This window comes from Strix aluco, chromosome Z (assembly GCF_031877795.1).
Source record: "Strix aluco isolate bStrAlu1 chromosome Z, bStrAlu1.hap1, whole genome shotgun sequence".
Taxonomy (NCBI): Eukaryota; Metazoa; Chordata; class Aves; order Strigiformes; family Strigidae; genus Strix; species Strix aluco.
This window is the reverse complement of record NC_133971.1, coordinates 14919965-15027583: the sequence shown is the minus strand read 5'-3', so window position 1 is coordinate 15027583 and position 107619 is coordinate 14919965. Positions and strand designations below refer to the sequence as shown.

The following is a 107619-nucleotide window of genomic DNA, read 5'->3' as shown; positions in this document are numbered from 1 at the left end:
AAATCACTTGACCAATTTTTATTTCTAATAAAAAAAAAGTAGGGTAGTTCCACCCCCACCCCCCCCACCCCCCAAAAAAAAGATTAACAAAAATAAAAGGACTCTACTATTCTTTGAGTCAAGCAGCAGTGTTCTTCTGCCACATTTGGAAGGGAAGTCTTTTCTTGTAAAAGGAATGGCTTGTATGCAAGAAAGTTTGCATATTCTTTTGAATTACATCAGCTGGCCTGCTGAAAGATCCTGCGGGCTCTTCCTGCAAAACTTTCTGTAAAAAGGCATTTCTCAGTAGTGTCACAGTACTACAGCTTCATAGAAAATCAAAGGTGTGTCCTATTAAGGCAAAAGCTTTTTAAAAATCTTGTTTCTTACTATATAATTTCTGCTCAGACTTTTTCTGTATGATGAAATCCATAAAACTGTACTTTAAAAACACAGGCTTGTAACAATCTGTGCAAATACTGCCTCCTGGCGACTCTTTGTATGGCTACAGGACGGGGGAAGGTCTCAGCTTCTCGGGTTTGTACACACAGACGGAAATCAGAAGAGCAATCAATTTCTACTTAATTTCAGAACAATTACACCTATTTTTGTTACTTAACAAGCAAGTGTTTACAACAACTGTCAACGCTAATTAAGTCTCCAATTGTGCAACGTTTCAGTCTTATTTTACTGCCAGAATAAAAGGGCTGCACTGAAGTTTTTCTTTGAACATGGCCAGGTCAGCTGTTATTTTAAAAAAACATATGGCATACAATGTAGACAAACATTTTAAATTATAATGAGCAGGACAGTGGAGAAAAAAGTTTGAAGATAGGTAACAAATGTAAAAAAATTATATCTAAACACTACCTTCTCCTTGCCTCCCTTCTAACACCACCCCAAAGACCCTACATCACTAGAATGCAGAATTTCCAACGTTTAATTCTTAGTAGTTAAGAAACGTAGCCAGACATCCTGAAATCTGTCTACTTGTGTGTTTGTCCCACACAGTGAGTAATACAGAGGCAAAGAGACACTGTGTGTAATACTAATTGCTGCGCAATACTGTATCTACCACACAATAGGGCAGAATTTAGCTGATCTGACAGGCATGCAGTGCTGCATCCACTGTAGCCACTGCTTTCTGCAGGGTTAGATCTTGCCAGGTTTCTGTTTGCTATCCTGACAAGACTGCCCCGAAACAGAACAGCAAGTTGAGGCTATATTATTTAAACCTGCTACTGCCTTTCCTGATGCTTTTACTCATATGAGAATTCTCATCTGAGACAAATCATTGTTATTCCACCCTACTTTCATATTGCTACACCTATGTTTAATGTGACTCATTCTGCTGGTTCTGCAAGGCAGACAGGACTCTTGAAGATAATTAGTATTTGCACCATTGACCTGAAAGACAATTTCCTTTTTTTTTTTTTTTGGACCTGAAGCTGTATGTGCTCCATTCTGTTCACACTCATACAGCAGCACAAAGGAATAGAAACTGGATTAGCTGCATCTTCCTGGAATTGAAGCAATCCTTGGGTGACATACAGATGATACGCCTGACTCTTACCCACCATCTTCTTCCCACACATGGGAATATAGAACACTGCAAAGGTGTGAGACCATGGCCAGGACAGTTCACACTCCAGTTGCCTTTGGCTAGAAAATATAGTTCACCAGTTTTGTCATGTAAGCCTGCGGAAGGAAGGCTGCATAGGAGTACAAAAGTAAAGAATTATGGTCTGTTCCTGTTTTACATTTATGCTGGACAGAATTGTTATGAACTGCCCAAGGTGTAACAGCATAGCAACTCAGACCTTTGATTTTTACTTGTAGTTTTTACCAGAATATTTATCTTAGAGTACCATGAGATGTTGTTACTGAAAAGCTGTGTCAGGAAGTTGTCTTCAGCTGACCATAGAAAGGAGATAGGAGTATGATCAAATGATAACTGCCAACACTTTTCAAACTGTATGCAGAAAATTGTTTCGCCGAACAAGGATTTGGCCTTTAGTTCAAAGCTTCAACATAAGCCATGCAGAAATCCTCTGCAAACTTGACTAGCTATTCTGTCATCACTACTATACACAGAAAATCAGATCTAAATCAGTATTCCTTTGGGTTATTAACAGTTGGGCATATCACATAGGTGAGCATTCAATGCTGACAAACCAAAGTGCTTCACTCCAGGATTCTGGGCTGGTGTGCTTCCCTGTGGCTTAGCTGAGTAGCCGGGATCAAGGCAAATAGGCAGTCACACAGGGCAGCTAACTACAGCAGAGGCACCACAAGTAAGGATGGACTGCGTTCACTGTTAGGTGTGTCTTTACTGTTCATGGCTCGGTTTGGCCAGATGTCTGGCTAGAACAGGAACTATTTTAATAGGGTGTCTGGTTAACAAACAGTTATTTATCTGAAGCATTAAAAGATTTCTGAGTAACATAGCCTATTCCATTACTCAGCTAGCTAGCTAATAAATAAAAGTTCTCATTCTTTTGTCCAAATATCTTGGCCTCATTTCTAAAAGTAGTGCCTAAATATGTGTTGTGCGTGTTATAGACTTACTTATGAATCCAATCCTATGGGCACCCTACAGCTATAAAAGGTGCTTTGCAGACATATCTGGTAGGACATTCTCCAGGTTTTTTTCTACTCATAGAGGACATACACATCAAGCTTCCATAAAGCAACAAAAATCACATTCATTTACAGAAGCACACAGTGACATTTTTGTTATAACCTTCAGTGACCTGATGCATGGAATGCATTTAACAAAAGGTGTGATACTCACAGCTCAAGATTTCCTTACACATGAAAGACAGTAATATTTTCCAGGTGAAAACCTGCTGCCCCTCAATGGTTTCTAAAGGAAACAACTGAACAATGCCATCAATCACTCAGCATAAGGACCTGCTTAGAATCCGGTGCTTTTGGTTAATAACTAAATTAACAGTTAATTATACGGTTAATTATTTAGTTAATTGCTAAATAACATAATGATGTCAAGGAATAGTTTGTAAACAGTGAACTGATGATGATGCCAAGCTGGTCTACTTATTTCCTGAGCCTACTACATGTACCTCCTTCCATCCAAATAGTGTTTGTTGTCATTTCCCATAGGGTGACAACAAACTTAGAGTTAGATGGTAGCTATAGGTTACAATGGATCCTGGAAACGTCAAGGAGCGAGATGCTATAGTAAAGAAATACTGGAATTCTTCAGAAAACTGTCCCTGATGTTTAAAAGCATTCAGTGTTTGCAGCTACAGATGGAGCCAATGTGACCTGCAAGCAGTTTGCACGACCAGAACAAAATTCTTCGCTGAGTAAAGAAAATAAGACTGGGATTCCTCATCTGAAATAACATCTAGTCTCTGCAACCACTAATAGCATGAATAAACAACAAGGATGTAGCAGAAGTTTATGGTAATGAAAGTGCAATTCATCTGAAGAAGCTTATATAATTGGATTACATTTATATAACCTCCCTTTTTGCAGTATCTCAGTGCTTCATAGTCTTTTAAAGTGTTTAATTTTACAGGAACCCAGTGAGATAAATAACTACTGACCATCTATTTTACAGCTGGGAAGCCAAAGCAAAAGAATAAACAGGGAGTACATTCAGACTGGTTCATGTGTTAACTTCACTGTAATAAATACCTCCTCCACTGATGCCACTGGAAGCTGGGTCTTCCAGTCTTATATAAACAGTGCTCTGAATTGCTGAACAGCACACTCTTAAACCTAGATGCCACAGAAGTTGCGAAACCAAAGGTTTGTACTGATAACAAATGGTCTGAATATGGTCGTGCCGAGTTTGAAGTAGAACAGAAAGTTGACGTTGGATGCTTCCCAAGTCCCACAGGTCAGGCAGTAAAAATTTGGGGAAATCAGGATTTCTGAAAGTAATCCTTTAATGTAATAGCTGTTTTAGGTGAGTCAGAGTACAGTCCCCTTACCTACCTTCATAAGGACCTGTAAGAACCTCTGGCAAACCCACTTTGCCCTAGGATTCCTTTCTTCCCAACAGCCAGTTAGCTCCCTCTGCTCTCCTTTACTTTTTTTTCCATTGAAGAGACCAAGAGCCTCATTTTCAATTCAACTGAAGATGATATAATTGATGTGAATTATGCAAAGCCTTTTGTCACATTTTCCATTCTGGCTCGTTCAAAGCCCTGGATCTGAAACCCCACGCCACATTGCTGTTCCAGGTTTGAATCTGTAGAGCAAGCCCATTTTTAGTTTCAGAAATCTTTGTCTGGTTGATCATATTAGTAATTATGAATTGTATTAATATAAGTCACTACATTTAAATTTGAGTCAGTGGATGAATACCATCAGATGAAACTGTCCTTTAGTAAGTCCTTTGCAATCCATAAATAACTCTGCTGAGAGCATAACAAAGTCTCTTTGTGTTATTGCACAGTGGAGCCAAAAATGTTCTTGAAGCAAAGTTTGTTTTCAATATAATTACATACAGCTCATACAGAAAACAGCTTGTCGTGCCAAAGCCAAAGATGTAATCCTCCAGATTCTATGAAAAATCTTCATCTATCTGTATTAACGATAGAAACAAATGTATGGTAAGACCATTTACATTTCACTGGTTCCTTTCTTTTATTCTATTTGTTATACTACTTCTTGTCTAAGCACACAGTCCTGCAAGAATCTTACTGCTGGCACAAATGTCTGCCTGTACAAATGGCCTTGCAGCATTGGGAGTTCAGTCAGTGAATTCAGGACTGTTTTGATATCTTTTGGATAAGTGCCTGTTACTGATCCTGCCTAGACACTTAAAAATCTGCAGAAAATGTAGCAAATATATTTTCAAATACTGCAGAGAAGGCTGAAAATGAAGGCTTAGAATTATTTTTCTATATTGCGTGTGCTAAGAACAGGAGGATGTATTCAAACCTTTCAGTGAAAACTTAGATGCCTAACATTTTATTCTAGGAAACTGAGTATGTCCTCAGCCATCTCTATCAACTGAAGCATCCTGTCAGGATGATCCATTTGGAGACTTCTCAACAATTAAATAATCATTCTGCACTTGAAATGATGGAAACAGTTTTGGATCACTCAATGTCTGTGGGAGAACCAGACAATACTCCCTACAAGAAAGTACCATGACTCAGCTAGGAAATTTTGTTCCTTAAGTCATTTGTCCTCACATCCTGGCATCCTTCCATTCCACGGTATAATGACTGTAGAACCAGATGCTGATAATATTCTATTTCTCCATTGTGTTCTCTCTTGTATTTCAGCATTTAATATCTTTCATTTGAGAGCACTAGTAGGAAAGCAAATGATAATCCAGTGTTATCTCATTCCTCAGTAGCATATGTTTCTCTGCCACTACAACATCTGGGTTAGTATGGTTCCAGGAAGAATCACTTTTTATAGAAATAATTTTCCCTGTATAGAAATCTATAGTCAGTAAAGGGCTGCTACAGTGACCCCTCTCATCCTCATCATTACTCCTAGTGAAAGGACAGAAGGGATGCGATGGCTATGCCACAGTGAGAGGTGGAACAGACCAAGGGACAGTGGTAGCTGAAATGCTTCAGAAATATATAAATGCTGCCCTTTTCTGCTAGGGACAGGTCAAATCCCTGCAGGGCTCAGATCAAAGTAGCCAAGATTTGTGCAGAGCACAGTTCACTTTGCCAAGAAAGGATGAACCAGAAGCCAACATTGGAAAATGTCTTCTACTATTGTGAAAAGTCCCTTTCCATATCAGTTTCTGAATTATTTTTTCTAAGAAGCAAAAGACAGTCCTGACCCTGACACGACCTACACAGTTGGAGAAGTATGTAGCTATTATTTCCACCAACAGAATGATAGTCCTCTGATTCTTCCCTTTCACTTCCTTGCACTACACTGGAAAAGAAAAAGTATTCTTGCAAGTATGTCACTTTACTGCTACATAGTCTGGCACCTAACCAGGGTAGAGCTAATGCTCGAACACCACCTGGCCCACCTCTGTCAGAAGAGTAGCTTGTAATAAAAAGCAGTGACTACACAGGAGCTCTTCAGTACATTATACTAATAGCTTTTGCCCCTCTGCTACTATCACCTGCATCTGCTTATGCTTCATGCTCTATTCACTCTACTGCTAGCAACAACTGGGAGCAAGGAAGGCATCCAAAACCCTTTTGCTTTTCCCACACATGTAAGTAGGCCAGACCAGTCTTGTCCTAAATCATATCCTAGGTAAACACAGCCTGGAAATCATAGAATGATTTAGGTTAGAAAAGACCCCTAAGATCATCACATTCAACCGTAAATCTAACACTGCCAATCTCACCGCTAGACCATGTCCCTAAGCACCTTATCTACACATCTTTTAAATACTTCCTTTTTAAATACTCAACCACTTCCCTGACAACCGTTTTGGTGAAGAAATTTTTCATAATATCCAATCTAAACTTCATATTGTCATGTTGTCATATTAATAATGACAACATAAAATTGTGACACGGGGTATGAAACAAATCCCTCACTGACCCAGAGGCTTCTGGCTTTGATAGCAATAAGCTATAAAAGAACATATGTTACAAAGGCACATCCAACTTAAAATCTAAAAATTGCCTGTTCATTAATTTGCAGAAAGCTAAAAGGTAAATTTTATAAAAATAAGTGAAAAAGTACATAAAATACAAGGTCCCTAACCACAGATACATAATATCATTGCATGGAAAGTGTAATTTTGCCTGTTTCATGGTAAGGAACACCACAAGGGAACAGATGATTTTACTGGTATAAATTAATCACAGTTCTTCATCAAAAAGAAGTAAGACTTTCTCCAAGAATCAGTTGTTGGGGAAGGCAGCTGGTCTGCTGACAACCTGATGGAAGAAGAGTTTGACCTTGACAAGATTCCACTGTACCCTTGAGATCAGGAAGCTATGCTTAAAGCAAATAACTTTCAAGGAGCTGCTGACTACATAGCAGGATGAAGCAAGCAGGGAGGAAACTGATAAAAGTTATCCAATGAGAATGTTAGAAACAACTTTTTGACCAATTATATTGTAACACTCTGGCACCTGAAATATATAAAAATGCATGCTTTTAGTAATAAAAAAACTAGCCACTTGTCACCCATGTGAGTGTGTGTGTGTGTCGCTTTGTCCGTCTCTACAGCGACAATCAATATGTATTTTATATTTATTGCTAAATCTCTGGAAATAAAATAGTTTAAATGGCTGCTTGTCTAAGCAGTTTCAAGCTAGCTGAGAAGTTGCACTGACAAAAATATTTCATCTGAGAGCCAGAGGAAAATATAAACCCAGCCATGAGGAGTGTTCTGTGCTAGGGAACAAAAACCTCCTATATATATTTCAAATGAGTGTCACAAATAAAAGCTGACAGATACAGGATCCAACAGAGAAGAACCTACAAGACATCCCTTTTAAAATTAAAATTGCAGCAGAAAAGAAAATTTAAAAGATTAACAAAGGAATTTTGGACTCTTGAAACTTTAAATAAGGGGAAGAGCTTGCCAAAGCAGGACTACCTGCAGCAAACTTCAAGGTAATACTCCACTTCAGTCTCAACACACCATAACTATCTGTGTATCTCTGGAAACTAATAACACAATGGCAGTCCGGGCCCTGAATTCTATCTTTAGGCATTGTTATAGATTAAAAGTAATTTAGTGGGAAATAACCACTTCTCAATTTTTAGTGATCAATAATAAATTTATTAGCAAGTGGCGAGTGAGCAAAACAGCGCTGGGTGTGCCGGGAGTCTCTGGTCTACCAGGACACACACCTGACCCGGCAGAACCGAGTCCCTTTATAGTGTAGGCTTCATCCATATTCATGATGGGCGTACCCTGAGGGGTCTGCAAAGTTGTAAACAAGTTTTCCCGGGCTTTTCTCAGGTTTTCGCGGGCTTTTCTCAGGTTTTGGCGGGCTTGTCTCAGGTTTCAGTCACCGAAGGGGGGATGACTCAGCACAAGTGTTTTTGTAGTGGCTTGAAGATGGGGGCCATTTTAGCTCCCTTCTAACAACTGATTTTAACAATAGAAACTATAGACATATATCTTATTTCTTATTTACATAAGAGAATTACAAAACTGTTCGGCCACAACATCCTGACTACAACTTCTTTTTCCCCTTGAGATTTGAATAACAAATACCATATATGTTTTATTACAGGCATTATCTGCCTGCACTTCAGTAAAAACTTCAGATTTAAATAATGAAAATAATGATCAAATTCACTAGACAGCCAATGGGAAAAGAAAACCTAGAAAAGCTGACCCAAAATTTTCACTGAAAAATGTCATTAAAATATGTGGTATTTAGACAACCCTCACTGAAGAGCAGTCCCAGAAGTAGAATTCAACCCCTGTGTTTTCCTCAGTTTCCTACAATAGAGCCATAAAGAATATTCTGTAGTTCTCCATCACCTAATTTCCCAGTCAATGAGTCTTTGATCTGTGGGCAATTGCAGCACTTCACTGAAGCTGTTGGCATAATTATCTTCCACACAGCCTATTCCAGGAAACAATTTAAGGGATCCCTTTGTTCAGCAATGGCTAAAATTGCAGAAAATCAGTCACACAAGGACTGAGCCATGCTGAGGGTGGGGCAACAGCTGAGCTGTAGGGTCCAGTGGGTTCTCCCCAAGTGTGGGAAATAGCGCAGAGGTATAGAATTGACTTGAATGCAGAACAGTGCCAGTGTGTGTGCATGTGCGCATGTGTGCGTGTGTCTGTAGGTAGGTATTCATATGTATACATGTTTTTAACAAACAGACTGGTGAAGAGAAGCTCTGCAGATGTAAACAAGTCACCAAAGAAAGCAAGACACAACCAGCAAAACAGTGGCAGGAACATGACCAATTAAAGCAGCTTTTGGGCTGTCTATGCTGAAAAAGGCTTGGAACTGAGAACAGAGAAACTTGCTTCTGTTACTTGAGTTCGAATAGGGCCAAAGAAATATGCTCAGCCTCTCTAAAAGCCCTGGATTGCATCGTAAAATACCTAGCTGCATCTTAATTTTCCTATTTTACTGGAAATACTCTGCGATTCCTTCCAAACTGATGCATTATTCATGCCAAAATGGAGAAACGGTATTAACATAGAAAATTTGGGAAGCTGTAAAGAAACTGGAACTAAAATCTAAAATCAGAATATTATCTGGCATGTTGAAATAAGGAACGTCTTCAACTACTTGATTTAAGAAAGCTGCACATGCTATGTTTGTACTTTATATAAAAGCATTGAATACAAAAAACAAACTAGGTTGCAATTCAGTGCTGATGCAAACGGCCCTCCTTAGTGCCTTCTCTAGCAGCCAAACCGCTACCTCCAGAATACAGACTGCTGTCTTGGTCCTGCCTGCTCCGTCTTTGTCTCACCTGTCTTTCAGGAAGCAGACTGAATGCACATACCAACAATGCTAGGGAGAACCATAGAAGTTGTTACCAACTGAAATCACTATATTGGAAAAGAAAATATACCACATATATATTACAAATTAATTACACAATTTGCTTGAATTCCTTGACCAAAAAAAAAAAAAAAAAAAAGTTAAAATGAAGAAAATGCAGTGATTTAACCAGATCCATATATTACATTGTATTTCAGGGTATCTGTCCTGCTCCACACACTGTTTTGATTGAGGTAGGAATCTATGTACTTGCTGAACACTGGAATATGCTCAGAATATTATTTTCCTCCCTGTTGTTATTGCAAGAGATTACAAGAGGTTGTAAATGTTTTCACAGAGATGACTCCACACCGAAATCAAAGGCTAAAAAATGTCTTACAGAGACTGGGAATTGTAGCTAGAAATCAGAAATAACCTCTGCAATTGGCAGTGCAAATTGCAAAAGTAAAAAAATGGAAGTAAAAAGTATGCAGAGAAGAGCTGATCAAAGATGAGGTCACAAAGACTATTTCTTTGATTTAAATTTTAGTGATTTTTTGAAGGAAGAAGATAAGAATATAAAATATCTTTTTAGCATATAAGGAAGGGAGAACACAACTTGGAACTTTTAAAAATATTACAGGGTCAAATTTTCAATTCAATTTTGTCATACACCAAAATCATTTTAAGTCAAATTACATTGTCTAAGGAAAATGTAGTAGAGAAAATCCCTTTTTTAATACAACAGTGTAGTTAGATTTTAACGGGGGCACTCAAAGGAGGCCAAGCAACAAGAATACAAGTGATGGAATTAGAGAGAAAAGAGGAAAACAATAACCAAGTTGTTAGGAAGAAAACAAAAGCAGAGAAAGTAAAACAGGAGGAAAGAGCGAAACAAACTGCTTACTCTTGCTGCAGTTCTCTGAAAGCTTTTCCATTTCACTTCTCTTTCACACTCACTGTGTCCTCCTCAAGGGTCTCAGTGTTTCACAACTGTAGAGATACATCTTCATGAAAATGCATTTGCACCACAGTTTATCCTACATTTTTTCAGCCTTCCTTTTTCTTGCCTTGCTTCACACCTCCATCATGGACTACAGTCCATTAAAATTATTTAGAGTGCATTTCTGAGCCATCACTCTGTCTCCAACAAACAGCACTGCAGATTCCCACCCAGCAGTTTCCTGCCCCTCTATAGCCACACATTCCATTACCCTCCAGGCTGCAGCTGTTCTCATTGATAGAGATCATAGATGCTAGAATGTATTCATGTGGCTAAATTGGAGAAACTGCTTTTATCAGGACAGTGAAAGATCTAATTACAAAGCAGTCCTTAGCCCTTATTCAGGCACCAATTAATTCCTTCTGGGCCCCAAAACCCTTTTGCTTGTAGGTCGAAGGCACAGTAGTTCCCATTGCTTCTTTGCCCTTTACAAGCCACAGTATTCCAGCGAAATAAGCTTGAAACTGCTCAGTATTTCACAAGGAAAATGTTTATATTATTTAAAAGATTCCCCAAATTTCATTTTCATATTGAAATAAGGACCTCTTACCTTTGAGAAAGAAAACAAAAAATGAAACTATTTTCTTTACATTTCTATTTAATGTCGCTGAACGATTTTTTTATTTCCCATCAGAGTGAAGAAGAAATTTGAACAAAATTGAAAAAGTGTTTGGTTTTCTTCAAATCCTTTAATACAAAATCAGCTTGTTTTGCCTACAAGCCCAAGGGAGCGAAGGGTCTTGGCCTCCTGCCAAGACTTTGGCCTGAGGGGCAGAAACACACATCCCAAGTTGTCCAAAGTACAAGTCCAGCTCAGACAGTGTGAAGAAGATATGCAGTTAATCCGAAATTGTGTGGTAAAAATGGGAACTACTAAGTAGGCTGTAGGATGGGAAATATCATTAAATGTAGGTTAAGAAAACATTTGCTGCTGGCTGAAGAGAAATACAGAGCTTGGGGCTCCTGTGTGGAAGCCCAGACAGCCAAAGTGCTTTGAAGACCATGGAACAAAGAAAGGTAGAGAGGTCATTCGGTCCTAAAAGAGATGCACCAAATAAACATGAAATAAACTTTCATGAAATTTTTTATGAGGAGGGTGGTGAGACACTGGAACAGGTTACCCAGAGAAGTTTTGGAAACCCCATCACTGAAAGTGTTCAAAGTCAGGTTGGACAGGGCTTTGAGCAACCTGATCCACTGAAAGCTGTCCCTGCCATGGGGTTGAACTAGATGATTTTTAGAGGTCCCTTCCAACCCAAACCATTCTACAATTGTCTTATAAAATTAGGGTTTCCTCCCAAGGTAAGGAAGAAAATGGTTAATGAGTGCAAGTTGATGTTTACTGTGTATCCATTCCAGCTCAAATAAAAGTGTAATGGTTCTTTAAAGAAAACACAGTAGCATGGCAAATCGGGGTATTTGAAGAGTTACGCATGACTTTCAAACTATAATAGGAACAGCAGCTCAGATTATCTGATTATGTCATATTCAAAGGCACATGATCTGAGAGAAGCTCAGACAGGGAAAAGACAGCTAGGAAACATCAGCATTGAGCTGAGGTAGCAGGCTGTAAAACACTATTATCTATACAAGTCAGAGGAGATTAAAGCTAGAAAGGTCTCCAGCTGCCCATCCAAGGACCATGAAAAGATTGCGTGGCAAAAAAGTAGATCCACTGTGACTCCTCTGGGTCTTCTTTCCCCAGTCCCGAGGAACACCCTGACCAGAGCAGTGTCTAGTGGGGTGTGTGTATGACACTGCCTTTTCCTGTAGCTTCAGCAAATGCAGCTGCTGGAGACAACTTGCATTCCTGCCATCACGTCTCTTTACTTGTGCCCTTTTACTTCCCCAAGATCTTCTTTCTTCTCCTTTTCCTATGCCTTCAGTTTATGTCTTAACTGGCGAGATCATTCTTTTTGGCAGCACCGATACAAGTCTAAAACAGGAAGGCAGAGTAAAGCAATGCCTTTAAACAGCTGAATGCTCATAAAAGCCAAATCTTGGGAGTCACCATGTGCTATGCTCAGTCTCCTCTAGCAACAATGCTGTAAATTAAAGTCAGGAGCAGAAACAGAAGGTGTATTTTCTAACTTGGCTCTTTTTCTTCCTTTCCCCTTTTGTGTGTGCTTCTTTTAATTTATCATTGAGGAGGCAGATTCAGGCTTTTACCACAAGAGTAATAACAGCAGCTCTGGCTCATCATCTTAACTTCTTCTTCATCCAAAAAGAACAGTTATTACCATCTTTAATACCACCTAAAAGGCTGCCAAACAGTTTCCCTTATTGTAAGTGTATCGGGTCTGGCTGAGCCAGAATTGGTTTTCCCCTGTAGCAGCCCTCATGGTGCTGTGTTTTATGCTGGGAGCTGGCAGGGTGTTGATAGCACACTGGTGTTGTGGCTACTGCTGAGTAGTGCTTACACAGCACCAAGGCTCTTTCTGACATTTCCCCCCCCACAGTGGGACGGGGTGGGCAAGATCTTGGGAGGGGACACAACCAGGACAGCTGACCCGAACTGACCAAAGGGATATTCCATACCATATGACGTCTGCTCAGTATAAAGCTGGGAGAAAGGAGGAAGGGGGTGGGGTCACCCTTGGTCCTCCGAGGCAACCGCTACGCATATCAGAGCCCTGCTTCCTGAGAAGGCCCGACATCGCCTGTTAATGGGAAGTAGAGAATAAATCTGTTTTCTTTTTCTTGCTTCCGCGCGCGGACCTTTGCTTCGCTTTGCTTATATTAAAACTGCTGTTGTTTTACCCACAAGGGTTGTTTTGTTTTCCTATCTTATTTTCTTTCCCTTCTTTGCCCTATTGAGAAAAAAAGGGGAAGGGGGGGGAAGTGATAGAGCGACTTGGTGGGTACCTGGCATTTAGCCAAGGTCAAACCACCACAGTCTATTTTGGCGCCCAACGTGGGGTGGGACAACGGCAGTTTTATATTAATTGTGCTATAGCTATAGCAGTTAGTAAGCGACAAGCTCTTGTGCTGGTCACGGGTTTGTTTATTGCTCTGCTTATCTTTATTTTGCTAAGCTCGGGAACATGCTGGAAGGAATTGGGAACATCATGAGTGGTTTTATTCTGCAAGCTCCCGAAGTACTTATTAATCCTTATGTTAGCTCTTTGATACTGTTCATTAATGCTATTCGCCTATTGTGGGCTGTGTGGAGCTCGTTAGGTTTTTGGTGTAAGAGAAAGCAAATTTTGGGTGAGAGAATACCAAAATGTGCCCTGAGGCGGCCTGTCCCTGGGTGGCAGGGGGAGTGGAAGGATTTGGGCAGATTCCTAGGACGGTTATCACCTCCTGTAGCCTGGGATCTTACCCCTGAACAGGCAAGCAACCCCGCAAAACTGACACAACACCTGATAGAAGGGTGCCTTGTCTATCCCGATGAAAATCAGCAACTCCTAGCGCTGTACTGGGGCCTGGCCTGTGCTTATCGAGCTGCAGTTCAGTGCTCTCAAAGGACTGTGGTGGAAACGGGAACTCAAACAAAAACAATAACAGCAGAGATTGCCCCAGTAGTAAAAAAGAAACAGTGGACAAGGAGAACAACAGGTCCATACCCTCGATTAATAAGGGACGAAAAAGAGGAGGAAGAAGCGGGTCCTTCAGCAAAGGGGTCAGAAGAGGGAATAACAGAACTCAAACAGGAGGCAGAAACTACCCGGTCCCTGACATCATCAGAACTGCGAGATCTGCGGAAAGACTATAGCCGCCAGCCGGGTGAGCGGATTGCTGCCTGGCTGCTTCGATGCTGGGATAATGGGGCTGATGCTCAGCAGCTGGAAGGTAAGGAAGCCCAACAGCTGGGTTCCCTTGCTAGAGATCGAGGAATTGAAAGGGGAATTGGAAAAGAAACAGGAATTTGCAGTCTGTGGAGACGGCTCCTTTCAAGTGTTAAAGCAAGATATCCTTTCAAGGAAGATCTTACGGATAACTCCCCAGGGAAGTGGGCTACTGCGGATGAAGGTGTCCAGTACCTGAGAGAACTAGCAGTGCTGGAAGTCATCTATAGTGATCCAAATAATGATGAAGCCCCTAAAAATCCAGAGGATGTCCTGTGCACACGGGCCATGTGGAGGAAGGTGATTAAAGGTGCACCATCCTCGTATTCTGCGGGCTTGGCTGCGATGTACTATCCAGAAATGGATATGGGAGAAGGACTAAGATGTACGCCAACTGTGGAGGCAGTCTCTTCCTGGCTTCAGAACTTTGAAGAGAGTCTTGGAACCTCCTCATCTCTACGGGCGAGTGCCTTAGATGTCAGGAGCACCCCAAGAAATCGGTTCTCTTCCACCCCAGTCAGAGGGAAAGGGAAACCTAGGCGCATGACACGTGGCGAACTTTGGTTCTTCCTGCGTGACCAGGGGGAGGACATGAGGAAGTGGGATGGTCAACCCACCTTCAAATTGGAAGCTCGTGTACATGAATTGCGAGGAAAGACCCCTGCCAAGAAGACAACATCCAAGAAGGTTGTTAATGTAGCTGGCGTGAAACCGCAAGAAAGTAATCAGCGATCTCCCAGATACAGGAAGAATGAGATCACCTCCCTTGGCCCTGATGAAGGAGTTTCCGGCCTGGCACAGCAAGGGTCAGACAGTGAATACTCCGACCAAGAACAGGAATAGAGGGCCCCTGCCTCCAGCCAGGAGGAGGAAAGGGATGATCGGGTGTATTGGACAGTGTGGATTTGATGGCCTGGCACATCAAATCCACAGAAGTACCAGGCTTTAATCGACACCGGGGCACAGTGTACATTAATGCCATCAAGTTATAGAGGGGCAGAACCTATCTGGATCTCAGGAGTGACAGGCGGATGTCAAGAACTGTCAGTACTGGAGGCCGAGGTTAGCTTGACCGGGGATAAGTGGGAAAAACATCCCATTGTAACTGGCCCAGAAGCCCCTTGTATCTTGGGCATTGACTACCTCAAGAGGGGGTATTTCAAAGACCCAAAAGGATACCGATGGGCTTTTGGTGTGGCCAGTGTGAACACAGAGAAGGTCAAACAGTTGTCTAATCTGCCTGGCCTCTCAGGAGATCCTTTTGTTGTAGGACTGTTGCGAGTTAAAGAACAACAGGTGCCAATTGCCATGAGGACCGTGCACCGACGGCAGTATCGCACGAACGGAGACTCTCTGGCTCCCATCCAAGAACTGATCCGTCAACTGGAGACCCAAGGTGTCATCAGTAAGACACATTCGCCTTTTAATAGCCCAATATGGCCAGTGCGAAAGTCTGACGGAGGGTGGAGGTTGACAGTAGACTATCGTGGCCTGAACGAAGTGACGCCACCACTGAGTGCTGCTGTACCAGATATGTTAGAGCTCCAGTATGAGCTAGAGTCAAAGGCAGCCAAGTGGTACGCCACAATCGACATCGCCAATGCATTCTTTTCAATTCCTTTGGCAGAAGAGTGCAGGCCACAGTTTGCTTTCACGTGGAGGGGTGTCCAATATACCTGGAATCGACTACCCCAGGGGTGGAAGCACAGCCCCACTATTTGTCATGGACTAATTCAAACTGCACTGGAAAAGGGTGATGCCCCTGAACATCTACAGTACATCGATGACATCATTGTGTGGGGCAACAAGGCAGAAGAAGTGTTCAAGAAAGGACAAAAAGTAATTGAGATTCTTCTGAGAGCTGGGTTTGCCATAAAGAAAAGCAAGGTCAAGGGACCAGCACAGGAGATTCAGTTCTTGGGAATAAAATGGCAAGATGGACGCCGCCATGTGCCTATGGAGGTTGTCAACAAGATAGCAGCTATGTCTCCACCGACCAACAAGAAGGAAACACAAGCTTTCTTAGGACTTGTGGGATTTTGGAGGATGCACATTCCAGGTTACAGTCAGCTGGTGAGCCCTCTCTATCAAGTAACCCGAAAGAAGAACAATTTTGAGTGGGGTCTTGAGCAACAACAAGCCTTTGAGCACATCAAACAGGAGATAGCTCGGGCGGTAGCTCTTGGGCCTGTTCGGACAGGACCAGATGTGCAAAATGTACTTTACACATCAACTGGGGAGCATGGCCTCACATGGAGCCTCTGGCAGAAGGTAGCAGGTGAAACTCGGGGTCGACCATTAGGATTTTGGAGCCGGGGATATCGAGGATCAGAAGCCCACTACACTCCAACTGAAAAGGAGATTCTGGCAGCATATGAGGGGATTCGAGCCGCTTCCGAAGTTGTTGGTACAGAAGCACAGCTCCTCTTGGCACCGCGATTGCCTGTACTACATTGGATGTTCAAAGGAAACATCCCTTCTACACACCATGCAACCAGTGCTACCTGGAGTAAATGGGTAGCGTTAATCACGCAACGAGCTCAACTGGGAAAACCCAACCGTCCAGGGATCCTGGAAGAGATCATGGACTGGCCAGAAGGTAGAGATTTTGGAGCACTGCCTGAGGAGGTGGCTCGTGCCCAAGAAGCACCACCATATAATGAATTACCAGAAGATGAAAGGCGGTATGCTTTGTTTACTGATGGATCCTGTCGTGTGGTAGGAAACCATCGAAAGTGGAAAGCTGCTGTGTGGAGCCCCACAAGACAAGTCGTTGAGGCCACTGAAGGAGAGGGCGAGTCAAGTCAGTTTGCAGAAGTAAAAGCGATCCAACTAGCCCTAAAGATTGCTGAACGAGAAAAGTGGCCAGTACTGTATCTCTACACTGACTCCTGGATGGTGGCTAATGCCCTGTGGGGGTGGCTACAGGAGTGGAAGAAGACCAATTGGCAGCGCAGAGGTAAACCCATCTGGGCTGCTGCACTGTGGCAGGACATCGCTGCCTGAGTGGAAAACGTGGCTCTAAAGGTACGTCATGTAGATGCCCACGTGCCCAAAAGCCGTGCCACCGAAGAACATCAAAACAATGAGCAAGTAGACAAGGCTGCTAAAATTGAAGTAGCTCAGCTGGACCTGGACTGGGAGCGCAAGGGTGAGCTATTTGTAGCTCGATGGGCCCATGAAACATCCGGGCATCTCGGGAGAGATGCAACGTACAGATGGGCTCGTGATCGAGGGGTGGACCTGACCATGGAGGCCATCTCACAGGTCACTCATGAATGCGAAACATGTGCTGCAATCAAGCGAGCCACACGAGTAAAGTCTCCCTGGAACAGAGGGCGATGGCTGAGTTTTCGATATGGTGAGGCCTGGCAAATTGACTATATTGGACCATTGCCACGAACACGCCAAGGCAAGCGCTACATACTCACTATGGTGGAAGCAACTACTGGTTGGCTTGAGACGTACCCTGTAAATCATGCCACTGCCCGAAATACCATCTTAGGTCTTGAAAGGCAAATTTTATGGCGACATGGTACTCCTGAAAGAATCGAATCAGACAATGGAACCCATTTTCGAAATAATCTCATAAACTCCTGGGCAAAGAAACATGGCATTGAGTGGGTGTATCACATCCCTTATTACCCACAAGCGTCTGGAAAGATTGAAAGATACAATGGACTGTTGAAGACTATGTTGAGAGCATTGGACAATGGGGGATGGAAACACTGGGATATAAATTTAGCAGAAGCCACTTGGCTAATTAATACCAGAGGATCTGTTAACCGTCCTGGTCCTGCCCAAACAAAACCCCTTCATACTGTGGGAGGAGATAAGGTCCCTGTAGTACACACAGGGAAATGGCTGGGGAAGGCAGTATGGATTGCTCCTCCCTTGGGAAAAGGCAAGCCCACTCGTGGGATTGTTTTTGCTCAGGGACCTGGATGTACTTGGTGGGTAATGCGGGAGAATGGGGCTACTCAGTGTGTGCCTCAAGGAGATTTAACCTTGGGGGGGAAATAATCTGTGAGCTGAGTTGTATGTTGCAGGAAGTGATGGAGGAAGTAGGAACGACGAAGAGTGAACCAGATACATGCGATGATGACCCAAACCTAGCCGGTGCTGGAGTCCAACAGTCAAACATACTGCTCCTGTCCTGAACATCCACCTTGACAGATGGCAGCCAAGTCACTGAACATCTAGAGGAGTGAAGAAAGCTTACGGAATGAATAAATGAGTGTTATGTGGGACCTGGGCATGACGTAAATGGTATGGAATAAGGGGTGGAGACTGTATCGGGTCTGGCTGAGCCAGAATTGGTTTTCCCCTGTAGCAGCCCTCATGGTGCTGTGTTTTATGCTGGGAGCTGGCAGGGTGTTGATAGCACACTGGTGTTGTGGCTACTGCTGAGTAGTGCTTACACAGCACCAAGGCTCTTTCTGACATTTCCCCCCCCACAGTGGGACGGGGTGGGCAAGATCTTGGGAGGGGACACAACCAGGACAGCTGACCCGAACTGACCAAAGGGATATTCCAGACCATATGACGTCTGCTCAGTATAAAGCTGGGAGAAAGGAGGAAGGGGGTGGGGTCACCCTTGGTCCTCCGAGGCAACCGCTACACATATCAGAGCCCTGCTTCCTGAGAAGGCCCGACATCGCCTGTTAATGGGAAGTAGAGAATAAATCTGTTTTCTTTTTCTTGCTTCCGCGCGCGGACCTTTGCTTCGCTTTGCTTATATTAAAACTGCTGTTGTTTTACCCACAAGGGTTGTTTTGTTTTCCTATCTTATTTTCTTTCCCTTCTTTGCCCTATTGAGAAAAAAAGGGGAAGGGGGGGGAAGTGATAGAGCGACTTGGTGGGTACCTGGCATTTAGCCAAGGTCAAACCACCACAGTAAGAAACAAAGCAAAACTAACAGCACTACTGCTATGGAGAAAGAGAGTAAGAGAGGTGGTTAAAAACTCCCTCAACCACCCTCCCTGGTTTTTTCTTTTCTTTGTAGCTATTAAAGGTTTAAACTTCTTTTTTTTTTCTTTTTTTTTTTTTAGATGTAGGTGTTTGTTGAAGAGTATTTGTGTGTCTCTAAATGGCCAGGCTTTAACTATTTGATATTGCACAGTGGGTCATATAAATAAATACCTTTAACCCTCCTGACTCATTTGTTTCAGTAAAAAAAGCTTAAAGCTTCTAATTAATACAGGATGCCACTAGCATCTCTCCATCCCCCACAGATGACTCTATAAACACTGTGCCATTGTTTCTTCATTATTTGCTTCTTCCTAGTGCTCTTCCTCTCACTACTTAGCTGCCATTCCTTGGGTTACCTCCTCATTCTTACTGACTTAGGAGTTCCAACCATCTCTGCTTTCATCAGGAAAGAGCTGCTCTTACCCTGATATTCTTTACTGCAGTGAAAGGCAGTCCTTTATGCAAAATCTCAGTCTCTTTACTTTTGGTTACATAAACCTGAGAAAACACAGTTCTTCCAATAACGATGAGATGAGACCCGAGTGCCTTTTTATAGTTCAGATCATTCATATTCTTACCTTCAAGATTCTGGCCTACAACTGTGGTACAATTTGTTACCCCTTTGCAGTTTACCCCTCCCTTCTGGCCTCAGCAGCCACTCAGCATCTCCACTTTTTCCCACAGCATCACTCCACACTGTCTTCTGTGTAGCCACTTTCCTTGGACAGACTCTCTGTGCATGTCAGATTCCCAGGCATCCATCCTCTCCCAATTTATTATTCTCTGATCATATCACAGATTCTAGCCAAAACAGAGCCAAAGAACTTCACCCAGTGCTGAAACTGCAGAAGGTAAGTAAGTTAGACACAAGAAAATATCTTCCCATCATGAAGAAAAATAGTCCACCTAACAAGACTGAGGAATCTGTGCTGTTGGACACATCAGAAAAGAGTCGGTAGGGACATCTGACAGGAACAAGTTACCTGCAGTGGGTTATGTTCTGGCAGAATGGATGTTCTGCCTGATCTATTGAGGTCCTTCCCAGACATAGTTCCTGATTCTGTAATAAAAGTAGCAATATCTGACTCCACCTAAGTCAGATAAGCCTACCTTGAGTTCTGTTCAAGCAGCTCTGGTCAAGTTACACTGAAGCTGGGCTCTTGGTAATTGTTTAACAAAAGAAGTATGTTGCCACCACCTATGGCCCCATTGAAGGTTGCCGTTTTCATACCAGACTTTTCCCAGATCTTTTCCCCTACTTCTTAGTGCCTGTTCTGACTGCAAACATGTCAAGAGAAATAACTTATGGAATATTTGCCATGCTACTTGGAATGGAAGGTGTTTCTTTCAAGCCAGTGAGACAATTCAGGGTAGTAAAGTTAAACACATATATGTCTGTAAAATATTAGTGTAATAACAATGCAGATGTGAGGGACTGGAGACTCATATTCAGATAGCTGTAATAAGGAATTAAGATCAACTACATTGAAGTTAAACTTTTGATGACTGAAATGGCATTGGAAATTCTGCAGTTCCACAAATTAAAATAGGGTCCTGCAGTAAAAAATAATTTTCATTGCCATATAAAATACATTTGGTATCACACAGAATCCTCAGGAAAATTCCAAATGCAATTTGTGAAATTAAAATGAAGGGATGCTAAATAAAGGCACCAGATTGGGAGTCTCCTGTTATTAACAAGGTCACCAATGAAACATCCATTCCCAGAAGAAAATGATGAGTATCTCACTGGAGCAAAGATAAACAAGACATGAGGTGATAGAAATTTTTGATTCAAGATGTTGCACTCCTCTGACATATCCAGTAAAATCAGAATACATTGCAGCTGACTTGAATTAGTTGCAACAGGTGAAGATCTTCAGTAGATCCATTTCTATCAGCAGACATATTCAAAACTTTGACTGAAAATGATCAAACAATAGAATAGGTTAAAGTCCATCAAGTCTTATAGAAGCCATTAAAAAGAATGCAGCTGTTAATTACAGAAGAACCAGTGATATTTTAAGCAAGCAGAAATGAGTGATTAATGAATAAATGAGTTTTCTGTGTTGGTAAACAAACACATTTCCAAGCAAAAGAAAGAGGGCCACCTTTCAGTGTTCAACAAATAGAAAATAACATAATCGTTAAGAAAACAAACCTTATACTACAAAAAAGGATCCTGTAAACAGTGTAAAGGAAAAATAATAGAATCTAACAGCTACTGATAGTATCAATTAACAATATTTAAGGAAGAGCACATTTTTACCCCAACTATATTTGTATAATAAAAGACATCTCTCCCTAATTTTAAACATTGTTAGTCTTATATTTTTTTATATCTATGGTTATGACAACCTGAAAATCTCCAAAAGGACTAAGCATACATATAGCTTTGGTAAAATTAAACAGAGAGGATTCGCCACAGTATGATGACAAGAAATTACCAACAGGAACTAGAATAACAACTCAGAATTCTTTAGATGTTGCATCAACAGCAAAGGATGTTAAGGTGTGTTTGTCATATTATGCAATTCTAGGAATAAAGATTGACTGGAAAAGGTGTCAGCTGGTAATTAATGACAAGCACATGAGAAAACATTAATAAAAACTATGGATGACCAGCTTCTTTGCAAAAGAAAACAAGACCATACCAAAGATACAATACCATAATAAAAATTGGTTTATCTTATGTATGTTTTATCATGTTAAAACCAAATAGGTGATTATTAAAATATATGATAATAACTTCCAGTGTCATTAGGTTTCATTTCAGCAATGTCAGGTATGGAGCAAATTTGTTGGAACAGATGCTGAAAGTAAACCTTGGTAATACGAGAAGCAGAGCCTAGCTAGCAATGCTGAAGTGCCAGTCTCAGAGCACACTGCTATGTATGCTACGCTAGCCTGATCTTCTGAGAAACAAGGCTTACACAATTGCCACCCATCAGTCTATGTTCCTGCCACTCCACACCTAATAATATTTGAGTGTGCTGGCCATTTTTTGCACTGAATTGCAAAGTAATTCAGGTTGGATGAGTCCAACTGCTGAAGTATCCAAAGGTAAATTAACTTTAACAATGTTGAATCACAAAATGATTCAGACTGGATGAGAACTCAAGAGGTCATCTGGTTAAACTGGTGAAGTGTCAATGGGTAAATGCGTTTTTTACAAGTTTTTAAAAAATCTGCCATTATACATAACTTATGCTTTGTATCAGCTGACCAACCAAGACACTCATACCTGTACTAACATAGCTTTAGGTGAGTCATAGCACATACTGATGCTTACCCAGATGGGGTGGTGCCTTGAGGGGGTGCAGGGTGAGTTAGGACATTGAATTGAGGATACAGAACATAAATCTGTAAGAAAACAGTTTTGAATATTCTGTTGCTCATAGAATAAATTGTTTGCCTGAGGCATAGTTGTAAGAACTGAAAGCAATAAGACTCATTAAATGGTCTACAGAATAGTAGCATAAAATCTGACACAGGTAACCTTCTAATTTCAGTTAAAAAGGCCATGTTTCATCTCTGCCTACAAACATCTTTATAAAGTAATGATATGGACATTGTTTCTATTCTGAAGGGCCCGCAATCAGAAGGTGAATTTTTGTGCAGACAGTTTGAGATACTGCTTGAGATAAAAAATATTTATTTCTAAAAATAAAAGCTGCTGTTCTTTTCTACAAGCCCAATTTTCTTTCAACCCAGCTATTCATCAGCAATCACGTGGCAGTAATAAAGAATCAGAGAAACAACCACTTTCTACAAATGCTGAACATTATTTGGATACAGAAACATGTATTATTTCTAATACTATGCCCTCTTCCATCCCACTTCCTTGAACTTGGCTGCTTCACTGCAGAATGCCTACTTACAGGCTTGTCAAACAAAAATGCCCAGTGACATTACAAAAAGAAACAAAAATCATCTCCCCTTCATCACTCTTGTTTAAACTACAAATTATAGCTCCGTGTGATCACTCTCAGACTTTGCTACTCTTCAAAATCTGATAATCTGAATTTAAGGAGGGATTTTATCCATCCACTGGGAAGCATGAAGGCACCTCAACAGAAGGTTTGTACTTCATTTTACCAGGACTGTTTCCCTTCCTAGTGCTGGCAGTGGTGTCACATGGCAATTCAGCTGAAGATGGAACCAGATGAAGACACCATCTGCTTCTGCTGTACTGAGTAACTGGATCAGACTCAAGCATGTAGCAGCTTCGGATGTAGCTACGTCTACAGACAGCAGCTGATGCTATCCAGTATTTCTCCAGAACAGTTTAATCAGGATGAGAACTTCTTTCGTAAGTGAAGCTAAATATCAGGCCTTCTACTGATGTCTAGAGGAGAACACCTCAGATCTCCTACATGTAGGGGGTCTCATCCTGACATGCTTTGATATGAACACTCAGGATGAAGTCTTGCCCATACCGTCAGCAGCATTATTGTGACATCTCCCTCAAGCTGAGTTTGTGCTGTTGCGCGGAGTGTTCCCATGGCGCTCTGGAGAATTTTGTTGCAAGAATTTCTTGCTATTGTGAATTTCTTTACCCAGCAGGCTGCCCTCTGTCTTGAACTGTCTTCAATCTCATTGGATCCCAAAATGCTGGAACACGTATCTGCCAAACTATTGCTGCTATCAGTAGTTATTTCTGCTCAAAAGCTGGTAAGGCTTTAAACTTCACTCCAGCCTGCTGACTTGCGCTTTACTAGAAGACAGAATTTCAAAATGCTTAGGAAACTACTCTGTGCTTAGTAAACATCATACAAGTCTAGTAATTTTTATTTTCTGAAGTCTGTTAATACTGGCGTTAATCTACCTTGTGTTTTAGCTTCTTCCTCAACTCTGCCGCTACCTTAGTATACTCTGTTGCTGTTCTGCCAACCAAAAACTAATTTTCCAAGATGTTGCTTTCCAAAGGCTTTAACTATGTCTACACTGTAGCCAGAGCTGTGACTGAATCCTGCACAAATGTACACAGGGCAGGTTTAACACAAACAGGTTGGGTATGTAGAAGAGCATAGCTGAAATAATACCAGGGAAATTACATAGAGTCTGGAGATACACTAGTTTCTGTGGTAGTTTCTGTGGTGAGGCTAGCAAGTGACTCAAAACGCACTGGGCATCCATGAGACAGTGAGTGAATAATAAAATCAGTAAGTATTCATGGGCTTCCCTGACCTATATGAAAGAGGGCCAGAATGATAAACACAATAATATTTTGGTATAAAGAAGAATTATGACAGTGTTCTTGTGATTATAGATCACAGATACTTAATTTGATAATGGATTATGTTTAGAATCTTAAGCAATACAGAGAAAGCAATGAGGATTAACTGGACAGCAAAAGACAGATTTCCTGACACCCCCTGAAGGTGTTGTCTTGATTGGAGATCAAATTCCTTGTCTGGTTAAGACAGCTTTGAAAGTCACAAACAATGCAAACAAATTCTGATGCTTTCTTGGCTGAGTGCAGATTTTTGTCACCTTAATAGATTAAATTTATCAGATTTGAGCTAAGACCTCTTAAGTATTGGCTAGAAAAGGTAAATTTACCCCTTAATCATGTAATTGAGTAATTTAGGTCCATTACTCAATCTATTCTTAGCCTTTCAGGGAATGTATTTAGAAATTTTGCCATCCACACTGTGACCCAAGGACAGCATTGGCTGTGCTTACAACAGTCTGTTAGGCTCATCTCAGCTGGTGTATAATGCAATGACATAAGCCCTGCAGAATCTTGCAGGGGTCAAATGGCCTGGAAACATACTGGAAATATGAGTGACTCATCCAGAGTTCAAAGCTTTCCTCCCTCAGACCAAAGGAACAACAGCATACATGTTTATGGGAAATGCCAAGATCACACATTAAAAAGGTAAGTGGTTGCAGTGTGCTGACCTTGACTGTCAGGTGCCCACCAAGCCACTCTATCACTCCCCCTCTTCAGCTGAACAAGGGGGGAAGAAAATACGACAAAAGGACAGCAATTACCATCACAGGCAAACCGATTCATCTTTGGGAAATGAATTTAATTTATTGCCAATCAAATCAGAGTAGGATAATGAGAAATAAGAACAAAACTAAAGGCACTTTCCCCCCACCTCTCCCTTCTTACCAGGCTCAACTTCACACCCAATTGCTTTACCTCCTCCCCGCAAGTGGTGCAGAGATACGGGGAAGGGGGGTTGTGGTCAGTTCATCGCACGTTTTCTTTGCCACCCCCTCCTCCACACACTCTTTCCCTGCTCCAGCCTAGGGTCCCTCCCATGGGAGACAGTTCTCCACAAACTTCTCCAATGTGGGTCCTTCCCACAGGTTCTTCATGAACTGCTCCAGCACAGGTCCCCTCCATGGGGCGCAGTCCTTCAGGAACAGACTGCTCCTGGTCACAAGTCCTGTCAGCAAACCTGCTCCAGCATGGGCTCCCGTCTTCATGAGGCCACAGGTCCTGCCAGGAGCCTGCTCCAGCACGGACTTCCCACGTGGTCACAGCCTCCTTCCAGCATCCACCTGCTCTGGCGTGGGGTCCTCCACAGGCTGCAGGTGGAGATCTGCTCCACCATGGATCTCCATGGGCTACAGGGGCACAGCCTGCCTCACCGTGGTCTTCACCACAGGCTGCAGGGGAATCTCTGCTCTGGCAGTTGGAGCACCTCCTCTTCTTCCTTCTTCACTGACCTTGGTGTTTGCAGAGTTGTTTCTCTCCCACATTCTCACTCCTCTCTTCCAGCTGCTGTTGTACAGCAGTTTTTATCCTTTCTTAAATATGTTATCCCAGAGGCACTACCACTGCCACTGATGGGCTCAGCCTTGGACAGCAGTAGGTCCATCTCGGAGCCAGCTGGCATTGGCTCCGTTGAACATGGGGGACGCTTCTGGCATCTTCTCACAGAGTCCACCCCTGTAGCCTTGCTACTAACGAAAGCCACATAAACGAAATACAGTATTTGAAAGCTAAGTGGTATTCAACCCACTCTTTTCACCTAAAAGGTAATCCAGATTTCTTCAGATAAATCTTGTTCCATACAAATTATTTTAGTATAGGCCTGGTATGATCTTGCAGACATACCAGGACTGTCAGGCTATCGATGTCTCCATCAGAGTATCAGGGATGGAGCGGATGAAACCTCTAAGACTACTTAAAAACATCTGAACTGTTTTCTTGTCATATGTTCCACTCATTAATCAGAAGGCAGAGTGTATTCACTGTCACAGGAACTATGATTTCCTTTTTTTAGATATTTCGTCTGTTATAACTTGATGCTTCTTCTGTGGTTTGTGGCTTTCCTGCCTAGTTACAAATGTTCTTGATGGAGTTGAACTGTAGATGTGGCTAAACATATTGCTTCCTCTTTCCTTGAATAATATCTTCCAATGCTCCACTAGAGTCTTGATATTGTTGTACAGCTCAGTACACTGTATTCAGAGCCAAATAGGCATTTACTTTATAGATCAATATTTTGAGGAATCTCAAAACATTATGACTGGACTTTTTCACTCTTATCCTCAAAGAAAATATGATTTTTGGGGATCTGTTTGATAGAATTATCTTTGTTTAATTATGAGATATTAAACATGACAAAAAGTGGGGGTTTTTATGTTAGAAATATTTATTGCACTTTTGCACTTAAGACAAAAATCAAATATGTTTAAAAAATGTTCTATTTCTCAAAGCTACAAATTGTTCTGTTATCAGATTCATTTTCCCTATCCCCATGTGTGTGGGTGGAGCACATAATAATATGATTTCTGTAAACAAACAAGTTGACAAATTGCTTTGTAAAACACTTCGTAAAGAAAGCTGCAAGCACCAACACTCCCAAATCATCCAGTCTGCAAAACAGGACTGCTCCAATCGCCTCTCTTGTTGCACTGTTTTCTATCTACCACAGAGAGTACTGATAACTTTCATGCAATTTAGTAAAATTCTTGTTAGTTAAACTTAGAATTTTCCCACTACAATGACAAATTTAGATTGGAAACTTAGAGTTTTGTATCATCTGAGCTTTCAAAGAAGGATTTTCAAGTATTACCAACATAATTTTTACTCCATTAAGCTCATTCTGCCTTTCACTTGAACAGACAAAATAACTCTGCCAGTGTACTTGTTTGGCTAAAAGGGAGATTAATTTTATGAATGATCCCTTTCAAGTAAAGATTGATTTATATTTAAACTACTAGGTCCTCTCAGCAGTAAACTAGAGATTACACCACATGTTCAGTTTATCACACATTTGTAAATCTTACCACACAGTAATAACTCCCTATTTTTTACAACTGCAATAATATTTGGTTGCAGAAAATTCTTCAGTTTAAAGCCAGCATAAATATCCAACCTATACAGTTTCCTCCATAAAATGGATGGACTACCACATGCACTGCAGCTATACTGGTTCTGCTGTACAATGCAATTCCTTGACCTTGGAAACTACCCCAAATCTCTTATATCAAAGCTTCCAGAATTTCAAGTGCAGATACAACTATTATTAGAAAGTATGGTTTTGGGTGGATGTTTCATTGCTACTAAGCCATCACAAAGTCAACAGTGCATTCATGCAGCCAGCTTCTTGTCTCACTTCACACAGACTCTCAAAATCACTCTTAAAACTTTTGCCAGAAAAAAGATTCCCACTAACAACAAACAGACTTTGCTATTTGGCTTTCTCACAATAAAATTTTAATCATACTGAATATGCATATTAAAAGTGCTTGTCCAGCATTGCTGTGTTAAGCACGATACTTAACAGCAATTTCAGGACACCTAAAAATACTCCCAATGCTACGGTACTTTGAAGCATGCTACTGAATATTCTTCCCCCTTCATCTCAACTACTGTGAGAAATTGCACATCTGGTTAACTGAGAATACAATAGTCTTGTATTTGGACAGAAATCATCTTGCAACAACAGTCATCTGCAATTAATCAAACTTTAAATCAGCTTTCCCAGATGAGAACTGGTTTTCTCAAAACTGCTTTGTACTAAAGCTACTTCATCAAAGGTGTTCAAAGATTCAGATCCAGAAGGGTATAATTTCAGTTCAGCCTGCAGCATGCCGTAGGAGTCACACACTAGGTGCAGGAATGTCTGTACAAACACAGACTACTTCTGTTCTTGTTCACAAAATCAGCATGCAGAAGACAACTTAGGCAGCATTGGGTGAGATCACTTTGCAGTGGTTTGGGTTATTCAATCCATGTAGGACCTAACATTTTATGCCTGGCAATTATTAATCCACCTCACACGTGCGACTAAGTATGTATGTGCAGTTCCATAGGGTTTCATCCCACCACCAGCCCAGTTCTGCATTTATTATATACAGATCTGCCTAGGCAGGCTGCCTTTTGTGCTGAATTTGGATTCTGTGGTTTCCTTGTTCTCCCAACACCAGCCTGAACTGAGATCATGTCTGAAAACTAGCAGATACAGGCTCAGGAAAATGATACTGCAAGGCAGAAAAAGCACAGAGTTACTCCTGGAAGTCCGAAAATCTACTCTTCACTGGCTTGCTAATTCAAGATCTTATTAAATATCAGTGCTTGGAGACTGCCCAGGGATAGCAAAAACTCAAAGTACTCCTTGACTTAAAAGTGCTGGTGCTTGACCCAATTCTTAAAAAAAGAAGATAGGACATCAATTGAATTCCTAACCTTACATTTCAGCTCACTAGCAACAGGATGCTTGTGGCTCTCAGAAAACCTTGGCTCTATAAAATGTAATAATCCAGCTTGTCAGCTGTAACTGCTACTTCCAACAGCTCTGTTGGTAAGGTTAACTAGGCCTCTCCTGTGTGCAGTTTGCACGATAGCGAAGGGATCCTCATGTGCTGAAGTGCCATGTCCTCAGCAGCAGCAAGGCAGCAGTTCCCTGGGTTTTCTTCAGAGACACTCCCCAGTAGTTCTTTCAGTTGCTGCAAACTTGTCACCTTTTTAAGGTGTGGGAATCAACCACAGGTCAGCCTGATTGGGTGCTACCTAACCCACTTCTGTCTAGTGATGAAGAGTACATCCTACCACAAGTCCTATTCAGAAGGCAATTTAGGTCTTTAAGAATGTCATTTTAATTATTTGCTGGTTTATTCAGTAGGAATCAGTGATGTACTTCCTCTAACCACCCTTAAGAACAATTCACCAACATCTGAAAAGCCTGCCCTTTTTATTTTTATGAATAAAAATTTATGCATGTCCCCCAGTACAGAAATCACTGTGAAGGCTACTCAGTGCTCCTTGATAACGTGATTTTGAAAAATTGCTATCTCCTTGCAGGTTTTTCTGTAAGGGTACTATTTTGGCAAAATGTAATAGCTATTCAGAGCTGATGGCACAGCTTTTCTGCTGCATGAAAAGGGGGATGTCAGAAACTTGATTGCAGCTGAACGATTCTCAGACTAGTTTTCAGCCAGCTCCAAAATGTGGCTTGCCCCTCTGCTATCTGAGAACAGCCAGGCTAATACTGCTTCAAAGGCCTCAGCCTCTACTGTAATGTACCTGAAATACTAAGACTCTGATCCTTTGGCTGATGAGAAATTGTGAATCCATGCTTAATTCTCTTAAGCCTGGAGAAAGAGAGAGAGAGATACCTATATATATGTGTTTGTGTGTATATATATATATATAGTTCAAGATTCATTGTTTTAATTTTCCTTTCATGCGTTACTAAAGACAAAATTGAATTGCTTCTTACATACAACTCCAGAAAATAGTTTCTGAATACTTAACAGAAGGAGACTATTTCATAGAATCATAGAATGGTTTGGGTTGGAAGGGACTTTAAAGATCATCTAGCTCCAAGCCCCCTGCCATGGGCAGGGACACCTTCCACTAGATCAGGTCACTCAAAGCCCTGTCCAACCTGGCCTTGAACACTTCCAAGGAGGGGGCATCTACAACTTCTCTGGACAACCTGTTTCAGTGTTTTGCCACCCTCACAGTGAGTAATTTCTTCCTTACATCTAATCTAAATCTACTCTCTTTCAGTTTAAAGACATTACCCTTCATACTATCACCACACTCCCTGATAAACAGTCCCTCCCTATCTTTTATGTAGGCCGCCTTTCAGTACTGGAAGGCCACTATAAGGTCTCCCCGGAGCCTTCTCTTCTCCAGGCTGAACAAGCCCAACTCTCTCTGTCCTCATAAGGGAGGTGCTCCAGTCCCATGATCATCTTCATTGCCTCCTCTGGACCAGCTTGAGCAGGTCCATGTCCTTCTTATGCTGGGGGCCCCAGAGCGGGACACAGCTGGAGGTGGGATCTCATGAGAGCAGAGTAGAGAGGCAGAACCACCTTCCTCGACCTGCTGGCCATGTTTCTCTTGGTGCAGCGAAGGATGCTGACTCATATTCAGTTTTTCATTCACCAATATCCCCAAGCTGTTCTCTGCAGGGCTGCTCTCAATGCATTTATTGCCCAACCTGTACCCATGTTTGGGATTGCCCTGACCCATGTGCAGGACCTTGCACTTGGCCTTGCTGAACTTCATGAGGTTTGCACAGGCCCACCTCTCCAGCCTGCCCAGGTCCCTCTGGACGCCATCCCTTCCCTCCAGCGTGTCGACCGCATCACACAGCTTGGTGTCATTGGCAAACTTATTGAGGGTGCACTCAATCCCACTGTTGATGTTGCTGACAAAGATGTCAAATATATTTTCTCTACCAATGTATTCTTTGCTTGCTTGCTTGGCCATGTCTACATGGGGTATAATCAAATGTTCCAGATCATTTCACAGGTGCTTTGATCTGATGCCTAAATTTACGGTAAAAGAATGCTGCTCTCCAAGATGTACAGCACAGATCACCCTTAGCTTTAGAACACAGATATGGTCCTTTGGCTGCTGAGCCGTAACTTCCTCCTAACAGCTGTGACTTCGGGCATTCCAGACATAACCCTGATTCTCCTGCATATACAAGGTGGCTTTGTTAATGACCAGAGAATGTTTGGATTGCCAGAGGCCCTTCTTAAATACTTCAGCCTCCATGGACAGGATGTTAGTCAATACAGTAACTTTAAAAAAAAGCTGTGACTCACTCTTGCTTCTCGGGCAAATGCAAATGAAAATACTTTTGTTTCCCCTGTGTCCTTTAATTTGGAACAGGACAGTACCACAGATGGGCCAACGCATATTGTCTACTGATCTTATTTTTGATGCAAGTATTTTGGGATTGTTATAGCAAGAAGTTTTTTTTATTTATTTATACAAGAGGAGAAATGGAGTATCCCAAAGGGCACCAGGAAACCAGTCCTTGGCCTTGAAATTGCAGATGATTAACCATTCAGACATACTTCAGAGAGTTGTCTGTCCTGGCTTACTGTAACCTACGTGTTCTGCAATACACTTGTAAGCCTTGGAAAGCACTGCAGTCACTAGCAATTCTCAAGTGGGCCTGGCCAAGATGAGCATAAAAAGCCATGTCTCAGTGCAGTTAACTTCACTTACCAAACTACACAATTGCCCAAGACAGCTATTTCAGAGCATGCCCTTGTCTCCAGGTTTTGTCACAGATGCTGTCACAGAACGTTCTACCTCTAGCCAGAATTAAGTCAAACGACTAAACGAGCTTCCGAAGCACCACATCCTCCCCTGCAGAAAATCATAGAAACAAATCCCCTGTAGGTATCATTCCCCTGTGAGATGACTTGTTGCCTGGATGGACCTCCATATCTAAAAGCCTTCTGCCAGCTTGGGGGCAGAGGCCCTGCAAAGCTGCACTAACTGCAGGCCCCTGGAGAGCAGGCAGGGGAGCTGCAGTGCAGGACCGCTGAGGCCAGCGTGCCCCACGGGGCTCACCGGGAGTTACCTGCAAGGCCAAAGCCGCGGCAGGCAAAGCCGCGCCGCCTCAGAAGCTGCCCGGAGCAGCGCTCGTTGGCCCCCAACTGTCCCCGGGAGCCGCGGTGCAGGCACAGCAGACGCGGCAGACTGCCCCCGGCCCCGCTCCTCTTCCCTCCCGCGCGTCCACCCAGCCCGGCCCCACCCCCTCACGGCCGCGGCCCGGCACGTGCCTTTCCCAGCATGCGGCGCGGGGCGCCCGAGCGGCCGCGTCGTACGTCCGAGGGAAGGGGCGGGGACGGGCATCACCCTCCCCCCGCCCACCACAGTCGCGCGGGGGTGGGGGGGGGGGGGCGGGAGACCGCGAGCGTGGCCGGCGGCGAGGAGGCGCGCGCGAGACGTCAGGCGTCACCCATCATCCTCCGTCGGAGAAACCCGGGCGGCAGCCAATGGGGAAGGCGTCCTGCGGGGCGGGGGGCGGAGCCTCGGGAGGCCGCGGGGCGGGGCCGGCGCTGAGTTGCCGCAGCGCCACCGCCGCTTGTAAACAGATCCTGCCCCACGTGACGCGCGTGAAGTACCTGTGCGGGGCACCGAGCATTGTCCGCCGCGGCGGCAGGTTGATGACCACCGGCGGCGGCGGGATTCCTCGGCCGCGGGCTCCGAGCAGAGAGGAGGTGATTCCTCTCCGCCCTCCCACCTCACCCCCCCTCGCCGCCCCGGCGGGGATTCGGCGCATCCTCCCCGCTCGGCGCCTGCCCCGGCCCCCCGCCGCTAAGATGGCTGATGGTGGGCAGTGAGGCGGCGCGCGGGGCTGCGGGAGCCGTTGCCGGCCGGCGAGCGGCGGGGCAGGCGGCGGCGGCTGACGGGACGGGAGCGGGGAGGGTGGGGGGAGCGTGTGGGAAGCCGCGCAGCGCCATGTCCGCCTTCGCCCTGGAGGAGACGCTGGAGGCCGACTGGGTGGCCGTCAGGCCGCACGCCTTCCAGGAGCGGGAGAAGCACAAGTTCGTCTTCATCGTGGCCTGGAACGAGATCGAGGGCAAGTTCGCCATCACCTGCCACAACCGCACGGCGCAGCGCCAGCGCAGCGGCTCCCGTGAGCTTCGCCGCGGCGGCCCCGCCGGCCCCGAGGCCAGAGCCGCCGCCAAGGCCGGCAGCCCCGCGGCGCGTGGGGACGCCGGCCTGCCGCGGGGCTCCTCGCGTCCCCGCGCCGAGCCGTGGCTGCGGGGCTCCGAGCGGGGCGCGGCGGCCGAGGCGCTGCCGAAGAGTCCGCTGCGCGCCAAGAGCAGCCCGGCCCGGAGGCCGCAACGGGGCCCGGAGGCGGCAGGTGCCGCCGAAGAGATCGAAGTGCTGGAGCTGAGGAAGGAGGAGGCGGCCGCCGCGCTGTCTCTGCCGCCCTCACCGCTGCAGGCAGCCGAGCCGGCCGCTCCCGATGCGGAGCCCGCGGGGGAGGAGTGCAGCTGGGCCGGCCTCTTCTCCTTCCAAGACTTGCGGGCCGTGCACCAGCAGCTGTGCTCGGTGAACTCGGAGCTGGAGCCCTACCTGCCTGCCTTCCCCGAGGAGCCCTCGGGCATGTGGACGGTGCTCTTCGGAGCCCCGGAGCTGTCTGAGCAGGAGATGGACGCTCTCTGCTCCAGACTGCAAGTTTACTTGGTCCACAGCTTGGACACCTGCGGCTGGAAGATCCTTTCGCAGGTACTCTTTACCGAGACTGACGACCCCGAAGAGTATTACGAGAGCCTGAGTGAGCTGCGACAGAAGGGGTACGAGGAGGTGCTGCAGCGGGCCCGCAGGCGAATCCAGGAGGTGAGGCTACTGCATGGTCCAGATAACTCCACGTTAGCGTTACCTTTGCCTTACACCGTGACATCTTCTTTAGTTTTTATCTCGAGCTGCTCCCCTCTACTTCTGCAGAATTGATCGAACCATGGGACAAAAAAAATAAGCACAGGAAAACTGTCTAGTTTAAAAAAACAAAAAAAAAAGCTTTGAGAATCTCAGTAAGAAAATGAGGCTTAACGTTTCCAGGGTCTCTGGGCCTGGATTTGAGAAGGTGCAGATTTCCCTGGTTGTGTGAGTACTCAGTACTTTATTATGTGCAGTCAAATGTGGAAGTTTGTGAACAAGTATCTGATGGATTTGGCAAGGTCTCACAGATTTTTGGTTTTGCATTGCTTTGCAGCAGGACGTGTTGGCATCTGAATTTTTCTGTTTAACGGGAGCAGTAACATGGTGTTTATTTTGACAGTACAGTTTAGACACTTGAGGCCAAAAAATTCTAGGTTCCTACAAGCTCTGGGCGCTGAATTTGGTATTTCAAGTGAGATGATGTTTTCTAGTGTAATTAGAGTAACTACAGTTTTTGTTCAGCTGGTAAGTTCTTAGAGTTGGCGTTTTGAAAACCAAGCTGTCAGGTCCTAGCAAGTATTTCCTGCGTCGACGTTGCTAGTGTCTGGCAAGACCTGAATGTTTCAGGACACACCCTCTCTCGTACCATACACTGTTTAGACGAAAGTAGTTGAGGAGGTTCTGCTATTTATCTTCTAGCATCGGTGTGTGAGAATTTTTTCCACATCTTTGTGGGCTGAGGTATATGAGGACCTGGATTTCCCCAGTGTAAAAGGAGAATTTTACACTTGTTCTTATGTTTCAGTCACCTCTGTCCAGAACGTACCAGGGTCTGTCTAGTTGTGGCTATGTGTATGAATCAGGTTGTGGAGTTGTTTATTTTTGCAAATGCCATCTAAATTCTGTTGTATGCTTATAGGTCAAGTTTGACTGCTTTGGCTGCCAGTGTGTATCCTACCAGTGTTGTGTGTTCAAAAATGAGTGGTGGTCAACGTTTTTCCCTTGATGGAGTATGAGCATGTCTGCTTGCTGTCTGTCTTGATGGCATAGTTTTGAGTCTTTGTAGGATTCAGGCCGAGCTTTTCCTTAGTGACTGGAGTTACAGAGTGTGAGAAAATTGTTTTATCAATGATGAGATCATGGTAAGAGCATCCAAGTGTAGCATTGTCAAGTAAAAGTTTATTTCCAAATGGTTATGTTAGGGTATATCATTGTGATTTTTCTTTTTTTCATGGCTATTTAAAGGACTGGATTAATCCTTGCTAATTTTGGTATACAACTGGTAATTAGTCTAATAGTCCTCTGCAGTAGTTTTAGTCCAGAGAATATGAAAACATACTGTCTTTTGCTTCTTTGTTTGACTGCGTGACTGTTTGAGAGTGTCTGCTTAGATTGACTTAGGCTTCAGCTCAGCAGTTTTTATAAGGACCTGAGCAGGGCAAGAGAAGTTCCTGTTAAACATACGGAGTTTGGGAACCAGATACCTGACTCAAAGCACATGATGTTTTTGATGAAACACTAATTCAGAATTACTGAGCAAGAACTGTTTGTTTCTTGGAGAATCTCAACTTCTATTTTGTTAGTGCCGGTACTATTGGCAAAAAATAGATCGCTAATGAGTAGGCAATGCAAGCTTTATCCGTCAAGATCTCTAAAACTACAACATCTTACTCTGTTAATGTTCCAAACATGGTGCAGACAAAATAGCAGAGACGATGTTTGTATTTGACTACAGTACAACCTTCCTTTCCCATGGTGACCAATCCAGTAGTGTACCTAAAGTCAGTACAACTGTACTTCTGTCAGTTGTGTAAATCGATCCTTCTTTAATTAAAGGTAGTTCATGTTTAAGAAAAGAAACCAATAGAATGACCTGCTCTTTCCCTCTTGGCTCTCAGGTTTCTCTTTTCCTTACCTTGTAGTGGTTTACTTTGGCCACAGGAAATGTCTTTCTTTTAAGCAAATACTGATACTGTTTGTCATTGCAATTCTAAGCAAATGAAGCAATGGATGATGGGTAGTGTTAGGCACTTATGAAGTAAAGGTTTTTTGTACTTTAAAGAAAACCCACTGAATCTATTTTTCATCTCTCACTTAAATTTACTTTTCCATCTGTGCTTGAAGTCTGCGTGTTAGCTGTTTGCAGGAATGTTGGATTCCTGCAATTTTAAATGATTTTACCTCTTAACAAGAACTTTTGGGGTAAAGGGGCAGTGATTGAACAGCATTGGTAACCAAAACATATAGGAGAATAATGAATGCGTCTTCATTAATATAAAATTGCGCAAAATACAAATTTACAACTCCAAGACCTTGGCGTAACATCTTAAAATATGCCTCTGCCATTTATAATTATTTCATATATCACTTTTTTCCAGGACAGATTCCTCTGTGCAGTTAGAGTACTACTTGAGAAATGCTTGCAGTTTCTGCTGATTATATTCTTTGGGGTGGAGAAGCAAAGTGGGCAACAAAACCTCTCATGTACATTGTTTCAGCATCCCCTGTTTGGCCATCTGTTGCTTTCCATAAGTTACACACAAGCCCGTTTATTTTCACAGCAGTTAATAATTGTTATTTTTTCTAATAGACGTTTGTCTCAATTATCAACCTTTAATAAGTCAGAAAGGTGTTGCAAGTAGAAACAGATCCAAGATGAGGAAGAGAAGTAGTTGTAGAGGAACTGCGTGATCTGGAATTATTTTCTTCTGTATAATTTGCAGTTTTGCACATCTTTTATTTTTTTCAAATAAAACTATTAATTCTGGAATAGTTTAGGAATTTAATTTATGTTAAAGTAAAAACTTGTATTTAAAGGAGCAAATATTGTTCTACCTCATTTTTGAAAAATAGTAAACACTTGTTTGGAGCCCTTCTTTAGTAAGTTTATACCTGTCTAAAAAATTCCTTGGGTGCTCAGCTAGAGATCTAAGCTCCCAAATGGGAACATGATACAGAATCAGTTAGTAACCAGATAAAAAGATGTTATTATTTCAACAGAGAGGATGCCATTGAATCCTTGTTTGGGATTCCAGCTTCTTGGCCGGTATTTCCAAATCTTGAACTTTTCATCTAGAAGGCAGATAAAGTTCGACTCTGTACTCCTGCTCCTGCCAGTTTGCTGTCTGTGTTCCTTCTATAACAGGGGAGTTTTTCTAGGATAAGTGTACATGCTTGTAAATTCTTGTGAGTATAGTAATATCAAAGATGATGTCATATCTCTTTGTCAGTGCTGTGTTGGCAAAAGGTTGCATGTAGTCTGTTTTCCTGAATAAAAAGTGGTGTTAGTATAAACTCTGGTTAAGAGGGTTTGGTGATGTAGCCATGCCAACAACCATACTCCATTGTATGCTTATCCTTTTACTTGCTCTTGCATAGTGGGTTGTGAGTTTGGGAAGCCTGTCTTTACATTACATGCCTACTTCAGCATCTTTGAGTTAATGACTCCTGTGAATCTCCCTGTTCCTTATAGCTCTTAATTGCCATGGCAGTCTAAAATTTGGTAGACCATAGTCTGTAGGATTTTGAATGCCAGTTATAAAATGCTCTTGGTTTCTTGTTGCTCTGTAAAACCTATGAATTCTAGTGTCTGCAGGCAGACTGTTTTAAGACCATTTTGCACCTCTGTTCTGTGTATGTTGTTTTGAATTGCTTTAATAGGACAGTTCAGAAACACTTTTTAGTGCATGATTGAATTCTGAAGAAATTCTAAGAGCATCTTATTTTCTGTGGCTAACTTAAGACTGCCTTGAGAGTGAGGATTTACGGCTATTTTAAATCTCCTTCCTCTGTATAGTGGAATATTTTACTAAGCATGAGGATATCCCTGAAAACTTTTATCTTATGTTGGTTAACTTAATTTTGTTTTGATTCAAGAGGCTAGAAAGGCTAAGGAAAAATAAATAAGGAAATTTAAATTTTAAAAAATTAAAAAGAAAATGAGGTAAAATAAAGGCTTGTCATTTTAGGTGTTGGAACTTCACACCTGACTCATTCTGCAAGCATCAAACTCAATAGTGAGGGCACTGTGACACATTTTCAGATAAGCAGAATTAAATGTGGAGTAGTTCCCCCCCATCCCTTTGCTGCAAATTATAAAAATCTTAAATCACATGGATATTTTGTTTTCAGTGTTTCAGTGAGTTTCTGAATTGTGTTCTGTATAGGTAAATCCATGTTTAAAGTTAAACACTTGCTGATGATGTGATATTACTGGAAGATGTGGTAGTAAGGTAGAGAGGGCTATAGCACTTGAGATTCTTGGACCCTTATAGCAGCAAGGATAATTAAATATGACACAGCTTAATCATATGGTGGACTCACAGTTGCTGAAAATCTAAGATGTGATGACATACCATTTTAAAATATGTGCTTTAAAATGAGTTCTAGGAATCCAGTATTTAAAGGACATTAGACCACATTACCATAGTATTTGGTTCTCTCTTTAGTCTCTGTATTAAAACCTTTTAAGTCCTAAGCAAAATAACTATTTACCTTTTAATTGTAAATATTTTATCTTTTATCCTTCTTCCATTTGATATCATCTTGAGTAAGAGTTTAACTTTTTCTGCTGCCCTTCCCTTTTATTTCTGTTTTATAGGTAGCAGCAGATTGTTTCAGAGATTTATAGGCTTGTGATTATAGGTTAATTAGATTTTTTTTGTTTGTTTTTATTAGCCTTTTTGTGAGATCTGTTGATACTTGTTTCAGATTTGAAGTAATTTGTTTCTTTTTTTTTTTTCTCCCCCTTCTACAGTGCACTTATGGCATATATGTATAGACTTCATGTATTGCTTTATTAATGTCTTCAGTTTGACAAGAGCTGGCTGAAATCATGAATACTAGAGCTGTATTTGAAAGCAGCAGAATGCTTAAAATAATGTATGTTTCTTTAAAACATGGACAAGTTATATATGTATACAAAGAAAAGGACATCTGCTTGAAAAATTAGGTCTTCCTTGACAGAACTTAAGTCTTAATGAACGGTATCACTATATTCTACACAATGTACTCTTATTCTCCATGTGTGACCCTTAGGTAGTAAGCTTAGACTTAATTTTTAGAAACTGAAGACAGCAGCTAGCCAGTCTCATAGTTCATGTCTTTATCTAAATACCTGGGAGCTAAAAAAGGAAATAAAATGCAATATATGCTCTGCCTAACTGCTTAAACTGGGATTGGGGATCCATTTATGTCTTGTAGTTGGGGGACTATTCTGCTGATTGTTTTATTTGATATTCCCCTTCAAAATCTGAATTGTTTCGTTTCCCTAGATGCAGAAGTAGACTTTCCTCTGGGTTTTGTTTTAGCTGATATGCAGTTGCAGCATTTTCATATGCCAGCATATATTGAAGAGGTGTAAACAACCTATATAATAAACACTCTGTAACCCACTGTGCTCCTTGGGTTTCACAGCTCACTTAATTTCTTACCTTTTAGAGACGGTGTTGGGTTGTCTTTTCTTCATGTTTACCTTTGTTTTCTTGCATATTTTTTCTCAGATTTTCCAGCATAATTTTCTTTCTCTTCAATTGAATGTCCTACCTTCAAATCAGTGCCTTTTAATACTGCTTTCTTAATCCAGTAACAACTTTTTTCCTCTGTGTTTCTGGCTGACATAGTATTACCCAAGCACATTTAGAATTTGAAAGCAGATTCATTCTAATCACTTCATCTTTTTACATTTCTTTCTATAATATGATAAGACACTGCTTACAGAGGATCAGTGAGGTTTATGTTCTTTATATGTGTAAATATTGCTACTGCAGAGCTGAAGAAGGGACTGAAAAGCAGAGATTTTCAGAAATGCTGCACATACATTTTTTTCTCTTTGAGGAGGTGCTTTTAACAGTGCTTGAAAAATTAGGTCTTCCTTGACAGAACTTAAGTCTTAATGAACGGTATCACTATATTCTACACAATGTTATTTTTTTAATATTAGTAGAAACATATCATTGCAGTCTACCAGGTTATTGCTGTTAGTGGAGAAAACTTCAGTCGAAATGAGGACTCAGTCCAACTAAAGATACATCTAGCAAAACTTTTTTACCTTTTCAAGAGATGAAAACTTAGCCCTAAGGAATATGGTAGAGAGAGAAGATAGGACAGGTGAAGAGGGAAGAATAATGATATTCTTAAGATTCATATTGACTAACGCAGGGATGTTATGTATCTGTATCTGAAGACTGCTATCTTCAGTCAGTAGAATAGGCAGTAGAATAAGGTGGGATGTTGAACCTGTTCCTTCAGCGGTTGAGAGTATCTTCTGAATAGGCTTAAACCTCTTCTTCCTTTATTTTCTCCAGAGGGGAATCAACTATTAGCATTTGGTGATACTTTTACTCTGGGTGATTCTGTAATGCCACACTGTATTTTTTTAATATCATACAAAAGCAAGAGAAGCAAATGAGCATGTATTGAACTCTGTAGAGGAACCTGCACCTAGAACCTGTTTTGTGATTTTTTGTTTTTTGAGCGACTGGAGTACTCAGGAGTTCTCAGTAATATCATAGAATCATAGAATGGTTTGGGTTGGAAGGGGCCTTTTAAAGATCATCTAGTTCCAACCCCCCTGCCATGGGCAGGGACACCTTCCACTAGATCGGGTCACTCAAAGCCCTGTCCAGCCTGGCCTTGAACACTTCCAGGGAGGGGACATCCACAGCCTCTCTGGGCAACCTCTTCCAGGGTCTCACCACCCTCACAGGAAAGAATTTATTCCTAATATCTAATCAATCTGTCACTTTAAAACCGTTACTCTTCATCCTATCACTGCACTCCCTGATAAAGAGTCCCTCCACATCCTTCCTGTAGGCCCCCCTTCAGTAGGGGAAGGCCACTATAAGGTCTCCCCAGAGCCTTCTTTCCTCCAGGCTGAACAACCCCAACTCTCTCGGCCTGTCCTCATAAAGGAGGTGCTCCAGCCCCCTGACCATCTTCATGGCCTCCTCTGGACCCTCTTGAGCAGGTCCATGTCCTTCTTATGCTTGGGGCTCCAGAGCTGAACGGAGTCCTCCAGGTGGGGTCTCATGAGAGCAGAGTAGAGGGACAGAATCACCTTCCTCGACCTGCTGGCCATGTTCCTCTTGGTGCAGGCAAGGATGCAATTGGCTTTCTGGGCTGTGAATGCACATTGTTGGTTCATAGTCAGTTTTATATCCACTGATACCCCCAAGTCCTTCTCTGCAGGGCTGCTCTCAATCCACTCATTGCCCAGCCTGTATGGGTACCAGGGTTTGCCCTGACCCACGTGCAGGACCTTGCACTTGGCTTTGTGGAACTTCATGAGGTTTGCATTGGCCCACCTCTCAAGCCTTTCAAGTTTATGTAACATGCAACAGTTACATTGTTTCTCCTCTCTTTTCAAACAAAAAACCCCTAGTTAAAATCAATTGTCTTTATTTTTAAAATATTTCACAAGTTATTGTTTATGTGCTATGTAGCAAAAGCTTGTAAATAAGATATTCTGCTGATGTCAACATTTTACTGCGTTAAAAATTGAGCGTCCGGAAGTTTTGTCCTGCTACTGGTATTCAGCGTGATAGTGCTGTAGGGAAGGGGTGTATGAGGCTGACGGCAAGTGTAGGTTTAACCAGGTAATGTATACTGATCTATTGAGAGTTTTTGAGGAAGGGAGCCAAATTTAATATATATTGGAACCATTTATTTGAATTACTCATACATCTTATGTAGTACTAACATTACTGTAACCATTCAGAACAAAGATTTGAGGTAGTTCATTGAAAACCCCTGCTCTTAAGTGCAGTGCTGTTTAATAGCAAGTATGCAGGGATGTTTTAAGAATGCTGAGGAAAGAATTGTTGTGTCCTTACAGGAAGTAATAGTATGGTCTCATGAGAAACCTGGTGGTGATAATTACTAGAATATGGGTTAGTCTTTAAGAATAGTTGTGGAAGACCTTGCATAACTTGAAACAGGATTATAAAAATAAAGAAAATAGTCCAAATTTGGGCAGAAGATGGGATGTTTTCATAGTATCTTCCAGTCATAAGCTCTATAAATTAATAAGGGAAATGTGATTTGTTTTAATTAGTTTGTTGTTGAAACTTGCCTAGTTTCCATTTTCTGAAGAATTTGGGCCTGACATGTAAACCAAACCATTATTAGTTTGTCTGCAAAATTAATGAAGAATTTTAACACATGGTAGTAGATGTTAATTCAAAAAGTTTCCACAAATGTCTCCTTGTTCACTAGCTCTTGCTTGTCAACTGCGTCCATTATTATTAGTAACCTCTTATTAGAGACTCATTTGGATTTTACTTTTGGAGTAACTTACAGTCGTAGGCAGAAAGGTGTTTTGATGTGAAGACAGCTTCCCTGGCAAGCTAGTTTTTGAAAATCATCTTTTAGAGCTATTCAGAGTAGATGTAAATAGAACACTGGTGATGTATCTGCCTATGACTCTGCCCACCAGTTGCAAATGTTTTGGCTGAGGTTGTTTTCAGTTAAAAACCTTACACTGGTAAAACCCTATCTCTGCGTTTCCTTTCTATCCTTTTCTGTTTGTGGTATTTATGTAATAGAAGTTCTCAGATGTATGGAATTTTTTTTGTTACATATGGGCCAGACAAACATTACCCATTCAGAAAAATGTGAATGCTTAGTGGACTTTTTTTCGTCAATAAATTGCTGCTGGAAAGGTGTTAAAAACTACTTCCAGTCATTCAGTAACCTTTTTTATTTTTTCAGAAACCTGTGCTTTCTTAAGTGCATAAAAGAAACAAAAATTTACATTACCTACTGTTACAGTACTTCTCAAAGTTCATTTGTAGACAAATGTTTATATGACCTTCTTTTGGAAAAAACACTATGATATTGGTGTGAGGGAACTGGATGGTTTTTTTTTTTGTTTGAAAAATATTTAAATAATCGGTTAGCATTTGTTTGTGATGACTTGCAGACAGTTTATGTGGGACATCTAAAATTAGTAGTATCATAACTTTGCATATAAGTGTTGCATCATGACTTGTTCTGAGCTACCTTAGGGAGAGAGTATTGTAAAAGATTTTTCAGTAGCTTAGAATCATAGATTATTATGTTACAAGAAACCTCTCCGGCTTTTCTAGTTGAATTCCATGCTTAAAATAGAACTAGTTTTGGTTATGGCTTTTTTGTTTAAAAAAAAAAACCCAACCCAAACTTTAAATAACATTCTGTGCTTTACATCTGTGGCTTCAGAAATGTAATATTTGTTTATAATCATCAGATGCCAGAATTTTAAATTGTACCATTTTGTCAGTTCAGAGTAGTATAATTCAGCAAAACCATGTATGGGAGGAGTTTAAAAAAATCCCAAACTACTTGCAATATTGGAGCTGTTCTGGGAGAGTTGAATTAATAGGTAAATGATATGTATTATTTCAACTATGTTTTATCATGCTGTTTTATCGTGCATGGATTTTATTTCTCCATAACATTTAGACTGTGTATCCTTTCCCTTTAATTTCTCCATGAAAACAGGAACAAAACAAAACCAAACAGGGAACACCACAAAATTTAAGTCTGTGTTCACCTGATACTAATATAAATTGCTTTTGTCTGAAATGTGCTGTTATGAAAGTGGTTTAGTAGTTTGTTATTACATGACATTTGCTGTTAGAGTAAGAGGAAAAATAGTGTGTGTGATACAGGATTTCAGTAGTTTCTTGATATCTTGTTTAGTCTTTTGTTAGCAATAGGGGGCTGTAAATGTGTTCTTTCTATTGGGCTTTTTTGGATGATGTATTCAATTTTTAAATAAAAACCCCCATTATTTTAGCTTAGAAACTTTAAAAATTGCATTTAGTCATGCAAAATGCTGTTCCCTTCTTAGACCTGCCTTTCCGTGATTTCACCATTGTATGAGGTGTTGTAGAGGTTGAAACAGTGTTGAACCAAATCAGCCTTGAGAAATCAGAGGGCTGTTTGAGTTACCTATCAGCTGTCTGTCGTCCAAGGTTTAAAGATGGTTCATAGCCACGTTGTTGAAGGGAGCTGAACTGCGTCATCAGCTTGCAAGTGCTGAAAAGGGGAGGATCTTGTCGCTCTCTGTTTTCCCCCCTTCAGCTTTGTGTTCCTTCCTGTTATGCTTCTCTGGCCTTGCGGTGTGCTGATTCAACTTAGTAAACCTCAGTAAATGAATCCAAGAGAAACTATAGAAATAGCTTTCTGCTGGATGCTCTCAGTTAATTTGTTGAGGGATCTGAGAAATACCAAAGCCAGTGCAGTAGAGGAAGAGGGCACATGAGAGCAGAAGGAGCAAGGGACTGGTGTGTAGTTGGAAAAAGAGAAGGAAGAGGAATTGGGATCTCCTTTTGTCAGGAGCAAGCCATTAGCTCAGCTGAGCTTTAGAAGTAAATTTACATGTATCAGTGCTTTGAATCTGGTTTTGTCACAATGCTTTTTAGATTTTTAAAAGTCTAACATTAGATTTATCAGACATTTGAGAGTATCTGCTACCATGCCAAATGCATTGTAAACTGGTAAGAGTACTAATTCAGTGCTGCTGATATGATTCCCATGAGCTGACATCAGAGTTAAATTGATTATGCCTCTTAAATCTTTTTTTCTTTCCACCAAATATTCACCTTTTTTTTCCATAATGTTTGCTCTTTAGTGGAGTGGGTATTTGGCTAGGCCTGTGTCCTGATGTTGCAAACCTTACACAAAGAAGGATTTTAAGAGTAGCATTGCAATGCCTGCTAAGTAAATGTATTCATTGTATGCAAATATTAATTTGTTTAGACAGTTGTCAGTTTTGAGGCTCTTGAATATGTTTTCCTGACTAATAGTGTAGTTCAGAAACACAGAAGAAGAGGATCTGTGGACCAAAAGTTTTTTTTTGTGGCACAGCATGAACACTTATGTATGTTCTTAATCTCTGGCTTTGGGGTGTTTTTTGATCAGACTCCTGCAGAAAAAAATTACATAGTACTCATTAGGACGTGTAAAATAAGCTCTTTGCCAAGACTTCAGGGTGAGGTGTTGCCTAGAAGTCTTTTTGATCAGAGTTACTGTGTTCCAACTGATCAGTGAATCATTAGTGACTTTATCGTTTAGTTATTTTGCCCCTTTCTAAAGGGAAGGAGTCGTAGAGTGCCATAGTAACTTTGAAATACATTATACAGATTTATTTTATTCCTCAAAGTACATTACAATGTAAATGCTTATTTCTGTGTTACAAACAGCAGAAAAAAGCCTAGCACTCCTGTACAATAAGTGCTCCTATGCAATTAGCCCTTGTTTGCTATGATTTCTGTAGCTTATTTGTGGCTATGCTATTCTAAGCAATATACTAAATACTAACAAATACGTGGTTTCTATGGGCACTCATTTGGCATGATGGTCTTAACTCAGGAGTGCCACAGCCACATCACACAGTACGGTATGGTGATCAGACAAGTACCATCTTAAAGTAAAAGCAACTTTACTGTGATGTTACACATGTTTGTCTTGTTTACAGAAAAGGAGATGTATAGTTTTTAATTGTTGTCATCTCCCTCTTGATCTTTCAGAAGAGATCTGGTGTGCCATACATTGTTGTCAGTTGGCAGCTTTAAGCCTGAGCCTTGTGATATTCCAGTGTTATATATATATATACATACAGTTCTGCTGAGATTTCTATTTAGAATTTTGTGTGGGAGGAGATGAGTTGCATTGTTCAGTAATGATGCATACATGGAAATAATGTTTTGGCTCACTTAGCTGCATTAAAATGCTACTTCAAATTTTCTTAGCCAGTTCAGTTTTTTTCCTTTTCTAAGGACTTGTATTACAGGTAGGGTATTGAAATGAGGTGCATTTTGGTAGGCAGTGTAAATGAACTTGACAAAAGTCATTGTAACTGTCCTAGGAGCTGTTAACCCAAGTATAAATGAAGGTAACTGATACGAGTGAGAAGAGACCAGGCAATTTGCAGTGTGCTGGTTTTAGTCTTCTGGTGTGCTGTCTTGTAGTGGGTTGACCTTGGCCACCAGGTGCCCACCAAGTCACTCTATCACTCCCCATCCTCAGCTGGACAGGGTGAGAAAATAGGATGAAAGGCTTGTGGGTCGAGATAAGGACAGGGAGATCACTCAGCAATTACCATCACAGGCAAAACAGATTTGATTTGGAGAAATTAATTTATTGCCAATCAAATCAGAGAAGGATAATGAGAAATAAGAACAAATCTTAAAAACACCTTTTGTCCACTCAGTAGGTGGTTGATTGCTTTATGTACCAATTATAAACTGTGGTTTTCAAGTAAGTTCAATGTGGAATTCACTTGTTTGAATCTTCTTTTAATCTTAAGAGGTTAGACAGATGTAGTGCTAGTTCCAGCATGTCTCATGCTGGGCAGCATTACCTTATTTGTTTATGCTATCCCAACTCTGTATCCTTCTTTTGTATTCTCTTAGATGATTTCAGTGCCAACAGTAAAATACATCTTAGATCTGTATTGGAGAGTCAGGCTTCGGTCCCTTGCTGGGGCATTCACCTGCAACAATAATGCAAATGGTCTTTTTGTACTATGAAGGTGAGGATTGTTGATGGCAATGCAATCATGCAAACAGAAAGCTGAATGCCCTATCAAGGCTTGATGTTTTAAGCACAACAGGTGACAATTAAATACAGGACCATGCGTGTAAGAGAGACAAAAGCACTCTGCCTATAGTGCAGATTTTCATGTAGTTGAGACTCCTCTCATTACCAAGATGTGGGAGTGTGTTTGCTTTTAGCAAGATTTTTTTTTTTTGGTCTGTTTAAAGATAACTTAAAAAGAGCGAGAATAGAAACATTAAGCACATTCCGGTATAAGAAATAAGTTCAGTTGCTAAAAATTTGCATGTACAAATTTTATGTACTCTGGAGCTTTACTTCTTTGGAACTGATTGTCTGGAGCTCATTGCAAACTATTGCAAGTGTATCAGTGGAAGGGTTTGGTATTTTACCCTTGGAACTGCTGTTCAATGGAAAGGATGGAATATCTAAAAACTACTCTATCTGTAGTACTGTACTTCTCTGAAAACAGCAATCCTTAGTTTTACCTGTGCAATTAAATATGCTCCTTCAATTAAAAATCTGTAGAATTCTTCCTGAAAATGGCAAGTAATACTGTCAGGCTTCAGAAAATGTAAATCCATAGGAAAATAGGGTATTCTGTAATTACTACTATTCCAAAAATACAAAGAAGCTCAGGAAGAGACTGAAAAATATCTTTATGGCCTGTTTTCACTAAAAATGTGTCGTATTGCAATGTTTCTATAAAACACACAAAATAAAATAGGAATAACGGAAAGTTTTGGGAGTAATAGCCAGGGAAATGTAAGACTTGCCTCTTCAGTGATTAAATCAAGCTTTGGATTACACTCACAACTGAGGTCAACCTACACATAATTATACTGTCTGCTGTAACATTTTTAAAGCTTTATGGACAAAATATTTTTTTACAAAATACTGAAGACAGAAATAATCTTTGTTATACAGTTCAAATATATGTGCTGTTAAATGGAAAATAATGTGTTTCCTGCTTGTTAGAGTCTATCTGCATAATAGTTGCCTGAAATATATGGATTCATTTAGTTGTGAACAATGTAACATCTGTGAAACATGATTCTTAAAATAAATCCAGTATTCAATGGGTATAGCACTAGTCAGGCCTGTACAGGATGTTACTCTACCCTCCTCCACCCAATTCTTTAAATAGTATAATTAAAAAATTGTGAAAGTCAAAAATTCATACCAAGACTGTTGAAGTTAATGTCTGTGCTGAGAATTAATCATGAGTGGGGCATAAAATGTGCCACAAAAAATTTTCATGTATTTTATGTTAACAGCTTGAAAACTGCATGGTTTTAAGGTACCAGGTTGGTTTAGGCATTTGGCCAGCTTAACCAGTGTCTCCATCTTACTAAAAGGTTTTAGCTGAATTTTAATGTTTCTGATAGAGTGTATTGTATAGGCATTGCTTGTGTGGAAGTAGGAACATACACAGTTAAACTACCTGTGAGTCTGTGGAGTGCCTGGTTTGCTTTATGACATTATTAATTCAGTGGATTCTGTGCTAGACCCAGTGTTATTGTTATCTGATAGTCTGAATACTGTCTGGATGGCAGCCAGCTAAAAAAATGCTTCAGCTGACTTTGATCCAGGACAGGAGAGCTTCCACTGGACTGCTTTATAGAGCGAAGTGGGAGAGGTCCTCTATGCAGCCAGCTTAGCACCATCTGTCTTCCATATCAATGCCCCTTTAGGACTGGTGGCAATGAATCAGCCTGGACTCTTCGTCAGGCTTACAAGGCTCTGTCCAGAAGCAGAATCAAAGCTATCAGTCTTCTATTCATACCACACTGTATTGGTGAGGACTTGGTGATTGGTTCAAAAAAGTTCAGTTCAAAAAAGGTTCAAAAAAGTGATGAGTTCCAAAAAGTGCGAGAGAATAGTCTGACCCTTCTGTATTATTTTAAACTGTGTGCATAGAATCATAGAATCGTTTAGGTTGGAAAAGACCCTTAAGATCATCAAGTCCAACGTTTACCCAGCACTGCCAAGTGCACCACTAAACCATGTCCCAAAGCACCACATCTAAGCATATTTTAAATACCTCCAGGCATGGTGACTCAACCACTTTCCTGGTCAGCTCGTTCCAATGCGTGACAACCCTTTTGGTGAAAAAATTTTTCCTAATATCCAATCTGAACCTCCCCTGGCACAACTTGAGGGTGTTTCCTCTCATCCTATCACTCCTTACTTGGGAAAAGAAACTGACACCCACCTTGCTACAACCTCCTTTCATGTACCTTTCAGGTAGTTGTAGAGAGCAATAAGGTCTCCCCTGATCCTCCGTTTCTCCAGACTAAACAACCCCAGTTCCCTCAGCCGCTTCTCATAGGACTTGTTCTCTAGACTCCTCACAAGCTTCATTGCTCCTCTTTGGGTACGCTCCAGCATCTCAATGTCTTTCTTGTAGGGGGGGGCTGAAAACTGAACACGGTATTCAAGGTGTGACCTCACCAGTGCTGAGGTGGTCACTTCCCTAGTCCTGCTGGCCACGCTATTTCTGATACAAGCCAGGATGCTATTGGCCTTCCTGGCCACCTGGGCACTTATCATAACTATAATTTCAAATGCATGTCATAATTTCTCTGTGGTTTTCTTTTTCAAAACTGGATATTTTCACACTTCTTTTAGTTTCTTCTTTCTCTCATGTAACTTTTAACTTAAGTGAAATCTGAGGCAGCAATTTTATGGTGTTGATCTGACAGGACAAAATAATTTCAATGTTCTTTTGTGCTGGTTTGCAACCTTTGTAGAAAAGATTAATGTTCAGATGTTTTTCACCAAAACACTGTCTGAATGACCCTGTAGAAGAACGTGTTAATGGATGGATGTAATGAAGCTGTATGTAACCAGTGCCGCAGGTTGGTAACATTCCAACTTGTTTTGAGGAATATTCCTATTCAATAATTCTTTGGCCTTTGCACCAAACTGAATAAGGTGATACTCTCTGGTTTCCAAATCAGTTTTCATGTTTTGTTATGTTTTGTTATGGCAACCATAGTTAAAATGAAATTTCATCACCATTTTCATTCAGAAAGGTCTTCCATTAGGCACGGGAAATGAATTCTGTGTGCATCATTGTCTTAGGAAGGAAGAATGGTTGTTTACCTTGTGTTAATAATTGAAGAATATATATATTCAGTATGAATAAACTGCCCTCACTTGTATTTTCTTATTGGGGGTTTGGTATTTCTGAAGAAGTTGAGAATTAGGTTTAGGATTGGGGTAACCCCAGCAGCAGACCAAACAGAACTGGATGTGGACAAGACCTTGAAATGATGCCCATTTACTTATCCTCTGTATCCCAATATGTAATGATAATTCATTACTTTATCCATACCGTTTCCAGTGACGGGTATGATTTCCACTGAAAAAACAGAAGTAAGTACTTGCTTATAGTATCCTTAAGATGTCTTTGTACTACACTGATGGCCATAAAATTCAAATGGTCCTTCATTTCCTGGCACTTTCCTCCAACTTCTGCAAAGTGTTGACTGTCTTCCAGAATATCAGAACTATTAAATAGGCCTTAAGAATAGTCTGTAAAGGAAAAAAAGCCCTGCATTGTATTGTTCTGTTCTTGGCATGAGATTACTTAACATTCTCCTTTGAATGGTAATAAATATTCTCTGATTTTTGTAATTTTTTTGTTGCCCTTCGGAATTTGCATTCTAGTAGAATAGTAGTGTTTCATGATGAAACAAAGGTGTACATTTATTTAATGAGAAGATACTAATAGTCTCAGAACTAAAGAGAAATTAATATTATAGTGTGCTGTAGAGCTGCTGCTGATAATAGAGACCCTTCTTACAATGGGTGTCTTGAGAAGAAAGGTTTGGTTTTTCAGTACCTTGACAGAAGGATAATTACAGTTTTGGGATTGCAGGAGGGTTTTCTGATAGTATCAGGGAGAAGTAGGAGAAGGCTTAGTATGGCAACTCTCTTTTTAGGCACTAGAAAAAAGAAAGAGGAGCTGAGGAAGAAGGTGGCTTTATAGACTAGATGATTAAAACAGCTAGTGGGCTGGAATAATACATGAAATCTGTAGGGAGTTAGGGCTCAAACCCAAGAGCATCTGGGATGACTTCTGTCCCTATAAATGCAGTTTATGTTATGTCTGTTTAACCCCAGAAGTTCATAAAATGTCACGTTTTACAGACTGCAAGCTGCAAACCACTACCCAGTACTTTCAGTGAGAACTCAAATGCCACAGAATATTATGTGTGGCTGGAAGAGAGTAGAAGGGCGTAGCAAAGGACCTTGCAATAGGAACAGTTTCCTAGGTGAAATTGTTTAGGTAATGCAACAGATTGCCTCTTGCCGCTGAAGAATGTCACATCTGTTCTACACCATCTCTCCCAGTCCTTCTATCTCTGCTAAGCCTTGCTGAGGGAAAGCTCTTTTTGGCTTGTCATCTGACCATTTTTTTTAATGCTGAACATGTAAATAAAGCTACTGTGAGCCTCTCTGCGTTCTGCCCTGCATCCTCTCTCTAATCTTGGCCAATCTTTAGTACTTCAGAGGAAGCCCAGGTGGGGTTATGGGGATCTTCAGAAGCTTCACATTTACATGGGGATCTTCACAGAAGCTTCAGAAACTTCACATTATGAAGGAAGAGAAAATTTTTCTTGTCAGGTCAGGTAACTGAAACACAGCATAGTAGACAGTATGGTCATCAAGACTTTTCTTGACTGTCCTAGGATATACATGAATCAGACACCAAAGGGCTGTTGACCAAAGCTTCAATTTCTAATCTGCAGTTCCCTCTATTTTGTCTTCCAGTTACAATACTTGATGCAGTTGAGTATACTGAGAATATTTCATGCAGGTGTGGCATCCAATTTGAATGAACAGATAGAAGATACAATGTGCTTATTCCATAGTGTTCCTAATCCCTGTTAACTTTATTTAAACTTTGACTGTGAATATATGCTTTTGAGGTGATAGTATAAAGGACAAGCGACTTTGACTTTGAAAGCTATATGAGAGGGGAATTAATTTCAGATAATCTTGTCTTTGTAAATACATCAAGTACTCCACATGTCTGAATGAGATTAGTTTTTGTTAAACAGTTGAATTTTTTTCAGAAATGGTAAAAGCTTTCCAGCACCATGTGAGGTCTGCCCAGGCAAATGCCCAAAATAGATGCAAAACAAGTGTATAAATTAAAAACATACATTGTAGCAAATTGTTAGAAAAGATGAATTTTTGGCTTCATAAGAACTAAAAGAAGGAATGGACAGACTTTGATGTTGTGTTTTCTTATATGAATTAAAACATAAATTATTTTACTCTAAGTATTTTTTTTAAAGCTTATAACACTTAGATATTTTTATTTTTTAAGAAAAATCTAATGGAACCTTTGTGCATTTGAATTTCATGCTTAAACTATTTAGGCTAAAATCATAAACTGGAAGGCAAAATTACCAGAAATGCAGATCACTGCTTTGTTTCATATAGATTCTTCTCTGTGTCTGGAGCTGCACTGATACAACGGGGCTATGTGGGTTTAAAGTACAGACAGGCCAAAAAACCCCCAAACCCAAACACCAAAAAACCTAGAAAGAACAAAATGTGACTTCTCCTCTTTTGTCTTCTTTCCTATCACTCCTTCCCCCATTCCACCCCAGCCCCTGACACCTGAAAGTGGGAAATGTGTGAAGTAGCATGTCTATTACTACATTATAGATTGTTGTACTAGGTTGGTTTTTGTGCTGTCTTTGTGCTCATATTCATTGCCTTCCATAGATTTTTGGAAAGAAAAAATCAATAAGAGTGCTGCACATTTTGAGTTAAGGTTGTCAGAGACATGCTCATACTTGATTGACTAAATTCAAGATTTAGGTGGGGATTAAGATTTTTTTGTTTTGTTTTGTTTGATCATCTGAGTGATGATTTTATGGCAGAGGAAAGGTAACACAAGAGGATGGGCTAAAAAGTGTTTTTTAAATGACTATCGCTTTTATCAGGAATGTTTGAATACATTCACTAAAATTCTACTCCTTCTGCAGCTTCTGGAAAAACATAAGAACACTGAAAGCATGGTAGAACTGCTTGAACTGTATCAAATGGAAGATGAAGCCTACAGTAGTCTTGCAGAAGCTACTACAGAGCTCTACCAGTACTTACTGCAGCCATTCCGAGATATGAGGGAACTTGCGATGCTTAGAAGACAGCAGATAAAGGTATGGTAAAGGTAACTGCACTTTTCATTAATGGGGAAATCATGCTTTTTAGTTACTACTTACTACTTCTATTATGCAGTATATGCAGTGATGGTTTCTCCACTAGATGTTCACCCTATTTTTCTGGTTTCTCCACTCAGAGGAGTGCTTTTGAAGACTCAGAACATCTCTGACATGTGTAGCTAACCATCACCTGTTTATCCTACTTTGTTTGACTGTTCAAATTCATTGCTGAATTTAGTAAGTCAAACTTACAATTTTGTGATAACTGGGAATACCGACTAATATATAAAACAGATATGTGTATGGTATCTATACTACTGTTAATACTTTTAAAATTACACAGGAGGTTACTTTTCATCTTAGTTTTGAGATAATCTGATAAACCATGAGAAGTCAGTAGCTTTTCATCAAATGTTGTGAAACACTTAAACATTGAAGTATATTAGAAGTATATAAATTATTGTAACACTTTAACAGTATATTTTCCTAAGAGTTAAAAAAGTATAGCCAGCTGAGGAATACTACATTTTGGTAAAACTGTTTTATAATGTGTATATTTGTTTTATTTAAAAATAATTCTAATTTTAAATACTAAATCAAAAATAACAAATGTAATCTTTATTGCATCTCAAAAGTATTTTTGATACAATCATTAATTCCTGTGCAGATTATTAAGGCTATAGCCTTCTGATTCTTCTAATATATGTGTTATAACATAGAAGTTAAAATGGGTTTGTTTCATTTAATCTGTATTGGAAATGTCAATTTATCCCAGTTTGGCACTTTGTTCAATTAGCCAACATTGTTTTTACTGGTTTCAATTTAAGAATATAGTATTTTTCTCTGATTTTGAGTATAGAATGAGGGAGGGAGGCAAGAGGATTTAACAATTCCAAAACTAGTTTTATTTTTGAACTATTTTAAACTATGTCCATAAAGTAATTTTTCAGAAAGTTCATCGATCTGAAACTAACTTGGTGAAATAATGTGATGATATTTGAGCTAAAAGTGCTTTTGTTTTCCCTGAGTGATAAAATGTTGCTGCATAGAGAATTGGGGTGAGTATTTTTTTCAGATGTATTATGGTTGAAGATTATAAACACCACATTTATTAAAAAACCTTCTTCAAAGCGTGATGAAATAGTTCATATTTTATTTGAATTTTTATCAGAGGAAAAGATGATTTTGTGCTTTTGTCAAATGAGAAAAGGTAAATACATTGAATAGGAAATACGAATTCAGAGTTGTGTTTTGGTTTTTGCTGTTTTAAACCTCCATGACCTCTTGAATATACCTCCTTTTCTGAGGAATTCCTGAAAGAATAACCTTGGTAAATTTCAGAGACATGTTCTGTGCTTGATTATTTCAGTCGTACATAGTTGCATCTAATGTACATTAGGTTCTCTTCCTGACTCGGCAATTTTTGAGTTATAAAACGTCATCTGTATTATGTGGTAGTGAAGATGCCATCTCTTGTTTTTCATTTCACTGAGAGAAAGCAGTACTTGTATCTATGATGACTATGTATTATGCTGGGTAGCTAGAGTAGAAGAATTGCTTCATAAATAGAACTTGTGTGTGAAATGGTTTGTGTTAACTTGCATATGTTTTTCTGGCAGGATTAATAATGGAACAAAGATCCTTAGGTTTCAATAAATCCTTGTGGCTGGGATTAGCTCTGTTTTCATGCATAACAGAAGTATTTCTGATGCTTACTACCTCAGTGAAATCGGAGCTGTGAATATATAATACTGTTCACATATAAAGAGTGATGACGACAAGGATATAAGTTTGAATGTAGGGTGTGCTGGTTTTGGGTGGGATAGGATTAATTTTCTTCATAGTAGCTAGTATGTTGCTATGTTTTTTGATTTGTGCTGAAAACAGTGTTGATAATATAGGGATGTTTCAGTTATTGCTGAGCAGTGCTTACACAGAGGCAAAGCCTTTTCTGCCTCTCAGTGAGTAGGCTGGGGATGCACCAGAAGTTGAGAGGGGACACAGCCATCACAGCTGACCCCAACTGACCAAGGGATATTCCATACCATACGGCGTCATGCTCAGCAGATAAAGCTGAGGAAGAAAAAGGAAGGGGGATGTTCGGAGTGATGGAATTTTGTCTTCCCAAGTAACCGTTAGGTGTGATGGAGCCCTGCTTTCCTGGAGATGCCTGAACACCTGCCTGCCAGTGGGATGCGGTGAATGAATTCCTTGTTTTGTTTTGCTTGCTCGTGTGGCCTTTGCTTTACTGATTAAACTGTCTTTTATCTCAACTCATGAGTTTTCTCCCTTTTACCCTTCTAATTTTCTCTCCCATCCCACCAGGGGGGAGTGAGCAAGCAGCTGGGTGGGGCTTAGGTGCCAGCTGAGGTTAAACCTGGACATAGTGCAGGATAAGGAAGGAAGAACCTGCAGAATGTGTTAATAAAATGAAAAAATAAGTTACAAAGATATTTAAGCTTGAAAACAAATATTAGTATTTAGTCAAGACTGTATATACCTTTTGTAATTATTTAGTATTTTCTCTGTTAGCTATCTTTTTGGTTTGTGGGGAAGTTGTTTTAGTTTGGTTTTTAAGAATTTGTGTTTTTTAATAAGTATTTTAATCAGTTTCATTTTGTCAGTTTTCAGAATGAGTTTAGGAGGAGATAAATTGCTTTGCATATAGACTTTGAGAAGAGTGATTTGTGTCTTTTCCTTTTAGAGCAAGACATACAAATTGGAAGATGTATCATCTGGGTGTTAAATTTCTGCTGTTGCTCTGATACTTTTCACAAGAGGCAAGCATACTGGAGGGAAGGGAGAAACAAGAAATTTTGTCTGCTCAGCAGAGGCTTATTAGAGTAGGACAGCTGCATTTTCTGCAAATTACTTCTTTGGAAAAAAAAAAAAAAAAACAAACAACCCAGAAGGAAAGTTCATAGCAAAGCGAAAACATTTAGAAGCTTGAAAATGCAGATTACTGTTGTCCATGATATATGGGATAGATGTATTTTCTTTTTTCTTTCTTTTTTTTTATATTTTAACTTAATTATATGCTAGTTTTTCAGGTGTATTTTGCCTCATTTAGTGTGAAGGATGGATTATTTAGTATGGGTGAAGAGTCAAAGCTGTATCATGAAGCACTTAAATATTGCTGAATTTGGAAAACAATGAAAAAGGTCGAAGATTATAGAAGGAGATAAGGATAGCTTGTTATGAAATGAAATGTCACTCTGGAAAACTGACTTCTGCCCAAATTTCTACTTAATTATGGACCAGTTATCTGACCCTAGAACAATGCATTCAGTGGTGATGTTTCTCATTTTTTGGGCTCCTAGTTTCAGAAACTTAGTTTTGTTTGTGTAAATGTTTAATACTTGTAAGTGCTGCTCAAATACATGGGGACCTCCGTCTGCATGCAGAGTGCTTACCAGATACCATGAATTCTTGAAAAAATTGGACACTGCAAGCACAGCAGTGTTTGGAACTTACATATAGCTATATATCTCTATGTATCTATGTATCTATATATCTATATCTATATGATATAGGGATAATCCTGCTTGCCCCGGGACCTTTATGGGCGACACACAAATAAAAACCAATTTGAATGATACGAATGGTATTATCAAATTGAGAAATGGTTATCAAAGAAGTCTGTACTCATTTTAAGATTAAAATATAAGATACACTTACTAGACATATTCTGTGTGTCTAGTATGAATATATTTTGTAACGTAAATGTGAAGTTGTGTTTATAAGCCAGCCAAACAGTCAGAACTATAATTATACTCACTGAATGCTGGAGAAGGTACAATAAAGGAATTGAAAACAGTATTAGAATTTATCTACACATAAAAGCTGTGCTGAGTATGTATAGGCAGTTAAACTTTTATTATTTCTGGACTGTTGCTGATTTAGATGTAATAATATGTGAAGACATTCAGTCAGTGAGTTTTAGCATGTTAATTTCACTGTTTGGGTTATTGGTCCATTTCTTCTGATTTCAGACTCTGGGAAATAATGTAGGCATCAGGCAAGTGAAGCTTGATACTTGAAGTGCTAAGGCTTGGACAGCAGGCCCAAGCCAGAGTTGACCTATAGATGAATCCTGTGTATTTTATAACTGATAACCATTGTGCTAGTAGGTATTGTACTAGGTTATAACAAACCACCTATACTGATGTAAAAAGTACTAAAGCACTGAAATACTGAAGCCTGAACAACAGGCCCCAAGCCGAAGATGCTAACTTAGTATGTAATCATTAACAAAGTATGTAAGCTCACTAGTGAAAGATGCAGCTTAGAATATAATCAGTAGTGAGGACGAAATGCTGAGAGAATGTATCCAACTTCCTGTTTGGCCTTGTTCAGGGCTGAGAACCCACATATTTGGCCTTGTTAGAAACTCCCTTGGTGTCCCCCCACCGAGCCCTGGCCAGGCTTTGGGTGGAATCCAACAGGAGAATGAAACCAGAAATTTTCCACTCAAAACAAAGGTGCCAGCTATTCTGGCTTGCCGATCTCTAGTATATAAGTCTGGACCCGCTCACAGCGACTTTGGAAGCCTCACCTATGGGTGGACACACCACACAGGATTTCCCACTTGCTGGGACAGGCTCTCCAAATCCTCACTGTAACCGGGGCTCCCCAGTGACTACAGATCTGGATGATGGTAACATATGCAAGTGGTGAGGTATCTTTCTTAATTGCTATTCTCTCTCTCATGTAGTAATGATTTGATGCATTACTCTGTATTTTCCTATTTGTTGCTTGAGGTGCATTATTCTGCCTTTTTTTACTGCATGTTTTCTGTATTACTCTGTTACATTACTTGGTTATCACTAGTAAAATACGCCTACTCTTTTCACTCTGGTGTCCGAGTTTAATTGGTATTCTTAGTCAGCAAAACAAAACTCAAATGCTATTATATGTTTTGGGCTCTTTATATATTTTTCCAAAAATCTGGAAGACAAGTATGACTTAAAATCACAGGGCAAACAATAATTATAGATTATCTAACATTAATTTTGAATTCTAAATGGATTTTAAGATGCTCTTTTTGCTAGAAAACAGACTTCTGAGGAACTAAAAAAATCTGTAATATTTTTCGTCCTAAAAATGTTTCACATACCCACAAATTTTTCATTTATCAAAATGGGTCATTTTCCTGTGAAAAATTTAGCAAAATTTTTGTATGTTAACAATACATATTACCACAGAAGAAAAGTGGGAAGTTGTAGGCATCAGTAGCTGGAAACCTGAAGGTGAAACACTTCTGAAATTTGGAAGAAGTAGAATAGATGCCTGTGCTCCGGTGCTTTTGATTTCAGATCGTTAAATCTTAATTTTGTCAGATCCTCCACTTATAGTAAAGTCTTCTTCTGATGTATCGAGGGGAGGGACCAGTTAGTGATTGATACTTGGCTGTAGAACTTACTGACAGGTTAATATGATCAAGCTTTAAGCCCTTTAAGACTAAGTTATGAAGTGTTCTTTGATACAGGATACAAAATATGGTTATTTAAAAAAGAAAAAAAAAATCTTTCAGAAGAAAAACTTCATGGGCAAAACCCCAAAACCTTTTAGTTGTGTTCACTAGCCTTCATAGAGAGGAAGAAACTACCTTACTACTTTTGAATTTTTATGGTCTTGTAATTGTAGATAATATTTCACAGTCATGTTGAGTAGGCACTGTGTTTGATCCAAACCCCCAGGTGAAATCAGTGAGAGGCTTTCTTTTATTATGCTTTTTTCTTTTTTATTGTGCTTAGTATTAGACTAAAGATAAAATGTAAGAAAAATTGTTTCTTAACCTACATGTAGATGCCAGCAAAACTTTGACACAAGCATTCTTGAAGGTCTGAGTTGGACTGGATTTGCTTAACTGAGAACTGATAATATCTTGAAACAGGTGAGAGACTACAATCATTATTACTTCTCAGTCAATCTCCAGGAAGTGAGAACATTAAAATGTTATTATGTATTAAATATATTTAAAAGCACTCTTAGCTTCATTGCATACATACTCATTATTTTAGCTGACATGTTAATTCACTTGAATGTAAGGGGTTTTTAAGGATTTTAAATACACTAATGTTGAGGTCGAGCACTAGAAATAGATTAGAGCAGTTTATAGTTTGATAATTCATCAAATTAATTTTTTTAAAATTGTAGAATGCTTTATTAGTCTTGTGCTTGCCTTTCAAACTCCTTTAAGCAGATACTGGTACAGTTGAAAATACAACTCTGGCTCAACTCTGTGCAGATTTATTTGTTGGTTTAATACTTGGTGGTGAATTGCAGTAGTGACCCTTATAACTAATTTGATTTGTTTTAAATGAAATACTTAGAAATAAATTATGTTGCATTGAACATTTATACTTTTGGTTAAAAAAAATATTTCACAAAGTATGAAACAAGTTCAAAGGAGAAGATAAATTTAGTGATGAGAATAGCTAGTAAAATATAATTACTTAAAAAAATACTTAACGAGAATACTTTTTAAAAAGTCTCAAAATCAACTTAAGATGTTTTGGGGAAGGGAGTGGATGTCAGTTCTTCATACTCTTAATTTGTAGTGTTGCTCCCATACATCAAATGGATGAGTTGTGTATTACTAACAACATGTTTTTATCATTTACTCTTGAATGACTGATGTCTTAGTGAGGTGGTTTTTGAACATTTTTTATTTTTTTTTTAAGCCTCATACAATATTTTTGAGTGCATGGTGGTCTTGAAGTGAAAAGCATGAAAACAGCTACACAAGGCACATTGGAGGACACTAAAGCAAGAGATTAAAATGTATAGATTACTTGCATGGCAATCGGCTCAATTTCATTCCTCTCACTTTTAAGAATCACACCCTCCAGTAGATATAGACTAAGGACTTGCTGACAACAAGGTGATGAAAAACATCTGGTAAAAAATCCTAAGGCAGTACTCAGTGGAGAGACTGTAATGCTTCAAAGAATTCTTAATTCTTTTTTTTCCTGTATCTGTAGTGGAAGATGTGTCCTCACGTCCTCAGAAATCATAGTTAAATAAACTTGGCTTTTGAAAAACCTGTAGAGTAGGGAAGAAATGGTAATTAAGTTTATGCAAAATGGCTGGATTTGCAAATTAAGGTCAAACTCTGTTGAAAAGATTGCTTTCTTGTTTGAGAAACTGGTGTAATATGCTGAATTATGCTGTGATAGTCTTTATAGTCTCAAAATCTGTTTCAGAAGGGTTGTATGCCAGTCTCTGATTACATTCTGAACTATAAATCCTCTAGACTATTGTATGAACTCATAGCAAAATATTTTGCTGATTTAAAATTAGGGTTTTATGCACTTTCTGAAGAAAGTAATGCTCTAAACAGGCGATCTGATAGAAGGCAGGCTGGTAGTCTGAATCAGTGAGGAAACTGAACTCTGGTATGAGGTTGCTGACTGCAAAACTCTTGCATGTATCTGATCACTTAAATCTGCCTGTCTGCAAAGTGAATGGAGTACAAAACTGCTCTTGATGTTCAACTGTAAAACTGGTTAATAAGACTGATTGTGTTGAATACCAAAAGGTTTCGGTTGTTTTCTGGTTTTTTATGTTTTTTTTAAAGTTTCTTTGCAAAAGGCTGGGCTGGATAATAAAATGGTAGGTGAAATTGTCAATAAAAAGTAACATGTGTGTGGAAAGATGATGACAACCTCCAGAAGTATGCATGCACATTTGTATGCACTATTACTCCTGAGGAAAAAGGTATGAGAATTATCTTGTGCAGTTCTCTGAAAATAGCTTTCCATTCAGCATTTTGAAAGAGGAAAGAAAGGTTTTGAATTGTAAGGGGGGGAAAAAAAAACCCACAACATCACATCTTTGTATATATCCCTCGTATACTTGCATCTTGAATGCTGCAGTTTCAGTTTCTCCCTCTCAAAAACATACTGTAGGATCAGAATAGTTACAGGATGGCAGTGAGAATAGTAAGGGTATTTCCCTGCAAACAGCTTCACTGCAAGGACAGAGTAAATGAATCAGATTGCCTTAGTTTGGAAAGCACGAGATTCATGTAAGATATGGAAGAAATCTATAAATCATGAATGATAAGGGAAATAAAATATTGAATGAATTTTTTTCAGTCTTTCTCATAGGAAAAAAATTAGGGGCCCCCCCAATGAACTCATGGCGCTTTAAAACAGCCTGCAAATAAAGGAAGAACACTTAAACCCTTATTAAACATGTCTTACATGCTCTGTGGCAGTAATTTCCACAGTTTAGCTATGGACACTTAAGTATATATGTGTTCCAGAAAGAGACCCATCAGTGGCTGTTAACAAATGATTCAGATTAGCCATCAGCTCAGGAAACCACTTAGTAACAGAAGTTGGGAGTTATCAATATATCCATACCTCAAGTCTTGGAAGCAAGGGCCAGGACAGCTGTGGATCTGACCAAAGATTAGGGTACAGAGGGAGATGGTGCGGAAAGATGCAGAATCAGTGTCCATTCAAAAAACACATCTTGCCGAAACTCTGAAAGGATGTTAAGCATGCGGAAAATACTAAATTGTGTGTGCCGGCAAGGATTAGAGTGAAGGAGAGTGAAATCTGGAGATGTATTTTTTTCTTTTGCAGTGTTGGAGATAGGGAAGGAGAAAGAAAGAAGAGACTCTGTAATGTTATGCAGGCAGTGGAGGGCAAGGAAAGGGGCTTAAGGTCTTCAAAGATAGAAGAACGATCATAAGAGTGTAAATTTTGCAAGTCCATGTTTACCTAAATCTGTAAATAGCTTGAAATCTAGTACTTCTTTTCAGTAGTGCTCTGAAAAAACAATTTTTGAAAGCTTTCATGATATTTGCTGACTCTATACTGGATTTTGTAGGGCTTTATTTGCAGTTGTTAAGGTTACTTTCAGTATACCTATTCATGGGTATTACGTGTTTAATCTGATTTCTTCTTATCTAATACTTGTGTCATTATTTTTCTTTTTTCAGTATATAAAAATTATCAACCATTTTTGAATTCTTGATGGACGTGCTTAACATTGTGTCTATTGTATATATTGAGGTTTTTTTAAGTGAAGATTTTAAAATACATTCAATCCTTTTCATCCACAAACAGAATCTAGAATGTCTGGAAACACTCAAGCCCACTTGCTTTAATACTTGAGCTCACTTGCTTAGACAAAGTTTTCAGATAACTAGTAGAATATATCTTATTAAAAATATATTTCCTTTTAAAAAAATAAAGCTTTCTTTTCAAGGTGAACTTTTTTTTTAGCATGGAGCTCAGTCAATGGAGCTGAAATGTAAATAAAGGTTTTGTGATATATACATGAATAAATAAGGAGGGCGTAACACAGGGTGCACAATTCGGCCTTAAATCTGTCAGTTACCAAAATAAAATACTTTTAACTTAGTGATTTTAATACTCCTTTATATACACTTTTATGTGTCTAGGGAAAAAAAAAACATTTGAAAAATCCCAGTCATTCCTCTTACTCTTGACATAACCTTAATCTTCCATGATTTTTCTCTTCTGAATACTTCTTAATATTTTAGCATTCTCCATAATTCAAGGAAAAAACATTCACCACTGCCTTTTGCAGTACAATGACATTATTGTTCAGTTTTCTTTATGTATGTCCTAACATCTTGTTTGCTTTTTAGTTTGTTACTTCCTTTACAGTCTTTATTGAATTGTGTATGTCATTCTCCTATATCTTGATTAAGATAATCAAGATCCCTGTAGTTTGTATTGTTAGTCCCAGGCTCCAGATATTTTAAGGAATCTAGACCATCTAATCCAAGTTAGTTTGCATGTATTAACATTAAATTCCACATCAGTATTCCTTAGGATAAAACTAGTAAAACTGTAAAGCCCTTTTTAGAGCTGAGTGCTTTCACTTAATATAGTTGGGGCTGTACATACAGAATTATAACATATTTTGGGAAATAGTGCTGGGTTTGTGTTACCAGCTGGGAGCATAGCTGAATTAAAACCTGTAAGACTAACTTTGCAAGTCCCTGAATGGATAATGAAGCTGCAGTGCATGCTTTCTGGCTACTATATCCAGCAGGCTGTGGTTGGAATTGGTTGTCTGGCCTCCTGGAATGTGTTGAAGGAACATAGCTGAGTATCTGAGCTGAAACAGTCCTTTATGTATGAAGCTGTTTCCTTTTTTGTATATTGCCTCTGTAGTGTTCCCTCAATTTTTTTCATTCTTATAACTAACTGCTTTTGTTACATCTTGTGTTTTTCTACTTTTCTGCCTATTACAAGTCCACCTAGGAGAAGGGATAACAAAGGGAGCTGTAGAGATATGATAGATCCCTGCCTAAGCTTTAATGTGACCTGGCAGTCTGTTTCTGTCAGTCTTGTCCCAGCTGTCTTCAGAAAGAACCTGGAAAGTATTAAAGACCCTTGAGGACTATTTCTTTATTTAGGAGATGTATACTGTATAAAACTTAACAAAATCCTGTAGTCGCAGGCCTGTTTTTCATACCTTCTCACAATAAACTTAGTTTACTCTCTTTAAAACTCAACAACAATCTGTGAACTTTTCCAGAGAAGAATGTTAGGGCTAGAGGAGTCTTGCCTTTGTGATTCATTCTCACTTGCTCACAGGCTAGATTATGGACCTCCTTTCAGTTTGTTTCCTCTGAAGAACTAATTTGTTTTCCTTCAGAAACATAATCCATACGGTGTAGAAATGTGTTCTTTTATGTTCTGTTACTCTGAAGCAATAGCTGATGAAAATAGATGTTTACACGATGTGTTGAAGTTAATGGCTTCTGCTGTTTGTTCCTCTTGTGTGCTTTCCAACAACCACTTTTGTGAAAACTGTCATAATTTTCTTAGTTTCAAAGCATTATCTGAGGCAAAGCTTGCAAAACATGAAAGTCTTCAAAAGTGAGCTTCATCATCGGGGGGGGGGGGGAATTAAAATCTTAGCCAATTTTACCATGATTCTTGGATTCTTCTCAAAGAGAATATAGAGGTTTATTAGGAAGAATAGCTGGAATTATTTTTTTTTTTTTTTAAAGTGATTACTAGAAGAGAAACTGTAGATTTGGCTATGTGATTTGGTTGTGAGATGAGAGGTTTTTCTGTTAGACCTTACTTTCTCAAGAACTTTGAGTCCAAATGAGGAACTTCCAGACCAAAAAGTGAGTTTGAGAAAATGTTAGGGAACTGAAAAGCCTTTTAGGTTAGAAAAAACTAACCTAAAACTTTGACTAAAGTTTTACTGAATCAAAAATAGGTACATATGCTTAAAAGAAGAGTCAGTTAGATGACAGCACTTAGTTTTTCGTTCCTCACTCTGTCCATTTCAATTCTTTGGTGCCTTCTCTTAGTCGTATCTAGCATGGACAATAGTAATATAAAAAATGTGTTTCTATTTAGTCTCTATAATGACCTGTGCTCTTTTATGGACTATAAAAAGAAAAGATGTTGACATCATAAAGGTGTGCAGTGAGCAAAATGAAGCATAAGCATGTTATGTACGCATTGCAAACAGTAATGGAATGCAGAAAGCATGTAAGACCTTCCTTTAATACCATAATGAGAGTTATTGTCTTACATCAAGGTGATTAATTATTGAAGAGGATATAGAAAGCAACCTTCAAAACTCATGAGCCTGTTCATGTTACTGTTTAATGGTCCACATGTGTTTCCCTTTTTCTTTCTAATTTTTTAGTAGGATAAACAAAGGATGGTCACTTCCACCATGAAGGTGTTGTAGGTGGGGAGGAAAGCTGCTGTATGTTCTTCATAAGCTGCAGCCTCCAGAGGCAGATTCCCTGTCTTTCTTCCACAACTTTTCTCCCTATTACAGCTATTATGAATGACAGTAATTATCTTTGGAAAAGTTGCTAGCAGTATTTTCTTTTACACTGGTATTTTATTTTAAAAAACTCTTTGTTACATTTCTTGATGGAGAAATTGAATCAGGTAGAATGCACTGGCTGGATGGGAAGAGATTGCTTTTCTCACGGGGAGCACTGGAGCATGTTCAGGTCAATGGAGAGGCTCTCAGAGGCCACAGGGATGTGTATGTCAGGTGAGACCAGAAAACTAAGCTTCAGCAGGAGCACTGTAAGCCTGCTAGGAGAAGCAGGAAGCAGCAGACAGCTAGACCCCAGAGACAGCAACTTCCAAGAACCAAAGGGGAGTCTTAAAGTGTGCTGCCACCCAGAAAGTCATTGATCTAATAGAAACAAAGCTGGGAAGCAAGGACCTGTCTTCAAGGACACAGTGCAGACTGTATTCATTGAATACCTTTCTGAAGTCTCCTTCTGACAAGTCTGCTTTTCCCAAAATTACATCCGCTCATGAAGTATTAAAGTGACTAGAATGCTTTCCTTCCCCTTTGCATGAGAATATCTCTGGCTGCTCTAGGTAAAAGAGTACCTGTGTTTGTAATATGCACTGCTAAGCTCCTGGCTTGCTGATAGACAGTTAACTTGTCTGAATTTTTCTTGGCTCATTTGACTCCTACTGCCCCATGAATGGTCTGAGATGCCTTCTGCTGGCAGCAGGTTGCCGTGTGTGTTATCCTGAACTTAACTAGACTCTCCAAAGAGTAACGAAGATCTCTGGCTGAGGACTGTTACTCCAGGAGCATGGATCTTCTGAGCATTTGCAGCTCTTGTGTATTCTTGAAATTTCTCATTCTGAATTTGTCACCTTGAACCTCAGTTGCTTCTGGCTGACATAGCTTGGAACAAACAGTGTACTCTGATCCAGCAGTTTTGGATGTGAATAGAGCAAGCTTTTCAGTTTAAGGTTCATCCTCAGCTCCTAGCTAGCCCCCTGTCTTACAGAGGCAGCTGGAGTTTTTCACCTGTCAAAAACTGTTCTCCACGGGCACCTAGATTCCATCTTCGCCTGTTGAATAGACATTCCCTTTGAAACAATGAGAATGTCCTCCCTTAGTTGGCACCTAAGCCCCACCCAGCTGCTTGCTCACTCCCCCCTGGTGGGATGGGAGAGAAAATTAGAAGGGTAAAAGGGAGAAAACTCATGAGTTGAGATAAAAGACAGTTTAATCAGTAAAGCAAAGGCCACACGAGCAAGCAAAACAAAACAAGGAATTCATTCACCACATCCCATTGGCAGGCAGGTGTTCAGGCATCTCCAGGAAAGCAGGGCTCCATCACACCTAATGGTTACTTGGGAAGACAAAATTCCATCACTCCGAACATCCCCCTTCCTTTTTCTTCCTCAGCTTTATCTGCTGAGCATGATGCCGTATGGTATGGAATATCCCTTGGTCAGTTGGGGTCAGCTGTGATGGCTGTGTCTCCTCTCAACTTCTGGTGCATCCCCAGCCTACTCACTGAGAGGCAGAAAAGGCTTTGCCTCTGTGTAAACACTGTTTTCAGCACAAATCAAAAAACATAGCAACATACTAGCTACTATGAAGAAAACTAATCCTATCCCAGCCAAAATTGCCTGATTCCTCCTCCATCATTTCATAGCTTCAGAGCCAGAAATGTAACGTTGTGTGTCCCTTATCCAGGTTGCAGAATGCAAAGTCCAAACATGAACATTAGCTGTACCTTGGTGTTTTGATTGTACTACAAGACACTTCAAGAAGAATCTTCATCTATTCATGTTCATGCTCAATAATTCTAAGAGTTCGACTGTCTTGTCAGATAACAAGCTGTGTAGGTTTAGGCTATAAGACTGCTGAGCATCAGCAGATCAGCTCAAGCAGCATTAGGGAAATGCTTCTGTCCTGTGTATCTTTCAGGGACTCCTTTCAGACTTTCATTAAGCATGCCACTGTTGCTGCAGGCTTAAGGCATGATGTTGGTCTATTCTTGTTTATGCAACTACTTGGGCACCTCCTTCCAGACCATAGTAATTTGTGGAGTATATTGGTTGGTGTCTTTTAAATATGAATGTGTATATGAACGGATGCATAAAGGGAAGATACCTGTTGGTAACAGTACCAAGTTGAACTGGTCCATCCTTACAAACATTTACAACCCCGTCTTCTTCCTTGTTCCCCCAGTTTCTAGAGCTTTGTAGGATTGTGACCATCTGCCTGTGGCTGCATGTAAATATGCATACTTGTATGGGTATTACAAAAGCAAAGGCTTCTTAGGTTATCTGTGCCTTGCTGTGGCTTCTTACTCTTAGAAATAATGCCTAACAAGAACATTACTCACATTACTCATTGATCCTATATCAATTCCAGTATCAAATTACCTCATCTTTACCAAGGAATAGAAAAGGAAGACTTAACTGTATTGGTTTTTATCCCATTTCTCAAAGGAATTTGTTGTTTCAGAGTTCTGCGTAAATGGAAAGCATTAACTTCAGTCATCACTCACTGGTATATACATACAGTTTGACATTTATTCGGAAACTCTTGTCTGTCCACTCATAAGCATTCCCTGTGGGTACCATGATAATATGTGCTACATCAAATTACATGTTACAACCTATCTATTAAATGTTTATTTACTTATCATTAGTCCACATTTTTATTTTGCCTGTTACCTTTCAAACGGTTTTGGAAATATATAAGTAGCAGATTGTAATACATTATTAAACTACTTTAAACATTTTTAAGAAATGAACAATTACTTAGAAGGCATTTACATATTTTTACTTATAAAAGTCATCCCTGTAAGAGATGGGATAAGGGGATATGCAGAGGTAGATCCTGAACAGTCGCTTAAAAACCCGTCATTTGCTGTTCAACTATAGAGTGGAATGGCTCTTTGAGACCAGACTGAAGCTTTGTGAAATCAAAATCAGTATTTGAGACGTTAGAACTTCAAGTTAAAATATCTGGGGACATATAAGATTATGAGCACTTTTCGGTTTGCGCTTTTTTGTCTATACTAGTGAGGTGTCTTCTTAACTGATATAAATGAAAAATATTCAAAGTTAAGGCTTTGGTGTTGCAGGAGAAGGCTTAAATATTTAATTACTTAGAAATATAGCCTGTTGTCTGTAGTGGGACTCCTTGATAACTTTTTAAAAGTGTGTAAAAATTTCCAGTTTGGGGAGAAGGCTACATTTTTATTAATTTTTAAAAGAAACTCCAAATCTTTTACTGGTTTCAGATAGTTGTCACTTCAGGATGAAATTGGCTTGATCTTGGCACTGGAAAGATATTTGAACTCTGAGGCACTAGGAAAATATGTTTTAAAAAGTCACCTATAATAAAGGAAAACTTCTAAAATGTTGATGATTACTTACCACTACCCCAACACATCCCCTGTTTCTGGCTTTGTTCTGTCTGAAGAGCATTCATTCACTTCAGAATGAAATATTCCAGGCTGGAAGAAAGCCTGGGTGAAGCATGCTTGTTATCTGAAGGTATTAAGATGTTTAACAAAAAGATACTGACAAATCAGACTTACATTTGAGGTTTTTTTGCTTCCAGTACGAATAGTAATGAAACCGTGGATGAACTTTTTCAACAGAAGGTAGCACTTCTAAGAGGGTTTTTTTGTTGAATAGAAGCTGTTTTGATTTGCTGGTAGTTTTCTCTCTTTTTTTGTTTTTCTTTCTTTCTTAGCCACCCTGAAACTGGTTCCTGTAACAATAACAACAATAACAAAAATTGTGTTGTTAATTATGGACTGATTTATTTTTCAGATCTCGATAGAGAATGACTACCTAGGCCCCAGAAGAATTGAGAGTCTGCAAAAAGAAGATGCTGATTGGCAGAGAAAAGCCCACATGGCCGTGCTTTCTATTCAAGATCTTACAGTTAAATACTTTGAAATAACAGCTAAAACACAAAAAGGTAGTTATTTTCTACTATCCTACCCGTCAGATAAAAGATCTTTAAAAATTTGTTTAATGTTTACCATGTTCTGTATTGTACTGTGATTTATTTTTTTCATCAATCTTCCCATGAGGAAGATGCAGCTGTCATTCCCAGTTGTTTCTTCTTCTATGTCTATTCAAATCTTTCACCAATAAGCCTTTTCCAGAACATCATCAGTAGTGAGCAAAATAGAGATTTTCAATAAAAGTTTCACAACCACTTTCTCAGTGTGATTGTATTAGCTGCACTGTACACTTGCGAAGGATTTGGGAGCATAGAGTCCCTGATGGATTCTGTCTTCTGTACTGGATATGGCAGACAACCATAGTAAGTGTTTATTACCTTTCAATTAATTTCCTTTTCGTGTCACCCCTGCCTTTCAGTAATTCTTTCCATAGCTCTAAATATTAAGCAACAGCTCAGTTTAACTGCTTGGTGAAAGCTGCTCTGTTCAGAAATCCTCATGGTATTTCTATGCTTGAAGAATGCAGCAGTTTTACTGAAGAGTTGGTGCAGTAAAACTGGGTCATATGACTTGCCGTGTACATCTGCGCTCTCATCCTTGTACCATTTTAACTTACATAATGAGTTTATTAGGGCAAACACACCTGAGGATGGGGTTTCATGTCACCTCTTAGTTTGACTGTGGGCTACCACTGACAGAGTTTATGTCCCTGCCTGACTGTGGGTTCCTGTTTCTTTCTTTGCCTCGGTGACAGTGGTCGTACACCAGATAAATGAGCTGTACCCTGGGCAGAAAATATTTTTTAAGGGATAGGTTTTCTGTCATCCGTCTACATGACCACTAGATCTGCCTCAAGCAAAGCAGTCACTACAAAATGATTCCTTTCGGTGACAACCCAAGTTGATGATAACATGAAACTCCACCTCATTTTGAAAAAGTGACTAAACCAGTTCAAGCATGTTGGAATGAATTTAATTAGAGAAAATTCTAAATGTATTTAATCACTTTGGTTCCTTTTCTAGTGTGACAAAGGCAGCAAATAAAATACCCCATTAGTTGAAAAAGAACATATGTTTACAGTTACTTACTTTTTGTTTCGTTCACATGCTTTTTTTACTTACAGCAGTCAGGATTGTGGGGAAAAACACTGGGAAATGAAATGCCTGGAGACTGTTTACAACCATAGACCTTTGGTATACAGGTTGCTTGCCTGTTTTGTAATGTTTTGGGGTTTTTTGGCCTCCTGCTGATCACAGGGTGGTCTTACATACCAAAATACTAAAAGATGGCAGAGGAAAACCACATGAGAACATAAAGGTATTTTTTATTACCTATCAGCAGCATGTAATATCTTCTAGCATCTGGGGTCTGAATGCTACCCCCTTTGATTGTGTGACTTTGTGGCTTTTGCTTTGCAAAGCTAAGTGTACAGTATCATGTGATTGTTCTATATATTAAAAATGTTGAAAATCTCATGTGTGTCAGCCTAGATGTTGTCTGGGGTTCAAGAATAGAAAATCTGAATCAAGCAAGGGACTCCTGCTACTCTGAAGTCTTCCTGAAAAGATTCTTATTTGTGTCTGCATATTAAGATCAGATTATAACTTGTTTAGTTAATTTGAAGTAATTTTGTGAAGCAACCTGCATTTTGTGTTAAAAGATAGATGTTATTTAAATTTAATTTAGTATTCTTACAAAATTACACTTAAGGTCAAGCTGAAATTTTTGTTTTAAATTGTAATTTTTTTTTCACTTCACAGATTTGTTTAAATTTATGACTGCACTATAGAAGTTATTAAGGGAAACTGGAGACTTTAGTAGCTGATAATTGGTGCTTTCAGAAGGGAGGAAAATTTGGGATGCAGTTTAAGACCACGTGGTAGCATTAATGAAATATTTTTAAGTCAGGAATTCTGAACCAGTGGTTCAAGTGTTCAGGTACTGTATATTCAGAATGGTCCCTCTGTGGATACAAAAATTGGAATTATAGTGATAAAATGATCAACAAATAGCTAAATTGCATATTTACGTGAATCGTAAGAGTACTTACGTCCTGGATTTGAATGTAAGTACTCTGTAGAATGACTACTCCCTGCTAGGAGAACTCTGTATGCTTTTGGATACAAATGTGTGCATTGTCTCTTCAGTAGAATCACTAGTGATCTGAAGAGTAGACTAAGTTGTCTGCCTTTTCTTGCTTTCTGTAGCTGTGTACGATCGAATGCGAGCAGACCAGAAAAAGTTTGGTAAGGCAGCATGGGCAGCAGCAGTGGAACGTATGGAAAAGCTTCAGTATGCGGTTTCTAAGGAGACTTTGCAGTTGATGCGTGCTAAAGAAATCTGTTTGGAACAGAAGAAACATGCACTGAAAGAGGAGGTAATTTTTCATACCAATAAATAGAAAAATAAAATATGAAGAAAAAAACTATACCTTGAAGAGTGTTGATGTACTTAAAACAAAACAAACCCAGACTTGAAAGTCATTATTTTTCAGCTTTTACTAATAAAAGTCAGTATTTAAACTTTTACTACACTCTACCATGTTAGACAAACGAGGTTTGCAATGTAGGTGTGGTGGGTTTTACGCCACTTTACATATGTTTTCTGCTCACCTTTTTCTGGTTAGTCAGGAAGAGAGTTTTTACTGTTAACTATTTAGAGCTATCCACTGAGATGAATAAAATGAAGAGAAGGGATAGAACAGAAATCTGCTGCTATGTAATCTCCACACTTTAGCTGTCAGAGGCATGACCACCTTTTTTGAATAGTTCTGACATTCCAGATGGAAGGTGTCTGAATATTAGTAAATAGACAGATGACTAGCCTGTTGTACTGCATTCTCTTTGTCCTGATTATCCTAATTATTAAGGCAGTCTTCCAGAAGGGGTTTGTGCCAGCTACAGCTTTCATGAGGAAAGAGTGCATGCATTAAACTGTGTTTAAATGTCTTAGCAGAAAAAAACCCACATTCATTGGGTTTTATGAGATGTCCTCAAAAGCAAAAATGCTACAAATTCTCTTCTAAAATTTGCTATCATATGGATATTTGGTGCTAAGTACTTTCTGTCATCCTAATATAAATTTACATTCTATTCAATCAGTTGCCTTTTTTTAGAGCACTTTTCAAATGTTTCAGCAAAATCTAACTAAACCGGTGGCTCTGTTATGAAAAGGTTATCCAGAGAACTCATGACTTTAGCACTGTATAGATTGGTAGCTTTGTAAGCCTGATCGACTGCCTGTTTTAGGAGCTTCTGTAGAAGACAGCCTGATCTGCAAGGAAGAGGGAGTACATGCAAGACCCAGAGCATGAAAATAAAAAGTTTGCTCTATTTCAACACTCTTTAGATTTAGAAAGCCAAGAGTTGCCTGGAAACATGAGTTTATCAGGCTGTTGCCATCCTTAGCTAAGAGTTTATGAGAGAATCCAGCAGTACTAATTGGAAGTATTATATTGATTATGTTTACATATTTAGAGCAGCCATGCATCATCTTTTCCATATCATATCTTGTTTTTCTCCCAGTGGAGGCCACCTCTGGGTTTCTGTTGAATGAGATCTCAGTCTGGCAAATGAGCGGTTGTTTGTTTTGATGTGCAAAAGCGTTAGGGGCTGCATGGCATTGCAGTATATAGGTGGGTGAAAGTCTCTGAACTGAGAGTTTGGGGCTTTGGGGGATGGAGAAATGAGGAACATCTGATGGCCATGCAAGGGCATGGTGCTTTGGGATGGTGTATTATAAGGTATAGAGAGCTCTGGGGCAAAACATGGTGGTGGGGAGATATGAGGATCAGCTTCTGTTCTGAAACATCTTTTATTTTGCTTTGAGAATGTAAAAACCGTAAGTTCACAAAGTTGGGTGTGACAAATGTGACTGGGAATACCATATTGCAGAAGAAGGGTTGTGATCTTACCATCAAGAAAATATTTGCAGAATTGAAATACCTTCTGTGTCAAACCATTTAGCTACATTAGGGACAGCAGATAAAACCAGGATATTCTTTTAAAAGGACTAAAATAACAAACTAATTTGTCAGGTTTGAGTTGAGGATTAAAAAAGAAAGAATGATAGTTCAGAGCAAAGACCAGATGTAACTGTTTATGAGGACACTGTTGGTGTTCAGCAGGTTGTCTATGAATTTTTGAACATTAAGCCTTAGAAAAGAAAAAAAATTATAAAACCAGTGGCACACACTTTTGAAGGGGAAAAGATGTTTCTTTCAGTGTCTGAATTTTTTCTGATTGCCCAGGATACTAATTGTGAGTGATCATCTTAACCTCATTTTTTGTAATATTGTATCCTGTAGTATCATGGCCTGACTATAGTTGACTCTTTAATTGGTTGGAGGAATACTTTTGTTCCAAGAAGCTGCTAGGTATGAGTAAGAGTCTGCCTTTTATGAGTGGTCAGAGTGCTCTGTGTTTCCCTTAAAATAATTTAGAAATTCTTTAAAATTATTTTCTGTTGATTTTGAGGATGAGCTTCCATATTCACACTGAAAGACTTGAGGGTTTTTTTTCTGAATTTTACTCCCTTCTTCTGAAGTTTCTCAGACAGCAACAGTGATGAATTAAAATGAATACCTGACCTAGAGAACAGTCAGGGTTCACGTGGGGTAGATTGAAACATGACTTCTGTTCGAACAGTAACCAATTACTTAAAAGGCTGGATAATAGAAAATTTAGTAATAGCTATTAATATATATATATATTCATTTTTACCATGAACTGCCAGTTAATTACTTTGTAAATGACAGCAGATGAGAATGATAACGATCTTATAAACTGGTAGCAATGAGATTGAGCCACCAATGCAACAGAGTGGTACAGCAGCAGATGTTCTTTATCTGTCATATCAGGTATTTCCAGCAAAGGGAGAAGTATTTAGTGTCACTGCACATGGACTTGTCAGATTTCTTTTCTACCTTTCTTCCACACATTTATGATCACCCAAGAAAGATTAGTTCTAACTGGAGCAGTTACGGGGAGGGCTACCACAGGGAAGCCAGGAACAGCGAGTCTGTTTTGCAAGAGAAGTTGAAGTTGTTTTGACAAATAAAATGAAGGCTGAGATGGTACAAAATTGCTCTCCACAAAAATGCTAACAGGAATAAATATTAGTCAAGAGCAACGCGTGTTGCTGTTCGGTACTGGCACAAGAACAAATGGTATTACTTGATTATGAGTACATTGGAAATGTGGAAGAAGTTTCCTGGCAGTTAGGAGAGAGTATGTGGAATGGGCTTCTAGTGGGAGTAACAGAGTTTTGTGGAAGCTTTTTGTTTTGTTTTTGTTTTTACAAAAGCAGAATAAGAACAACAATAACAGTATGGAAATTATTTTAAGAACTCAGTTTATTGAAAGCAGTTAATTTTAGATTTGTCTGAAAGCTGGATTTGATGGCCCTCATGTCTGTATTCCATGTTTGGCTGTTTTCTGAATTTTGTCACCTACCCCTTTAGTGCGTGTGTTCATAGTTCTTGTCAGAGGCTTTCTGTTTTAACCTGTTATATCTTTATTAACAATATGTGCGTTTACAGATGATGTATTTCTGCATTAGAACTATTAAGAAACCTAAGTGCCCGCTTAAGTTATTCACTTAGTATGAATGAGACAGCAAAGACTATAAGGGTCAGAGAGATTAAATTATATAAATATCACAGAATCGCCTAGGTTGGAAAAGACCTTGAAGATCATCTAGTCCAACCATTAACCTAACAGTGACAGATCCCAACTACACCATATCCCCCAGTGCTATGTCGACCCTACCCTTAAACACCTCCAGGGATGGGGACTCCACCACCTCCCTGGGCAGCCCATTCCAACGCCTAACGACCCGTTCTGTAAAGAAATGCTTCCTAATATCCAGTCTAAACCTTCCCTGGCGCAGCTTGAGGCCATTACGAGTTAATGCAGGAAGTTGGGGCATAGCAGGAAATTGAACACAGATCGCCTCAGTTCTAGTTCTTTGTCCAACTGCAAAATGTTTTTTTTCCTGTAACATTCTCATGTTGAAGTTCTTCATGTTTCGTTCACCATGTTGATCAGTCTGAGACCTACCAAGGATGCAGGAAATTACTGGTACAGCTTAGAGAGGAACTTGTAACATTAAGAATTGAACCACTCTTAAATTTTTAACAAAAAATGGTGACATTTTTCCAGGAGTAATGACACTGATTTGAATTATCACACATATATAGTATCTCACATAAAGTTTTTAACAGAAATGGTTGAAATTAAAGGTCCCCGTTTTTCTTTCACGAGGGGGTATTATGTAGCTAGGATATCTGCCTGAGAACCATATGACAACGTTAACTTCCCATTGCTATTGCACTTAAACACTGAATATAGTGGTGTTGCACTCCTAAAACAGACCAGGTAGCTGGCAGCATCTGTAATGTGTGCTTGTAGGACTAAGATTTGGTTGTCAGACAGGTCCTTTGTCAGGCAGACACCAGTGCAGCTGAATGAAATCCTGAGCTGCTATAACTTGATAAGCTGATACTTCTGAAGGTGGCCTGTTTATGTCTCTTTGCAGTCTTTATACAAAGTCTGTGGGCTTAAATTTGGGAACATCTTTTTTTTAAAGAAAAAAAAAAAGCATAAGTTTGAGTGAATTTCACAGTTCACTGACAAAGTTTTTGGTTGTTGTATAAGTTTGAATGATGTTGCCTTAATTAAATAAAAATTAAAAACCAAACACCATCCAGCACCAGTCACACTGGACTGAAACATGTAAATTATACATTATTGATTGTAAGATTTATGTTACTCAAGGACATAATGAGCCTTTCTGGCTTAATAGTTGATACACAAAAACTGCACTCAGTAAATATACAATATAGTAGAAGAAATTTTTAAAATAGACATTACAAGAATTGATTCACAGGTCTTATGTCTATCAGTCTTAAATGGAAAGAAGCATAATATACAGAACTCTTTCTTTAGTGTTTAATTCAGCTGTGAAATCCCTGTCAACAGATAATGATGCAGGTGCTAAAAGCATACATGCTATAAAAGAAGGGATAGGACAGATTTATGAAGTAAAATCCAGTAAGTCTATTTTGTATAAAAGGCAGCACTGTGGCTTAAGCTGTGCTGCAAGCTGTACTAGACACTGGTGAAACAGTTTAGGGAGGGTTCACTGCACTGCCTACTACGTTTCGTCTTCCTGTATATTTGTGGTTAACCTTTGTCTGAAAGAGGGTATTGAGTAAGGTGGATCTTTGACTTAATTCAGTACAGATATCTTTCTGGTTTAGTATAGGTATATTTAAACATGTGTGATTAATAAAGCCCAAGGAAACTCATTTCTGGCTATTAATTACAGATACAGTTTTACACATTGAAGAAACCACCATAATGTAAAAAGATACTAGCAAATACTTTTTAAAATGTATACTTTGCTAGGTCGTGTATTTTTGCTTGGTAGACATCCCTTTCTAATGATTGAATGTCTGTAATACAGAAATTGGACTGCATTTCATCAGAGTGGTAAGGTAGATAGGTCACAAATCCCAGTAATACTTATAATTACTTTCATCCATTATCTGAGAGAAACTATGAGAGATACATTTTTCTGAGCAGGCACTTGGATGTGGCCCTAACTCTTCTGCATGCAGGCTGTAGAGTCGCATGACTTTGAATTCCCTCCAAAGTGAGACAGTAGATAAGATCCTCTTACATGTTGGCATTTCTTAAATATGATCTGAATGGCTAACTGTATTGAGCAGTGAAATCTTGTTTGGCAGAGTAAAAGAGGATGGTTTTTGTCCAGTTTCTTTGTGTCTTGTGTCACTTTTCTGTGTCAAACACATGACACAAATAAATGCTAAAATATATATAGATACTTTAGATCTTTCATTCTCCTGTGAAGGCCTTCAGAAACAGTGAAACTCTTTTAGTTAAATTGTAATTAGAAGAGGATCAGTGCATGTAATTATCCCTGTTTCCATCACCTTTCACTTTTTTTTTCCTCAGTTCAGCTTCAATGAGAGTTTTAACTGTAGCTTTCTAGATGCAGTTAGCAAAACAACTTTTAGACTCTTTGGACTGAAGATAAGAAAATACTAATATTATTATGTATCTTCAGAGAATCAAGTAGTAGAGTAAAAGAGTGGTAGGGATGTTTCACGCTATGCACTGTATGACTTGTCACTTGGACAGTGAGAAAGTGTGATCCAATGCCATGGATTTTTTTATTGCCATATAGAAAAAATATCAGATATTAAAGATGTCTGAAAGTGTGTAGCTGATCAAAACCTATCTTATCCTCTTGATGTGTTAAATTTTAACATGTTACATTTAGTGTACCAGACTGTATCTAGCTGTAATTGTAAAGTCTGTGATTTTGTTCTCCCCAGTATCCTGTGTTTGTTTTGGTTTTTTTTCTCTTTTCGTTTAGATGCAGAGCCTGAAAGGTGGTACAGAAGCCATTGCTCATTTGGACCAGTTAGAAGCTGATTATTATGATCTACAGCTTCAATTATATGAAGTGCAGTTTGAGATCTTGAAATGTGAAGAGCTGCTGCTGACAGCACAACTTGAAAGCATCAGAAGACTGATGTCAGGTGCTTTATGCATTTTAATTAAGACATAATCTATAAAAGATAATTCTCTTCCTAAGAGTCTAATAAAGCCTGTGGGAATAAAATGAGAACAGATTCTTTATCATGTGAAGAACTGGAGCTTCTAACATAAGTACTGGTAAATTAAAATTTATGCCTGTTCATAAGGTGTATCCATACACATACAGAAGTTTGGGGCTGTGTTTGGAAATAAACATGTAAGATACTGCTTAAGTTTTGAAAAACTAAATTCAGGGAAGAAGAAATGTCTTCATTACTGGACTTGTCTCATTAAAAATTTGTATTAGTATTATTAATTTCTTTGAAGTGATTGGTTTTCAAAAGGTATTCCTGCAAATCAGAGTCCTTCAGCTAAACTCTGAAGCTTGCCATTGCCTTCATTGCTGTCTCACTGATTTAGAGCAGTGACGCAAACCCCAAGTTTCCAGAACCTCCTATACCTTGTGTACTTACAAACTGTGGAAATGGTACAGATAAATCATACAGCATTTTTGAATCCAGTTCTGTCCTTTGGACCTTTCTATAGTTATGCTTTTATTCACACCAGCTCTGTTTTACTGTTTAGTGCATAGGGCTTACATAGCAAATTTTGTTATGGCTAGAAAAGTCATTTAAGAAGAGAGATTTCAAGCTGGATTGTATTGTGAGTTACCTCTGGAAAAAGAAAACAGGTATTATGGATTCTTAGTGCTGTCATGTGAATCTCCTCCTTTTAGGCTTGTAATGGCAACAACTGCATGTATGGAAGATGAGGTTTGAAAACTCTGTAAATGACTTAAAGAAATGTGTCAGCTTTGAGTGGGTGCCTCTGTGGAGAGCTAGTTAGTGCTTTAGAGATAGTTTTTGTACTTGGGAAATCAGACATCAAATTTTGGTACTGAAGACATGGTATGGTTTACTTACCTGTGGACCAAAGGAAATCCCTTGAACAGGAGGCTGAGAAAGAATGTGTATCAAAATCCTTTCTCTTTGATGTAGTAGTGAGAGTAAAACCTAAGGGCCCTCAAGAGTTTAGTCCTGCTGTAAAAACATCATAGGTCATTATGACTTGTCACTAATGTTTTTGCCAGAACTCTCAAAAAAAACTCCCAACCCCATGACCTGACCCAAAATAAAATAAAATCCCCAGTCAGCTAAACAACCAACCTTCTCCTTCCCCCCTGGCAACAAAGTAGTTCACTATTCTAGTTTCCTTTGCTATTTTAAATTTGTATTCTTTAATAATAAATCCAAAAGGGTTGTTTGTTTTGGTTTGGTTTTTTTTTTCTGTTAAAGACAGCTGTCTATGTTAGAAGTAATTACTGTTTTTTAATAATGGCTAATATCCCATGGGACAGAAAATTAAAAATACAGTTCTTAAATGTGTGGGAATTTTGTTCAAAGGATGAAATTACCTCTTCGGACTTTACTTAGGTGGGGAGGATAGAACACTTAATGTGAAGAATGTGATACTGAAGTGGCTACATCTCTTCAAGACTGTTCAGCACCAAATCTGAATGAAAGCATTTAAAACATATAGTGGTCTTTTAATATGTGTTGTTTCCTATGCTGTCAAAGAGAAAAGTGTTCTGTTGCATCTTCTCTTATGCTTCCTTTTTAAAGCGTACTTATAGTCAGTAAAGGAATAGCCTTTTAAGTGTGCACATCTGTATGATTTGTCTTAGTGACTTGTAGAGGCTGTTGCTATTCTTTACTCTTTGACTGTATTGGCTCTGCAGAGATACTTCAGAGTTTTGCATTCTGTTTTGATGCAAGGGATATCAGCAGTACTACTAGTGAAGTCCCAACAGAATTTTTTGAGAGTGAGTGTGATTTGATTTGACTGCCAGTTGGTTGTAAGCTAGAAGAAAAACATTTTATTGTACAAACTCAGCACATTGGATCTGAAAAGTACCAAATGATAATAGATTGTCATATTATAAACAACAGTAATAGTTTTTTACTGTCATTAAGTAAATACCTGCACTGAAATTCACAAAATGTGAATTTATTATGTTAGAATTTTAAAGAGTCTTATCCCGTCCATACAAACTATTTATACATCCTTGTAAGATGGTTTTGGCGTGGATGCACTTGTAAATTCCTTCCTTTAACTCTACATGGAAGTGTTCTAAAATTAAATTTGCATGTAAATTCTCCCCATTTTATAAGTGCATGGCAAAATGCAATTGTTAGCTGTGAATCTTATTTTTATCCACTGATGTCTCAAAGTGGGTTCTAGTGACTTGGCAGTGCTACATGTGGATGAAACTTTATGGATTTTCTTTTTTAAACTGAGCACTGAAGTAAAGAATCTAGTTGGTCTGGTTTAATTAGTTTTTATTTTAAAATTAATATAGTGTTGTGCTTTCTTTTCTGGTCCTGCCGTGTTTTCTGCTGAGCTGAAATTAGCACAATAATCAGAATTTTGATTGCAGCAGAAACTGTACACACAAATAACATGAAGTGACAACAGCTTTTAAAATGGACAGTGTACCGAAGAAAATCTTGCCCCTCTCCCCAAATAATCTAGTAGCAGAAGGAGGAGGTTACGGTCTTGCTGAAAGTAGTTGATGAAGTTGAAATGAGAAGGTTTGGTGGTGCTGCAGAGTAGATACTTGACAGTCATGCCAGCTGTATCTGCCTGTTCCAGCCAGCAGTAATGCATATCCCTCTTGGTGTATTACAAAAAATCCTACTTAGTATGCCAGTGAAATAGGGAACAAGAGGCCTTTGCTGCTTCTTCATCCCAACGTTGTGCAAGGATTTATAATCATCACTCTTTCCTTCTTGGCAAGAGATGAGAAAGCAGCATTAAGAAATGAGCTCAATGTTATACTAAATACTCAGGAGACTAAAAATCATGAGTGTTGATAAAACTCTTAGTAATGACCTCCTTTTCAGGCCTGTAATGCTCTGAAGGATTGCCTTGAAGTTACCCTCCCTCTGCTGCCTTTGAGCAGAAGCAGTGACTGAGAGGTCAGAAACCTCCTGAGAGAGACTTTTTGGTGTTTTGTTGTCCAATTCCCCTTTCATGAAATTAATAGTCAGTAGTGGCAGAAGAATCTCATGCCAAAGAGTTCAGAAAGAGTCTGTATATCCTCAACTTTGTAGTAAAGACCAGAGGATATTACTGCACATCGTGGGTCCCTTGTATTAGTTAAGAGACCCAAAACCATGTGTGGACATTGTGATCAAGTTAGGCTACAGACACAAGTGTACACTTAGAGTTGCATTTGTTTTTCAGTGCTCTGAGCTTACCTGAATACCAGGCTGTGCTTCATTGGTATTGATTTCTGTTCTTCCTATAAACTTTAAAGCCCTACAGTGCTTTGCTGTTCAGTGCTTTTCCTCTGACATTTTCGATAGTCCTCTGAAAGGACGATAGCATTCTTCTACATTAAATCTTCCAACTCAGTGGGAGGGTTGTTGAACAAAACAAAAGCTTAATGAAATACAAACTATTGATTTTACTTTTTCATTGCTGACATTTTCAAAACAGAGAAGAGAGATGAAGTGGTATATTATGACACTTACGAAAGTATGGAAGCCATGCTTGAAAAAGAGGATGTGGGAACACCTATATACTTGCAAAAAGAGGAGCTGCAAAAGTTACAACAAAAAATCCGCCAGCTGGAAGCAAGGCGTGGACGTATTTCAGCCAAGAAAGCATACCTCAGAAATAAAAAGGTATTATTAAATTGAAAATTTCTAGCATAATTAGCAAATTTAATAAAACTTCAAAAGGTTTAACTTCAGATACAACTTCCAAGCCTCCCAGAATTTTCATGGGTTATATTTACTACTTATTAAAAGTTGTTTTACAGAGTATCAAATACAATAGCGTGTATTACTAAATTGATATATTTAAGATTGTTTACCTTTTACTTTAGGAACCTTTAATTACTTTGAAGCCAGCAAATAAACTTGTTTCTGTTAACTAATCAGAATACTTTAATATGGAAAGTACATGCTAGAATACATGTTTTTAGAGAGAGTAGTTTTATATATTTGCAGAAGAGAATTTTCAAGGGTGTTTTCTCACTAATGAGTTCTATTTTCATTCTCTTACCTCATCCTTTTAAACTTATGTAATGTGTCATTGATACTCTGTATTCAGCAGATACGTATGAAATCCAGTATATATTCTTAATTTGTATAACTAGGTGTGCTATTTAGGGCTACTTTGTGCATTACATGATCAGGATGTTGTGCAGAAAAGTAATATAGCTATTGTCTTGAAATTGTGTATCAAGTGTATATAAATATGCTCATTCATTTTTTCCAGAATCACTTGTTTATTGTTCCCTAGCAGTCTGTGGTTGCGTCAATATGCATTATTAATGAACGATATAGCTTAATGAGTAGAATATATCAAAGTTTTGAGAGAGTATTGTAATACTTACTATAAAAAAGGTTTGCACCCCATACTATATAGTATAAGTCTGTGCAGAAGTCTCAGTTAAGACCTCATTCTAGATTGGGATCAGCAGTTGGTGTGGTTGTATGTTCCCAGTCATGTCCTTTAAGGTTGGAACATGACCCCTTTATGTAAACAGCTCTAGTAGTTTGAGGGTAAAGCCTTCAAGTCTTGTCTCCCTTTCATAACTAATATATCTATTTCTGTACCTGAATCTGAAGCAGATCAAACAAAACAGCAGTTGATACATTTTGTATTTTGGGTTTTTTATTTCTTCCTTCAGTAATGGTCCTGTCTCTGTTTAACACAATATGGAGAAGACTGCAAATAAATTATTATAAAAGAAAAGTCTTTTGATGGCCAGTTATGGAAAGTAGTTTGCTCAGCGTCATTGAATTTGTTTATGTGAGTTTGTAAAAATAAAAAGTATCAAGAACTTGGGCTTTTTAGTATTTCAAGGAATAGATCCTGTCATGTTATGCTAAATAACGTAGGCCACATTATATTAGTTAGGCTATTTTCTCTTGAATATGAAAAGACATTGCTGGCATCTTACAGAGTAGACAAACCTGTTTAAAAGCGACAGCCTGATTGCTGTTCCTTACTTACAACTTACGGGATTTAACAAATCAAGAAGCAACCCTGAAGCAGGAGTAGAGATTTTTTTAGCATGCCTTCTTATCTGTATAATGAACTAATCACCTTCAATTGGCTCATTTGTTTCAAGGTTATGCTGTGATAAAATACCTTGTTTAAACTGAAGGAATTAGTTCTAGGATGCAACACTAGTTGTAACACTAGTTGTAGCATGCCTACCTGTGTACTGAGAAATGGTGCAGAGTTATTTACGGTAGTATTGCTTGTCTGGGTCTGTGTGCAGGAGTAATACAGTGATGTCTACTCAACAGTGTGCTGGAAGAATGTTGCTATACTGCTTTCAGGACCTGAGGTAATGTCTCCATGTCGAATTTCACTGCTGGATGTCACAGCATGGACATCACAGTGCTCTCAGAACTAGTTCCAGCTCTTCACTGATTTCATTGCCCAGCGTAGCATTATCTGCAGTTGAGCGCTGCAATGAGATACATAGCTTTCAGCTTCTAAAGAAATCGCAGATTAGAATAATGTGTATTTAAACTTGCAGGGAGAGATAAAATATTTTTATTTGAAGAAAAAGAGTAGGCAGAAGCTGTTGTTGTGTGCCATTTTGTGACACTCATTGGGCAGAAAAGAACATAGCCATTTTGATGGATATTTATGGTAGAGGTATTTACTGTAGCTGCTCTTATTATTGCTGACTAATGCAGAGCCCTACTAAGTTTACTAGTAATTACCTGAAAATCAAGGCTCTTGTGGCTTTGATTCAAACATAAAGAAGCTTTGTATCTTGAGTGACCATTCTAGTGATATCACAAAACATTGTTAGTGAGCACTATTCATAGTGCCTGATTTGGGCAGCTGTAGGTTACAAAACTGGGAGGAAAGAAGGGTTCTTGCCCTGAAGAATTTGCAGTTTAAGTTAAACATGCAGAACAAAGATACAGATGGGATACAGGAGCAGATTCTAGATGGTGAGAAGGAGCGCAGTGATGACTGAATGCTAAGTGGAGAAAAGAATGAGTTTTTGAGGGTTCCTTTGGAAAGTACTTACTATGTGGTCTCTTTCTCAAAGTGTGTCTGTCTCTCTCAATTAAGCAATATTTATTGTTGAACTGAGATGAGAGTCTACTTAATGTTTTTCAGATTGTGTTTCTGACCATGCTTGTTTCAGCAAAGTATCTTAAAACAGACCTGTAAACAAGTGTTCTGTTCTGGATTGGGTTGTTGAGGTTTTGGTCTTTTTGTTTCTTTTGCATTTTTTTTTCCCTTGTCAGTAAGGAAGCTGTGCATTAAGTGGTGTATTCCACAGTCTTGTGATATATTTAGAAATTACAGTCCTTGTTTATTATTAGGTTATTGGCAAATGAAGATTCCCTTAGGAGAATGCCTCCTTTCTAGCAGCAGATATCATAATTAAGAAAACAATAGGAAATTATTCTCCATCATCAGTTTTTTATTTTTTGGAGGAGGTTGTTTCATCAACTGGATATTTGAAAATATTTTCTGTTGAGGAGATAACGTAGTGAAAAGGAATCAATTACTTTGTATAGAATAAGACTATATGTAATACAAATATAAATTTCTGTGACTATAATCTCTATTAATTTTGTTTTTCAGAAATTCCTTTTGCTGTTTTTGCAGTTGATCCTCTTATTTGTTAATGATGTTGTCAAATAATTGTGCCAAACCTTTATTTAGAAACTTTTGCTAAAGGTTTGTTATAAACCTCATTTATCTTCGATTCTGAATAACTGAGCCAGCATTTTTTAAATTTAGTTTTAGAGACGTTGATGTTCTTTCACTGTACTACCATGAGTATAAACTCTTTATTCTCATATTTTTTTATAGGCACCTATTTGCATTTTTTAAGCAATCATTTCCTGATGCTCCTTTGTGCTGCTGACAGTTATTAAAAAATAAGATTTATTATAAAAAAATAAGATTTAATAGTCTCACTTTTTTTTCATATTTCTTGAAAGCTAGTTAATGGATTTTTTATGAAGGATATCGCTATTATTATCCCAGTCTACCCCCTGCTGGCTGCACAGTAGTATTAATTAGGTTATCATATGGAACAAGGAGCTGTTTTATTAGGGAGGTAGATTTATAGCAAAGAGTCGAGTTAAAAAAGATGGTGTAGGAGGCATCTAGAAAAATACTTTTGGAAAAATAGTTGTGCAGAAATTGAATTATTTTACATCCAGGAAGAGTATTCTTTATCATGAGCAGACTGGGAGAAGCAATTTGTTGGTGAAGCTGTTTGGGGTATGTTTGTAATGTGTGCTTTGATCTAGAAAGTTTCTTCACACGCTGTCATGTCCATTTGATAAGACACCTTGACTACTATGCAGGACCACAGTTTAAAGCATAGCCCATGCCAAAACAGGTGGCATAGGGTTACTTGGTATGCTTTCATATTATTATTGTTGTTGTTATTACTACTACAACATAAGGGTGTAACAACACAGAAAACTTAAAATATGGTTTCTTCACATACTGAGCTTACTAAATGAGAAACTAACCTTTTACTTGGGATGCTTTTCAATCTGAAAGCAAGGCTCACCAGAACTAGTTAAATATAATACTAATGCGGATCTCTTTTTATGTATATTACACGTTACTAGTCTTAAATGTGGTAGTTTATCCAGTGATTAGAATTGACGTGGTTCCTCAGCTCTCCCTTTTTATCTCTTTAGTAGAAATACAGTTTGATACTGTGAAGTCAGTCAGGTGATTAAAAGAGAAATGAATGTTGCTTCTTGATGCTCTCTCAGTTCCATACAGTTGGTCAACATCTTTCTTAAAGTGTGGCTCTTACTGGATGTAATGCTCCTGCTTTCCCAGTGCTGAGAAGGAAGGACTGCTTCACATGTGCAGCGGGCTGTATTCCTGCTCATATGCCCAATTATGATGTTTTCTTTTTTTGATGGAGTTTGTTGGTTTATGTTCAACTTGTCCTCTGCCATAATCATCCAGATAATTTTCTTTAATGCTGCCACCTGGCTGTTTTTTTTCTTCATTCTTTGTTTGCAGTCACTTAATCTTGTCTACAAGTAGAACTTAGCATTTGTCCCTACGAAACTGCAGAAATTGCAACCTTTTTTTTTTTTTTGACCGCTTCTCTAATTATTTAAGATGATTCAGATTTCTAATCCCATGCTGCAACATGTTTTCAGCCCCTCCTAGTCTTTTGTTATTTCAAGTCATAGAGATCTAATTACATTAAAGAAGGTTGTTCGTTACTACAAAGTCAGCACCAAATATGTTTTGGTCTGGTTTATCCTCTTTACCTGCTTAAAATATCTTTCATTATTGCTCTTAATCAGAAAGACTTAAATACTGATGATAAAGAGAAAATGTTTCATAACAGTGTGGCCCCCGAGTGTTTATGAGACATGTCAAAAAACCCAAACCTAACATACATTTTCTGATTATTTTATAATACTTTTTTTTGTATCTCATAACATACATTCCTTGTTATTTTATAAGACTTTTAATTGAACTTAGCACATAAATAGAGAATAAACTCTAAAGGTAAATAAGTAGTAGTATTACAAAAAGTCAGATACTCTAGTAATATTCTGAAGCTATTGCTGTGTCTTTGAAATGCAGAAGTTAGGTAGTTTGTACTTTGACAGTTACAAATTAAATGGATTAACTTTTCCAGCTGTATTAATTAAACTCTTTTCATCAGAGAAAAAAACTCCACAAACAAACACAAAGCCCAGCAGTGTTTAGCTATATATATATATATTCCTCTGATGAATCTAGGATGGTATTTCCACAGAAACTTATGCTCTTGTTGATTACCTGTATATGGTAGCAACATTGATGGTCTTACTGTTTAGAAACATTCGAGACGGCATAGTACTTCTGTGCGATACAGGAACACTGGCTACCTTTCTATGTGATCGTAGTATGTCCATAGGCAGCTTGTCCATAGGAGCTGTCCAAGTGTCCAAAATGATGGGTTTTTTTTTTTACCCCTCCCCTCCTTGTTTTTGTGTCTTTCTGCCACTACTGTAGTATCTTGCTTGATGTCTGATAACTCCATCAGGTCCCCCAAGCAGTGCTTTCAATGGCAAAGCTCCTGTCTGGCTCCACCCAGTAAGTCAAACTGACTGATGCCTGGGAAGCCCATCTCTTTGGTGTTCTAGCTGCAGTCACACTCCAGACTGCTTCCTAACACTGCCCTCTCTTACACAGCCATGAGATGTATTTCTGACTACACATAAAAGTTTATCATAGTTCTATGTGGTGCTTGTACCAGGCCTGATTTCACTGTACGTACTGTCTAATTTCCTGGCTGTCAGTATTGTCCTATGAACATGTCTTGTCACTATTCTAAATTCCTGCACGTGCTCTGGGTTTTTTTTGAACCTGTTCTTATTTGCAGGCAATGTAATAAATGCTTGTTTTTAAACCAGATGTTACACACATGAACATAAGTGAACCTGTTTGTGCATGTGTAAAATTGTTACAACTTTATTAATGTTTGTGCTTGCAGAGTGTGCATGCAAAAGATGAACTGACACTTGTAAATGAGAAGCTCTTTAGTTGCATAAATGCATATATGTAGTATATTTTGAGAGTTATTATCCATGTATATAAATACATGGAGTTACACAACGGGTTTATGAAGTATTTGACAAATTGGTGTTTGGTGTGACTTTTATACTGGTATGATAGAAACAAACTTTTTAAGCAACTGTTACTTGTGTATATTCTTTTGACAGTTAAAAGTAACAGGTTTGGGTTTGTCTGTCTTGGTTTTGTTTCCGTTTTATGGTTTTACTCTAATATTAGATTGATTAAATCTGCTTGTCTGAGATAGGCTTTGTAATTTTTACTTTTCTAATTCCTAGTGTTATTGGTGAAATATGGCATTATACCCTGTGAATTGATATTTTAAAATCATATTCTATAGATAACATTTTCTGTCTCTACAGGAGATCTGTATCGCAAAGCATAATGAAAAGATCCAGCAGCGTCACCAGAGCGAGGAGGAATACAAAATGCACCATGCTGTTCAGCTAGTAAGTTTGAGTTTTCTGCTATTGAGTTTAGCCTTTAGTTGATAGCTTGCATTCCTCATTATACATTCATTAGGTGAGTATTCAGAGTGATAGCTGGTTTTAAAAGATGGTGTGTATCCCTGAACTTGGCACCATGGATTTCTGTATCATATTATGCTGGTAAGGGGGACATAGAACCCAAGCAAATAAAACAGTTCTTTCATGCTAGTTTCACAGTCTTAAATGATTACTGCTAGGGTTAGTCTGCATGTAGTTTGTTACCATGTGCACATAGATGATTACGGACATCTCTGTGTGGCGTCAGATATGTTGAGATGAGTAAGAAAACCATACACATTTCTTCTTGAATCTTAATAAGTTTGTTCATTATTTTTCTTCTTTCTACAAAAGAATTAACTTGTATAAAGATGTAGTTGCAGCTGTATGCTCCACAATTCTCCGCACAGTCTCATCACAGAGAACAGGCTAGCCAGTCTAAGTCTTGTGCTGAACATCATAGAATATTCAAATTCTGGGCTAGGTCTTGGGAGCTGATATAGTATCAATATTTAATAAAGATCACTGACAAAGATGCATTGAAATCCAAGTCTCTTTAATTCAGGCTTCAATTAGATTAGCAGAAGTGATTCTGTTTCATCCTTATACATTTTTAACATTGATACATTTGTGCAGGAAATCAGCTGCATAATTTATTTTATGAAAAGGCTACTTGTGAAAGACAGTACGCATTGGCATACTCTTTCAGGAACTTAGAAAAAAATTCTTACAGTAAGGCAAAGGAGTTTGCTGTGTGGATTGTAGTCCATTTATCACTCTTAAAAATAAGACTTGACAAAACTGAAGGATTTTCTTGTCTATCAAACACTACACAGCTTTTTTGTTACTTATTTTGTGGAATTGCCCGCTTGCACTATATAAAGAACCTTAAGCTAATTTTTTTGGTCTTTTTTTCTGTTAATAGTGTGACTGAAAATTTCTACTATTATTGTAAAATAGGTTTTCAGCCGGGGGTTTTCATGAAGAATTTTTAAAAGATAACCTCAAGGCTGTCCAAACCTGAAACCAAATAAGAATTGCAATTTCACTATTATTCAAAAAAAACCCAGAAAAACCCAAACCAAAACAAAGAACCCCGTTGAGTTTGAGACTGCTTCAGGAGAAGTTTGATCTGATTGCATATGTAACATGCAGGTGTGGTGGTAGAACTATCCTTTCTTCCTGCTATAATATTTTCTTTATGCTTCTGTTTTAATGTCTTTGCCCCATTGCTCTGTTATTTTCACTACATGTTTCTATTCCTCTTCACCTTTTCCTGTTTCCTGTCCTTACTATTTTTCAGACCTGTTCTCCTCTTCCTCTTCCTAATGCATCTATACTTACTTCCTTACAAATCACAGGAGTTGGCTCTTTATGAAGGACACCAGGCCACTAGGTGACTTCTGAAAATGGCAGGCAGGCAGACACTGCTTTTGTGTTCACTGAATGACAATAAAAGTTCACAAAAATGATCAGAGTTTTTAATTGTGATGGTGAAGATGAGCTTTTAAAAGTAATACTAAATGCTGTGAGTCATTTAAAAAGTAAAGCTGTTGTTTCTGCTCAGGGTTTTTTCTTTATAGTCACTTGTTCTATCACTTTTCCTGATAACATACAATGACTTTTGCAACCTGATAACTAGCATCCACTTTCAGTAAATTTGAAGAGTAATGTTTTGTTTCAAAGATGTAGTAACTTTGAAGTTTTGTGAAAATGGATGACTAGTTAGAGGAGGTGGATCCAAATGTGCGTTTTCACTGAGGTAAGATCCCCAAACAAGAAAAAAATACAGCTGTCTTAGCTGCAAGGAAGAGCGAAACCTTTATTTATTTATTCTGTAAGATTACAGAAAATCAAGGCGGATTAAATAATGACAGCTTAAGTTAATTAAATAAAAAACTTTCATTTACTGTTGTAAATTATAATGAAAATGTTTACTTAATTTGCTCAGTATTGGATTCAGAACTTTGTGGCAGTGAGTTCTGTGATTTCTTGCACTGCGAAAATACTAATATGACTTGTTTTAAATGGGCAACGTTGCAATTTGGACTGTCATTTTGTCCTTGGAATGAGAGAAAATGGATACTGGTTTGCTGTCTGGCTAATTTAAACCATTTTTAATTTAAGGGGGCTGTTTTCAGTTCAATATTCTGTTACAGCTCTAGATTTTCTCATCTTTCAAGGTAACAAGTCTTCAAGTGTTCCAGTTCCAGATTGAAATCTTTCTTTACTGAGCTTTGCATTTCTTTGAGATTATAAAACAGGAATTATGTACTGTGTTTTAAGGGGAACACAAAGGCCAAGTTTTGAAGTTCAGAAATGTGTTTATTTGAGAAGTAGATTCTTAGGTAATTCTTAACAATCAGTAGAAGAGTAATTTTAATTGATTTTTTTAAAATTATGCTAAACATAGCATTGGATGTAATATTTACGTGTTTTCCATGTATTTTCTCAGAAGCAAGATCAATTACAAGATGAAGAGGAAAGGAAGAGCTCCTGGGTTAGTCAGGAACGACAGAAAACACTGGACAGACTTCGCACATTCAAACAGGTAACAGAAGAATAGTTGTTCTTTTCCACCAGTTTCTTTTGCAAAAGACATTTTCACTCATGCTAGGACTATACTATCCTGTTAGCTTTTCTCTTTCATTGTGCAATTAACTGTTCTTTGGAAGATCTACAACAAAATATGGCATTGGTGGTAACGAATTCCTCTGGTTGTTGCATTTCCAGTGATGTAATAAGCTTCTGTTCAGTCTTACATCTGTATCTTGTGACAAGACACTTAGCAAATATTCCTTAAAGAAGTGTAATCTAAATAGTATTTCCTCAAAGAGCATTACTGTCTGACATACCAACACTACTACTGATTGCTAGAACACCTGCCAATAACTGCCCCCTCCTATTACAATATAAGTATCAGAAAATGGATAGAAGATGGAATGAAGGGGAAAGAATAAGCAAAGGGGTGGAAGTGGAAGAAAATAGAGACAGTATTAATTGGGAAAGACTTTTTTTTTGTTTTGATGAATACATTAAAAAATACAGGTATGAGAAGTTTCTTTACTGGAAATCTGTCTTGTTCAGCAGTACACTTTTCATATCCCTATTGTTTGCAAGGCTTGAATTGCATAGCTTCAGTAAATTAAAGCAAATTTACTTATTTTAATCAGCAACCATTAGTGAACTGACTTTATGTATGAGCATGTTTATATTGTTATGATCTCTACTGCTTTAGACCTACCAAAATTGTGTAAAATGTATTAGACCTGTCTTTCAGAAGCAGTTTAAATTTTTGCAGAAAAATGCCAATGATGAAACTAATAGGAAAAGACACATATTGAGGCAGCAAATTTAAGAACTAGATTAAAAATACTTTGGAAAGTCTCAAAATGTTTGATGTTTTCAAGAGATTCCTTTTTAAGCAGTATGATTCACATCTAAGGCCAGTATATTAGGTCAGAGAGGACTTTGTTGCAGAGGGAGCCATTGACCAGTTTTAGAAAAGGAAAGCAAGCGGGAATTTTGTATTTAAGTTTCCATAAAAAACAGTTTTGAATGTACAGTCTGGTTCTTAGTGAAATCCTAATTCTAACACATGTATATCCCTGACTAGACCAATCACGTGTACATTGTGACTTAACCAAGAATAAAAATTAAGAAAATGGATTTTTTTTTTTTGCATAAAGGTGAGGATATATTTGCTTTGGTTTTACATCCAGAGCAAAATGAATGAAAAGAGCAGATGAATTCTACTTGTCAAAGGCAAACCCTAACAATGGGTACTTAGAGTCTGGAATAGTGCGTTGCATGTACTTATCTAACTGTCAATAACTTACTCACTTTAGCGGTACCCTGGGCAAGTAATACTTAAATCAACCAGACTACGGCTGGCTCATGCAAGAAGAAAATGTGCGGCCAGCTCAGTGTCCTGTGTCAATCAACCTCAGTCTTTGCCAGCGACTATACAAATCCAAGAGAAAAGTGAAGAGGTGGAATTGGAGAATGCAGTTCAGCCTTTGCAAGTGCAGGAGTCCACAAGCTTAGAACAACTTCAGGATATTTCGTTACCTCCCAATGGTGTTACCTCTGAACTGCCTCATGTTAGTACTTCTCCACTCACCGTTAATGAGCTTCAACCAGAGACTGTTACTGTAGTACAGCTTCCACCCATTTTGCCTCCACCACCTCCACCTCCGCCTCCACCTTTACCCTCCAAGGAAGATGCCACCAAATCCTTAGAGAAAAGTGACGGCTTTGTTAAACGTCAGAGTGAGGAGAAGGGAGTCCAGCACTCTTCTGGTGTCCCACCAGCACATCTCTTTGACAGCAGTCAGCTAGTCAGTGCCAAGAAGAAGCTTAAGAAGACTGGTGATCTGGAGGGTTTACAGAGGAGGAGAGGTAATGTTTTAATTTCTGTGTAATTGTAATGCATATCAGTTCCTCTTTTGAATTACTCTATAGAAAAGTGTATTAATGGGAAAGTTGTTAAATCTTTTCCAGTTGACAAATGTTGGCAACACAAACAGATGTTAGGATCTTTATGACAGTGTGTGGTGTACTTGTTCAGTTACACAGAAAACACTTGCGCAACTGAGTCTATGATATATCATGTTAGACTAGCCAAAAAAGGCAGCTAAATGTTGTCTAGAAGAATATTTTCCTGTCTAGTTTACAGCCAGCACTGCAAATATATGCTTCACCTTGAGTGTGAGGTTTTTTTAATAACAGAATTTTACATAATTCATGACCTAGTAAAATGAATATTTGTCTTGGGACATAGGAAACCTTGAGAATGCTTTTTTCAAGGTTTCTTCAAATTTTCATACAAAAATCCACAGACCCTCAAGTACCCTTGAGAGCTGAATAAGGATATATACATTTAACTACAGTTGGAAATTAAATCTGTAATCATTCAGCAAAGCATGTTAATAAATAGTTAAAAGATCAAAAACTTCTTTGGAAACTGAGGAGAATGAATAGAGCACAGGGCTGAGCTGGGAGATGTGTTACAACTTGTTGATTCTGTGCTACTTACTTTTAACTGTTTATCCCATATATAAAATGGGGAGAATGACAGCCATGCTTGAACAAAATAATCCTGGTGTTTCGGTGAAACATGCTATATTGGAGCAAAGTTTTTATTCAAAAATCAGAGATGAGTTTTTCAAAAGCACTCGGCTGAACTGTTTTACTGGAAGTCACTGAGAAAAAGTACATCAAGTGGGCCTTGATTCACACTGCTGTAATATGACAGTAATAACATTTTATTAAAAATTCTATCTGGCTCTGTCAGCTACTGCTACAGAAAACATCCCTCTATTGACATTTTCCCTCATCCAGATAAAATCAAAATTAGAACTGTCTTCATCAATCAGACAGAAACAAGAGTGTTTCCTCTAGATTTGTCCTTAAATAACTGAAAACCCTTGAAGCAACAGCATAGTTACAGAATTTTTAAGCTCTTAAGAATCTTGCAGGTTGCAGGTACAGTGTCTTAAGTTCATTGTCAATTTTGATGCTGCTGTGCTCCCTTCTTTTTCTGTAGTCCTATTGTTTATTTTTCTGATACCCCTTTTATCTTGTAATTTTATATAGAGCACATATTGTGTGTGCAATTTGATATACATCATAAAATGACAAATATAAAATCAAATTATATCCTCCCTCTTAAGAGTATTGTTGATGTCTGCAGCAGCACTCTACCTGCTGCTCTGCGTTTCCAGAGATGTTCCAAGTATCGGCTTCAGAAACTTGTCTCTGTATGACAGACGAGTGTTTTACAATCCTTCCTTCCTCCTTTAAATGTGCAGTCCTGTATTACTATTCTATTTTTCTCTTTTCCTTGTGTCTGTTCCAACTGTCTGGGTCATTAGTCAGATGAACAAAGCACACTCACAGATGCAAAATGAATTTTAAAAATACACAAAAAAGAACTGGAGATGTGTATTAATCTATTGGTTGCTATGTGCTGGATGGTATATGTGCTAGTGCATGTGAGCTATTTCAAACTGTTGTACTTTATTATAATGCATTCACTTGTAGTTTTTCAACGAGCCAAAGCCTGATTTTTATTTCTGCAGAGAACTAGTTTCATATTGGTGATAAAGGATTTGTGATAAAAGTATTAACTCTTCTCTGTTTTCATTAACTGTAAAGGAAGGGAATTTATACAGGCACACTGTGACTAGGTGCTAATACATACATTAATCCAGAGAAGCAGGAAAATGCATGCTGTTGCTGCTGCGTCTCTCACTGCCGTGTGGTAATAATCATACAATATGTAAAATTAGCCACAAAATGCAAGTGCTGAGAATAGACTACACAGTCTAATACTTAAGATACATACTCACTACCTAAGTTTTGAAGTCAAAAAAGATAATTTAGTAAACACTTTCATTGTGTTGGATTCATTGCAGCTATTTTGATTTTTCTGACTGCAAAGAGGAAGCCATCTTGTGCAAAAAGGTTTACTACCTGCCTGATAGGAGGTTAAATGGTTTCAGAAATTGTAATTGCCTGTGTAAACCAGTTTTGACCTGGTAACAGGGAAGATAAACTTGTAGACTAAACGAATATTGGAGCTACCATTATACTTATGGTATAGACTATCAGATTAATAGTATGCGGCTACTTTTTGGTCTGTAGGAAATATAAATGAAGACTAATAAAATTTAGTAAAAATAATACTGAATTTGATTTACTGCAGTGAGTTCCCCGATGGATGAAGTGCTGGCTTCCTTGAAGCGTGGCAGCTTTCACTTAAGAAAAGTTGAGCAGAGAAGTCTCCCTCCTTTTCCTGATGAAGATGATAGCAATAATATCTTGGCACAGATCAGGAAAGGGGTGAAACTGAAGAAAGTGCAGAAAGATGTTTTGAGAGAATCCTTTACAATTCTGCCTGATACTGACCCTCTGACAAGGAGCATCCATGAAGCATTGCGACGAATTAAGGAAGCATCACCTGAATCGGAGGATGAAGAGGAGAGTTTGCCTTGCACAGACTGGGAAAATTAACCTGTAATTAACCTACATTTAAAAAGAAAAATTTCTTCAACACTTTTTGTATAACAATAACGGCTAAGCCTCAGGTTGTGCATTCTAGGAAACTTAGTATGAATGTGACTAAACTGATATCCAATGTGTTAAAACATGCACATATGAATTTAGTATCACTGACTTTTCAAAGAATTTAAGGTTTATAGTAAGGAAAACTTTTTATTAGGCAACATCTTAGCCTTTTATTGTTTGAATACTTTTGCTGAATATTGACAGGACTGATCCTTTAAAAACCTCTTACTTTGTTTAGTAAGTTTGAAGTGACTGTTTGCAGCTTACCAAAAAGCTGTAAAAAGTTTTTAAGTAACAAAGCAGCACAATGACTCTTGGACACACCTTGTACTTATTTTCTAATTACTTCTAGCCTTGTAAAAATTTAGCATGTTTATTACTTTGGACTGAATAGCTCCAAGTGAAGGACAGTTAGATTTGACTGCTGAACACATTGAAATCTCATTGGTTACCCTATGTGACTGACACTTTAATAGTTTCGTTTCAATCTGTAAACTCTCTGACTTAACGGAATTTCCAGACTATAAATAGTAAATATACAAATATAATTTATACTTCTGCTATTCATACAAATCCCATGAACTTTCCTTATACTAAGCTACAGTGCCTGAAAGTACAGATACTGGACTTCAGCAAATGAAGTTAATGATATCAGAACAAACCAGAAATTGCCAAGACATTAGTTTTTAAAATTATGGCTGCATCAGTGCACAAAGAGGTTCTTGATTACAGTAACAGCATATAGTGCTGTTCTTCTGTGGTGGTTTTTTTCTGCTACTGGCATGTGGATGAACTTAAGTCTTAATGAAAGTTCCCACTAAACATAAAATTTGGAGAAAAGAAAGGTATGACAATCTAAAGAATTAAAAATCTATTTAGAAATCAAAGCTATTTCAAGAGTATGGAAGATAAATATTTGTAATCCTTGCAACACAGCTACCAGTAGGAAAAAGATAACCTCTCTGGATGTTTACAATCAGGTATTTCTGCCCTGGTTAGTTATTACCATAACTGGGGAATGATTGGTAAAGCATTATAGCTGTTTAAAAAGTGGTGGTGACTTAGCACATCCTCTGCTGAATGTTGTTGTGATTATGAAATACTATGTCTCAAACTGTTCCATGGTGTGCTATTTTCAAGTAATAATATTTAAAATTTTTGAAAAGGAAAATAAATGTTGCCTTTATTTCCTCATGAACTAGCCATTGGCCACACTAATGATTTAATACTGTTTAATTATGGCATGCTCCTTCTATTCCACATCAAAGGTACTGCTAGTTCTGGAGTTGAAAATCCAGGAGTAGAGTTGTACTTAACTCTTGCTGAAACTCAAAGTGAAAATAATTTTGCTTGGATGTAACTTTATTCTATACTTGCATACTGAAAACTCACTACCACAGCTCTTCAGAAATCAAGTGACAGCTATAAGAAAAGACATGCCTCGGAATTGACTGGGCTTTCTCAATGCAATTATTCTCTTTTCATTTCCTAGATAACTGAGAAAATTTAAACTTTGATTTGACTTTATGATTTTAGTAAAGCTTAATTTACTCTTTGAGATTGTCTTTTTTTAGCAAGAATATGCTTTAATGCTATGGGTCATTTAAAAAAAAAAAAAAAAAAAAAAAGGAATTTTCCAAGAGCGACTTTGAATTTTTTTAATCTAGTTGGTGGACATCCTAAACATTTTCCATTGGAAGTGTATCCTCTTAGAAGTCTTACGTGTACATTGCCATACAACATAAATACATGTTTTCCTCTGCTGTCTTTTGCAGCCCTATAGAAGCAGTTCAGAGTGCAGGCTGAAAATCACTGCTGTGCAGTACCTGTAGTGCACTGGTTGTTGTCTTCTTTTTCCCAGTCTACAGTTGTGGTATCTTCCCCTTTTAAGGATGCCCTCCTGTCAAACTCTGGTCCCGTGAAATCACTTGGACCTAGAGCAGGATGCAGTATCAGAGTTCTGAGTGTGTGCCCCTTGGAGTTCTTCACACATCTGAGACCTGCTTTCTCTTACCAATGTCCTATTTTATTATAAAAGCACTCCCGTTTTCATGAGACGAGACTATTTAACAGATAGTACAGATCTGATTGAAAAGCGGTTGTTCAAAATAGCTAACAGCTCAGAAGGGAAAAATGGGCCCCTGCTATGGAAGTGTGTGAAATAATCTTGGAGAACAGAGATTGAGACAAACACCTAGTGAAATTCAGCTGAAATAAATACTTTTCACATAGATGAGTGTGCTTGCTTGAACATATAGACTGGTTACCCAGAATTTATTACACGAGTAAAATCTAATGAAAATCTGTTGTAGAAACTGCAGAATAGTACTTTTTACTATAAGGTTATCCATTTAATACCATGCTTTAGTATTGACCTACAGATTTTTAACTGGAAGCCATGCACATGCAAAAACCAGTTGCCTAGAGATGTTGGGTTGAAAACAGTTATACAAAAGTATATTGGCACGTACGTTATGAACTATGTTTAATACATATATATCCTTACAGGCTAAATGTAATGCAGTTATTTGCCTTAGGAATGAAGGCTAAATCTGATATGATGATGTATGTTGTATCAAGTGCCAAAAAGTGTCTTAATGTATGTGTAAGGAGTATTAACATTGCCCACTGAAGTAGTTTCATTAATTACTGAAGTTTGAAGGTAAACTAATAGCAGTCCCTGAAAGAGATCTAGTCATCTCTTGTATTACCTGCTTTATGAGATAACGTCTACATAAAGTTATGACTAACTTTTTTAAGAGCAGTTCCTTTCTTACAGACAGTCTAAACCACGTACAAAAATGTTGAGGCATTCTGTGTATTGGAAGTACAGCTGAAAAAGCAGTATAAAGATGCAGTAGCTTCTGTATGAAAAAATCAGAAGATTACTGGTTAGCAAAAGTATTCCAAGCCTATCTGTCTGTGAATGTATGTAATGGTACACATAAATCACTACAGTACATTAAGAGTACTAGAAGTACTGTGAAATCTGGGTTCCTGGGTGTGATGGACACAGTAACAGATAAGAAGTGAGCTTTGTTCTCCATAGTCTTCTAATCCAGTATTTTGGGCCTCTTCAAACTCTAATCTGTGTTCACTGCCACTAATGCCAGAAGGCAAAAAAAGACCTGGTCATATTCTGTGTGTCCTGGCTCCAGAGTTAGTGTGTCATTACCCTGGGAGCAAAGCGAATCAAGGTTTTTGAAGATGCTGCTCAGTGTTACATGTTGGAATTGCCTAATACATTGATCAGAGAGTATTTGTACAGCTGTTTAGCTTTTCAGATGTTCCTTTTTCTTTTTTCCCCAAACAGGTGATTCAGAGCCACTGATGTGAGAAAAGAAGCCTCAGTTGAAGATTACTTTTCTTCTTCATTTCTGAAAACTCAGAGCCAGCAGTTGTGACCATCAATTCCACAGGAGGCTTTCTTTGGCAGAGAAATAGTCTTACTTTGGCAAATGATTCGGTATATGGAAAAAATGGCCTGAAATGTTAATTTTTGAGTCACTTTTTTCCTTAATTTGTTCAACAAATTCTGGTGGGGGCAGAATTGTTTAATGTGCATTTTATATAATCAAGAATGCCCTATTCTTAAGCACTTTTTCTATTTGCGTTAGTAATGTGTGGCCAGTTAAGTGCGGGGGGCATTCTGAGTTGGGAGAATACTTGCTGTTAGAGTAACTTTGGGATTCAGCCAAGACATCAAACCAGCTATAAAATGTCCCTTCACTGCACTGAATATATCATCTGCTTGAAAATCCAACTAAATAGCTCCTTGCAGAGAAGCTTGCTCTGTAGCAGTGTGGTATTCCAGAAAGAGCAGAATTCCTAGTTGCACTACAGTAGCTGAAATTCAGTAACATGAAACTAAGATTTTTTTTGTCTTCTTAGTTTGAAGAAGTGTGTGTCAGTATGAAAAGTAACAAGTGACCACAGCACAATGAGAATAAGAGTTGAATTCAGTACATATTCAAGAATGTGTTTGTTTCCAACACGGTACATTTAGCAAGACATACTGCAGCACTTTTTAGAAGGTCATTTGTGGTCTGACACCTTTTTAAAGTAGACATTTTCATGCTTTTTTAAAATAATATTTAGCTATGCTGAACCAAGTTATACTTTTATCATTTGTTATAAGAAGCAGTATTTTGTAATTTCATACTTAAAATTATTTTTCTCTTTTGGTTTAAAATGGCTTTTGATTACTCTAAGCAGCCTTCTTTAAAAAAGATCAAAGCACTTAAACATACTGATAATACTGATAATTCAGCTGTGAAAATCATGCTTCTCTTGCTGGTTTTCATTATTGCCGTTAGTGGCTGCAAAAAATGTTTGTATTTCATACCCAAAAGCCTACTAGCTGAAAAAAAAAAGTTCCCTTTTGATCCTGACTCTTTTCTTTTTAAAGAAGAGTTACAGCTTCCTCTGTGGTGAATACTTAGAAGTAATCCTAAACTTTATGACTAATGGCTGCAGGCAGCTACTCTTACAATACCACAGTACTGAGAGGTAGGTCAGTATGGAGATCCAGGTAGCCTCATGCCATCTAGAAACTCCATGTGATATTAAAGTCAGCCAATTACAATTCTAAGAAAACTGAATTTTCACTAGCATTTTATTTTTACTAGCATGATACTCACTGTGTTTGAGAAATACACAGTCCCTGTCCTTTATGTAGTGTGGTCCGTTCACTGTTCCTCTTGCGACAGACAAACTACTATCTGGATTTGTTTGGGGTTTTTTAAGTGGAGTCATGCATTGCTGCTGTCATGTAATGGAACACATACTGTGTTGACATTTATAACAGGAGATTTCACGTCTTGCCATTTACTTATCTAAAGAGTAACATGAGAACTTACATTAGCAATAGGCCGTGTAACCTAAAGGAACCTCAGCTCTTGGACCCTTCAGTTGTTTTGCTGTGGCTGTCCTGAAATTAAAGCTCTGTCAAACATCTCGAAAGGATGTCACTTTACTCTTGCTATCAACAGGCATTTTCTTAGCCTTGTTGCCTTATTTATAAAGTTAGTTAACATTCATTTTCAAAGCACCTGTGAGCAGTGTTACTGTAGAGTTGTATCAATTTTGCTGTATTAGTCATCAGGTCTGTGTTTTTCTGAGATCAGCTCTATGAAACACTTGATACTGGCTTTCCAAGGACCTAAAACAACATGGTATTTTTTTCTCACACTGTTTCTCTGAACCCTGAGTTACTTTCTGTAGTTGCAAGCTGTCTAATACTGTGTTCATGCAGCCATAACAGCCATTTCAAAGTTCATCATAATCATTTGACATTGCCTATACTGTAAGCTGCGGTGTATTTTTGCTCTCCATCTGTCTGTATTTCCAGTCACACCACATGTTAAAACCAAGGTAATCAAATTTTTGGCTGTAGCACAAAGCAGAACTATGATGTAGAATGGCATTCAGATCATCAGTTCATCTAAAACTTAGTGCTAAATTAACAGTGGTGGTTGAGCAACTTTTATGTCCATTTTTTCCTGTTTTCCAGCCTGCAGTTTTATTCCTTATAGTATGCATATGAGACACTAGCAAAATTCCAAGCCAAGGAAAATAGTGTAATTTTAATGTATAGGTGCAATGGTCCCCTTGCACAACATTTGTGTCTACAATTTACCACTGTGTTGTGATTTATCTAAATAGCTCCATGCTGTACTGTAATACAGTTTTCAGATTTGTTTGCCACGTGATCTGTCATGTTTGCGTTGGAAAAATGTGTGCATGATTGAGGAAAAATTACCATCCTTAATCTGTTTTATATTTAGCTGAAATCTTAGATTCCTGTAATAGCTTACAGAAATGGAGTTCTCATATGAACATGTATTTTATGCGCACACAAATAGTTATGCTGAGCATAGCAGTTTATATGAGTTCAAAATGGCCATCTTCAGTGTGGAAGGTAAATGGGGTTTTTTCCACATACTGCTAAAAAGAAATAAACCTGGATTTTAATCCTCCATGAGTCACTAGATGTCACAATTTCACATAATTCTCCACTTTGATACAAAAATCGTGCATATGTAGTATACAGGCATAAAACCTTCCATCCTCTGTAATGTGAAATTTTGCAGGGGGATGGCTATAGCAGCAAATGGGGAAAGTTTTAAGTATATTCACAAGAAGCTTACAGAAATTATGACAGTCCTATATTGAGATCAGTTTCTCCATAGCTGAGAAAAACACTAATAATTGTGTTGGTCCTTGAGAAATCTTAGCAAGCATCACTACAGAAAAAACATATAAAGATATGCAAGGAAAGAGAGCCTCCATAAAAAGACCTTTCCACCTATTACTGGTAATTTGTGGCTGGACTTCATTGCTGTGGCTATGTTCTGCTGCTAGTCATTTATCTTAAGCAGTTTGTCAGCTTTCAGGCTTCTTCCATTTTTAGAAACTTCTTTCCTTGTTCAAATTAAAACTGTTTTTACCTCACTGGATCAGTTATACTAAGAGTTGCATAATGTTTATTGTACAAATGCATATGTGAGGACTGAAGAATTTTTTGAGTGGGAACAAGAAATTAAATACTCAGCTTCTACTAAAATAACCAAAATATAAGGTAAACAGCAATAGTCTTTTGATCAGAAATTCAATTTGTATCAACATGAATTGCATGTTGTCATTCACAGAGGTTCCAGATCCTTTACAAATGACCAATAATCTTATTTCATTCACTTTACTATATTTTCATATGTTAGTTAAGCTACCTGTCTAGGTTAGGTGAAGGCTTTGTAATTTTTGTTAAACATTACTTTTAAGGATTTTTTTTTTTTTAATCTGACAGTCTGCATCCTATACCAGACACCTGTAAAATAAATTAATATGATTATATATCATGTTCTTTTGTGGCTGCATCAGGGATAGAACTCAACATACTTCACTACATTATTTGTAAAGAATCATTTTGAGTATAGGCACTATATTCTGTAATGTTTAATACTAAAGTAATGATAGGTGCATTGTTGAAGAAACTTATTAAGAGAAGACAGAAACTTAATGTTACCCTTATTCTGTTTGTTGCACTGAATTTCAAAAGTGTAATTTGTAAATCAGGTTTGCTCACGTGTAATCAGATTTTCTTTCCATTGTAATGCTTATGTAATTAAATTACCTGGATATACTTCTGGTAATGATTCATAAGCATGCACAATATGTTGTTATGTCTAGCACTACAGAATTGATGTTAAGATCAAGCAAAGCTTCTTGCAAAGAAAAGGAGTAAACAAGAGCACCTTACTGGGAGAGTGCGTTGCATGACTTCAGTGCTACTGGAGCTGACAGACATCCTAGGTCATCCTAAACGTGATTGCAAATTGCTCTTCGGTGTAATAAGCACATTGACATACTGCTATCAGTGCTGTAAAAAGTACAGCAATGGCTATTTTTAACGTATTAATATACTGTAATTTAAATTTTTCCTACAAAATGAATTTATATTTAATTGCTGCCTAATACATAAATACTTATAAGAATTTTTAGTAGGGTCAAAGGTGGGTGGGCATGCCCATATATTTTTGGGAGGGGCTGTTGTATATAGGTTCTTCGCACTTCCCGTTCAGTTTGACTATTAATCCAAAACTTCCAGCTCTGATTGTAGTGAATCTGCAACCTGACATTTATGTATTTTTATTGTGATTCAGGTCTTCTATATTCTGTGGCCGAGGGCTTCAGAATTTGACAGAAAAGGTCATCTTTCCATTCTCAAATGTGAATACTCTAGTGTACCTCTAATATGGAAAATGACCAAGCAATGAATTTACTCTGCTGAGTTTCTAATATTAATGTAGAGTATTATTTAAAGCTGGTATCTAAGGCTACTAACCAGTAGCGTGTCCATTTGGAACAAGGAAAAAGGACAATGGCCATTTTGGTGAGTATAGTCCAAACTCTGCAGAGATTTTATTCCCGAGACTGTCACCTCTTTGGTAATTAGTTTGCTGTAGACTTGCTTGATTTTCAGATTTAGAAACATTTTTGATTTCTGAATTGGGAAATAGGTATTGGGGATTAGGGATACTCATTTAAGATCTCCCAATATGTTACTGTGGTTGCTATATGTTTTGAATTTCATCTTAAATACAAACAAATACGTCAGCGTAAGATGAAAGCTTAAGAAATACAGATGGCTGCAGGTTGTCTTGCATGAGTGAAGCCAGTGAAGTTTAATGAAACCCACTTTGTAGTTAAGCCTGTTGAGTAAGTAAGAAATAATCAAAAAGAAAACCAATTTGCCATTCACTAGCTTTGTGCAATATTATCAGTAGACTTAAACACTACTAGCACATTGTGCTTGGCTTTAAGAAAGTTCTTTAACTCCATTATATTCAAAAGGACATATTAAATGCATATTTTATTGTAAACGACTCTGCAAATTTACTATGCCTAAAAATGCTTAATGTTATGAATTATTAAGCAACAACTATGTTAAAAAAAAGTAAAAAACTAAAACATTTCTAGCAATACCTAAAAACTAAAAAAGTTTTAACTGCTTTTTACTCTTTTTTCTTTAGTGCAGCTTTTCTGCAATGCGAGTTTATTGCTGTGTATTTCATGTTTTTTATTATGATGACTCAGAAATTTAAACCTGTACACAAAGTACTGCACTCACCTTCTTGTACATGCAATGTAACATCATACTCACAGTTTTGGTGCTTTAAAATGATTCCTTTTTTCTTTATTAAAGGGTATTTATTTGACCACTGTCTGGTTTTAACTTTGAATATGTATCAATGTTAAAAAAAAAATATTTTTAATACAGTTTGGTTCCCACAAGAAGAAATCCGTATATGGTTCATTTAGGTTTCCATTGCCATTCTTTTAACTCCTCAAGCTGCCTGTCATTGTTCAGTGGCAGATGGTTGTGCCTAAGCTGTGTTGCAGCAGGGGATAATTATATTTAGGTAACATCTTTGTAAACTATGTCACATAAACTGTTTAGGTATTATAGAAGAATCTCGCTCTTAAATAATGCAGGATAGTTGTGCTTAAATACAAATCATACACACTTTCCATCTCTTAATCAAAAGACAAAAATATTCTATGAAAAAGGGTAAAAATTTAAACCCTAAAATACTAAGAGCTTAGCTCCCTTACTGGACTATTCTACCAGTTTAGAGCTAGCTAGTGGCAATGCCATTACATGGAGATTCCACCTGCAATTACTTAAAAAGGCAAATAATGATAATGGAAAAGTTCAAATCAAAAACGTGACTTCTCCACTATTTGCTTTTTTTGGTATATGTACAATATTTCAAAAGCAAACTAGATTGTATATGAAGAACGTGGATACTTTAGAAGTAGCTTTATGAGTGTTCTGCAAAGTTTAACTTTTTTTTTCCAGGGGAGAGGAAATATTCCAAAATAGATGACCAGTCATGTCCCAGACTAGAGTTGCCTGCTGGCTGTTTTGTTAGATTTATTTTTTTTTATACAGACATTTTGTGGTGTTATTTTTCTAGGCATAAATCTTACTGAAGAGGTGTGTTTGTATTGCATATCTTTTTTCTTTCACTCCTGTGCTTCTGGTACAAGAACTACAGCACAGGTAAGTCAGCACAGGCAGGTTCTATACCCAGCTAGTCCCTTAACATGAGAAGAAAAAAAATGCAGTGTATTTCAGTGTATGGAACTTTTTAGTGCATTACAATCCCAAGAAAACAAGAAAAAGGTATGACCCTTCTAATACAAAGTAAAACAAAGGCTGCATTTGTAGTACAAATCTACACTGCAAAGAATTCGAGACCTGTCTGGCTCAGGTTTTCTGGTGGCATTTTTCACTTCTAGTGATAATGGCATATGCTGTTAATTTTGGGTTGTGGCAGAACATGTAGAACAACTAGGAAATGTGTTTTGAAATCAGCAAGTTTTTGGATCATCACTGACTTTTCTTATGAAAGAGGAGGGTTGTATTTGTAGCTGAGGGGTGTTCCTAATGTGCTCACCATGCCCTCGGCAGTGTCTGTGACCCTGGTGTGGGTGCCTTCACACATTCTGCTCTGCAGGACAAACTTGTGTAGGTGTATTTGCTACCATCAACTGGTGTCTACTTTGGCACTGGCTTCGTTAGTTAAGTACCTGCATTTTTTATGACTAATAGGTATTCCTACAGGTTGGAAGTACATTTAATGCATGCATCAGAATGGCAAATCAGTGAATGTATCTGTAGGCACACTTGGAAGGCAGTGGTATGCTACTCAGAATAAGGTCTAAATGTTTGTACAACACATAGAAGATGGGAGATGGGTAGAACCATCATTTATTTTTTCTGTTTGTTACATGTTGGATGTAAAGGAAAGGTACATTGTAAATAAATACTCACTGGGCCACAGTCCTTCTCAAACTTGTAGAAATAAAACACCATCTCTTTCTCACAGAAACCACTGGTATACGTAGGGTTTGTTTCTGTTACACCACTTAATACTCAGCAGAAGGGATGGGGAGAAGGGAGAGAAGTAAAAAGGAAAAGTGAGTTTCTCAGATCTCTTTTTCCAAAACCTATGAACTATTCCTTTTCTCAGCAGTTCTTACTGCTGTTTCCCACTGTAGGGAGAAGCCCATTTTACAGGCTCTATTCTTCCTGCTGTAGGAGGGAGCTTACACAAATCCTGGACTTGTGCAGTATCTCTGAATCACCAAAGCATCAGCGTGTCACTGCCACCACCAAAGCCTAAGCTTTATGCTCACAGAGTGCTATAGAGTTTTGCTACTAGGTTTTTACCTTTTAGGAGAAAGGGATGTAATTAACTGAGCAATAAAACGGGCTCTGTAAACTTCAGATGTACCATGTCAGCCATTTAAATGATAAGAGCATCACTTTGCTGACACAAATGGCAAAAAACAATTTGAGGTTTTAGTAGAAGCTATAGCAACATCACCACAGAACCTGCCTTGCTCATGGAAGTGTTGCAAGTTTCTGTCCAGCTCTCCATCCTGCAGAATTGCAGACCTGACTTGTTCCCACAGAGGTGCCTTCCTGCCCTTTCCCATTTTGCACTGAGACTCTCATTCTCTCGTTCTTTCTCTAAACTTTATGCAAATCTTCACCGCTGTCATGCTAACTGTCCAGATGTTCATCAGCTCAAAGATAGCACATCTCCCTTGAAACACTGCCTCAAGAGGAAAGACTGGCGGATAAAAACAGGCAGAGATTCTTATCTGTGCTGCTAGAGCTGCTGCTTACCTGTGTAATGCAGGGGTTCACTCCTCATTAATCAACCAAAACTCTGAGGAAAAAAGCCCAAAAATTACATTGACAATATAATCTGCTGCCTTATCCCTTTGTTCCTATGGTAGTTGGGTGCTGTCTGTGGGATGTTTGCTGGAGATGGTTGTGCCACAGACAAATCACCTGTATTGCCTCCTTTTCACTCTCTCCTTACCATAGAATACAGTAGACTCCCCTCAAATGCATCACTATAACCCATATTGCTTATATAACACCAAGCACGTTCATGGTCTTTCAAACAAAACTCACTGTTTACTTCATTCTTTTATCTTAAACAACTTCTCTAATTTGCATCACGCTCCCTCTGTATATTACTGTTTAAAAGTCACAGGAATAAGAAAAATTGAAGAATCATGCATATACAAAACATTTATATTAACTATGCTTTTTCTTCCTCAGTACTTTATTTAAATCCCATTAAATTTCAGTAGGAATGTAACTGAGTTCTTAGCATACAAAATCATCAATGCATGCTCAAACTGCCATGCGTGTTAACTGCACAATTTAAAGAACACAACAGATGTTTTATGAATCAACTTCATATGAAGCTTCATAAAGTGATGGCCTTTTTCCCCCCCCACCCTCACTTGTGGTGAGTAAACTGGCTGTTGGAATGAACGGAGTACTGCAGAACCAATTTGACAAAGAAGCCATTGCACACTGCTCTTGGTTTCTAATGACATGATTAAAAAAAATTAATTGGCATTAAAAATAAAATTAATAATATAAAAAAAAAAAATCATACATCCTATCCTTTGGAGCACATATACCTGTGTCATTCCCCTAATGCTTTCCTGAAGGTTTCTACTGATGGAAGGTCACAGCCTCTCCAAGTGATCCACTGCAGTGCCTACTGGTTGAAGGTTTCTCTTTACAGCAAACTAAGCTGAAACATAAGGTCATTACTTCTTCTTCTGCCTCTATCACTGTATGAACAAATGATTTGCATGTGTTCTGCAACAGTGTTTTCTGTGTCACATAACCCATTCCCAACCCCCCCCCCCCCCTCACTCTGTCACTCAGCTTTAAATTCAACTCTGCTTGGTGGGTCAGCCCGGTGGCCTTTTCAAGGTCTGGCTATTCACGGGCCATTCATACGGTGCCCAAGGCCAGCAGATGGGATCAAGCAAAGCCACATGCTAGTGAGTGACACTTGGAGCATGTCTACTCTCATTTAATCCATTCTGGGAAAAGACTGGAGGAGTGCAGGACCTGACCTTAGTCAAAGGTAGCATTAGTTAACCATGGTTGATTGATAAAGCAAATCTCTGTTCAGGAGATGAAGTTTGTCACTTTTCTTTTAAAAGAAAAAAAAAAAAAAAGGTCTACTCAGGCTATGTTTTCAGGGAGAACATAAGCTGCAAGTTGCCTACCAGGACATGCTTTGCTTAGATTGGTATACAAACTAACCTATAGTACATCCAAGACACATTTAAATACTCAAAACCAGTTAAGTTCCAAGTAAATTTCAACATTTCACAGAAAAAAAGCTTCAAGTCTTCAGCTTTTAATCTCAGTTTGCAATAAGAAACTTTAAACAGAAACTCTGTGTCCCAACCAGCATTTGTCAAGACTGCATGATCAGCCACCTGGGATAAACCTGGGTTCTGCTCCCAGCCATCAGTTGCCCAACAGATCTAAAGTACTCCTGGATACTCAAGGTTTCAGAGATGCTTCTGAGTAAGAAAGCATTTAGTAGTGTCAGTACCAGCTTGGTTAAGCAAATGAATGCAAAATGTAGCTCCTGCTCCCTTTGGAGCTCACTCAGTGAGCCTAGCTTTTTCCCAAGAGGACACTAAGATGTTTTCCATTAGCCCACCATTTCATTGCAACAGCAAGTCACAGGGTTTCCTTTAAAAAAAATTCTAATGTACTGAAATACTGTATATTAGAATTTCTTCACTTTAATCTGTCAAGACCTTCCAGCTGATGACAGTCCGATCCCTTGACACACCACTGTCACCAGCTAACTATTTTCCAAGTAGTTACACCCCAGCTTTTCTTCAATAAAGACATAGAGCTATGTTTATGGGGGTCATGGAAGTCAGTTTACAACTTCCTCAAGTAGCAGCTCCCTCTTCTGGTGCAGCATGCAGAAAAGAGAGACTTAAAATGTCACGGCAAATTCCACAGTCACCTAGTAGCTACTCCAGAGCTGTAAAACCAGCCTCAATGGCTCGTTAATCTTGTCTGCGTTTATTCCCCAAGTAAACCCTCTTCTCTGCCAGGGTTACAAAGGTGATTGCATGTTCGGACATACCACACGTCCCTAGTGTCGCCATGGGGCTGACTTCCACTGCAGTCTGTGAGGCCTTAATTCCTTCTGGATTTTATTTTTAGATACATACGTCCTTGTTACAGCTTCACCACTGCAATTTGGCCAAACTATCACAATTTCCTTAAAAACCTTTGAACCTACAGCACTGTTTGCTACCTGCCCGTCCTG

The 107619-nt window shown here is 38.7% G+C and overlaps 1 protein-coding gene across 3 annotated transcripts; it reads left to right on the top strand.

The window, feature by feature from the left end:
• Window positions 1–32428: 32428 nt before the first annotated feature.
• JMY (junction mediating and regulatory protein, p53 cofactor) lies at window positions 32429–102645 on the top strand. Of its 3 annotated transcripts, none has more exons than XR_012621751.1 (11): window positions 32429–33702; window positions 52296–52469; window positions 68060–68210; window positions 70407–70576; window positions 76603–76768; window positions 80268–80455; window positions 86735–86821; window positions 89313–89408; window positions 90706–91258; window positions 93567–93948; window positions 97242–102645. XR_012621751.1 is itself a non-coding variant. In XM_074813393.1 (11 exons), the coding sequence occupies exons 1-10, from the start codon at window positions 32683–32685 to the stop codon at window positions 93872–93874; spliced, it is 2913 nt and encodes a 970-aa protein (XP_074669494.1). In that variant the 5' UTR covers window positions 32430–32682; the 3' UTR covers window positions 93875–93877; window positions 97242–102645. The 3 variants fall into 3 exon arrangements, 2 of the variants coding, with proteins under 2 accessions (XP_074669495.1, XP_074669494.1); XM_074813393.1 differs by having other exon boundaries at window positions 32430–33702; window positions 93567–93877; XM_074813394.1 differs by lacking the exon at window positions 97242–102645 and having other exon boundaries at window positions 93567–95483.
• Window positions 102646–107619: the final 4974 nt, after the last annotated feature.

Coding starts and splice junctions, on each gene's coding strand:
- JMY (XM_074813393.1), top strand. CDS start 32,683: ATGGTGGGCAGTGAGGCGGCGCGCGGGGCTGCGGGAGCCGTTGCCGGC. Junction 52,470..68,059: donor TTAGAAGACAGCAGATAAAG/GTATGGTAAAGG, acceptor TTTATTTTTCAG/ATCTCGATAGAGAATGACTA. Junction 70,577..76,602: donor AACATGCACTGAAAGAGGAG/GTAATTTTTCAT, acceptor CTTTTCGTTTAG/ATGCAGAGCCTGAAAGGTGG.